Raw genomic sequence first — 140,950 nt, forward strand, 5'->3', positions numbered from 1 at the left:
TCAGCGCTGAGTGCGGGGCGGTCGAGGGGCCCCGGCCTGGAACAGAAGAGACGTGGCCGCGCCCCCAGGGGGAAGGAAGGCCCACCTTTCACGTGACCATCTGACGCCCGCCTGGGTGAGGGAGCAGCGAGACCGTGAGGGGGGCTCCTGCCTGGGAGGCGATCTCTCCGAGGGACAGGCCCAGGTCAGAGCATCGCCTGGACCCGCAAACTCTCCTTCCGGAAAGACGCGAAGGCGTCCCAGCCACTCCCCTCCCACAGGGCCTCTAGGGCATGGCTGGCATCTGCGTGCCCAGAGGGTGCTGGCGGGGAGGGCCACAGCAGACCCTGCCGGGCGGCTGCAGGGACACAGAGGCGCACAGCTGCCCCCCGTCCCTCGGCCTGCAGAGGTATTTGGGGCTGGCCATTCGAGAAGCCAGCTTTCTCTCATTCCCAGGACGACACAGAGGGGCCCCAGCCCTGGACTCCACGGCTGACCACCGGCCCCCACTTGTGTCCGGGGTGTGGGGAGCCCTGATTTCTGGACCCTCCTCGAGGGTGGCAGTCAGGGGGTCTAAGCGGCCAGCATCGGCCCTTGGTGAGCAGGCTACGGCCAAGGGAGCCGGCGGTCACGAGAGGTGTCATGAGAGCCCCCGCGGGGCCTGCTTGCCGGGCTTCCCCACAAGGCCCTCGACCACCTGACCTCGCTCTTGGGTGGGGACAGGGCTGTGATCAGGGGCAGGCTCCGGGCCCATGTCCTAGCGCGGCTCATAAGCGGTGACTACGAAGTCACGGGGAGCTGGGGCTGCAGGAGAGGGAGAGCCTGAACAGGACGGCTGGAGGGGGGGATGAGCCGGGCCAGAAAGTCCCCCCGACGGCGCCCTTCCCGGCTGCAAACCTCCCCTTCCTCCGGGCAACGCGCCCTGCACGAGCCTGCAGTGACCTCTGAGGGACCCCGCCTCTGAGACCCGAGGTCGGATCACAGAAAGTCAGGTCCGCGGAAAACCCAGGCTGCGGAAGAGGCCCCGGCCAGCTCACCAGAGCTTTGAGTCCACGGGCCGTCACCGGGGTGCCTGCTCTGCGCCGACTGGCTGCGCCCGCACCGGCCCGTCTGTGACTCGAACACCTGCAAGGTCTCGGGCGGTCTTCACAGGTGCGACACCGGCCCCTCCCGATGTTCACGGATCGCGTTCCGGCCGGGACGCAGGTGTGGAGCTTGGCGTCACGGCTGGACACGCGGGTCGCAGAGAGACCTAATTTTAGAGTCGTTTTGTCATTTTTCCAGGGTTCACTCACTGGGACCTGGGAGATTAGGAGCCGGGAATTAGGGTATGCTGCTTTTTTTTTTTTAATGTTTATTATTTTTGAGGGGGGGAGAGGCAGAGAGCGAGGAGGGACACAGACTCCGAAGCAGGCTCCAGGCTCCGAGCTGTCAACGCAGAGCCCGACGCGGGGCTCGAACCCACGGACCGCGAGATCGGGACCTGAGCCGAAGGTGGACGCTTAACCGACCGAGCCACCCAGGTGCCCTGTGGGAATGCTGCTTTTTAGAGTGTGTGTCTGTCCAGCCACTTGGGAAGCACAGAGACATCCCCAAGCGGAAAAGGCCAGGAGCCACTTTGGGAAACTGCACCTGACTTCTTCCCGCACATATTTACCCGACACAGGAGACGCACGTCCGCAGAAGGCGCCCTGTTCACGGCAGTCAAGGGCTACAATAATTTTTACAGATCTATTGGTATCTGCTGCGCCGTGGGTTTTTTTTTTTCTCGATGTGACTCGAAAGGAGCCAGACAGGGGCACCCGGGTGGCTCAGTCGGTTGAGCATCTGACTTTGGCTCAGGTCATGATCTCGCGGTTCGTGGGTTCAAGCCCCGCGTCGGGCTCTGTGCGGACAGCTCGGAGCCTGGAGCCTGCTTCAGATTCTGTGTCTCCCTCCCTCTCTCTCTGCCCCTCCCCCACTCACACTGTGTGTCTCTCTCAAAAGTAAATATTTTTTTAAAAAAAATTAAAAAGTGAAAAAAAAAAAAAAAGAAAGGAGCCAGACGGGAAAGCGCATGCAGAGTGTGGCTCCATTTATGTAAAATTCTGGAACATTCTGGAACAGACAAACTCACTGTGTTGATCAAGCTCAGGCCAGAGGCAGCCTGTGCAGGGGTAGGGGATCTGGGAATGGACAAGAGAACTTTCTGGAATATGAACGTGTCTCTTCTCTTCCCTCCGAGCCTTCTGTTCAAGTCAAACATGATTTTTCATCCCCGTGTCTCCAGGCTCCGTTTTGGCTCATGTGGTTCCCGTTCCCTGGAAACCCTCCTTAGCAAATCTCCACCCCCCGGAGCTAATTGACACGCCACCTTCTCCAGGAAGCCCTCCCTGCTGCACCCCTCCCTAGCGGCCACTACCCTGCCCTTCTAGTCCTGATCCTACAGCTTTTCCGCGGTCGCTTCTTTGACGTGATCATCTGAGTTTTTCATTAACGGTCATCCTGTCCCTGCTTCGATTCCCTTGCTATGTTGTGACCTTGATGGCAGCCGCGTCTGTGTGGGTCCCGGCCACCCCGACCCCAGCAAGAGGCCCGGAGTAGGCGCTCGATTCGGACACGGGGCAACGAAGGAGCGGAGCGAACGAAGTGTGAAACTCGTCTTTGTTCATGTCAGGCTCTGCACTGAATTGTGCTGACTCCTGTCACTTTTCCGCCACGCAAGATACAAGCCATGCCGACGTTTTCCGGAGGACTCTCGGGGGGGCCCCCGCGGGGGGTGGGGGGGCTGGGCTGCCAGCTTCTCACCCGGTAATTAAATGACACAGCACAAACCTGTAGAAACACAGCCTTCCCGCGGTCACCGCATTGAATCAGACCCGAAAGCTCACAAGACCTTCAGAACCTTTGTTCTGAAGGGTTTCGTGGCCACGGACGGGGAAACTGAGGCTGGGAGCAGGACAGCGGTGCGTTCAAGGAAGGGGGAGCTCCTGATCTGTCATGCTTCCGTCGGGGGGCGGGGAGCGAGCTTCCCCCCCACCCTCAGGACGAGATACGGCTGGAGGGACATTTCCATCATCTCTTCGGCCCCTTCCTCCCAGAAGAGGGAGAAACTCAGCTTGTGTCTGTTCTCACCCGCACCCTCAATGGGGGCAGGAGGCGACGCCGTGGATAGCCAGCCCGCCTGCCACCCACCCCGCGAGCCCCCACACGCAACAGAGGACCTCCAGATACGGGGCTGGTAAGCACTGGAGAGCCTGCCCCCCTCCCCCGTCCCACCGGGACCACCGGACACGCCGGCGAAGTCAGGGACGGCGAAGTCAGGGACGGACGCGGGTTGGCTGAAGAGGCCCAGTCCCGGCTTTCTCAGATCTGGGTGGGATTCTGTGCCAGTGAGCGTGAACAACCCGGATGGCTTGTCCTGGGGTTGGGACGCTCGGGGCTCAAACGGGGACAGTCTCAGGAAAGCCCGGGTGGTCTGTCACCCTAACTTCTAGCTCAGCATCCACAGAGCTGGGCGGCCGGGGGGGGGGGGGGGCTTTGCTACCAGAGTCCTGCCAGGTTCGCGGGCGGTCAGCACTTGGAGGTGGTGGCCACCGGGGGTCGGCCCCGGGTCCCACACGCCGGGACGGCAACTCCTGGTCACCCTCCCCCTCCTGATGCTGAGACGGACGAGTCCTCCGGGTGGTTCCCAGCTCACGGCCGGAGCTCCGTGCAAAAAGCGCCTGTTTTCTCGCAGCTGAGTAAGACTATCGCAGGCAGAGCTCGAATTCTCTCCAGGTTTTATTGGGTTCAAAAATGACACCATTTGCAAAATGCTGGTCGTCTGTGTGAGCGACACACACATGCCGGGATATGGAGATGACGGCTGGAGCGTCGCCTCGAGTGTCGCGGGTGAGAGAACACGGGTGTGCGGAGGATTGGCCGTGACCCTGAGCGGGCGAGAGACCCCGCCACGACGGTCTGCAGACCGCGGTGCCCACGCCAGCAACAGTAACGAGCCGTGGACGCGACCGGCCGCCTCCCTCCCTCCCTGGCTCCTGGCGGGAAGGGGTGGATCTTCCCAGGGTCTCCCAGAGGCAGGCGCTGACGATGCAGGTGCCCTGGCCGCTGGTCCCGCGTGGCCACTGCCATGGCCCAGGCTCACAAGAGGCTTCCGGAACTTTGCACGCCGCAGGGAGAGGTCGGAAGGGACACTGGGTTATAGAGCCCAAGCTTGGGTCTTAGCATCAGCCCCCCGGACCTCGTCCCCCCGCCTCACCCCATGCCCCTCGGATCCGGTGCGCCGAGGTCACCGTGTTGCCGCCTACCCCGTGGTGACCGTGACAGGCGGGGACGGGCAGAGGACGCTGGAGCCACGGGGCGAAATGACATCGAGAAACGGGGTCTTCGCGCCATTTCCAAGCATCACCCCACTGCTACTGGTTAGTTCCAAAAGGAAAACGTACTTGGGCAAAGGAGGGGCCGGGGGGCTCCCCTTCAGCAAGGGACGGGCTTCTCGCACACGTAGCGCAAGCCGACCACACGTATCTCCCGGGAAATACACAACAGGGTGTATGTGGCAGCCTTGCCCAGACGTTAGCGTGGGTCGAATCGCGAGGAGAAAATTAGCATCTCTGATGGCGTGGGCTCTTCAAAATTGGCAAACAGAAGGACAGACAGGCAGACCTATGTGTCTGTCTGTCCATCTTGTATCCACCCGTCTATCCATCCGTCTATCATCATTGCATTTATCTATCATCTATCTATCTATCATCTTTCTCTCTTTTTAAGGCAGAAGACTATTTTGGGATAAAGGAGACTAAGGAGAATTAACGGCCAAATGCAACGTGAGATCCTTGCTGGATCCTAGATTTTTTTTTTTTTTTTGAAGTAAAAGAGTGTAAAGGACATCGCAGGGGACGCAGTCCCTCTGCCTGTCCCCATTCTCCTGGTCCCTCCTGTTTCCCCGAGCTGGGTGTGTGACGAGCCGTCTCCTTGGACCTCCCGGGGGAGCCCCCGGGCTTCCCCGGCCCCCCAGGACGGGCTGCCCTCGCACAAGCTGGGGACGAGGCTGGCACTGTCCCCGGCGTCCCCCACAGCCACGGGATCGTCCTGCAGGCAGACAGACCCCTTTTCAGCGTCAAACACGAGTTCCTCGTATCAACCTTTCCTGCTGCTGGGACTTTGTTTCCCAAACACCTGCCCTCAGGCCGCTCTGGGGGGCTCAAGCTCCCCAGACGGGAGGACGTGGCCGAGGCAAGAGGGGCCGGCACAGGGCAGCAAGCGCGTGGCTCAGCGCACCGTGCGCGGCAGGTAGACCCCGGGGCGCGCTGGCCGCGGAAATGGGCTGTTTCAATTTCTCTATCTCTGCGATTATTTCTATGTGCTCACTTTATCTTTGGGGGTTTCTCCTACTCTCTCATTTCTCTTTTAACATATTTGCCTTTTCTCTGCCTTTTTTTTTTTAATTTGCCTAATTAGATTAGCTGGTGGTTTACTTATTTTATGGCTTTTTCCCCCAAAGCAGCAGCTCGCGTATTTCCTTATTGGTTCCACTCTTGTTAACGCGTCCATTTCTGTCCTTATCTCCGGCCGCTCCTTCTTGTTTTTCTTAAGCTTATTTTGTTTTCCTCGGTGGCTTTTCTCCCCCCTAACATTTGGAGCTGAGCCCTTCGTTTGTTTATTTTCATCCCTGAAACGGAATAATGTTGGTATTTAAGAGCACGCCTCTGGTCCTGAGCACGGCTCTCCCCGGGGCCCATGGGGATCGAGTCCCAGCATTTGCACTGACGTTTCCTCTTGTGAAATACTCTGCAACCTTGCCTTGAATTTCTTGACAGTGAGAATGCCGCGGGGGTGGGGGGGGGGGGCTGCCTGTTTTTCCATGAACGGGTTTTGTTGCGGATGTATTTTATTGTCCTGATTCCATGAGGTTAACGAATTATGAGCAGGGAGATTTCTTCTGGGTCATTTCTACCCTTTGGCGTTTCCAGGCTTCTATGAGACCTATCGTCCTGTGTGTCCAACTCGATGTCTGTTCCAGCCGGCGCGTCCCAGCCGGGAGACCGAGTGACCCGTTACTGCTGTGTCTCTCCCGGTTCCACCGCTCCTTTCTGTCTCTTTTCCTTCATGAATCGTGTCGTCACGTTTTGACTTAAACACGTATGACGGGCGCCTGGGTGGCTCGGTCGGTTGAGCGTCCGACTTCGGCTCAGGTCATGATCTCGCGGTTCGTGGGTTCGAGCCCCGCGTCGGGCTCTGTGCTGACGGCTCAGAGCCTGGAACCTGCTTCAGACTCTGCGTCTCCCTCTCTCTCTCTTCCCCTTCCCCACTTGTGCTCTGTCGCGCTCTCTTAAAGATAAATAAATGAACATTAAAAAAAAAAAGACGGACCACGGGGGCTTGTAACCTTACCTGCAGGAAGGCTCAGCCTGGCCTCTCGTGTCTTGCTTCCCGCCTCACGTGGAACGATGTTGAAGCCGGGATGTTGCTTTACGTCCTATTTTATTTTTATGCCTCCTGCGTGTCTGCATTTAAAAGTGTTTGGTTGGGGCGCCTGGGTGGCGCAGTCGGTTAAGCGTCCGACTTCAGCCAGGTCACGATCTCGCGGTCCGTGAGTTCGAGCCCCGCGTCAGGCTCTGGGCTGATGGCTCAGAGCCTGGAGCCTGTTTCCGATTCTGTGCCTCCCCCTCTCTCTGCCCCTCCCCCATTCATGCTCTGTCTCTCTCTGTCCCAAAAATAAATAAACGTTAAAAAAAAAAAAAATTTAAAAGTGTTTGGTTATGTAGCCTGATTTTTTTCTTTTTCTTTTTTTCAATTTTCTTCTCAGTGTTGTCCTTCTGATAATGTGAAACGTGTAGAAGTTGTTTCTATTTCGCGGTCATGGTCACCGTGGGAACCGCCGTCCACGCACTGCGCCGGCCGCTGGTCCTCCAGCGGCTCTTCTCCGGCGTCCAGGTGGCACCCGACCTCACGCAGCCCCGCCTGACGGCGCCCGGCCACCGAGGCCGACACGGGACATCAGGACACCTGGCAGCAGCCACACACGCACGTCCCACGTGGCACACCGTGGACTGTCGAGTGGCAGGGCTTGGTGGGTAACGTCCGGTGGGTCCTCTCCCCAGACAGAATGTCCTGGAAGGCACTCGAGTCCGCTCAGGATGCCGTGGCAGAGCCCTCGGGCCGGGGCTCGGACCACAGACACTTTCCCACGTTGCGGAGGCCAGAGGCCCGCGATCAGGGAGGCTGCGGGTCCGGTTCCTCCTGAGGCCTCCTCCCTGTGTGCCGTGTTCCCGTCCGTCCGTCTGTCTGTGTCCTCGTTCCCTCTCCCTGTGAGGACATCAGCCACGGGCTAGGGCTCATCCATATGACCTCTCTGAGCCCATTACGTAAGGAAAGGGCCTGTCTCCAAACACGGTCCTCCTCTGCTGGGACCAGCCCCTCCGGACTCCGGGGACATGGACACTGCTTCTCCCACTGCCGCCCCCTGAGCTGAAGGCTCCCCGTGCTCGATGATGCGTCCTTCTGTCTGTCCTCCTCTCCTGCTTCCTGGGACCGAAGCCCCCCGTACATCATGTCCCATAGGCCTGTGTTTCCTGTGCTTCCGGCAAAGACCACATTTATACCTAAAGTTGTCACCTGGGGGCACCTGGGGGTCTCCACCTGAGCAGTGACTGTGAGCTGCTCCTCCTCCCCTCCCCCACCTCGTCTCGCAGCCCCGTCCCCGTCCCACCACCGTATGGCTGCTGACACTTGTAGCCACAGCGTGTGGCCTGCCTTGGAGGTGAGGAGACCTGCTTGCTCCCCCGTCCCCCCACTACGCTCCCTGCCCCGCGGAGAGGATCCGAGCTCCAGGATCAATCCCGCGTGGCCGTTGCCTGTGACACCTGCTGTATGCACGGCGGCCACGGTTCTCCCATGCTTCAGGCTCGGCCGCCGGAAGAATAGAAACGTGGCTTCCCCGTCCACTTTGTCGCGGCCACTCTCACAAGCCACCTGCCTCCAGCCGAACCCGTGGAACTCACACTCAATCTCGGAGTTACTATCATGTAAACAGAGTCATCTCCTGCCCGTATCTGCGGTGACAGCTTAGCAGGGAATAAAACCCTTCCGCGGCAACGCTGGGGACGCGCGTGACATCAGCAGACGTCCTGCAGCGGGACTGCCCCCACCCCCCCACCGTGGACAGCATGACCTCCCCTCCCCCGTTGCTCACGGGCTCGCTCTGGGCCATCGGGTATGAGCAGGGGAGCTGCGAGCCGCTGCGTGTCCCCCGTTCTCTCGCTCCTGCATCCCTCCCGCGGGAGGGGGACGGAGCAGGTGGACGAGGCCCCCACAAGCCCAGAGCCGCACAGCCAAACATCACCGTGGAAGCTCCAGAGGTCTGGTCATCTCGGGGGGACAAATGGCCTGGGCCCGTGGGGTTCTGTGAGCACGGAGCCGACTTTCTCCTTTAACGGAGATTTGGCGCTTTTGGCCTGAATTCCCTCCGGGTAACTTTTCTTTCATCTGTAACGCGTGCGTTCCTCTAACGTGCCTTTCCAAGCCTTTGTTTTAGGCAAGTTTTCCTCTGTGGACGTGGACGGTGTTTTCATTGTTAAACGTCTCTGAAGAAACAAATAAAGAGCAAACAACAAGAAAATCAGCTGTGTCATAATAAAAGGCGCATCTCCTTGCGTGTTTTTACCTCCTATTTGCAAAGGCCTCTATTTGATCCTCTTTTCCCATTCTGTGCTATGCTTTTTCTCTAAGCCTCTCAAATATTTCTCTCCCATTTTATTCTGAGTTTCTGCAAAAAAAAAAAAAAAGTCCTCCACGTCTACTTTTTGGCAGTTTCTGCCTTTATTGCCGATTCTGATTTGACGTTCGTCCATAATGATAAACATAACGATCCGGGTAAAGCTACAGTTGCGAATTTCCCGGGAACTGTTGTAAGTGCTTCTACAGACGTTTATTATGGGATCCTCAGCCTCACGTCTCTTTCATGACGTGGGCGCAGTCACCATCCGCTCTGCAGATGGGGAACGTGAGCACAGAGAGGGGAAGTCACTTGCTGAAGGTCACACAGCTACTGAGCGGCACACGTGACAGGCCTCCCCGCTCCTCCAGCCCTTCCCTCACCCCTCCCTCCACAGTATTTCCCCTTCTTTTCCATTTTCCTCCCGCCATCTGGCATCCAATCGAAGCCTGGCCGCTTGCCTGTTTCTCTCCCTCCAGCTTTCCTGTGCAGGGCACCTGCTCTGTGGCTCCGCCTCCCACCCCTCCCTCTCCGTGGCCCCGCCCCCACGGCCCTCCTTCTCCGTGACCCCGCCCCCACGGGCCACCCTCCGTGGCTCCGCCCCCACGGCCCTCCCTCCGTGGCCCCGCCCCCACGGCCCTCCCTCCGTGGCTCCGCCCCCACGGCCCTCCCTCTCTGGCTCCGCCCCCACGGCCCTCCCTCTGTGTCCCCGCCCCCACGGCCCTCCCTCTGTGTCCCCGCCCCCACGACCCTCCCTCTGTGGCTCCGCCCCCACGGCCCTCCCTCTGTGGCCCCGCCCCCACGGCCCTCCCCCTGTGGCTCCGCCCCCACGGCCCTCCCTCCGTGGCCCCGCCCCCACGGCCCTCCCTCTGTGGCTCCGCCCCCACGGCCCTCCCTCTGTGGCCCCGCCCCCACGGCCCTCCTTCTCCGTGGCCCCGCCCCCACGGCCCTCCTTCTCCGTGGCCCCGCCCCCACGGCCCTCCCTCTGCGGCCCCGCCCCCACGGCCCTCCCTCTGCGGCCCCGCCCCCACGGCCCTCCCCCTGTGGCTCCGCCCCCACGGCCCTCCCCTCCGTGGCCCCGCCCCACGGCCCTTGGTCCACCTCCAGGTAGTCCTTCTTCCTGGTCCTGCAGGTGCCCCGCAAGGATGCTGGTTTCCTGCGGTTCTTTCTGCTCCTGCGGCCCAGCGCGTAGTCCCTGCTCGGCCGACCAAGTGCGAAAGGTCACAGGGTGCGGCCCGTCTACACGGGCTGTGTCCACGTCCCTGCTCGTCCCCTCCCTGCCGTCGCCCGGGAAACAGGAAGCCCCCTCGACCCCAAGAGAAACCGCCTTTAACATCTGGTGATGTATTCTTTTTTTTAATGTTTGTTTATTTATTTTTGAGAGACAGAGCGTGAGCGGGGGAGGCGCAGAGAGAGAGGGAGACACGGAATCAGAAGCAGGCTCTGGGCTCCGAGCCGTCGGCACAGAGCCCGACGCGGGGCTCGAACTCACAAGCCATGAGATCATGACCTGAGTCGAAGTTGGACTCTTAACCGACTGAGCCCCCAGGCGTCCCTGGTGATTTAGTCTTTCTTTCTCTCAGCTCTTCGGGGCTGCTCGCTGCCATTTGACTCTTGCCAATTGTCAGGGAGCGATTCTCCCTGACCCTTTGGGCCTCGGACGGAGGTCCCTCCGCTCCGTAACCAGGATTTAGGAGGCCACCCGCCCTCATCCCTCGAGGTCCTGAACTGTGATCCCTCCTCTGCCAGACTGTCCCCAAGATTCGGAGCAGCGTTTCCCGCCACCCCCCTGTCCCCCCAGTGCTGTGCTGTGTCGTCGAGGGCTACGGGCCTCAAAGATAAAACTCGCCTTTTCTTCAGCTTTAGCCCAAAGCCCCATCCACCCGGTCTCGGGGCAGGAGGAGGACTTGGCTCTCTGATCCCAGAAGGGCAAAGACTGGGGACAAAACACCACCGTCCACACGGAGTGAGGCCGCTGCTCCTGAGTGAGGGCTGTCCACACACCGAGGCCACACGAGCCGGGACACGTTTAGGAGCTGTCCCCTCTGCCGGGAAGGCTCCACGTAAAGCACGGTGGCACATTAAGGCTCCAAAGACGGATCGGAGGCACAGTGACGTGGACGCGGGGTCCCTTGGGCTGGGGAGAGAAGGGCACTGGCCACCGCTGGTGGGATGGCAGCAGGTGCTGGGCCGGGCCTGACTTCCCGTCCCCGATGCAGAGCGGGGGCTGCTGGCCCAGGGTCACCTCGTTCTTCTCTCGCTTCCTCCCCTGTCATCCGTCTCCACCCTCCGTGCGAAATCCCACGGCGTGAGAGCCACGCGGCGTCAGGCGGGAAGCTCCTGGCAGTCACGCCCGTGGCGGAGGGGGTCGGCGTGGCTGCATTTCCAGGCCGTGAGATGGGAGGGAGGGCGGGTGGGAGACCCAGCCAGCTGAGTCAGTTCTCAACTGCTCCTTCCTGGGAAGGTCCCGGGCGCAGCCACCCCCGGCTGACTCTCCGTCTCGTCTCCGGGCGGATGGAAACAACGATACGACCTCATCCGAGAGCCCTGTGAAGGTTAACGGGACACTTGGGGTTCTGGGAGGCGATGGACTTAGGTCTGTAGACACCTAGGAGTGCTAGGCACATAAACACAAAATAGTCACTCAAACCACAGGACCCACAGGAAAGGAAAACTCCCAGGAGCAAGAGTAGGGACGGTGTGAGCTCCACGTCCAGCAGTCCTGGGGGCACCTGTTCGGCACAAGCGTGCACGAGGATGGTTCGTCGCCCGTTGTCCCAACAGCCCGTCACCTAGTGCACAAGCCGTGTCGTGTTCCGGTGATGGGCCGTCCCAGACAACTACAAAAAGAAGCTCCGTTCGTCTACGACAACACGGCTGAAGCGTACGGGCACATGAAGGGGAAGAACCACGACCGCACGGTGGGTGTGCACCCCGAGGCCCCACGGAAAGCTCAGGCACAGATAAAAACAGCCCTTCTGTGTGAAACCGGGGTGACGGGACCACAACCCCAGCGCAGCTGCCAAAACCCGCAGAACGTTGTGTCGCGAGGAATGAGCACGAGCGCGTGCAAAAGTTTCCACAACCCAGGAGAGTGCAGAGCGTGACGCGTGGTCCAATCGCGTTACAAACGCACCTTGAACGGAAGGGGGTGGGGGGGGTGGCTCGCGAAAGAAATTGTGGGGAACCGTGGTTTGGCTGAAAACTGCGAGGCTGAAGACAGAGAATCGTACGCAGCGAACATCACCCGGGCTTGATCCTCCCGGGGCACAGAGGACCAACTGCCGTGTAAGCACGCGCATCCCAGGCTCGAACGCGCATGTTGATACACGGCAGATCACGAGGCCAGGTCTCTCCCCGCCAGCCAAAGTCACAGATAAGCAAGGCAGCGGGGCTGGTGTGAGTACGGGACGTGGCGTTAGAGTCCCACGGCGTGGGAATTCGTGCTTTGTGGCACTGACGTGCAGGTGGACGCAGACGTGACCGAGGTGCGTGTGCACGGACGGGCACACGCTCGCACGCTCCCTAGCCCTGCCTGCTGAGAGGACACGGAAGCACCCGGACCATGGCCTCCCATCATGGTTCCCGAGCGAAAGGAGCCGGGCTCCTCAGGGAAGTGGCTGATTCTACAAGATGAGCCCGGGGCCCCTGGAGTGCCAGAGAGCAAGCCCGCGGGGACGCGTCAAGGGGACTTGGGGGCAACATGCAGGACCTCTTAAGGCACCACGGTAAGTAGCATAGTGCTGGGCTAAAATCCAAAGTATTAGGGGCGCCTGGGCGGCTCAGTCAGCTCAGGGCACGATCTCTCCGTTCGTGGGTTCGAGCCCTGCGTCGGGCTCCGTGCGGACAGCTCAGAGCCTGGAGCCTGCTTTGGATTCTGTGTCCCCTCCTCTCTCTGCCCCTCCCTCACCTGTGTTCTGTCTCTCTCTCAAAAATGAATAAACATTAAAAGAAAGAAAGAAAGAAAAAGAAATTATTCTGTTTCCTGCGCGGATGGGAATAGGACGCCAGGTGCCGAGCCCACAGAACTTTACGGCACAAAGACCAAAGTTCAACGTGCACAAACGTGAAAGAAAGAAAAAGCTGAGGCCAGGGGATTCCGGGATGGAGTGCAAAGGAATCCAGCCACCCCGCAAAGGTATGAAACAACCTCACGAAAGGAGGTCGAGCTGAACCACCTGGAAATGAACGGCACCTGTGACATCAAGGGCGCGAGGAGGCGTAGGTAAGCCCTCTGTTGGCAAAGTTCCTCCCCATGGGATGTCCACGCGGGTCAGGCGATTCTAGACTAGAACGGGAAATGTGTATGATGAGCTGGGGCATCTTGTGGTGCTGGGAGCACGGAACGTCTTCCAAATTCCCAGGAAAGGGCCCTGAGCTGCCCACGCCATCCGGGACCGCAGGCACCGTGGGAAAGATGGTGGCTGGTGCAGGTGGAACTGGGGGCTCATCAGCCGTTGCCACGGTGACGGTGTGGCGGTCACGCAAATGGCTGCCACGCACGACGGGGATTAGAACAAAGCGCGGGCTGACCGCCCGATCCGTGGCCACCGCCCCACGGTGATGGTGACCGTCCGTGACGGGACCCTGATCCCCTAGGTTGGCGGCGTTTTCTCCGACACCCACGATTGTGTCTTCTTTGTATTCTTGGGGTTTTGACATCAAGCCTGAATAAACCACATCCCGATTCACAAGAACGCCCTGGCACCCCTCTGTTGACACAGCCGTCTCGGGTGCCGGTGGGACGTTGGGGACCCCAAGGGCTTACGGGCAGAGGCGGGATTCCTACCTCGAGCCCCACGCTGTGCCCCCTGCACACTCAGGGCAGTAGGAGAGAGCAGGGCAAAGCCGTACGCGAGGTTTGTGACCAGGGCCCCACGTGCCGGACGAGGACGAAGGGACCGTCTTCACGCATCCGGAGATCACTGATCACCCCCGTCACTCTTCCGTCCGCTGTACCCCCACCCCAGAAAGCGGGGCCGCTCCGTCTTTCCCGCTGCTAAAGGAACCTCACAAGGAAAGAGAAGGGGCAGTGTCCAACATCTTAAGGCTGGAAGTTGGAAACCTTTTATTACTGAGGATTCTGCTTTAATCATTAGCATGTAATGAATTATTCTCAGCTTTCAATGCCTCGGTAATGGTCTCTCTGAAGAATCTCGTTAAACATTGCTGGATACTTTTGATCATTATTAATAAAAGCGGTAACTGGGAATCATCTTGTGTTCTCAGCTGAGGCCGCCAACCTGAAGTGTCGCGATATATGATTAATGACAGTGGAAACCTGCCGGGGAAAACACCTGGGGCGTCTCATCCGGCAGCTTCCCGGGATGCCCTCCGCGGCCGGGGAAAGGTCTGCCACCAGGAGCCAGTCTGTCTGTGTGACCGGTATGTGCTCTCCCGCCTCGCCCCTTCCTGGCCGTGGCCCCGGGGGCTCGTCCCCTCCCCAGCCATCCACGTTCTCATCTGCGCTGCTCTAACAACTCACGAGGGAGCGAACTTCGAGGCTGAGACAGAAAACGCTCACGAGATGCCGCGTTCTATTATGATCAGCCGAGACATATGCGCTCCGATATTTCTATTCAAAACTCAGAATCGCGGAACTTTATTCGGAGGCTCCGATGCTAGCTGGCGTGAGTTCGGGGCAGCTGCGTGATTCCTCTGTGTTAACTACGTGTTTGTATCCGTGACGAACACGGATGCTCTTTCTGAATGCCAGACGCTACGCGAAGACCTTTACCACGAGTGACCTCGCCGGAGGCTGTGGCGATTCTTGGATAACTATTTGTGCCCCCCAGGTTGCGGCTGGGGGAAGCAAGACCAGAGAGGTGGTTCCACCCGTCCAAAGCCACACAGGTGATAGGCAGTGGAGCTGGGATTCAAACCCGTGCACCTGCCAGAGTGCCCCACCCCCTTCTCACGTTTATTTCAACCTCTTGGGGCTCAAAGTAACCCTCGCGAGAGCAGGGAACTGATGGTCTTGGAATCCACTCTATCCGATCCCCCCAAGGAGAATCCAAGTCCAGTGCTCTCCCCACCAGCTGGCCCCTAAATCTCAAGATCGAGGGCGGATTGCATTTTCTTTTTTTTAATGTTTTTAATGTTTATTTATTTATTTTTGAGAGAGAGTGAGCCAGGGGAGGAGGGGCGGAGAGAGAGGGAGACATAGAATCTGAAGCAGGTGACGCTCAGCCGCAGCTGGGTCGTGGGCACAAGCCCCTCGTCCCCCCACAGGTGTTTCCTTCCGGAAGCAGAAGCCGTAAGCTCTTGGGAGAAGTGAGAGACCTCCCTCCTGCCCCCAAGGCTGGAGCACAGACCCGCCGCTCACCGATGGGGGGAGTGGGAGCCAGGCCACCTGATCGTCAGGAGGCTTTCGCATCTGCCCTTGGGGCAGGACCAGGGGCGGGAGACCCTCTCGGGCCCGGGCTCTTGGTCTGACACAAGGCACAGGTGTGCCCCTGCTGGGGGAGGAAGGGGCCCGTGCTGCCCCTACACCCCAGACTGCATTTGGTTGCCCAGGAGGGGAGGGGCAGGACTGGTGATAAAGTCCGAACCTCTGAGGCTGGGCTGCAGAAGGTCTGCCCAAGACTGGAGAAGGACAGGAAGTGAGAAAGCCCGTGTGCCATCACGAGCCTCCACGGAGTAGAGCAGCACCGGGCTCTGGAGTCGGCGTGAGGGCACAGAGAAAGCGCGTTCTGGGGCGCGGGTACCGCGGAAAGCTGAGGCTGAGGCGGGCGGACCGAACGCGTCTCCCTGGCGCCCCGGGCCCAACACTTGGCACAAGAGAGGTCACCTCGGGGCGGCCTGAGGCTTGCGGTGCTCTGGACGGGAATGGAGGGAGGGCGGCAGAAACCCTGGCCCGGCTCCCTCCCTCGCCGCATGTACTCAGCCCCTAAAACCCGAGATTCCGACCGAGGAAGAGGACTGCCCGCTTCCAGGAGTAAAATCACTGCTCTCAGCCTCCACTCCTCTTCTACACACAGCGTCTGACGGTCCATAAAAATTGTGAGACACTCACACAAAAGAGAGAATAGACAGTGCATTATCAAGGGACAAAATAATCACCTGAACCAGACTCCAAGATAACTCTGACTTGGATATTTCAGCCCGGGACTTTCGGATAAGTGTGACTGATACAATAAACACGACTAATGTAACAAGTGTAATAACTGTATATATTGTAAGTATATATAAGTATAATATAGTATAAGTAATATCAAAAATATAACAAAGCATCTGTGGGGAAAGGCGGTGAGGGTACATACACTGGCAGAATTTCTTTAGAGAAATGGAAAACTGCTTTAACAACAGGAAATTCAAATGTTATAGAGATAGGATGTCAGAGGCGAAGAATTCCTTTGGTGGGCTTAATAACAGAGCAAATACAGCTGAGAGAGAATTGGTGGGCTTGAGTACAAGTCAACGGAAGCTACCCAAACTCAAAGACAAGGTGGAAAACAGAGGAGGGCATCCCAGAGCTGTGAGACAATATCCATCACTGGAGTCTAACAAGGAAGAGGAAGAGAAAAATACGTGGGGGAAATAGTCGAAGAGAGAGAGGCTAAGAGCTTTACAAAATTAGTAAAATACAGCAAACCACAGATCCAAGCAGTTCAAAGAACCACACGGAGAATAAATTGCCACACACACACTCGCACACTCACACACACACTCACACACTCGCGCGCACACACACACACACTCGCACACTCACACACGCACGCTCGCGCGCACACACACACTCGCATACTCGCGCACACACACTCGCATACATTCACACACGCACTCACGCTTGCACGCTCGCACACACATGCTCGCACACTCACACTCGCACGCTCACACACACACACTTGCATGCTCGCACACACTCTCTCACACTCACACTCGCACACACACTCGCACACACACACCTAGATACAGAGAAGTCTGCAACTCAGCTGCTGGCAATGGAAACATCAAAGACAACAATAGTGAAGACAGAGGAAAAAAAGAAACAATACAGAGAGAAAAACAAAAGAATTCAGCAGACTTCTCAGAAGAAATGATGTAAAGCAGAAGACAATGGAGAGACCCCTTTAAAGTACTAAAAAAAACAAAACAAAACAAAACCTGCCAACTTAAAATTCCACATCAAGAGAAATAGCTTTGAGAAATGAGAGTAAAGTAGAGATTTTTCGGAAACACAGAAGCTGCAAGAATACGTTGCTAGCCCCCCCACCCCCCACCCCAGCACTACAAAAACGTTAAAGGCAAATCTTAAGGCAGAAGGACTGTGTTGCCAGATGGAGATCGCAGCTACACAAAGAAGTGAGGTAGATACCAAAACGTGTAAAAATGTGGATAAATATAAAAGGCATTTTGAAACCGATTTCTAAATTGCCCCAAAATACACTTGTCTGCACGAGAAAAGGTCATCACGTATCTGGGGTCTGTAGGATACGTACAAGTAAAGTTTATGTCAACTATGGCACCGTCGAAAGGACTGAGGACACGGAAATATATCGTTGTAAGCCACGTACGCTCTATAGAAAGTCATATGATAGGAGGGAAGGCTGTGCTAAGCCAAACCCGTGCATTGTAAACCCCAGAGCAATCACTAAAGTGTAAAAAAAGAAAAGAGAGAGAGATATAACAGATAAACCAATAGTGGAGATAAAAATGAATTACGAAAAATAGCCAACCGGGGCGCCCGGGTGGCTCAGTCGGTTAAACGTCCGACTTCGGCTCAGGTCATGATCTCGCGGTGTGTGGGTTCGAGCCCCGCGTCGGGCTCTGTGCGGACAGCTCGGAGCCTGGAGCCTGCTTTGGATTCTGGGTCTCCCTCTCTCTCTGCCCCTTCCCCGCTCGCACTGCCCCTGTCTCTCTCAAAAATAAACATAAAAAAAAAAAAGATAGCCAACCGATCCAAAAGAAGGCAGAAAAAGAGAAGGAGGTAGATAAAACACAGACAAAACAAATGACCAAAAGGAACCAGCAAGAATAGGAAGAATGGTTTCCTTTGGCTCTGTTCCCGCCCTTCTCCCGCCCCGAGCCTGACACGGTACTTGGGGGAGAGCGTGACGCTCTCCGTGGGCACGACCCCTTCGGTCAACGCACAGCGTTCTGTGGGTTATTTCTGAAGGCCCACGACCACTGTGGGGCCCAGTGGATCCTCCCCTCTCACCCACCAGCTCACAGCGACAGAGGACCGGCTTTACCGTGTCTACGGTGCTTCAGGGTCAAGCCCGTCCTGTGAAGACAGGCCTGCTCAGGGCTACTCAGCAAGGGAAGTACCACCTAGGAAATGAGGACCCCCGCACCCTCCCCATCCTTCGCGTTCGCCCCTGCCCCTCGGCCTACATGTTTGTGTCCAGGCCGACGTGGAATTTCAAATAGAGATGTTTTCAGAGTAAGAGCGAGTGTTTTGAAAAAGCAAAAGAAGGAAAAAAATGAGGAAATCGTATATTTAAATACGTATATTAAATACAACTAGATCAACAATTGAGTTAAATATAAATGTATAAGTGGGCTCTGAAACTCAATTTTTAAATTTTTATTTATTTATTTTTTAATGCTTAATGTTTATTTATTTTTGAGAGACAGAGACAAACGCAGCGTGAGCAGGGGAGGGGGCAGAGAGAGAGGGAGACCCAGAATCCGAAGCAGGCTCCAGGCTCTGAGCTGTCCGCACAGGGCCCGACATGGGGCTCGAACCCATGAACCATGAGATCATGACCTGAGCCGAAGCTGGATGCTTGGCAGACTGAGCCACCCGGGAGCCCCTTTGTCTACATTCTTATGACCAAAACTACGAGATGAGCCCAGGCCACAGATTTCGACCAAACAGGGTTAAGACTCTGCCCACGACCGGACGACTCCCTGATCACCTGGGCATCGCAGCCCCTTCCTGGAACAATAAGGTTGTAATGTCGGCGGGGGGAACTTACGTATGAAATCAGCAGCAAATGTCTGGCTGGCTTCCCCGCGGGCAAAGACCCAGGGAGACTGCGGAGTGCGGGGAGCTAGCAGCTTTTCCGGATCTGCGCTGGGCAAGCCGCCTCCCGTGCTGGCTTCCGAGGCGGCTTAAACAACAGAAACCGATTCTCACACAGCTGCGGAGGTTACAGGTCCAAGATCAAGGTGTCTGCAGGGCTCGCTCCTTCCGGAGAGTCTGTTCCAGGCCCTTCTGTCAGCTCCCGGTGCTGCCGGCAAGGCTTGGCCTGGAGCTGGGTCGCCTAATCCCCGCCGGCTCTCCCCGCGCGACTGGGTATTTCTTCTCCGCGTAAGGACACTGGGAGTACTGCATACTTAGGGCCCATGCTGATGGTCTCTTGTCCGTTTGGTTACATCTGCAAAGGTCTTATTTCCAAAGAAGGTCGTGTTCACAGGTGCTCGGGGTTAGGGCTTGAACGTATCTCCTGGGGGGTCATGACCCATTGCAGGCCTCCGCCACAGAGAACTGTGAGGCCAGCAACTGCAGAGGACCCACCCCCGAGGCAGACGTCCAAGCAGGCGTCAGCCCCTCCAGGGACCCCGTGGGTTGTGGGTTCTGGTGAGCTAGGTCGGCGAGACCAAAGCAGGGGACCCCCCAGACTTCATAAGCCAGAGTGTGCGTGGATCATCAAGGTTGCACATTTGGGGGCAATCCAGGGGGACCCTGTTTCTGGGCTGAGCCCCCTCCTCCGGACTTCTGAAAGCCTCCGTATCTGGGTCTGTCTGGGTCCGTCTGCCCTCGTAGGCGGCAGGCATGAGGTCCGAGAAGCACAACGATCCAGACGAGGCTGGCAGTGCCCCCCACCCTGGTGAGGACCCCCTCCGGGGAGGAAATCGTCCCTTCGTAAGGTCCCGTCTCGAGCCCAGGTTCTACCTGTAGAACGGAGACAGGTTCTGTCCGTGCTGAGCGGCACACCCGTGCCCTCCTGGCCCTCTGCCGGGACTCACTGGTCTGGGCAGGCCTCTCCCCGTGCCAGGCCTCTTGGCCCAGCGCCCTCTAAAGTCATTGGTGTCCACCGCGGAAGTCGCTGGGGATCGACAGTAAGACGGGGGCTAAAATTATTCAAGCTCTTAAAATAGGATAATAAGGTAACTTTCCTCCTCCCGGTATGAGCTCATTTAATTGTAAAGATCTTAATAAATTCAGCCTGATTAACTCCAACCTTGTGGGGGAAGGTTATTCAGTGTTGTGGAATTAATTTTAAACAGAAGCCAAAAAAAAAAAAAAATCAGAGCAAAGAAGAAAATCTCCAGCTCGGGATGAGGCAGGCAGGGGGTTTGTGCGCAGGAAGGGGTGCCCGCCGGGGGGGCCGAGCCTGCTCCCGGGGTCACGCAAGGTGGCCCCTGACGAGTAACGCACCCTCTGAAGCTGGAGGAGCTTCTGAGACCTCTCCTCCATCCCGGCTCAGACCCCAGACCCCAGACCCCAGACCCCATGCCTAAGCCCCTCCCACTACCCCCTCTCCACATCCGCTCAGCCCTGGACAAGCACAGGCCTGGTTGAAGCAACCCTGGGGGTGGGGGCGGGGGCCAGAGCCCCAGGGGAGCTCCTACGGGAGATGTTTCTTTGCCCACATACTGGTGCCGCCCTGCCCACTGGCCCCCGTGGATCGCCCAGACTCTTCCGTGTGCCGTGTGACCCCCCAGGACGGGTCCCCGCTGCCCCTCCCCCGCTGCCCCCCTGCAGGACGTTGGCAAAGTGCTGCTGCTGCCTGGAGGGCGATGTGTCCCCCCCTCCCCCCCACCGGCTCAGGCGCCCCCTCCGCGGAGGCCCTGCCCGGCGAGGTCAGCGGGAGCTGCAGGAAGCACCGGCTGTCAGTGTTCCTGTCGTTTTAACCAAGGGTTCTGGAGTCACGGAACCAGTTATCAGGTTGCGACCAGGATTTTTACAAAATACAAAGTTGCGTAGAAGAGGGAATGTCTGGGGAATTCACTCCAGAGTTAGCTGTTTGGTGAAATTGCTGAAATCCTGTGTGCGTGTGCATGCGTGTGCACATGTGTGTGCGTGTGCATGTATGTGTATACGTGTGCGTGTATGTGTGCACGTATGTGTGCATGTGTCTATGTATGTGTGCCTGTGCACGTGCAGATGTATGCATGTGTGTGTGCATACATGTGTATGCGTGTACACGTGCATGTGTGCAGGTGTGTGCATCGTGCTCTTGCGTGTGCGTGCGTGTGTGTGTATGTGTGTATGTGTATTTGTACATGTGCATGTGCACGTGCGTGTGTGCCTGTGTGCACATGGGCATATGTGTGTGCGTGTGTGTACATGCGTGTGTACACGTGACCATGTGTGTGCACACATGTGTATTCATGTGTGTGTGTACGTGTCCATGTGTGTGCACATGTGTACCTGTGCGTGTGCACAATTGTGTGCATGTGCATCCGTGTACATCTATATGTGTGTGTGTGTGCCTGTGTGTACACAGGTGGGTGTGCGTGCACGTGCGTGTTCACACGTGTGCACCTGCGTTGTGCAATGCGCTACCTAACTGTGGATGGCAGTTCAAACTTTGAACGTCGCAGCGGCAGGTGGCCCGGCTGCCCAGCCGGGTGGAAGGTCACTGCCTCGGGGTTCAGGGGCTCTTGGAGCCACAGGGCTGGTGCCCAGGATGGATGGTCAGGAGGACAGCCAGGGAGGCGGGTGCCTTGGGGTCCCCGCGGGAGTCACCTGCTGAAGCGTGTTCTGACTCTGCCCAGATGACGTTTCCGAGGCTTCCTGCTCCCTGCACGCCCCTGCCGAGCACGCGTGTGGTCGTGACCCCCCCAAAACCGACACGTTGAAATGCTAACCCCAGACGGGCTGCTATCAGGAGACTGGGTCGGGCGGGGTCAGGACAGCGGAGCCCCATGATGGCACCAGCGACCCTGCGGGAAGAGGAAGGGACACCAGAGACGGCACTCTCTGCCAGGCCAGGGCACAGCAAGCCGTTTGCCAGATCGGCTGGGACCCCCGGCCTCTGGCACCGTGAGGAGTCAGCGAGTGCTGTGCAAGCCGCCGGGTCCAGGTGTTTTCGTTACAGCTACCCAGTGGGCTAAGACAGCCCCCAGGGTCCCAACCCTCCCCTCACCCGGCTGGTGAAAGTCGTTTCGTGCTCCACGGGAGCATCACCTAAGCTGAGTCTCAGGCCGTGGTGACAGGAGCCGTCATCAGCTGCCAGACGTTACCGTCCTCCCACCGTGAAGCTCGTGGGACCTGCGCTCGGCGGGCGGCACGCACGTGGCCCTCCTGTTCCCAGTGCCGGGGGTCACGGCGAGCCAGCCCCACACACGCCCCGCTTCCCACCAGGCCCACCGGCCCCTGAGAGCAGGCCTAGCCGCTTCCCATAAACAGGGACATCGGTCCACGTCAGCCGTAATGAACCGCACTTGTCAGACGGATCCAGGGAGCAGCGTCACTGGAGGGGGACAAATCACTCAGTCCATGGCTCCTGATGAGGCAGCGGGAGATCATGGCGCTTGGCTGTGCCGGGACCCGGGGGTCGCCGGGGGCTGGGCCGGCTGCCCCTGTGGGGGACCGTGTGCTGGGCTGGGGGCCTCTCTCCTCCAGGCTGTGCCCGTTCCGGGGGCTGCGCCCTGCAGACGCCGTGGGTGGGAAGAGAGACACCGGGCGGCAGCCTCTGTTCGCAGCATGACTCAGACGTCATCATCCGTTCTGGCCCCCAAACTGCTTCCTTTCCAGGTTGTTTAGGGAAGACTCTGGAAGCCAGGCACAGAGCTGACGCAGACAGATGCACCGGCTCCTGGACTCGCGGCCACGCTGCCTGCGAGGAGGGGCTGCCGCTGGGTGTCAGGGACGTGCTCATCCGGCCGCGGTTCCCTGGAAAGGGCAGATGGAAGTCTTCCCGGGGCCCGAGCTGAGCAATAAACCCCCAAACGCCCAGGAAAGTGCTGTGATTGGCCCCAGCAGGTCGGGCGGCACAGTCGGGACGGGACGGGGTGCTCCCAGGAGAAGGTCGGAGTCCGGAGCGCCCAGGCCGGCCCTTTCCTCATTCCCCCAACCCAACCCGTGTCCGCCCGGCCCTTCTCCCCCGCGGCAGGGGGAGGCCCAGAGGCCGCTCACGACCCCGAAGGCCCTGGGGGAGCAGCTCCCCTCCAACAGATCTCAGGGCCGCACGTGACCTTCAGAACAGGCACGGGGACATGCTGGCCCCACCGGGCTCCCCCACGTCGTCGGTGCCGACGGCCGCGCGTCCCCGGGCCAGGCGCTGGTGCACTCCGCGGGTCTGCTGCGCGTCCCTCCCAGCCTGTGTTCTCAGAGGCTCCGGAACATTCCTGGCCGTACTTCCGATCGACAGCCGCCCATCGGGCCCTCCGGCCTTCAGAGTTCCGCCATGGATCCCAGCGAAGGAGATGTGTCCTAGTGCAACACTGGGATCCAGCTGACACGCGCACTCACGCACAGACACACACACATAACATGGAAACGGGTTTTGGAAACCCATTTTGAAAAACTCTCCACACGATGTGTCTTGATGATGGGGTTCCGTCTCCCCTGTTCCGATCGGGCTTTATAACCCGCTACACTTTCCTTGTGGCCCACGCGGCACGCCGCACGGACCCTCGGCGCACCAGCGTCCTCGCCGAACAGCCGTCTGGATGGCGGGAGCCCCGTGGACGCGTCTGCTGGATGCCAGGCCCCAGCCCGGGCTCCTCCTCTGTGACCCGGCCTAACGCTCCCACGAATCCTGTAAGACCCGAGCTCTGTTGCTTAGATGACGAGGCCGAGGTCAGTGGCCAAGAGCAGACACCGACCGCACGCTCTGAGTGAAGTGGCCGCAGTGGAGCCCAGGCTGTTGGGGGCAAAGCCCTCTCCGCCACCACCCGCAACCCCTGCTGCACCTGCTGGGCCCCCGGCCCTCAGGCGGGCACCGGGCCCGCACTGCCCTTCGCACGACAGAGGCCGTCTGTCCCTCCCCGTCTGTCCTAGTGGTCTGCCCGGCCAGCAGCAGAGGGGAGATGTTGTGGACCCTTGGGGTGAGTTCAGGAGCTCACCGCTCAGGAGGGATGGGCCTCCTGGACCCTGTGGGGGCTCCCGGGCCACCACCCTGAGGCACTGCGCTAAAGCCGCGATGTGAGCCGCTGGTGGCCCCGTGTGTGGCCATCCAGCGTCCCCGGCGGAGAGCAAAGACCACCCAGCTGAGCCCCTCCCCCGCCCCCCTTGTGCTGCAGCGGCCCGTGTGGCCGTCAGCCACCACATTTTGGATGTTTTGTTACAACGCGGTGACGGTCAGTCTGAGCTTCCAGCAGAGAGGTCCCCCCGGGAGCCCCTGGCTCTTGTCCCTGCAACTCAGGATGTACCAGAAAAGGACCAGCCCCTCCGTGAGTATCTGCTGAGCACATGCCAAGGCCTGCACCCAGCACCACTCTCCTCTGCGTCCGGGGCCCCTCGGTTCTGCGCGGAGCCTCTGTTCGGTGGGGGCGCGGCCCCTGGGGGCCTCGTACGTGCCCCCCTCCACCCGGTGTGCCGCCAGCCACTCAGACGCCTTCCATGGGGGGCTGCCAACCTCACCGGGCACGGGAACAGGCGTAAATAACAGAAAAGCGTTTGCTTGCATTTCTGAGTGTGTCCCGGGCACCTGACTGGCTGCCAGCGGAGGGAGAAAGCCACCCCGAAATAAAAAAGCTTTTCGGGGCGCCTGGGTGGCGCAGTCGGTTAAGCGTCCGACTTCAGCCAGGTCACGATCTCGCGGCCCGTGAGTTCGAGCCCCGCGTCAGGCTCTGGGCTGATGGCTCGGAGCCTGGAGCCTGTTTCCGATTCTGTGTCTCCCTCTCTCTCTGCCCCTCCCCCGTTCATGCTCTGTCTCTCTCTGTCCCAAAAATAAATAAAAAATGTTGAAAAAAAAATTAAAAAAAAAAAAAGCTTTTCTTAAAAGGGAGCTTGGTAACACTCAGGTGCACGGCACAGGAGAAGGGGAAAGAAACCCCCGGGGGAGATTGGGAGACAGAGAGAGAGAGAGAGAGAGAGAGAGAGAGAGAACTGCAGGGGCTGGGGGAAGGGAGCAGGGCAGCAGAGGCAGCAGGGGAGGGGAAAGAACTGTTTGTTAATATTTACTCGAATTAATATGATGTTGAGCAACACTCTGTACATAAAAGCCACAGTTAAAATTAGTAAGTAGTTCATCCTGGTCTAACAATATGGAATAATTAATTTCCACACTCGTGCTTTTTCCTCCTTTTCCATCAACAGTAATTAAAGAGAAATATTGTATAGCTGCACCTGTTTTTTACTTTCGGCTCACCACAGTGAGTAAACCCAATCTTTTATTGATGAGAAGAGACACAGGCTGCAAAGCCGTAGGAGACACAGCCAAACCCCTCCAGCCTTCCCCGGAGACGTGTGAGAAATCCCAAATGACTGAGCCATATGGAGGGCGTACCGCGAGCGTCTGTCCCCACGGCGGGACCGGGTCTCGCTGCCTCTGACCTTCAGCTCCTCTGGAAGAGGTCACGGCCATCGGGGGAGTCGGCTGCCAAGGGAGCCGCCGTGGACAGTTGTCTCGAGGACGAGGCCAGAACCGCGTCCCGTTTCTGACGGGACTCTGGGCCCCGAGGGAGGGGGTCAGAGCGGCCGCGGAGGCCGAGCGGGTCCGGGCCAGCGGCTCCCGGCCTCGGCTGGACTCGAGCCTTCCCTGGCCAGCTCGCCCCACGGCCGTTCAAGGGCACCGGCCGGACCGACCCACGAGGCCAGGGCAGGGAAGCGGGGCCCTTCCCAGTTTCCTCTCGGCCCCCGCACTCTCTGGCAGTGACTCCGTCCTCCGGCCAAACCCCAGCAGGGTCCTGCCTCAGCTGCCGCCCGGAGGGTCCAATTTCCGCGTGGGTCCCGGGCGCCGGGCACCGGCCCGAGGCCGAGGCCGCCTCTGTTTGCAACACCCGCCTCTGGCAGGGTCCGTCCTTCACCCCTGCAAGGGGGCCGTAGGTCAAAATAACGTGAGCGGGCTCCGATGCTCCCCCGGCAGGAGCCAAGCCTCAATCTTTGGTGGCAGGATGGGCGCTGAAGCTCATCTTTAGACGCAGACGAGCCCGTCGACTTGGCCCCCTGAGGCCCCTCGGGTCCCCACAGCGCCTGGCTGTGCAGCCCCCCGTGCAAAATCAAGTGTCCTTGCCCGTAGCCCCCACCCCTGGCCGCGAGCCCCCTGCGGCCAGGAGGCGCCTTCCCGACAGCCAGATGCGGCCCCAGGGCCCGGACGACGCCTGGAGCCGTTCGGTAAACTGACAGCTGGGGATTTCAGCAGCCGCCTGGGAGACAGGCCGGCACCCCCAGAGACGGCCGTGCGGGACCGGAACCAGGGCCCCTTCTTTCTGCGCCGGAACATTCCGGGGCTGAGACCCGCTCGTGACTTGTGACTTGTACTGCGTGACTCCTGCCCGAACGCCCAGGGGATGCGGGGATGAGGAAAGCGCCCCTGCGTCCCCCGTGACCCACTCCGGTCACTGTGGCCCCAGCCCCCCCCCCCAGGCTCCGTGATGTCTCACCATCTGTGCTGGTTGACTGTGCTTTTCACCTGACTTCACCCCTGAAGCCCTTCCTGTTCTCTCCCTCCCTCCACCCCCGCTCCCCCGCCCCGTGCCACCCCGGTGGCGCCCAGAATCGTGGCCCCCAGATGCTCACACCTGTGTTCAGGCACGTAGCCAAGGGGAGTCACAGAAGCTCACCAGAGATGCTCGCCAGCCCGCTTTGCCATAGCAAGGCTGTTCCGCGCGATGCGTGGGGGCTCGATGCGATCACGGGGGTCCTCGAAGGTAGACCGAGACCTGGAAGAGAAAGCCGGAGACGTGGTCATGGGTCTTGGGTCATTCCGGCTTGGGCAGAGGCGCAGAACCATGAGCAATGTCCCAGAGATTACTGGGGCTGCGTCCAGGGGAAAGGGCCGTCGGGAGGTCCTGAGGACTTTGGGGGATCGGGAAGGGGGGGGAACAAGGAGAGGAGAGGGTTCTGGGACACAGCCGTGGAGAAGCTTGGGCAGACTGACCATGTTAGCCTCCGTTCTGAGAGTGAATCCCCTCCCTGTGGATTTTCTGCGCGTGGCCCGTCTGTGACCCCAGCCCCTCAGCAGAGCCCCGGGGACCCCCATTATGGCACCTGCACGGAGCTGAGGCTCCGTCGGGGGCTCGACTCTTGAATCGATCTGACCGGGAGTGGTTCGCCCACCTCTGACCACGGCGCTGACACGCTTTGAAATGTTGCCGCCGTGAACGCTCCTGCGTGGCCCGTGGCCAGCGGCCCGTGGGACCGACTTGGCAAAGCGTATTAACAACCTCACACATGTTCAGAGCTTTTGACTTGGTAATTGTCTCCTCGTGGGAATCCAGCCTCGGGCGTCATCAGGGACCTGGACAAAGACTGTGCTCAAAGAAGTTTCCTTACAGCACAGTCTGGAGTAGAAAGCAGCGACCTGCCGGTTACTTAGATGTTCGACAAAAGGAGGAAAACCCCCGTAGTGAAATGCTTGGCAGCCACTCAAAGGGACAGCAGAGGCATTTTTGGAGGGGCCTAAATGCCCGCGACACGAGCTTGGGTAAAGGACACCGGAGCTGGGGAGTCAGGATGCCTGCTCCTCTGTGTTCCGCTTTCCTGCATTCTCCCAGATTCCCGCCGTGATCACATGCTTCTTGTCGAATCACAAGGAGAGGAGGGATTGCGGCTTTCCCGGGGCCCGTGGGCTGCTGGCTTCCGGAAGCCCGTGTCCCTCGTCGGCCCGGTGCCCCCGGCGGGGAAGTTACACGTTTGGCTCGAATTCCCAGTCCCGATAAAAACCACAGCTGCTCCTCCTCTGAATTTTCTCGGCTGCGGAAGAGAGCCCTCCCCCACGCTCCTGATCCCCTTCGGCATCACCAGCCTCTCTTTTCACGCAGATACTAAATATGTTTGAATGGATCCTGGTGCAGCCCCACACTGGGATAACTACTGACTCTGTCAGCTGAGGTCTCAGACTCTGAGTTCAGTACTCACGAGTCTCTACAAAAGGGCAGACACGAATCCACAGTCCAGGCTTAGGGATTGTCCCAGTTCGGGCTAGAAAAGCTCATTCAACCTGGCTTCAACCATAAAGGCAACTTAGTGTCTCCTCGAAACAAAAATTCCCCGGGGGTGTTCCGGGCTTCAGGCATGGTTCGATCCAGAAGTTCCTTGCAGCATCAGGACCCTGGCACCATTTTCTCTGCTGCTTCTCGGCTATTTTCAGCTCTGGGGCTGCAGCCTTGATCCACAGCATCCTGTTGAGAGGAAGAGAGGGCGGTGTCGCCCCCGCCTCCCCAGCAGGATCGTGGGCATCTGCTCTGATTGGACCAGCTCTGCTCCGGCGTCCCCCCTCTGCTCGAGCTATGACCATGGGGACCGAATGCGCTGATGATCTCGGGCCATCAAGTGCCCAGGCCCAAGGCAATTTCTTCTCCAGAACCACGTAGATGCCCAGACAGAAACCAGGACTCAGTGGAAGAGGGGTGAATGCCACAGGCTCCCGCCAACGTTCCTCGACATTCGTTTGGGGAGTGTGTCTAAAGAGGTGTTTGCGAGCATCAACTCCAGGAACGTTCATGAATGTTCACTCTAGTGAACGTGTACCAGAGAACGGGTACCATTAATTCACAAATCCAGTTAACTAAGGTACTTTGACTTTGCACTGTTTCTGGCACTTGGAGGAAAGTAAGGCTTGAAGGACACAGATTCAGAACATGTCGGTGGTTCCAGGAAACAAAGACCCGAAACCTAATTATAGCTTTTCTTTTTGGAAAGAGAAGAAAAGAGGGATTTAGTCAACGGACGGATGAAATCCATCCGAGAGGACAGACTCCTCCTTCAGGGTCACGTGGGCGCCCGGGTTTCCACCTCATATGGTGAGAGACTGGGGGCGTTTGGACACCTGACATCTGGGTTATCTTTTGAGTAAAGGAAAAAAAAAAAACCTATGTGCCTTTTCTTTAATGCCCCATTCCAGCATCTAGAAGTTTCCTACCACCCCAGAGACCGCCCCCCGCCACTCTGTAAGGAAGTGAGGCCCGAGCCCCCCCAGGCTGGAGGCTGTCCTCCTGTGCCCCGGGCCTCCCTCCTACTCCGCCCGCGCCCCTCCAGAGCTGCTCTGGCCTCTGACAGCCCAGGTGGGGGGGCTCGGGAAGCCCCTTCCTCAACTCGATCAGGGGTCGGCAAGCTACCCGCTGTGGGTCCAGTCCGGCTCACCACCTGCCTTTGTAGGACCCATGAGAGCAGTTTCCACGTTCTTAAGTGTCGGCAAAAAAAAAAAAAAAAAAAAAAATCAAGAGAAGAATATTTTGGCCATGTGAAAATTCTACAAAATGAATGAACATTCCGGGTTCGAAACACAGCTGGCCTCCTTCATTTGCATATTACCTGCATCTGGTCCCGCGAGGCAGGGGCAGAGCCGCCCAGAAGCCACCCAGAGCCAGATGCGTCGGTGACCTTCTCTCCGTCGGGGTCCAGCAGGGACACCTGGCCGCGCAGAGCAAGCAAGAGGCCTGCTCCCTGCCCTCGGACGGGGACAGTCCCCCAACTCACCTGCCTGCTCCCCGCCGTCAGACGGGGACAGTCCCCCCGCCCCCCCCCCCCACCCGATGCACCTGCAGCAATGAGGTGGACCTGGCTGACTCCCGCCCCGACGAAGGGCCTTCACCACCCCAGAGCCGCCCACGGCCGGTCCCGACCAGCAAGCAGGAGGGTGTCCTCAGGGCCCCGGAAACCACCCGGCAGCTCCCGGCCCCTCACACCCTCTGGCCACCGGAGGAAGCCACCAGCGTCTGAGAACTCATGTGAAAAGTAGAAAAGTGCTGATGAAATCACCCCATTTCTGCCTGAATGCTTCTCTTTCTTACAGAATAAAGCAGAAAGCTGAAGTCGCTCCTTCAAACCTGAAAGCCCCTTTTCATACGGTTCAAATAAGGAGAGGAAACGGCGTGAAGTGAGTTCTCCAAAGCCAATCAGCCCAGCCGCTTGGATCCACAGGAATAGGGCCCACGTTTGCAAGGTGTCCCGGAGGGCGTGGGGCTCAGCCGTGGCTTTGAAGCAGATTTCTAAGCTGGCAGGGTCCCCACCCCCCCCAACACGCCCAGGGCTTTGTGAGACATCCTGACCTGAGCCGGCTTTGCGGCCCCCCAGGCGGGCGGGGGTGCCTCCCAAAGGAGCCTGGGTTGGTGCGGGCGGGGGCGGACCCGAGGGTGAGGGTGCACAGCTGTGCAACCTTAGAAAAGTAACTACCCTCTCTGAGCCTGGGGCCTGTCCTCTGAGGAACAAAGACCCCCAAAGGCTGCCTCACGGGAATGTGGAGGATTGAATAAATGACATAAAGTTCACTAGCGCACGGATCCTACCTAACACGTCGTTAACCAACACGCAAACAGCAACGCGGGAAACATCTCGCTTCCCCCTGGAACCTGAGCCCCCTGGAAAGAGAAACACAAGCTTCGTGTCTCCTCAGAACCGTTGTTTAAAACCCAGCCAGACCGTCCGCTGTGCTTCCCCGGACACGCACGCAGGACGGCCAACCACAACGCCGGGCCCGTGGAGCACGCACGGAGCGCGTACCAGGAGCCACGGCCAGCGCTCTGTGCATTCATACCCCGGACTCTGGGATTCATACCCTGGGCTTGTGTCTCCCCACTTTACAGGCGAGGGCCTGGGGCACAGACGGGGAGCAGGTGGTCAAGACGGGATCAGAACCCAGAGCCTCCGGGCTGGAGCCCCCGACCCAAGCCACTGGCTCTGTATTACCTTCAGGAAGCAGACAGGGAAGTGCGGAGTGAATGAGTGAATGAACACGGTCGTGCCTCCTAGCCAGCTTGGTCAGGCTGAGGGCGTGTGCAGAAGCCGGGGGTGGGGCTGCGGAGGCGGCCTGGGGAGGCGTGTCTGCCCCCGGGGACCGTCCAGTGCATCTGCTCGGCACAGGGTCCCCGCCCAGCCCTCGAAGGCAACAGCTGAGGCACCAGAGAAAGGTCTGGGGGGTGGGGCGTGGGGTTCAGCACAGGGTGCTCTGAGCAGCCTCGGTACCGTCATTAGATGTTGTTCTAAGTCAGGGGACCCTGCAGGAGAAGGTGGAGGAAAACCCTTTGCTGGAGACGCCCGCGTGCACCGAAGAGCCCCAGGGGCACCCGCACTGCCCCAAACCCCCCAGCGTGCCCGGTGCCCCGATGGCTGCTGTGGGCGCCCGGGGGGGGGGCCCTCCAGGGGCAGCCGGGGGGGGGGGGCTGCGTGTTGGCAGATTCCTCCTCAGGCCCAGGACGTTGGGACAAAGCAGCGGCACCGTCTGACCGGGGCTAGTCTGCTCCCCACGTGCGAAACGACCAGATAACCTGGGGTGAAGGGGGTTTGTGGGAGGAAGCGTCTCAGCTGGAATGTGGCCATCGTGGCCACGCTGACTGGGGCCCAGGACCGTGTTCCCCTGTGAGCCTCTGGGGGAGAAGGGAGAGAGGAAAGGACACATTTTTGATCACTTACTATGACCCAGGCACGGAGAGAAGCATTTCATAATCGGGAATCGTGGTCAGAGCACAGATTCGGGGCCAGAAGGCAAGGGTCTGAGGCCCCGCCGTGGACTCGACCAGGTTTGTGATCTCGGCAGGTTCTCTGTCCCAGTTCCAGGGGTTAGTTGTCTGCTCCCGGTCTCCAGATGACGTTCAAACCGAAAGGCTTCAAACAGGAACAGCTTGGCCCACGAGTCGAATCTGCACGTAGCGGGGGGCTCGGTGGGGCGGGCTCGTCCGTGTCTCCGGGATAAAGAAGCAGCTCTCAAAACGGCTGGGAGTCCGGCTGAGGGCTGCGGGCCGAGCCCCTGTCGCTGCCCCGGTGGGGCTGGGCGGAGCCTCCTGACAGCGTGGGCACGTCCCCGGGGAACAGGGAGGGCGTGTGGGGCGTGCACTCTGTCCTCCTCCGTGGTCCAAGTGGTCCTCAAGGGATAGTACCAGGGTGGGCCTGGCCTGATCAGGTGAGCCGTTTGAAAGAGGGCCAAACAGTCAGAGACCCTCTCTCCTGCCGGCCTTGAAGGAGCAGGTGCCGTGAGCCCCACAGATGGAGGGAGATGAATCCTGCCATCAACTACGCGAACCTGGAGGAGGGCCTCGTCCCCAGGTGAGACCCAGCTTCCTCATGGAAGCTTCTCGAGGCCCCGAGCAGGGGAGTGGCCATGCCCAGACCCCAACCCGCAGGAGCCGGGCGATCCGAATGCGTGTGCTTTCACGCCGCTCGGTGGGTGGCAGATGCTCATGCAGCCACAGAACGGCCACCCAGAGGGCCATCGCGGGGACATTCCAGCTACCCGCCCGCCCGCTCCTGCCCCGCTTGAGCTCGCTGTCGCCTCGTGTGTGAGCCAGACCCACATCCCCACCCCGGGGCCCTTCTTCCCAAGACTCTCTTGTGCGTCATCCTGAATCAAGTCAGCTGTACCCCACTTGTGGGATGAGATGAGCCCCCCGTCACCTGTACCCCCGCCTGCGGGACAAGCCCCACACCAGCCATATCCCCACCTATTGGACAAGCCCCCCGTCACCCATACCCCCACCTGCGGGACGAGCCCCATGTCACCCGTACCCCCACCTGGGGGACAAGTAAGCAGGCCGGAAACACATGCAAATCTGCCCCTCGCAGCCTGTTGTCCGCGAGCCCCTTGCAGTAGAATGAGTGACCGAGCGTGAGGGTCACGGGGGGAGGGTCACCGGGGGGGGGGGCAGCGTGCTGTGCTCTGACCCCCTTCCCCTGGGCCAGCGGGTTAACCCCTCACTGCCTGGAGGACTTGGAATGACCGATCCTTCGGCAAAACGCCCAGAGAGAGGCCCCTGCCCAGACGCCCCTCACACCCCGGTCGGCAGTCTCCCCGGGGCCAAGTGATGCGCTGGCCTCTTTCCCGGCTGACGACGGCACTGAAGGAGAGACAGTGCGTTCTGGCTTCTCTCCACCGTCTGCTAACGTGACCCCAAGCCGCCCACAGCCTCGCGCTCGGCCTGCCCGGAGGGCGCTCCCGATGCCTCGATGTTTTTCTGCCACTCGGGCGTCCGCGGCTCTGCCCCCCTTCCCGCCTCCTGGGGGGCGGCCGTGGGACACGCACCTGAGCGCAGAACCGGGGAGATGGCGGGATGGCCACGGCGGCTTTGGGGGTCCTGGTCTCCCGTTTAGGGGCCGGGTTCCCGCGTCGTGCTCAGTGAGGGCCGTTTAGGGCCGAACTGGGTTCGACAAAACGGCCCTTCTTTGCCACACACTACGGCCTGACCAACCCCACAGGCGCCTCTGCGGAACCTCAGGAGGGACCCAAACCCGTCACGGGATGGGGTCCCACGTCGAAGCCGGGGCAGAACCGGGGCGGGGGACCCCGGGACCGCCTCCTTTGCGCACATCCCGACAGAGCTGAGACGGACGTCGCTGTCCGGGGCAATTACCTCCTTTCAAGCCATTTTAAAGCCCTGGCCTGCCAAGAGCCAAGAGACTCAGGAAATTCAATTCCTCCCGATGTCGGTACAGAAGATTAACCACCTCCAAGAAATTAGGCAAGCGTCTTCAACACAGTGACTTCAAGACACTGCTATTCAGTATGTTAATGAAACATCGTTGACGTTTGGCATTTGTCAAGTGTCAAAAATTAAATTCAGCTGTCCTGTGATTTTAATTAGCCCGGTTAAGCAGGTAGCTGTGTGGTTGGGGCAGGCGCCTCTGTCTGCACTCCCTTCAGGGAAGGAGCAGGCAGAGGGGACTCTGAGGGAGTTGGACGACTCGGGGCAGGGGGCCCGGCTCCAGGAGGAGTGGGCAGCAGGTGCACAAGGGTCAGGAGTTCAAACGAGGCACGTCCCCGGGTTGCCCAGAGCCACGAGGCAGAGTCTGGGGAAACCGCCCGGCAGGAACGGGGACGTTGGAAGCGCTGGGGCGGCTTGTGACCCGCTGGCGTTTGGGTTTCAGGAAGAGGATTCTGTGTGGGGGCAGAAGGAGGGGCGGGAGGATGCGGGGGGCCATGCCAGTGGCTTCCTGCAGGTTCTGCCCTGTTACCCATGCATCCTAACGCCCTGGAGACCGGCGTGGGCTTTGGGCCATTTCTGCAGCAGGCGGGTCGCTAGATATTTTTTTTGTTCGTTTGTTTTGAGGGAGAGAGCACGCACACTTGAGTGTTAGCGGGGGAGGGGCAGAGAGAGAGGGAGACGCAGAATCGGAAGCAGGCTCCTGGCTCCGAGCTGTCAGCACAGAGCCCGACGCGGGGCTGGAACTCACAAACCGCGAGATCATGACCTGAGCTGAAGGCTCCGAGCTGTCAGCACAGAGCCCGACGCGGGGCTCGAACTCACAAACCGCGAGATCATGACCTGAGCTGAAGGCTCCGAGCTGTCAGCACAGAGCCCGACGCGGGGCTCGAACTCACAAACCGCGAGATCATGACCTGAGCTGAAGTCGGACGCCCAACCGACCGAGCCACCCAAATGCCCCTTTTGTGGTGGTTTTCGAATGTGGCCACAAACCCTTCACAGTAGACTGAATCCCCTCCAGGGCAGGCCAGCCATGGTGACTCGTGATGAACAGAATGTGTCACTTTCAAAACCAGGTGGGAGGGGGTGGTGCCCCCTCCCCAGTCACCTGCTCCAGCGGAAGCCTCGGGCACTCACACGGCCCAAATCCTTCTCCCTCGAGCCCGGGGTTGGGGGGAGTTTGCGTTGGGGGGGAAGGAGCTGAAGCCCCAGCCAGCAGCTCGGAACCCTGGAAACGGATCCTGCGGCCCCAGCCGAGCCTTCAGATGACACGGCCCCGGCTGACATTGTGACAGACCCCCAAGCCCCTCCTGAGCCCCCGGCCCACAGACACGGAGGCAACAGGTGCTTCTGGTTTTGGGCGGGCGATGCTCTGGGCAATAGATAAAGTACTCCATCTGGGGTCCAGACCCAAGCTCCGTCACACGCAGCTGGAATGATTTTAGGCCTCGTTTTCTCAACACGCAGCCCAGGGGCGATCCGACGATCGTACAAGATGAAATATTCAGGAAGTTCCCTCCTCCACCTGCCAGGCAGCAGCAAGGACGGTCAGACCCCTGCCCAGTCAGGTGCACAGGACGTCATCGCAAGTGCAGCTGACCACGGGCGCCCCGTCTGGCCCGGAGGGCACGAGTGCATGTTTGGAAGGCGGACGGGGCGTTAAAGTCGCCACGGCCACCGGGGTCTGCATCCCGCCTCCCGGCTGCCGACGGCCCCCTGGAGTCCCGGGACGGACGGGAGGGGCAGACGTCTGACCTCAGAGTGACCACTGCAGTGACCTTCGGGGCTGATCAGCCGTCACATGACAGCCCGTGTCCCGTAAGTGGGAGAGAGAAGCTCCCTTTGGGATTTTATCCCGTGGTTCCCTCTTCTGGTGGCCTCTGGGGAGCAGGTGCCCCTGACGCAGGGACCAGGATGTGGGCTCATCCAACGTCCTGCCTTCAACCCTCCCCGGTGACCGGGAAGCCCAAACGTGCGAAGAATTTGGAAGAGGCCACCGGGGGTGAAGTAATCGTTACAAAGGCGTCTTAACCTCTCTGGTCCATCAGCTTCGCCTCCAAATTTATCCCAATTTCCTCTGAATATTTCCTTTTAAAAGCATAGGCCACCGTGCAAATAAATGGCACATGTCTAGCTGAGCCGCGTCAAGAGTTCTGTCCACACGATGTGAAAGTAAACTGAGGCAGGCCCCAGACTCCAAGGAATGTGGTTCTGGGGAGAGTCTGGGGTACTCGAGGGGGGCAGCAAGCCCTCCTGGTGGCCGCCACGGAGCCAGTCGGCCCCCGAGCCTCGTCGAGGACGCGAGATCCTGCAGAGAGGCCAGTGGGCAGCTTGGGCACCGCAGGGCCATCCAGATAGGCAGCTGCCCGCTACGGGCAGGGCAGGGCCTGGTCTTTGCACCCCTCGGCGTGGATCAGAAGAGCTATTTAGAGCTGATCGATTTTCCGTAGAGTCAGAAAGCCCTTTTCAAAGATTGACTTCAGGAAATTCTGTTGCTAGAGCCTAGGGTTTGGAGTCTGGGCCTTTGCTGTAGACAGAATGTCTGTGTCCCTCCCCCGAAAGCTCCTAGGTGGAAACCCAGTCCCCAGCCTGCCGGCATTAGGAGGCGGGGCCTGTGGGAGGCCGGTAGGTCGTGGGGGTGATGCCCCGGTGGAGGGGGTCAGTGGCCTCATAGGAGACCCCGCCCCCTCTGCCCTGTGAGGACACAGCGAGAAGATGGCCGTCCGGGAGCCAGAGGGAGCGTCCTCGCCAGGCACTGCCCCTGCCACCCCTGGATCTGTGAGCCCCAGCCCGTGGCTCTGGGGTCACAGCGGCCCGAGCAGACGGGCAAAACCTTCCTCCGTCAGGCTTCCTACACGCGGCGCTGCCCCAGCTCAGCCAACGGGAGGCCAGAGACCGGCTGTACCTGCCTCGGCGTCCTCGTCATCATGTCACTTCTGTCGCCAAAGCGAGAGACCGCAGGGACCGCGCGTCCCCCGCTCCTGACTCTGTCGAAGTGGGCGTTTATATACGCAAACGCGTGGAAAACGGTTTCTGCCGAGCAGATCGTGGCAGCCCCTGCTGGGCTCAAGGGTGACACTGGCTGGTCCAGGGGACTTCCGTCCGGTCGCGTGCCCAGAAGTTTTACCGTGAGGCCGGAGGTATTACGCGAACGTTTTGTGTGTGCGACCCAGATAAACCGAAAACAATTTCATACGATTTTATTTATTTATTTTTTAATTTTTTTTTAACATTTATTTATTTTTGAGACCGAGAGAGAGAGAGCATGAACAGGGGAGGGTCAGAGAAAGAGGGAGACACAGAATCTGAAACAGGCTCCAGGCTCCGAGCTGTCAGCCCAGAGCCCGACGCGGGGCTCGAACTCACGGACCGTGAGATCGAGACCTGAGCCGAAGTCAGATGCTTAACCGACTGAGCCACCCAGCCGCCCCAATTTCATCCGATTTTAAACCGATGTGCGAGGGCCACGGAATTGCCCAATTCCGCCCACACGTACCGAGAACACGCAGCCTGTTTCCTTCCTTACGACGGATCTAACCTTCCTCGCTGCCCTGTGTCTCTCCTGCTAAGGGAAGGGAGGAGCAGGGGGAAACGGACAGACGTGAAACTCTCCAATCGATACCGTCTGGGTCCCTGACGGTTTGGTGCTCCCTGCTTTCCGGAACAACCTTCCATCCGAGATTTCCTCCGTCCGCCCCTGCTTCTGTCTGAGGAGCTGTCTGAGGGGTTGTGTGACCGTTGGCTGAGCGAAGGGGGCGTTGGGCCCAACAGGGTCCTGTGGGTCGTCACCCCCTGGTCTTTGGGGAGCCACGCTGGCACCTCCCTGCAGTCCGGGGTCCCCCTGGATGCGCCCAGTGGGTCTGCACCCTGGTCACATCGCTCGCATGTCCCCTTCAGCTGCAGAACTTCCCACTCGATGCGCGGCACAAGCAGAATGGGCACCAGGGACGCCGGGGGGGGGGGGGGCTCCTGGGCCGGGCTCACCCTCCGCCAGGGCGCCCCGTTCCCGTTCCGTGGCGGCCTGCCTCCCAGCCAGAGGCCAGGCTGCTCCTTCAGAACGGCAGCCCCTGGAGCACCTGGGTGGCTCAGTCGGTTAAGCGTCCGACTTCAGCTCAAGTCATGATCTCGCGGTTCGTGGGTTCGAGCCCCGCGCCGGGCTCTGTGCTGACGGCTTGGAACCTGGAGCCCGCTTCGGGTTCTGTGTCCCCCCCCCTTGTCCGACTCCCCCCCGCCCCCGCTCATGCTCTGTCTCTCTCTCGCTCTCAAAAATAAATATACATAAAAAATTTTAAAAAAACCTGCAGCCCCTGACTGTGCCCAGGGAAGCATGGATTCCTCCACGTGCCTTGGCAACAACATTACCATTGTTTTCAGCTCCCCCCAAAAGGGACACGCGCCCACGTGTTTTTATATGAGCAACGAGGTTTTGAGTCATGATTTCTAAACAGGCCGAGCACCGTCCGCAAAGCCCCTGCCAGCGAGTACCGCGAGCTTCCTTCCCACGCACCTGTCGCCAGCGCCCCCGCCCCCGAGGCCTGCAGAGCACTCCGTCCGTCTGTCCGTCCCTCCTTACGCCTTCATCAGCAGGTTTCTGCAACTGGAAATTAGCTTTGCTTCTCAAGCCCCAACAGCGTAAAGCCCGAGCCTCTCAGAAAAGACGAGGAGGAGGCTGCTGCTGTCCCCCAGACGCTCTTGGACAAGCCTCAAAACTTGGCCCCCCAAGATCGCCCTCCTTTCCGCCCCACGCGTGACACTATCAGAGGGGCGATCCTCCTCCCGTCCTCAGAAGCCGTCACGCCGAGCCATGAGTTCACGGCTTCCGGAAAACGTTATCGCCGGTCACGTCTATTGCTTTCGCTTGCGGGTGACAGAAAGCCCAGAATAAACTCGCGAAGACGAAAGACAGAAAAGTCACCGCCACAGAACTGAAGAACGTGAGCGTCAGGCATGGGCTGATCCAGGGGTCAAACGACATCACCACGGACAGGGACCTCTCTCGCTGTCTGGGTTCCGCCCCCTCTGTCTTGACGCCTTTCTTGCTTGGCTTCTTCCCTCGTGGCTGCAACATGAGCACCCGAAGCTTCCGGGCCTGTGTCTAGGTTTGAGTCCAGTGGGCGGGGGGATGGGGGGCATCTCTGTCCTACATCACAGCAGAGCTGTGATGGCTTCTCCAACCGGACTCGCTTCGTCGGGAGACGGCTGCGAGCCAACCTTCCACTCCTGGAGAAGGCAGCGCGGCGGCTGGCTCAAGCCCGGGCCGTACGCCCCCACCCGGTACGTGGAAGGGACCAACAGAGGGACGGTTCACAAATGCACCCAGAGCTGTTGCCCGGGACCCAGGAAGCAGCAGGTGCAGGAGAGGAAACAGCCTCCGTCCTTTCTGAGCAGCGCTGTTTAATGAGCTCGGGCTGGGTGCACGGCTGTCCACGTGCCACATCGCCTTTACCCTGTCACCACCACCACCCTATCGTACAGATCCCCAAACTGAGCACGGGCACAGCCCCAAATCCTGGCCCACGCCGCACAGCTCGCGTGTGGCGAAGGCGAGATTCGAAGCCGGGGGCTCCAAGCCCGGGTCTCTCGGGGCTCCTGGAGCCCCACCGCGGACACCCTCAGACGCCCCCCGTGGGACCCGCCACGGGGTCCGCCGTGCCCACTGCGTACTCCAGCCATCACCGTTACGCGGCAATTCATTTTTGACTTTCGGTTAATGAGTTTCGTCTGGGTTTCCCGTCACTCGAAATGGAACGCGACCTATCGGATTCGGCAGTGGCTGCACCGAATCGCCGAGAACAGAGCCCCTCCCGCAAAGAGCAAGCAGTCTTTCCTGGTCTCGCCACCCCTCCAGCTCTGGACACTTCAGCAGGGTCAAACTCATCTTAAGAAGTAAGCATTTATTTTCCAAGGAAACCAGGCCCACCCCATCCCCGGGGCCTTCCCGCCAGTCACAGCACAGACTTTCCCCTCGCCTTCCTTCCTGTGCGGAGCCAGGAAGCTTCTTATCTTATCTGAACCAGATGTGGCCCCTGCAGGAGCCGTTTTCGGACAGAAGTTTTCGAGGAACCCCCGACCTGGGGCCCCCGCGTATCCAGGAGCTTCAAAGCACACCCAGGTGGCCGCGGGGAGCCAGGGAGATCAATACGGGAGCAAAGAGATAAGCTTGCAGGTGAGTTGGGGGGCACAGGGGGGACAGGTGACAGCCAGAATGGTTGACAAAGCCAAGCAGAGACGCTGGAATTCAGCGGTTCCAGCTGTGGCTGAACAAGCAGGAGGACCCGCCCCCACACGGCCAAGCTTCTGGATGCTCGGCAGCCGAGGTCACGGGGGACCCAGGCTCTCAGCACAGAGCCCGACGCGGGGCTGGAACTCACGGACCATGAGATCATGATCTGGGTGGAAGTCGGATGCTTAACCGACTGAGCCACCCAGGTGCCCTCATTGCTTCCTCTTTAATACAGATTCCCGGATCCCCCATTCATCTCTGGCAACATAGTTTAAACACCTTGCAACTGGGACCCATCGGAGGAAATACATCGTATCCACATCTGGAGGGGCGGAAACAGCACGTAACTACCGCTGCCTGGAAGGTTTTGTTTTGTGTTAACGCTGGTCGTGATCTGCTCAGAGCTCACGCAGGTGGGAAAACGCTTGTTTGGGATATTAATTTGTAAACGCTCTTTTCTGTTTCTTGCCCTTTCCATTTCAAGTCCATCACCCGGTTTTCTGCAGCTCCTTGCCTCGGGGATTTTTTGAAGGGATTTTTTGAAGGGCAGAATGCAGACGTTACAGGATATTCCAGACTTTGTTAGAAACCTAAACTGTTTGATGAGGTTAGGCTTGATGTCCCCAGGGGGACAGGAAGAAAGGGCCTCAGAGGGTGACAGGAGGTTAGAAGCCAATTTCTGCAGGGCTGGAAATAGGGGAAGAGTCATAGGTCCGGGGGCTGCACCCCGTTTGCTGGCCGTGTCCCGGGAAGGGGTCAGGACCCCAGGGTGGGGGCGGCTGCAGGGCATCTCTGCAGGCTGAACCCTACAGGCTCCCAGCTGAGGCAGAGAACAGAAAGCCTGTGGACCCCTTCCACCCTCGAAACAGTCAAGGAGCTGGGGGTGAGGGTGAGGTGCCGTCAACAAGGAGGCCGCTTTCCCGCCATCTTGGTGGTGAGTACCTCTGGTGGGACTTAAGTCATTTTAGAACAGAACTAAAGGGCGCCCCTGGGTGGCTGGGTCCAGTGCAGTGGCCACGTCCAGTATTTTTAAAGTCTAGAATCTTCCTCGGGTTCTGTCTTGGCCCTTCTGCCTTGTCCTCTGCCACCTGTGAGCCCTCCAGTGCAGGTAACTGCCACCCCTACGTCTTACATTCGGTAACGAGGAGAGAACGTTGTCCTAACGGAAAACAAAGCAATTCAGGTAAAGGCCTCTGTTTCAGCCCTCATCACGCGGCACAGCCCACACCATACGTGTCTCCCTCGGCCACTAAAACCTACAGGCAGCACGGGTGGAAAGCGGGGTTATGAAAGAGGGTCCTTGGCGGGCACCCCTTCCTTGCCGGACACGGGACATCGGCACAGAACATCTTCCACGTCCTCTGAGACGGTGTGGCCTGGCACTGGTGGGTTTTGGAAGGCATTATTTACCGCTCTCCTTGTTCCCAGATGGCATGAGGAGACACTTCTCCCACGTCTCCACGTGTTGTCTGAAGACAGGCGTGATCGCTGGGTAACCTCTCCCCACGTGTCTGTAGAGTAACCGGATCTGGAAGATACAGTCTCTCTCCGGGGCAGAGGGCAGATTCGATCGCTGTCCAGGGTAGTCACGAGACCTGCCCTCCGCGGTAGAGGTCAGCAGGTGTGCTTGTCGTGAAAGTTGGTCGTGAGTGTCCTAAGCTCGGATTCCTCAGCTGTGACACGAGCCCGCTGCACATGCAGCACCCACCCGGGCCCCTCGCGTCTTCCCACAAGTGCTGCCTACTGGTTGTAACACAGTCTCTTGTCTCTGATCCGGGAGTCTCGTGTCTTCTCCGGCATCCACGAAACTGTAGCAAACCAAACTGCCGGCTTGCAGACAAGGCAAAACCTCAGGCCTTCCAGGTTCTTGGCAACCGGATGCTTAATGTCAGCGGCCATTGCTGGGAAGTGAGGCTCAGCCGTGACCTGCAGGGCTGGGCCCGTTCTTGGCCTCTGCCCAGGGGTTCGCAGATCCCTCACCCAACACCTATTAAAGCAACTCTTTCAATACTGCTTCCCCTTATGGGCTTCTGTCGGGAACACCTGACTCCGTGGCAAACTGAGCTGAAAATCCCCGGACCGCTCAGGCTGCGTGGACCCCGGGCTCCCCGATCCGACAGGCAGCGTCCACCAAGTAGAGGCCGCTATCAGTTTCTTACAAGAAGCCTGATCGTTCACCAACGCTCCAAAACGTAGAGATGTTTCCAATCGGGGCTTGTCCTATGCACCTGAGGGCAGCCTGATTTTCCAGACATTTCAAGCATCACAGGCTTTATCAGCCTTGAAGGCGCTGGCCCGCGATCACATGGCCCGTAGATGGCAGAGGTGGGTCTGAACCATCCGTGCTGGTGGTGAGCGATTTCCTCTCATGGCCGTGCCCTCAGCATGCATGACGTCTCGGTCTGTGCCAGGTGCGTGTTTTCTGTGCGCGGCTCCTGGGACCGAGCATGTCTGCACGCGCCCCCCGCCCCCAGGGGCATCATCAGCCACTTCTTCGTTAGCGGGGTACTAAGCATCTAGAGGTCACTGATGGTCCTGAGCGGTTTCACAGCAGATAAAGTACTAACCTCCTCCCAGCGGGAGCTCCCCCTGCCCTGGGGCCTCCACCCCTGCCCCCCCTCCCCGCACCGTGAGGCCGTGTCCATCCCACCAATTTCTCCCCCTTCCACGGGGTTGCACAGAAGAAACACCAGGTCTGTCTCTCACCTCTGCCTTTTGCCTTCCTGGCCCGAGGCAGCTGTGCACTGTGAGGGCGAATCCACCTGCTGATAAATCTCTACGTGTGAAACCGGCCCCCACTTTGGGCTGAGCCGTGACCCTGGCCCCGGGGTGAAACTCAGCACTGTGCCCGGCTGGCGTGGATCTGGGGTGATGGTATTTTCCACCTTCTCACCACGGCCCCCTAAGGTCAGCCGGTAGGCGGACGGGCAGAAGGGGCGCTGGGAGGCGCGAGGTGAGCCCCAGAGCCTGCAGGTCTCGCCTGCAGGCCGCCCTGGCCCCATGAGCCCCGGGCCTCAGTGTCTCAGTGTCTGTGCCAGGGCCTGGACCCAGTAGCAGGGGAGCGAGCCCCAGGCGGCCCAGGCGTGGTCCCTGCCAGGCCCGGGTGGGGCGGGACCCTCCCAATCACATGAGGACAAAGCTAACGGAATGTTCTCAGAGCTTCTGACTGTCTCAACCCACTCAGGTCTTACCTGGGCAGACCCAGGGGGTTGACCTCGAGGCCCTGCCTGCCCCTTTGGGGTTCTTTTAAAAAAAGTTTTTTTAACGTTTATTTATTTTTGAGGGACAGAGAGAGAGAGAGAGCACAGGCAGGGGAGGGGCAGCGAGAGAGGGAGGGAGACACAGAATCCGAATCAGGCTCCAGGCTCCAAGCTGTCAGCACAGAGCCCAACATGGGGCTCGAACCCACAAACCGTGAGATCATGACCTGAGCCGAAGTCAGATGCTCAACCGACTGAGCCGCTTAGGTGCCCCCAAAAGTACCCATCTTAAAGTTTACGATTCCACGGCTTCCGCACACATACAGTGTTGCTCAAACGTCACCTCTACCTAAAAACAGTCCCATCATCACCTCAAGGCAGACCCTGGAGCCGGGAGCTGTCCATCCGCACCTCCCCACCCTTGGCCGCGGGCAAACACTGGTCTACTTTCTGACTCTACGGATTTATTTACATCTTCTGGATGCTTCACGCAAATGGGATCACAGAATACGGGCCACCGAACGTGACACGTCCGAGGCCCATCCAGGCTGCAGCGCGGGACAAACGCTCGAACGCCGGGTTCTGAGCGCCCTGCTCGCAGGTGGGGACAGCCCGCGTGTCCATCGGCGGTGGGGACACGGACGGTGGTGTGCATGTGCCACGGGCAAGAGGCACTTCCCGGAGGTGGGGGGGTGAGGGGGGTGGGGGGTGGGGGAGGGGCGCTGCTTTCCAGAACTGGGGGGAGCTCGTGTTGGGTGGGGACCGAGTTTCAGTTTGGGAAGATAGGAAAGTTCTGCAGGCGGCCGGTGGCGGCTGTCCCTAATGCCACAGAGCCGTGCGTTCGCTAAGGGTTACAACTGGCGAGTTCCGTGACGCATCCACAACAATGAGCAGAGGGGAGCATCGGATACAGGCCTCCCGGTGAACCTTGGAAACATTATGTCTGCTTCCTCCCTTCCCCAGCTGGCGTTTGTTTCCTGTTTTGTGGTGACAAAAAGCAAGCTTTTAACACAACTTCCTTCAAAACAACTTCAGGAAATACTCGTAGGAGCATTTGATGTGTTCACTGAAGAAGCTGCTTGCAGAGCGACGTGCGTACTGGAGTTCTTCGGATCCAGGCTGAACCAACCCCTGCAGAGCTTCTGTTCCGCGTGGGTTGAGTGCTTCTCCCCCGAGGATTCGCGCAGGGGCGGGGGCACCGTCCTCATGTACCAGGCGGGGCACATGAATCCGTAGAGCCTACGGAGTTCTGGTTCTGCGAGGTGACAGAGGTCCTGGAGACGGATGGGGGCTTGTCCTTAATGCCACTGAGCTGTGCCCGTAAAAACGGTTGCGGTGGTCAATTCGGGTTGACCACCCGAATTGGCCGTTGTTGCTACACCTATAAAAAAGGAGGGGACCTCGCGAAGCCTCAGGGGAAGAGTCCCGGTGGCCAGGCGGGAGTCCAGGTGCCGGGCTCTGGGCAGGCCCTTTCCGTTCATTCACCGGTTCTTTCCGCCTCTAAAAACAAACACACACCTTCAGCTTCTCCGATTCGGAGCGCGAGTCCGCGGACTCAGACGCCAAGAGCCGCTCTCACGGGGAAGCACGCTCCCGGCCACGCCAGATCCCGAGACCCAGCTCCTAATTCGGGGGGACACGGCGGTGCCGGGAGCTGTCCTCGGTGCTCCCCGCCTGCGGAGACAGTGACGGTTTATGACGCTGAGCTCCCCGGAAGGTCGGCCGGGTCAAAGAGGGACCTCGAGCGTTTGTTTGGAGCTCGGTCCACCGCGGCTGGGCGGTAATGAGTTCTGAGCCACAGCAGAGGCAGACGCCCTGTGAGTTTGACACGGGCTGCTCTTTGAGGAGAAAGCCACGCGTGTTAATCGCGAGGAAGGAAGCAGAATGGCGGAGCGCCACGGTCCGCCGGGCACATGTTCACCAAGCACAGCTGTGCGCCAGGCGTTGCCCTGGGCCCCGGAGGTGAGGCCGAGGCAAGCGGAACGACGAGCCCCTGGCTTTGACGAGTTTGCCTGCCGGTGGGGACACAGCCGGGGTGGGGGGCGGGGGGCCTGGGCCACAAAGCCAGGGACAGAGAGAACAGGAAGAGTGTCAGGGATGCTGCTTCGGGAATGGCAATCCGGAGGGCCTCCCGGAGGAGGGGATGTGCGAGCCAAAGGCTGGATGGCAGGGGAAGCAGCCAGCAGGCAGGGCCCGGGGCTGGGAACGCAGCCTCGGCGTCTTTCCAGGGCCGCCCCGGGGTTGCACGGGGGTCCTGGGGGCACAGGTTAGACACGGAGCTCGGTGAGGCAACCAGCCAGACTTTGTCTCTCATCTGTTCTGCTCTCTCCACTTGCCGCCCCCAGATTTTGGTTCCATTTAGGAATGAGCCTCAGCCCCCCATCCCAAAGCCCCACCGGCCCCTCCCGCCTGCTTCTCTCCAATCACCCGCCTACCCCTTGGGTGCACCCAGCTCGGACCTGCCCCAGGGCCTCTGGGAGAGCTGTTCCCCACCCAGGGCCCCTCTCTCCAGCTCCCTCAGCGTCCCCCTGTCACCGGCTCTCAGCCCCAGTGTCTCCTCCTCAGGAAGGGCCTCCCTGACCACCCGCTCAGTAGCCCCGCCCACTCAGATGTCAGCCTGGATGCCGGAACTCTCCTGGGGTCTCTCCAGAGGACGTCCGTCTCCCCGGGAGAGCGTGGGCCCCACTGGAGAGAGGGCTCGTCCGGGACATCACTTCCGTCCACATGTGCAAACCGCGGGACAGACCGGGGCACGTCCGCACGCCGGGGACCGATCTGACGGGTTAAGGTTGGGGGAGGGAGAGGAAAGGAGGAAGAAAGGAGCAAGTGAGAGAGGCAGACTCGGCCCCTGTTCTCAAGGACCGTGTGGACGATGGAGGGACAGGTGTGCAGACATAAGGTCACATGCACTGAGGTGCCCGGCAGACGGGTGCTCATCAGGGCTGGTTTTGAAGGATGAATAGAAGTTCTCCAGGGAGACGAATAGAGATGTCGTTTTCGGGGAGAGGCAACGGCATTTGGAAAAGCCAGGGGTTGGTTCCGACACACCCCAGGCTCAGGGGCGATACAGCCGACAGATTGTTGGTGCAGAACAGGAGACTGGGGGGGACGGACGGAGAGGTCAGCTGCCCGGAGCAGCTGGGCCAGGCCTGATACAGCACGTGACCTGGGGGCAGCATGAAGGACTGACCAGTGGGAGACCCTGGCCCGACGGTGGAGGGGGGGCGGGATTCACGTTGAGTCAAGGCAAGAAGTGACGTGGTTGGTGGTGATGATGGACAGAAAAGGGGATCCTGGGGATGTTTGGGGGCAAGGGGCCAGGGTGTGGTCGCACACGCGGGTGAGGAGGCGGGAAGTCTTGAAAAATCTGTGGCTCTTAGGGACCAGCAGCCCCGTCGGAGCTGGGACCCGGGGCGGGAGGGCCTGAGAGAAGGTGGCGCATGTCAGCTTGAGGGTCTGGGGCGCCTCTTGGGGACGGGAGTCCAGGAGGTACGAGGACACTCAGGGGCACACCGTTCGGGCTCCTGAAACACTGACCCGGGGTGGGGAGGGGGGAGACTCGGCTTTGCAGACGGACACAGCGCTCAGGGTCCTGAAGGCCCTTGTGAGGCCCCTCCCGCCCTCTTCCTGACAGGTAGGGATGCCTGGGGACCGAGGAGGTACGTGTCTCACAGTCCCGGCCAGTGGCTGCAAGCAGCCGTGGTTCCCGGGGTGCCACAGCCTCAGTCCCACCCTTCCCGTCTCCACTCTGGGGACCCTCCGTCTGTCCCCACATCCCGCGTCCACTGTGCTCACCGACAGCCCACATCTGCTTAAGTCCCTCCACTCTCAAGACTGGACTCCTGTGCCACCACCTCCAGGAAGCTCTCCACGATGCTCCGGGGTTTGCATCTCGGATCACACTCTGTCTGACCTTACGTCACCTCCCCGGAGCCCCGGGGCCGTGGCGAGCCCACCAGCACGGTGTGGGGACCGCCGCAGCCACGGGCCCCGGGCACGGCGCAGGACAGCCTTTAACAGAGGGAGGCTTCTGACCGACCAACCAGCAGAGAGGGGGACCGGTGAGCCCCTCCAGCCCCTTCATATAATTAACAGGTCTTATAAATCACATGACTTTTCATAGATCACACAAATTGTGTTTTTACGAAGCCTGGAAATCACCTCTGAGGACACCACCTGTGGAGGCAGGCAGTGGCAGAGACACCTTGGTCACTGCAGGACGGGGGAACGGTCCCCGCCCCGCGCCCCCGCCCTGCCCCGCGCCCGCACATCCTTTGCTGAGGGGAGAAGAGCGGGAGGCATTCGCAAAGCGAGGGCGCGGGTGTGGAGGGGGACAGCTCGGTGGGGGCCCAGGCCCTGCGCAGGGGGAGGTGGTGCATTTCTTCGCAGGAAGTGCGACCACAGAGAGTGAGGCACCTCCCTGCTGGGGAAGGGCTGGGGAAAGGGGGGTGCGGAGCTAGAAAATCAGGTTCAGACGGGGAGGGGCTGGAGTAGACCATCTTTCAAGTCTCTCGCTCTGCTCTCCGAGAGCTCCTGAGTCTGTAAAGTGCCCGTGGGAGGTGACCAAGGGCTCCCCAGCTCCTCGGCTATCCTTTCCACGTCGCCCGGCCGGGCAGTGCGCTCCAGGTAAAACGGGCCGGCGAAGGGACGGTCTCTACACGGATCGGCCCGCGGAGTCTGCCACCCGCCAGGAAAACATGGCTGAGAGCAGTCACGGTTAATGCGTCCCCTCTTGAGAAGCCTCTGAAGGGACAGCATGCCATGCGCCTGGGGAGGTCAGAGTATATTCCCAGCGCAGAGCAGGGTGTCTTAAAACTCTCCCTCCTCCTCCTGCCACTCTCAGGACTCTTTTGTTTAATTTTTTTAATGTTTATTTATTTTTGAGAGAGACACAGAGAGAATGTGAGTAGGGGAGGGGCAGAGAGAGGGGAGACACAGAATCCGAAGCAGGTTCCAGCCTCCGAGCCGTCGGCACAGAGCCCGACGCGGGGCTCGAACCCACGAACCGTGAGATCGTGACCTGAGCCGAAGTCGGACGCTCAACCGACTGAGCCCCCCAGGCGCCCCAGTGGCTCTCAGTCTTTACACGTCTGCTGGCCACTCCTCAGACACCTCCTTTCCCCCCTCCCCCGCCAGTGCCAAGCCCAGATTCCCCTCCCCCACCACCTCCGCCGCCTGTCTTCCCTTCTGTTCTCTGCTAGGAACGTCGTACCCTCCCCTGGGCCAACCAGCCTTCGCTCCCGCAGCCGCAGCCTTCCTCCCATCTCCGGGTCTCCGTGGAACCGAGACGAGGAAGGCAGAATGTACGCAGAGGAAAGTCAGGGTTCGATCTGATAAAGGATTTTGTCACAGGTGGCCAGGGAGGAAGCAGGCCGCCCAGGAGGGAGTGGTGTCCTTGTCCCCAGAGCTCTGTAAGGAGAGCTGGTATGGCCACTCTGCGGAGTTCTGTGAGTGTGGGGGTGTCGGGAAGAGAATGGGGGGACTCCTAGACCCTGCACAGACCCCCACAGGGCAGAGGAACCCACAGCCCTCCAATTCCTTTCCCACCCCCGAGCTCCGGGCCAGGAAAGAGTGGACAGGGAGCCAGCGTCAGGGTCCCAGCAGCCGTGCCCAGGAATGAGCACTGAACCAGTTCCCAGCCACACTCTGCCTGGAAGCCGCTGTGACGAGGTCTTCCAGTCAATTCCCTGCAGGGTAGTAATCAATTACCAGTAACCAATTCCCTACATGAGAGTAATAATTTTAAAAATGCGAGTCACTTGCTTAAAGTCCATCAGTGGGTCCTCATCTTCCTTGTGGTGGCAGATCCCAAACCTCTCAGCTCTGCCTGGACCGATGCGGCCTTGGCCCCGCTGCCCTCCCTCTGTCATTGACCCTTGGTCCCTGGGCTCCAGCCCCGGGGGACAGAATTAGCGTTCGCCAAACCTCAAGACCTCCCCTGTGTTATGCACATCCGACACTGGGTTCTCCCACCTGGGAGGATCTCCTTCTCTTTCTAGGCAGGGTAGGGTGGGCAGGAAGATGGGGGAAACCATGGCAGGGGCAGACGCCTTGGGGAAGTCAAGGACATCAGCACAGGACGGCCCACGATTGTGGTGCAGGCGCTTCCAGCACCCCAGACGTTGCTCTCAGAACCTTGGAGAGATGAGGGCACCTGCCGGTCTCAGACCCTGAGCGCACGCACCACACCCCCCTTACCTCTGTCTCTTCTGCTGACATGCACGTGTGACCGGGATGGATGGCTCTGTATTTTTCTCTCTCCTCACATCTGCTATACCCTTTTGCCATCTTCCCGCTCAGCAGAGTCTCCACAATTTTCTCCCCTCCACTGAGAAAATATTCACTCTGTTTTCATTCATTCAAAACCCTTTGCCGAGTGCCTGTGATGTTTTCTGGTGTGCGGGATCACTCCTGACTCATCTCTGACTCGCAGCATCAGGTGTAGCGCTAGGTGAGAGCTTGATAGAAGTGTGTTGGGTGGATGGAGATGCATGGTGGGTAGATGAATAGTCACACTGATGAAGAGATGGGTGGATGGATGGATGGGTGGATGGATGGATGGTGCAGGATAAACAGGGAGACGGGGGGGCGGATGGGTGGGCGTCTCTCTGTGAATTTGGTAACACTGATTGAGAAACCAGTCTTTAATGCCCAGGAGACCCCGGCTAAGCCTTTCCAAGCTCTGGCAGCCTTTTCCTCTGCTCCAGGAATAAATGGGATTTTCCCTACCTATCACCGAGCTCCCACAGCAGCCATTTGTTCTAAGTGTCCCGGGCAGCCCCGTGGTGGTGTAATTAGTCCTCGTTAGCAGCCACCGCGACCGGACTGTAATTTCCAGGCCATTGGAGGATAATTGCACACAAACAGCCCGGAGGGGCTTTGCACCTGTGACGGCAAGAACAGCGTCTTCCCCTCTCTGCGCGGCTCCGAATGCCAACAAGCAGGTGAGCTCCTGATGCCGGATTAGCACGGGGCGATTCTCATTACTGAATGGCTCCAGCGCCGTCCAAATGAGGACAGCAATTAGGCCGACCGGGGGAGACAAAGCCTCCCTTGATGAGCATAACGGACACAGGCGGCATCCTCTGGCCCGAGGCCGAGTGTGAAATCGCAGCCCAGGGCTCCTCTGTGGTGCACCAGCCATGCCCTGGGCCCCTCGGCCTGACCTGGACGCCCATCACCGCCCCCGGGGCCTCAGCGCCCACAGGGAAGAAACAACACACATTCCCATGGAATTAGGAGAGTCGCGGATCTGAACGCCTCACTGAGATTAGCACTTATGGCGTGGATTCCTTCCAAGAAAGACGTCAGTCACTGAAGACGATGCAGACAGCTGACGATCGGTGCCGGCAAGTCCACACCCCTTAGCACGGCGGTCCCTCCTGTCCAGGGTGACAGGCGCCCCAGCCCTCACTGTGCGGGTGGGACGGTAGTCCAGAGCAGAGGTGAGGAAAGGCTTCCCCAAGGTCACGGCGGCCAGACTGGAGGCAGAGCTGGGACCGAGTCCCGCCCGGTCTCCTGTCCTCGTGGCAACATACTACGTCCGGGGGCCTGGGGTTGATGGGCTGTCCTTCCCCCCCGGAGGACCCTCCCCTCACTCAAGGAGGAGAAACCTGGGAAATCCAGAGGCACCCCACGAAAATACAGAAGGCGGCGAGGCCTTGACCCTCGAGGCCCAGGGAAGACTGTGCGGAGAGGCTCTGGGGCAGGAAACGGTCTGCTGGGGGCAGTGGGCACGCACACGGGCCTGGACCCGACAATCTGGACTTTGGGGACAAGTGGACATAACCCCTCCAAGCCTCGACTTCCCCACCCGTGCACTGAGGAGGAAAGCAGCCGCCTTCAGAAATGACTGGCACGATGCTAGGGACAGGGCTGGCGAGGTGCCCGAAGGAGCCGGCGCTAAGTGGGCTCTCGGCGGCGCCCAGCGGAAGGGAGGGCTCACGTCAGCTGGCTGCACTACCCGCCCGGGGCACTGCCCCCTGGCCCGCCACGTGATGAGCCCCCCTGCCCCCACCCGGTGCCTGCTGCCTCCCAGTCGGGTCGTTTCTTGCGATTTATCTTCAAGTTCACGTATCTGTTCTTCCTTCACCTCTAATCTGCTACTAAGCCCGTTCGGTGACTTCTTTCTTTCAACTGCTATCATTTTCAGTTCGAGAATTTCCATTTGGTTCTTTTCAGTCCCTGTTTCCCTGCAGACATTCTCTATGTTGACTCGTGACGACTTTGGCCTTTCGAGCATATTTATATAGCTGCTTTAAAGACTGTGCTTTTAAAATCCGGGCTTGGGGGCGCCTGGGGGGTGCTCAGTCTGTTAAGCATCCGACTTTGGCTCAGGCCATGATCTCCCGGTTCGTGGGTTCGAGCCTCATGTCGGGCTCTGTGCTGACAGCTTGGAGCCTGGAGCCTGCTTCGGATTCTGTGTCTCCCTCTCTCTCTGTCCCTCCCCTGCTCACCCTCTGTCTGTCTCTCTCTCTCAAAAATAAACAGACATTAAAAAAATTTTTTTAATCCCATAGCCAGTCCATCCAACGTTAATCGGATGTTTTTCTGGATTCCGGGTCACACTTTCCTGTTCCTTTACGAGGGAACGTCCTGGTCCTCAGGCAGCTTCTGGTCTCTGAGCTCCTCCCCTGCACACGGGTGTCTCCATTTCACTTCCGGCCTACAGAAATTGTTTTGGTTCTCAGGATGACGGGTCCCATAAAAGCAAGACAGAATTCTGTTTGCCACACGGTCTTCATGCGTGTGTGTGCACACACGTGCGTTCAGAGACAGCAGCGAGGGGGCTCCCGCGTGAGCTCGCTCTGCCGTCAAGACCAGAAGGCAGGTGGGCTTTTTCAGAAGTGAGCTGCTGTCCAGTAGGCGTTCACGCTCAAGGGGAGAGTCCAGACGTATCCGCTGGGAATGGTGTAGAGGGAATCACTACACATTGGGGGGGGGGCGGGGCAGAGGAGCCTGACGAATTGTTCAAACGTATAGCTTAGCATAGGTGCCCAGCTCAGAGCTGGCACCCGTGGGTGCTTGCACAGCAGAGAATCACACACCCCGTCATTATCGTAGCCAACTCAGCCCGTCACTGGCCGGCCGTCGTGGTCTCTCCTCCGACTGATGTTGACCTACGAGCAGCAAAGAGCCTCGGTCCCAGCGCCTGGGGCCTGGAGTTTGCTGCCACCATTCCAGAATAGAAAAGAAAACGTTTCTCAGCTGAAAAGCACATTTGCTGGTTATGACAATGATTCAGAGCTTTTTTTTTTTTTTTTACATTTCTGTATTGATTCCCAGCCTGCTTGTTTTATCATACAATCACGGGCCCCAGGATGGAGAATATATTACTGCACACACGTACAGGAACCTCGTCCCAGGGAGCTGCCTGAACACCCAGTGGCACACCCGGGGCCCCGGGTTCAAACAAAGGTGGCAGGTGACCCGAAAGCAAGCAGGTTGTCCTCTGTGGCAGGTGCACAGCCGTTCAGGAAGCCCAAGCGGCCCTCACGCGAGGTCTGGTTTCTCGTCGAGCACAGTGGGGCTGGCTGGGCCGGGCTCAGCAGGGCCCTGCCCCCGGGAGGAGCGGCCGGGCCTCCAATGTGGCTCGGGGCCTGCGGGTTATCATCACCACCACCACCTAATGGCGCCCGCGTCCCTCACGAGCCAGGGGTCCTAACTGTCTTCTTGGTGAGGCCCCGCACGCCACCCCCCGGCACAACTGACCGAGTAATGGCTCTGTAAGCGGCCATCTGATTAGCCTGATCCCAAGAGGGGCGATGCCCGGACGGGCCGTGTGTGCGGGGCGCAAGCACGGGGATCCCCATCCATCTCTGTCACCCGAGCCGCCCACACTCATCTGTCAGCCCTGACAGGAGCTGCTCGTCGTTGGAAAGCGAGTACCAGCGGACCTCCTTGTTCTGCACGCGGAAAACCCACCGGCCTCCCTCGTCCCACAGCGAGGAGGCTGGTCCAGCGGGGGCAATGGGATCTTTGGCCGAAGGAAAGGGGCGAGAGCTTCAGAAAGGCTGCGGCCGAGACCCTGGAGACGGGGAGGCCGTGTGGAGGGAGGAGATGGCAGTGAGGAGTCCCCGAGGCCCGCAGACGCTGACCCACGCTGCGGAAGGACGCAGTCACATCAACCTGGTGGCCCACGTCCCCTCCCCTGGCCGAGGGAGCCCGAGGGAGGGGAGCCAGGAGGAGGGAAGACTATGCACCCTGTCCGTTCTGCAGGGAAGAGGACAGCACAGCAGACCCCGGGCTAGCACCTCCCGCCCCCCTGCCCCCCTAACACCCAAGAGCGCAGGGCGGGGGCCGGCCGTGCGTTCGAGGACGCCGGGCACCCTGCCCCTCGGGGCACCCAAGTGCCGCTCCGACCGACCCCTGCCCCCTTCGCACTCCCCCTGCTGCAAGCCGCCCGTCCTTCCGTCCTTCCAGCCAGGCCGGCCCCACTCGGCCCCAATGTCTCTCACGGGGAATCCCTTCCAGGAAGGGGCTTCCTGGCCTCCCAGGCTGAGCAGAGGCGAGTGCAAGAGGGTCACCCGCGACTGCACCAGGCATCCTGCCTTCAGGCAGAAGGAGAAGCGTCTCCTCGATGGCGGGTTTGCTGCTCTGGCCAGGAAACCCTGTCAGGTCTGGCTTGATCCAGGAGTGGGGGCGGGGGGGGGGGAATGAAAACAACCTCAAAACACTAGGAACGCACGACGCTTAGGGTGGTGAGCGTTTCCTAATGTGCTGAGTTGGATCAACCATACTTCAATTAAAAATGAAATGTTATTTTATTTTTTAATGTTTATTTGTTTTTGAAAGAGACAGACAGAGCACGACCAGGGGAGGGGCAGAGAGAGAGGGAGACACAGAATCCCAAGCAGGCTCCAGGCTCCGAGCTGTCAGCACAGAGCCCGACGCAGGGCTGGAACTCACGGAACTGTGAGATCATAACCTGAGCCGAAGTCGGACGCTTAACCGACTAAGCCACCCAGATGCCCCAGAAATGAAATTTTAAAAACCCATGAGAAATACACATCAGGATGCAGAAAGCATCCAGGTCCGTTTTCCTTGCCCGTAAAACAGGGATAATAATACTCGCCTTGTGCACCTGCTCTCAGCGTCGGGCACAGCAGTGGCCCGATGGGACAAACAGAGCCACACGGGCCTAGAAACAGGTTTGGTTCTGGGAAGACGCCTTCCTGCTGGACCGGGGTCTGGAGGCCGGGGCCACGTGCTGTCACGTCGCCGTGCATTCGTTCAGCTCAGAGACCCCAGGAGACCCGCTAAATCCTCACGCAGGCCTCTGAGCTACACAGAGCGTCCCCCGGAAGCAGACAGGCCTTACCCCGACCCGCATGGAGCCCCCACCTGGCCTCAGGCCTAGACCCAAACTTCGCCCCTCGCAGACTGAGCTCAGACCCTGCTCCCAGCCCTGACCTTACGCTGGCATCTGACCTTGGGCACAGGAGCCCTGATCCTGGCTGTGGACAGAATTCTGTGACTTCCGATCAGCCTCCTGAAATCCACTCTGGTCCCAAGGGTCCGTGAAGGCCATTTCTCCTGGCGGGGATCGGGGCGGGTGGCGGGGGTTAGATACAGACATTTTATTTATTTTTTTTTTAATTTTTTTTTCAACGTTTTTTATTTATTTTGGGGACAGAGAGAGACAGAGCATGAACGGGGGAGGGGCAGAGAGAGAGGGAGACACAGAATCGGAAACAGGCTCCCGGCTCCGAGCCATCAGCCCAGAGCCTGACGCGGGGCTCGAACTCCCGGACCGCGAGATCGTGACCTGGCTGAAGTCGGACGCTTAACCGACTGCGCCACCCAGGCGCCCCGAGCTCAACTTTTTAAATTACGCTTAAGAAAATATCGGGCCGGATTCGAGTGTTTTCAGCGGCAAGTCGTAGAAAGCCCGTTCGAGTTGCCTTGAACCATAAAGAGAATTTATCAGCGTGGGTGAAAACACCCCAGTGAGAGTAGGAGCTTCAGGTGCAGTGTGCTCAGGGCGCCATTACCCGTGATGCCGAGCCCCACCCTGCCCTGCACGCTGGCCCGTGGGCTGGCTGGCCTTCTTCTTAGGAAACTTGTACACCTGAGGTTTGCACACCCTGTAACCCAGAAGAGAAAGCTTTTCTTTCTCCAAACGTTGAGGAGATAAAAAGTTGCTTTGCGGGTGTTTACTCTGATCAGAGCATCTTAGGACTAAACTCATAGTTGACGCAATCGTTATGGCCGAGAACATCACTTGCTGTGTTATTGCCGGTTCTCAACCATTCCCTTGAGGCGGACGTGGGCGTGGGGCCCACCAGGAGCAGGTGAAGGTCAGCACCACTCCAGCCCCTGACTGCCTGCCCATGGGGAGAACCATCCACCCCCACTATGCAAGGTTAGTCCATTAACTTTGACTTAGGGCTGCATATAGAATTCAGTCAGAACTCCTCACGGGCACCTGAGGGGCTTAGTGGGTTAAGGATCCGACTTCAGTTCAGGTCATGATCTCACGGTTCGTGGGCTTGAGCCCCGCGTCGGGCTCTGGGCTGATGGCTCAGAGCCTGGAGCCTGCTTCAGATTCTGAGTCTCCGTCTCTGCCCCTCCCCTACTTGGTGTCTCTCTCTCTCTCTCTCTCTCTCTCTCTCTCAAGAATCCTGAGTGGAGATTGGTCTAAAGTTTTCTATTTTTGTGCTAATTTTGTCAAATTTTGGTATCCACGCTACGTTAGTTTTATAAAAAGAATTGGGAAGCCACCCTTCTCTCTCCAGGCTCTGGAAGGGTTTAAATAGCATCAGGTTCGTCTGTTCCTCGAACATTGGAAGGAGTTTACCTTTGAGACCATCTGGATTTGGCGCTTTCCTGGAGTTTGCTTTTCTTTTCTTTCTTTTTTTTTTTTTTATAGCTTTTCTCAACTCCTTCCATTGTTTTCGGTCTGTTCAGATCTCCCAGCTCTTATGGAATCAGTTTTCAGCACATACAGTTCCTGGAACACATCTTATTTGACGGATCTTTCCCAATGCATGTCCACCGGCTGTTTTTGCAAAATCTTTTTTTTTTATTATTACTTCCTTTGGTTCTGTGGTGCTTTCTCTTTGTTTCTCCCGATGGTTCATCAATTTCGCTGCGTGTGCCCCACGCCAACGGCATCCGGACCTCGTGCGTAACTGCAACTCAGTCGGTCTTTCTGCACGTTTCGAAGGGGATGCTCCACTCATTTGTTTTCGTCCTTTCTTGTGTAACTTGCTCCTAGATCGCAAGACTGGCTTGAGGAGACGAGACGTCTTACTTACCAGATCACCAGCGCAAGGCGCCAGGAGCCGGTGGGGTGGGACGGTCACAGGCTGCATCGGGTGGGCAGACGGGGCGCGGAACGCATGCTGAAAGGGCATTTAACTGGGGGCAGAGCCGGGCTGGCAGCAGACCGGACTCCAAGGGGGCAGCGTGGACCCCAACCTTCCACCCAAGCAGGTGGGCGAGCAGAGGGCGGTCTGAGGCTCTCTGAACCTGGGGCACAGAGACCTGGTGCCTGACCCTCCCTGAGGGCAGACGGCCGCACCTAGAGAGTCACGGCATTCCCGTCAGACGAGGGAGGCTCGGGAGGCAGGGAGGCCGGACGGAAAGCAGGCCCCCCGCCCAAGAAACGAGAGTTGTAGCTCAGGAAATGCTCGCGGGCGGAGTTCACTTAACGGTGTTCCAGGAACGAAGCAGGTGAAGCACCTGCAGACAGGACGAGGCCAGAGGCTTTGGTGTGAAGAAAAAGAAAGGAGAGGGGGCGCCCGGGGGGCTCAGCCGGTAAGCGTCCGACTCTTGGTTTTGGCTCAGGTCGCGATCTCACGGTTCGTGGGTTGGAGCCCCGCGTGGGGCTCTGTGCTGACCACACGGAGCCTGCGTGGGGTTCTCTCTCTCGCTCTCGCTCTCGCTCTCTCAAAATAAATACACTTAGAACAAAACAACGAAAAAGAGGAAGTCAGCAACCATGCGTGAATTCCCAGGAATTCCCTCCACACATCCAAGGCCACCTGCTACGTTCAGATTCTCTTGTGTCGCCTGCCTGACCTGTTGTCTCTCAGGCCACTTTTAGATATTTATTTATTGTATCCCTTCTTGGGTTGAAAGCTGGGATCGTCTTTAAATACGTTCACAAGACCTTTGAAACCCCTTCCTTCGGGAGGTGAGGCCTACCCCTCCCCACACACCCCCACCCGTGAGCAGGGGCCGGACTCAGTCACTGTTTCTAATGAGAGAAGAAACCGGAAGTGAGGGTGTCTGTATCCGAGACCGTGAGTTATAAAACCTTGTCCTCTCTCTTGGATCAAGCGGTCTGGGGGGAGCCAGCGCCCTGTCGTGAGGACCCCCGAGCAGCCCCGTAGAACTCCACGGGGCAAGGGACTGAAGCTACCAACAGCCAGCACGGAACCGAGGCCCCCTGTCCACGGCCACGTGAGCGAGCCTTCCTGGAAGCCAATCCTCCCGCCTTCAGACCCGAACGTCCTAAGAGGCCCTGAGACGGAACCCGCCGGCCCAGCTGCTCCCGCGTACCTGACCCACAAGAACCGTGAGGCATAAATACTTGTTGCTCCGAGCCGCTAGGGTTCGGGGGTCAATTTGTTATTCAGCCGCCAACAGCTAATACAGAGGTTCCGCCGCACATCTGGCTGCACTTCGTCGAACCGGTTACGAGCACGTTAAAATGGGGAGGCCTTGACGCTTACAGGCGTCGCTTCAGGGTGCTTGGGTAGCGGGGTGGCCCAAACCACGGCGAGTCCCTAAATGGTGGAAAGGGGAGGTGTTGTTTCTGTGGGCTCCTTCAATCCATTAAAAGAGAACAGTGGTTCGCTCCCCGAGAAAGGGGATGTGCTGCCCAGCGGGATGCGGAGGGGACGGGAGAACGGGGTGACCGTGTGGATGGTGGGTCGGTCCCTGCCTCACCGAGACCCCAAGTCGGCCGGGGTGCACACGAGGGTCTCCACCTGTGCCCCCCGCCCCAGCTGCGCCCCAGTCGCCCTCGGCTGTGGTAGCAAGAGGGCTGCGTAGACGTGCGTAGATGAGCGAGCACGGGGGCCTTCCAGCAGGACTTTATTTACAAACACAGGCGGCAAATCGAATCTGGCCCGTGGGTCTTCATCTGTCTGCCCTGAACGATGACAAAATTGCGCACGCTGCCCCCCGCCCTCCGCTCGGCCCTCATCGCTCGTGGTGGCGACGGTCGGCTTACTTTCAGTCATTCTGGTGGTTCACTTTGTACCAACCGTGAAAGACAGTGTCAAGGGAGCGAGAAGACAAGCCGCGGACCGGGAGAAAACACGCTCGCAAAAGACACATCCGAGAAAGGCCTGTCGCCCCAACTGCGCGAAGACCTCCTAAGCCTCGACGGTAAGGAAGCGAACAGCCAGACTTAAGAGTGAGCCAGAGCCCTGAACAGACACATCACCCGAGAGGAGGCACACAGGAGGCGGGCGGCTGGGCACAGGGAAAGACGCCCCGCGCGGCACGTCGTCAGGGAGGCGCACGTGAACGCGGAGGGCCGTGGGGGCATCTGCGAGCACGGCCGACGTTCAGACACAGACGGGAAGCAGGAGCTCGCTGGTGCCGGGAGCACAGGATCCCAGCTATCGCGCTCCCGGTAACCACCCGAGAGGGGCGAAAACTTACGTCCGCACAAAACCCCGCACACGGACCTTTCCAGCAGCCGTGTCCAGAGCCGCCAACACTCGGAAACACCCAAGCCGTCCTGCAGCAGGTGCGTGGGTAAACAAGCCGTGGCCCATCCAGAGAATGGAATGTTCTTTGGCGCTAAAGAGAAATGAGCTATCAAGCCAAGAAAAGACGCGGAAGGACCTTAAATGCAGATCGCTGAGTGAGAGAAGCCAGTCTGAAAAGGCTCCGTGCTGCATGATACCCACCAGATGACATTCTGGAAAAAGCACAGCTATGGAGGCAGGAAAAGGCCCGCGGCTGCCAGGGACTGGGGGGCGGGAAGGATGAACGGTTGGAGGAGCACAGAGATTTCTGAGGCGGTGAAATGACTCTCCCTCACAGCAGAATGGCGGGCTCAGGGCCTGACGCATTTGTCCCAGAGCATAGACCACCACGAGGGAGCCCCAGTGTAGACAGAGGACTCTGGGTGACGACGTGGCCGTGCAGGCCTCCATGGTACAAACACATCACCCGGGGGGACACTGGTAGGGGGGAGGCTGCGGGGGGGGAGCAGGAAGTAGATGGGAAATCTCTGTGCCAACCCCTCCCTTCTGCTGTGGCCCTAAAACTGCCCTAAAAAATAACTAAGTCTCAGGGGCGCCGGGCGGCTCAGTCGGTTGAGCGTCCGACTGTCCGACTTCGACTCAGGTCATGATCTCACGGTTCACGAGTTCGAGCCCCGTGTCAGGCTCAGTGCCGACGGTGAGGAACCTGCTTGGGATTCTCTCTCTCCCTCTCCCTCTGCCCCTGCCCCGCTTGTGCCCTCTCTCTCTCTCTGTCTCTCTCTCTGAAAATAAATAAATAAACTTAAAAATTTTTTAATCTTCTAAAAGTACATTAAAAATGTTGAAAATGCATACAGATCATGAAACGTCGTTTCTTGGGGCCCACCCTCTGCCTGGGCGCTTCCCAGGCGCCTCTGAAGCCGCGTGCCCTCCGCGTGCACCAGAAAGCATTTGACGGCCAGTTCTCTGTCTGCGCGGGAGGAACTTTTGTATGAAGTTCGCCCGTTTCTGTGGTTATAAATACTCCCACCGAGGCCGATTTCAAGCGACCGATATGATGTCAGGCAGCTGGCAAGGTTTCTGGAAGTTTAATAATTGGCTCTCGCGGGCCTATTTGAGCCGACTCCAGCATGTCGCTGGCCGCGGTGGGCAAGTGCGAGCCCAGCCCCACCCCCGTCTCCCGCTGTAAGTGACTTGGCTCTTCTGCCGGGATGCCTGAGGAGCCTTCTCTTTGAAATTCAGCGGCTCGTTCGGGGCAGTTTGCCCGCTTTATGTGAGCCCGTGTCAGTGCCCCTGCTGGAGGCCTGCCCTGGGATGCCCGCGTCGGTGCCCCTGCTGGATGGGGCATGGGAAGGAAGCCTGCAGCAGGTCTGGGCTTTGCCCTCCAGGATTTGCCCCACCCCCTCGTCCTGGCCTCGTAGCTTCCACGCGGAGTCCTGGTGGATGTGTCTCGTCCAGAGCACCCGACACGAGCCGTGTTTACCTGGGTTCAGTCGTGTCTCCCTGGCCGCGATCTCGGGCATCGCTAACATGGCCAACCCAGGCCGAAGAGAAGAGCTGGGCCAAAGATGGTGTGAAATGCTTGCATAGATGCACAGAACGGGGGGCTTTGCCAAGACGCGTCTCTGGGACTCGCCTCGTTTCCACTCCCTCCAAAGCTCCCGCTTCATTTGCCTCTCTTTGGTCCTCTGCTTGGCCAAAGCCGCCCGTGCCGCTGCAGAGGACGAGTCACTGGGTCCGGGGGCTCCTTTTCTCCTTCCTCCTAGCAGGGAGCAGCCAAGGCGGGCAGGGGTCTCAGGCTGGTAAAGGGATAGCAGAGGGGGCTTGCGGGGACGGTCCAGTTCCGTGCCTTGAGTGCGGTGCTAACACAGAGAGCTGCCCGTGAGCATAGCACGCCTGCACACACACGTGCACACGTGGCCGGGGAGCCCGGACAAGCCGTGCGCGCTGCTCCGACATCTACCTCGCGGGGCTGATCCCGGACCGACGTCATGCAAGACGCCAACGCTGGGGACGAGGGGTGAAGGCTGCACGGGCCCTGCCGGTATCTGTCTGCAACTTCCGGCACATGTATCCTTATTTCCAGATGAGACATTTTTTTGAAATGCAAGGAACTGACACAAAGAAGGGAAGGTCAACTTTGAGAGAAGCAGTGCGAGGTAACGGCTGCGGTGGCGGATGGACGGCCGGCCCCTGCCCGGGCCTGCGAGCCTCACAGCGCAGGTGCGGGAACACGGGCTTCCCGGAGGCGGGAGTCCCTCGGCCCATGGTGGAGCCCATCCGACACGCCGTGCGGCCTCTCTGGCCAGTCCCAGGGCTCTGCAGGTGGGATGGTTTGGAGGCTCGGCCTGTCCCTATCGCTGCGGGCTCAGAGCTGAGCTCGGGGGGGACCTGAGAGGCCCCGTCCTCCTATAGACACACAGCTGCACAGTGAGCTGGAGGCCACACGGGCTCCTAAGAGATTTCAGTCCCGGGCTTTGCAGCAGAAGCACCTGTCCTGCGTCCCCCAAAACCACCTGTCAGGAGGGCTTTGTCGCGGGAGCTCTGAGGGCCTGGCCTCAGTGCATGCACAGTCACTTCAGGGTCCTGCTGACGAGGCCCGAGGGCGCTGGAGCTGAGCAGGAAGGTGGGCGCAGTCCGGGGACCGGTGTGTGTGTCGCGGGGGAGGCGGGACCCAGAGCCGAAGGAGCCAGGACCCGCGAGGGCTCTGTCAGGCACGGGGCCTTCCGCAACGTGCCTGGTCCCCAGCGTCGCGTGGGGGCCGTGTCTTTCATCAGGAGGCCAAGAGACGCTGATGAGCTCCGCCTCTGGCCGCGGGCTGGGTTATGCCACGGTAACGCAGGCGTGGACGGGACGGGGAGGTCGCTGCCCGTGTGGCGCTCGCAGTCTGGTGGGGCCCTCGCGGGCGACGGGGCATCTTTCCTCTGGCGTTGGCCGGAAGGCGAGGGAGCCTGTCACAGGCCCCGGACGGCCCAGGCCCCCCTGGAGGGCAGATCGCCGTTGGGGAAAAAGGACCCCGAGCTGGAGAGACACCCTGCCTGTGACGGCAGTGCGGGCAGACACGACCGGACCCGCCCCCACCCCGCGGTGACCTCGGAACGCAACGGGGCCCAGTGGCGGCTTCTTTTGTGGAAGAATGAGTGAGAGGAGGTAGCCTCCGTTCCTTCCGCGACGTCACAGCCGGGAGAGGTCTCGGCCCCGCGCTCAGAGACGGACGTGCGGGAGGCTCCCAGCGAGGAGGACACACGGGAAACGCACGTCCCCACGCGGAGCGGGAGCCAGCGCGACGGGCCGGGGGGCAGCCTGGGGGTGAGGGCGGGGGCGAGCATCCTCGGTTTTCGGCCGACCTGTGTCACCCGGGGACTTGGCGCAATCCCAGCGGTGGTGGGGGTCGTGCTGGACGCTGGGCTGGACGTTTGCCCGTCTCCCGCGACCCTCTCGGAATCCCTGTTCGTGCGTGCGTGCGTTCGTTCATTCATTCATTCATTCATTCAACAGCTACTTACTGGAGCCTCGTCCTTTACCAATGGTGGTTATGAAAACTATGAGGAACAGGGGACTCCTGAGGGCCTCAGTCGGTTGAGCGTCCAACTTCGGCTCAGGTCACGATCTCGCGGTCTGTGGGTTCGAGCCCCGCGTCAGGCTCTGTGCTGACACCTCGGAGCCTGGAGCCTGCCTCAGAGTCTGTGTCTCCCTCTCTCTCTGCCCCTCCCCCGTTCATGCTCTGTCTCGCTCTGTCTCAAAAATAAATAAACATTAAAAAAAAATTTTTTTTTTAAATGACGGTTATAAAGACTGAGGAACACGAGAAGCAGCTCTGACATGACGTGGATGAAATCAGATTTAGGAATCTGTCGGAGGAAAAGGCAGAAAAGAATACGCCAAAGTACGAATGATAACGGGGTTAAAAGTGAGAACTTCGATGGCGCCTTTCTTCTCCCTCAGTACACAGACCCTCTGTAGTGACATTACGAGACCTTTACGATGCATCTTTGCGTACAATTATATCAATATTTTATACCATATAAATACGTGACTCATTTACAAGGGCCGAGCCAGAATGATGAAGCGTCTCGTAACGACAACCCGTAAACGGTTCAGGACCTGGGAGTCCTCACCCTGGGGCAGGACGGAGTGAGGGGCTCCTTATCATCCCTCAGCCCCCGAACGGTCGTGTGGGAGAAAAACTGGCCTCGATCCGCGTGACGGCCGAGAGCGGACGGTCTCTCTGTTCTGCCTGAGAAAAGACTCTCTAAGTGTAAAACATCCCTGTAACGGACGGGGCTGCCCGTAAGGTGGGGAGCACACCGTCACGGGAGGTATTCAAGCCGAAGTCAGAGCTGCAGTCGTCGGGCACCGAGGAAAGAAGGAAGAAAATCAAGTACGTGGCAGAAATGGCAGAAGCGGCCGACAGAGGGGAGTCAGAGGCCTCTCCCGCAGACCCTAGAGGCTGGGCACCACCCCCTCACCATCCGCGTGGGTGCCACGGAAGGAATCCGCACGTGGAAAAAATCCCCCGAGTTGTCATCGGACGCCTGAGCCGGAGGACCCCGGAGGCCGGCTGGCCCCTGTCACCAGCGAGGGAACGGAGGGCCCGGGGCGGGGCCCGCGTGCTGGGGGCACACGCCAGGCCTGCGTGGATCTGTTTAGATCCAGGCGCCGAGACCCCCACCTGGGCCCGCAACACGCGTGCGCACGTGCTTTCCCGGGAAGAGATCAGTGACCCCCGGGCTGCTCACCGTTCTTGGCTCGGATGCCAAAAAGCTCTCGTGATCACTCTGGTTTCATACCAAGCCGGCAGCCGATAGAAGGCGATTTCTGCTTGAGATAATGAAACGTCCGTGGGCGGCTGCACACCACACGGGCCCCGGGCGAGAGGGGAGCGCAGCCCACCCCGGGTCTCACTCCCAGGAAAGGCCCTCCTGTAATGAAAACGGCCTCGTCCGTGTTGCCGGGCTGGGTCGAGGGAGCCCGTGCATTTCCCGAGGAAGCCCGGGGAAGAGCCGATCGATAAAATCCATCAGGCTCACTGCCTTCTGGAAGCACTTTCTGTGTTCATTTATCCTGGACCTGGGAGTGATTATGTCAGGGTGTTTCTCCCAAGGACTCTGGGAAAATAAAACAAACTTCCACCCCAATTCTCTCCGACGAAACACTTTGGTTCCTTTCAGACGCGTGTTTGCTGTTTATTCCGGCCTCCCCGGCGGCCCAGGGGCCGTTCAGGACGAGTTTATCACGGGCAACAGGTGTGTTATGGCAGCCACAGCCCGTGGCCGGTGGGTCCCCGGCTTTCGGCCACGGGGAAAGCCGCCCGACACGAGGACCAAGAACTGATTACGGTTCAAAAGGGTGAGAAGGGCCCCTAGAAAGTCCTCTGCTCTTTAAAAAAAAATGATCTAGATAACTGTGGATTCGCACGCAGCTGTAAGTAACGATACAGAGATCCCGCCCGGGATGTGGGACTCAGTTTCCCCAGCGACAACACTGGACGAAAGTAACGTTACGACGCGGATGTTGACATTCACACAACCCGCGGACCTCGCTCAGACCCTCGTTTCACTGGCGTTCAGTCCTGCACGACATCGGCACGCCCGTCCGTCGACCAGCGCGCCTCACCCCCCCCCCCCCCCCCCGCCGCCAGCACGCCTCTGTTCTCCGTTTCCGGAAATTTGTTCCGCAAACGTCGTGTGAAGGAGATCACGCAGCGTGCGACCTGTGGCGACTGGGCGTCTTCGCCAAGCGGAACTCCCCGAGGATTCGTCCACGCGGTTCCGTGAATCCACATCAGATTGATGCCTTTTCGTCGCCGAGCAGTGATTCCCTCGTGTGGATGCACCTGTCGGGTCACCCGCTGAGGAACATCTGGGCCGATTCCAGGTTTTGACAGTTACAAATAAAGCAGCCGTAAAAATAGCGCACGGGTTTCTGTGCGGACGTAAGTTTTCATGTCTCCGGGATGAGCGCTCAGGAGCGCCGTTCGCTGGGTTGTGCTTCGTTCGGCGCTTTGTGTTGGAAGAAACCGCCAAACTGTTTGTCCCGGGTGCCTGCACCCCCACGGCCGAGGGCGGACCGCCACCCCGGCAGGCGGGCGGCGATGTCTCACCGCGGTTTCCGTCGGCGTTTCCCTAACAGCTAATGGTGTCGCACATCTTCTCTGGCTATTTATGTCCCTGACCCCGAGGGGCAACAAGCTGTGCGGCCTTGCCGGGGGACCGTGTCTCAGGGCTCCCGGCCCCCAAAGGAGAAAATAGCAGGAGGTAGGTCTGGGGGAGCAGCCCCAGCCGTCTGAGGCCACGGGACGGGCGCCCACCTGGAGACTCGCTCTGTCTCGACAGGAGCCACTACCTTTAGCCAGCTGGCTTTTCTGCTGATGGCTTCCAGACGTCCGAGTGTGAACAGGCAGGTTCCAGAGACCCTGACGGTTCAGACTAGCCCAGGGATCTCCAGTTTGCTGACGTGAGAACCGGCCTCGGTTCCCCGGGAGGGCTCTGCCCTCCTGATCCACTTTTTTTGTTGTTTTAAATTTTAAGTTTATTTATTTATTTTTGAGAGAGGGAGCGAGAACTCGAGAGTGGCAGAGGGGCAGAGAAAGAGAGAGAGAGAACCCCAAGCGGGCTCCACACGGCCAACATCAGAGCCCGACGCGGGGGGCTCGATTCCACGAACTGGGAGAGCGTGACCTGAGCTGAAATCGAGAGTCGGACACTTAACCAACTGAGCCACCCAGGAAGCCCTTTATTCCTTTTTATTTGTGCGGCTTTATTGACATATAACTGATAGAGGAGGAAATGCACCTGTTTACTGTACCCATCTGGATGCGTTTGGACATAAAAATATGGCCATGACCCCATCAGTACAATCAAGGTATTGATCATACCCATCGCCTCCAGAAATGTCCTGTGTTCCTTTGTGTGGTTTTTGTTTTCTGTGTGTGTGCGTGCGTGTGTGTGTGTGTGTGTGTGTGTGTGTGTGTGTGTTTGGGTTTTGGTTTGGGGTTTGTTGGTGGTAAGTGCACTCTACACGAGATCTATCTTCTTGATGTGTTGTTTGAATGTGGGGGCGGCCAGATGAAGAGACGCACGGTGTGAGGTCTGGGAGGGTCCCCAGCACGGAAGCCCCTGTCCCCGTGGACTTGGGGGGCGTCACTCTCCCCGGGGGGAACGCGATCACCAGCCCGGAGGCTCCCCAGCCCCGACTGCCGCGGCTTTACAGGGGCTTCCCCGCGTGGGCATGGCCGGCTATGAACCATCTCCGGCCCCTCTCCCCTCTCCGGAGGACGGGGGTCCGAGCTTCCAGCCCTTCCGCTGACCAGTCCCCGTCCAGGAGCCCAGCCAGAGTCGCCTCAGTGGAATGAAAGAGGCACGAGGTGTTCTGTCACTTGGGGGCTCACGAGGGTTCTGGGGGCCCCGCGCAAGGAACAGGGACGAAGACTGAACGTACATTCATTATTATAAACCACAAGATCGTGGTCCCCCACCCCCGGCCGTTGGGCAGGAAGTGAGGGGTGAGGAGCCCGGAGAGGGGGCCGTGAGGTCGGCTGGACGACGGGCTGGGCTGGAGCCCAGGGGGACGGTGGGCTGGAGGCAAGGGCGCAGGGGAAATTCAACCGGGATTCGAGGGTTCCCTCGATGATCGGCAACGTTTAGGGGGTCGGGGCTCTCGGCCTGAACCGCTGGGAGTCCAGCTGGTGAGGACTCTATTTAAGGGATGAATTCGGAATGGGTGCCGAGCGGGTGAGCTAAGCCCAGTGAAGAAAACGGAATCCTTGCTACAGGGAACTTAATATGAGGAGTAGGTTTCACAGGTGTTAGGAAGGCTGGAAACGCCCCAGGAGGTGAAGCGGCCCGGGGCCTGGCAGCTGGGGGGCAGGGCAGCTGGCACCCCAGGGCAGCAACGCATGACCTGCTTCCAAATGCCAGGAGCCCGGAGCCCGGGGCTCCTGAGACCACAGAGGAGACGCGGACGTTGCCAAAGATGCTCCCGAGATGGGGGGTGAGCCGGGCTGGGGATACCCACCTTTCCCCCCGCCCAGCTCCCAGCAGTCACGGGCCAAAAGGGACCAATGGCCAAATCTAGATGGACCCAGCAGGCAAGGGAGTCTGGAAAGTACTGTGTGCAGACACCAGTGATAGAGAAAAGAGCAGAGGAAGGACAGGGAAAAAAATCTGAAAGCAAACTGGTGTCCATAACCACCTCCCTAACCAGCTCCTTAACCGGCTCCCTAAACTGATCCCTCACCAGATCTCTCACCAGACCCCTCACCAGATCTCTAACCAGCTCCCTACCTTGATCCCTAACCAGCTCCTTAACAAAATCCCTCAACAGACCCCTAACCTGATCCCTCACCAGATCCCTAACCTGATCCTCCACCGGATCCCTAACCAAACCCCTAACCAGATCCCTAACCAGATCCTTAACCAGATCCCTCACCAGACCCCTCATCAGATCCCTAACCAGCTCTTAACTAGATCCCTCACCAGATCCCTAACCAGCTCCCTAAGTAGACCCCTCACCAGGTCCCTCACCAGATCCCTCACCTGATCCCTAACCTGATCCCTTAACCAGCTCCTTAACCAGCTCCCTAAGCAGACCCCTCACCAGAACCCTCACCAGGTCCCTCACCAGATCCCTCACCTGATCCCTTAACCAGATCTCTAACCAGCTCCCTAAGCAGACCCCTCACCAGATCCCTCACCAGCTCCTTAACCAGCTCCCTAAGCAGACCCCTCACCAGACCCCTCACCAGGTCCCTCACCAGATCCCTCACCAGCTCCCTGAACCAGATCCCTCACCAGCTCCCTACGCAGACCCCTCACCAGATCTCTAACCATATCCCTAACCAGACCCCTCACCAGACCCCTCACCTGATCCCTAACCTGATCCCTTAACCAGATCTCTAACCAGCCCCCTATGCAGACCCCTCACCAGATCCCTCACCAGCTCCTTAACCAGCTCCCTAAGCAGACCCCTCACCAGACCCCTCACCAGATCCCTCACCTGATCCCTTAACTAGATCTCTAACCAGATCCCTAAGCAGACCCCTCACCAGATCCCTCACCAGCTCCTTAACCAGCTCCCTAAGCAGACCCCTCACCAGACCCCTCACCAGGTCCCTCACCAGATCCCTAACCAGAAAGACTGACAATGGATCCTACCATTGGTACTAAAATTTGTGATTCGAATCATGACGATTCGAAATGTGAGGATTTCCTTGTATTCGGTCGATCCACACGACATTGCCAAGTGCTTTCAGGTCAAACATGTGGGTCCAGTCGGGACCCCCAGTCTCTCTGGCGGCAGCACGGGACCTGCCCCGAGACGACCCGGGAGCAGTGCTTTCTGCTCTGACCCTTCGGGTGTTTTTAGAACGTTGCGTCCGCACGCACCCATTTCAAGCGCAAAAATACACGCGTTCTCCAGCGACGCCTACCGTGTGGCGGCTTTGACGTGAGGACTTTGCTCCTGAGGTTAGCGTGCCAGCAGCGGCGGCAGGCAGGGCGGTGCCACACCCCAGAGGGAGGTGGGGAGGCAGAGCGAGGAGGGGCAGGCGAGAGCCGACGGGCGCCCGCTTCGCCAGCGTGGGGCGGTCGGACCGCGGGATAACGTCCGCCCCACCCCAGCGATCGGCTGCGTCGTCTTGGGCGTGTTACCCTCAGCGTCTCTGGACTCAAAGTGGGGGGGCTTGTCGCTCTTTGCTGTAAAGGCGGACGTGAAGGCACTGAGAGAATCCGTCCAGCGTGATGAAGCCTGAACAGCCCAGAGGAGGGTAGCAACTGCTTATTCAGACAACAGCACAGTTTGGAGACGCTCGTGTGGCCTTTTAGCCTTAATTCCTTCCTTAGAGGCCCCACCTCCAGGCACAGCCGCGCTGGGGGTCAGGCGGGGGGGGGGGGGCCGGGGGCACCACACTCAGTCCGCAGCACTGGTTTGGGGTGGGTGGCCAGACGGGACAAGTCCGGGAGGTCGCCTGCCCCTCCCCCCTCCTTTCGCTATCATTCTGGAAAACAAGACGTGCCTCCGTACGGCACTGAGACGCGCAGTATTGAAATTGCACCCCTAATCTTTATGCGATTGCCTTCTCGCTGATAGAAATATCGCCTCTTGCCGAGTATTTATTGTCTGCTTCTCTCCAAAGTATTGACTTTATGTAACAGTTTGATATACATCAAATCCTTTACGGATTTAATAAACTCCTCTGGTCAGCCTTCTGTTGTGAACACAATGAGATTTACGGCCGTCTTGGTGTAAAACCCTTTTTCCTTGAAATTTTCTACTTCCAGATATCAAAAGATAAGAAGGGAAGCATTTATCATCTTAGAAATCGCACCCCATGTCTGCCTGCCGGGTGTGAGTCAGAAATGACTGGTGGTTTAAGGACTAAAATATGACAAATGCCTGACTGCCAAACCACAGGGTTTGGGAGAAACGTGGGGCGTAAACGGAAACCCCTCCTCTTCCCCTCAGAAAGGATTTGTCTTCACAATTAATCATGACAGCATCTGGGGCAGAGAGCAGCCTGATTGGAGGCGGATTCATCACCTTGGCGGGACTCTGCCGACAGGTTAACAGGCAGATGCATTCGGGACACATTTAGCAAGTGCCCGTTTTGTACCAGGCGAGGGCTGAGGGCTGAGCACTTGCGGGAGAGGCGGTGGAGCTGACTTCCCCCAGGGGCTCCAGCTCCTTCCAGGTCTGTCCCTGAAGCTCTTACCCCAGGTATGTAAGCACCTGTGAGCACCTGTCTCTGCCTTAGACCGAATCAGAGCAGGAGCACACCAGCCCGCCTCTGTAGTGTCTTGAGAAGAAGGGTGAGAATGAAGGACCATTTGCTGAATGAATGAGTGTATGGATGGATGAATAAACGGATGCATGAATGAATGAATGAACAGATTCATGAATGAATGGATAGATACATGCATGAATGAATGGATGGATGGATACATGCATGAATGAATGAGTAAATGGATGAATGAATGAATGAATGAGTATATGGATGGATGAATGAACGGATGCATGAATGAATGAATGAATGGATGGATACACGCATGAATGAATGAATGGATGGATACATGCATGCATGAATGAGTAAATGGATGGATGAATGAATGAATGAATGAGTGAATGGATGGATGAATGAATGAATGAATGGATGGATGAATGAGTGAATGGATGGATGGATGCATGCATGAATGAATGAGTAAATAGATGAATGAGTAAATGGTTGAACAAATGAGTGAGTGAATAAATGAATGAGTGAATGAATGACTGAATGGATGGATGGGTGGATAGGTAGGTGGGTGGATGGGTGGATGAAGGAAGGAAAGAAGGAGGGAGAGAAGTGAATGAATGAGTGAATGGATGAATGAATGAATGCATGAGTGTATGGATGGATGAATGAACGGATGCATGAATGAATGAATGAGTCAACAGATGCATGAATGAATGAGTGGATGGATACATGCATGAATGAATGGATGGATGGATACATGCATGAATGAATGAGTAAATGGATGAATGAATGAATGAGTGAATGAATGGATGGATGCATGCGTGCATCAATGAATGAGTAAATAGATGAATGAGTAGATGGTTGAGCAAATGAGTGAGTGAATAAATGAATGACTGAATGGATGGATGGATGGATGGATGAATGGATGGATGGATGGGTGGATAGGTAGGTGGGTGGATGGGTGGATGAAGGAAGGAAGGAAGGAGGGAGGGAAGTGAATGAATGAGTGAATGGATGAATGAATGAATGCATGAGTGAATAAATGAATGAATGAGTGAATAAATGAGTGAGTGAATGAATTAGCGAATGAATGGATGAATGGATATGTGGATGGATGGATGGATGGATGGATGGCCGGATGGGCGGACGGATGAATCTGGTCTAGGTTGCTTGGGAGAAGTAAAGACAGGAACAGGAAAGCCATCCAGGATGGGACCGAAGTATAAGGGTCCTTATAATTCTCCACCAGAGAAGAAACTCTCCAGAAGGAAACATTCCTCCGTGATCAGTTTGCAAGGGTCGGGAGGGACACGCGCCCTGGGCATTCTAGATGTTTCCGGGAACCAGCGATGGGAGGTCGGGGTGTGGAGAAGAAACCGAAAGGAGATTGAGTGAGCCTCAAAGCCTCCCGTTAAACTGAAATGGGGTGAGAAAAGTGGGTTTCTGCAATTAATTGTGTTTTCACTGTAACCTTGTGTCACTCTTTTCTAAGAGCCCATTAATTCTGTAATTTACCGTGGCAGGAGCAGAGGGGCCAGAGAGCCACGAGAGTTTTCCCTCCTCATCGACTACCTGTCATCCCGTGTGGGTGTTAGGGCGGCTTTCTCCTCAAATGCCCGAAATACCCCAGATTTAAGAGTTTTATGGTCAGCTTAATAATTAAAAAAAAAAAAAAGAAACTGCTTGCACATCAGTTAGCAAAAAATGGGGTCTGTGACACTGTATGTGATCGTTTTAATTACAGCTAAAAATAACCGGGCTCGGGGAAGGGCCTGCGGAAGCCGAGCCCGGGACAGAGGTGGCTTGGGTCTCTGCCCAGCGGCGGAAACTGCTTTCAAATAAAAAGGTGATTGATTAACGTGGCCCCAATCCGCCGAGCAGTGCACCTGTGTGCGTTTGATAAACGGCCACGATCCGCCCGGCCCCAGCCTGCCCCTCTCAGAGGACCCTGAAGATTCTGTCTGGTCCTGTGTTTCATTAGGACTCGTACGTAGCAGGACCGTGTAACTGAGGGCCGCAGCGGGCCGGCTGGGGTCTTGACCGTTGTGTGTGAGTCCCCGTGCACCCTGATGGACCAGGCCAGTGTCTGCTCTCGGGGTGGGGGCGGGGGATGACTGTGCGGCAGGCAGCCTGGGCAGGAGGGGCAGAGAAAGCAGGTGCACTGAGCCCCGTCGGTTACGAATATCCCACGTCCAGTTTACACACTCAGTGTGTGTGGGAGGGGACTCAGGGTGCGCTGGGATGCTAGCGAAGGCTGGAGACCCAGACCCCCGAGGGCTCTGCATCTCAATCTAGGACTTGGGGGATTTTTCTGCTGAGCATAATAAGGTAGCTGTCGTCTACCGTGTGGTTTTGGGTTTCGGGGGTTTTTTGCTATTGTTTTTGTGGGGGTCGTATATTGAGTGCATATACAGCATAAGCGTGGCAAGTGCTGAATTCTTTTTCATTAGCGCATCTTTCCTTAAAAATGCTTACTTTCTGATTGTGTTGGCAATATATTTACCGGGAAAGATTTAGGAAAATTATGAACGCACAAAAGATTAAAAAAAAAAAAAAAAGCCTCATTTACAAGCGCATTTTCCAAGTATAATTCATCAAAATGAGAAGTCTTGTGTCATACACCCCACCCCCTGCCCCATCCTCTGCCGTAGCGAGCCTCGCTCGGGCCGTCCTTCAGTGGGACTGCTGAGTCGCAGCCCGGATGCGCACTTGAAACACCATTTCCGTAGACAGAACCAAGGTACTGGGGCACATACCACATCATTTTACAAGGAGGTCATGAGCCCGTCCGTTCCCTTCACATCCTCACCAAACCTGAACGTTATCTACCTTTTCCATTCTGCTCAGCGGCATGAACCAAAAACGTCTTATTCGCACGTTCTTCATTGTTAGCGAGATAAGTTGGCGTGTTCACTTACGTGAGAAAACGTTTACCCTCGATCAAGGAAAAAGTCATAGAAAAATAATCTGTACGGCATAATCCAGGGTATGGAGGCAACGTGCACACAGAAAAGATGCGTGGGGGGGGGGGGGCGGGATCTGCAACGCCACGTGCTAGAATGTAAATAGTGGTTCTAAACGGTAAGATTGCAGGTGATTTCTGTTTTTCATGATACAGTAGTTTTTTTAAGGTTATTTATTTTTTTTTAAAGATCTAGATCGGGCTCTGGGCTGATGGCTCAGAGCCTGGAGCCTGCTTCCGATTCTGTGTCTCCCTCTCTCTGCCCCTCCCTCGTTCATGCTCTGTCTCTCTCTGTCGCAAAAATAAATGAAACGTTAAAAAAAAAATTTAAAGATCTAGAGAGCAGTGGGGGAGGGGCAGAGAGAGAGAGAGAGAGAGAGAGAGAGAGAGAGACAGAATCTGAAGGAGGCTCCAGGCTCCGAGCTGAGCTGTCAGCACAGAGCCCGACGAGGGGCTCGGACTCACAAGCCGTGAGATCACGACCTGACCCGAAACCAAAAATCAGACAGTTACCCAACTGAGCCACCCAGGCATCCCCATGACATAGTAATTTTTTAGCCTACAATATGTATTTTTTAAATATATAAACACACACACGTGTGTGTTTTAATCTGTTATGTGTATTACACATGCCCATTTTCATTTCGGTGTTGGTCTTTGGATTTCTTTTTGAGGCTTCTGCTCTGTCAGAGTTTAAATGTTCATGTACTTAAGGGAATAAATCTCTTCCTTCACAGCTTTGAGGCTTTGTGTATTGCTTACAAAGTCATATCCAACCCTAGATTATTATATTCTTCTCCTAAACTTTCTCTTAGTTCTATTGTGATTTGGGTCCTGTTTTTTGTTTTACTTTAAATCTTTTTTTACCATTAGAGATTCATTTTTATGTAAGGTGTGAGATAAGGATTTAAAATTTATTTTGTTCCATATCCATCACAAATAGCCCAGCACCGATTTACTGAACAGATGATCCTTTTTGTTTTTGATTTAAGGCACCTCTTTTATTCTATGGGACATTTCCTTACAAACGTGACTCTGTTCCTTAATTCTCTATTCTGTTCCACTGATTTGTTGGTCCATTTGTGTGCTAATGTGTTTTAATTATTTCTGGAGCTTCATAGCACGAATCTAAAGAGCCAGTGTTATGACACTTCCCGCACCGAAAAATTGGTGGAAAATAATGAAGGGGAAAAGTGAGAGAAAGATAAACAGAAAGCACCCAAGAGGGGCCATCCGGGGCTGGGGGAGGCGGGGGGTGGGGTCCGGCCAGAGCTTCAACGGCAGGGGTCATGTTCTAACACGCGAGCAGGGGGCCAGCTCACAGGTGTGTGTCTCATTATTGTTTATTATTATGCTTTATGGTCAGTATTACGTATAGCCTTTTTGTATATATCAATTATTTCATTTTTTGAAATTTCTTTTTAATTAAAAAAAATTTTTTTAATGTTTATTTATTTTTGAGCGAGAGAAACAGAGTGCAAGCAGGGGAGGGGCAGAGAGAGAGAGACACAGAATCGGAAGCAGGCTCCGGGCTCTGAGCTGTCAGCACAGAGCCCGACGCGGGGCTGGAACCCACAAACCGCGAGATCGTGACCTGAGCCCAAGTCAGATGCTTAACCGACTGAGCCACCCAGGCGCCCCAATTTCTTTTTTATTTTAAGAGAAAGAGGGGGGGAGGGGCAGACGGAGAGGGAGACAATCCCGCACTGTCAGCACAGAGCCCACAACCCTGGGATCGTGACCTGAGCCAAAATCAAGAGTCAGACGCTCTAAGGACTGAGCCACCCAGGCACCCCCACAGTTATCTCATTTAAACAAAGAGTAATGAGGGTGTCTTCCTGGTTCGAGATGGTGGACTAAGGCAACGCTAAACCCCCCCCTTTCTGCCCCAGACTCCAGGGTTCGGGAAAAAACACACGCGCGTGCCCCCAAATAAAGGAGGCACCCCTGCGGTTCGCAAGGCAAGATGCCTGGAGGACGCACAGGAATGCAAGGAGCCTGGTGGCAGTGAGTGGCCCGTCCGCACGTGGAAGCAAGGGTGGGAGGCCCACCGCCCGTGCACCTGCTCGCACCTGCCCCCGAGGGCAGTGCCCAGAGGAGGGCAGAGGCGGCAGAGGGGCCCCGGCTGGGGACCCCGCAGGGGGCTCGAAACCGGGAGGCACAAGGGGGCTGGCGAAAATCGCCGCCACGTCGCAGGTCTCAACAAGCTCGGTGAGAGACTTAAATGGGCGGAGAAGGGAACCGCGGCCAGGACACCGGGAAGACGTGGAAACACGGGAACGGGAACGAGGTGGAGAGGAAGAAGTCATGCAGGGGAGGCATCTGGGCATCGGAGATGAGACCGCGAGGTCATGAAGCCGTAAAACGTGGCAGAGAAACGGACCAGGACGCTGGGTGCAGCTGAACAGAGAAACTGGAGACACAGGGGCCGGACAGAACACCAGCTAGACGGGCCTGGGAGATTAAAAAACACAAAAGAGGGGCGCCTGGGTGGCTCAGTCGGTTAAGCGTCCGACTTCGGCTCAGCTCATGATCTCAGGGTTCGCGAGTTCAAGCCCCGCGTCAGGCTCTGTGCTGATGGCTCAGAGCCTGGAGCCTGCTTCGGATTCTGTGTTTGTCTCTCTCTCTGCTCCTCCCCTGCTCATGCGCTCTCAAAAATGAATAAACGCTTAAAAAGTTTAAAGAGAGATCCCAAAGCTCCAGGCACAGGTCGGGCGGAGGCCCCAGAAGGTCCGCAGACCCTGGAGAGTCAATGCTTGAAGATGTGACAGTGAGATTCTCACAGACCTTGAAGGAGCCCCCAGGCCTGGGGTCCGAACGTTCCACCAAGTGTGAATCAGGATATAGGCGGACTCCACGCCTAGGTCCCGTGGGGTGAGGACAGAGATCGCTAGAAAGACCCCCCTTCGGAGGGCACAGCGCCTGAGGCCAAACCTCCTCTCCGCCCGGCTCCTGTGTGAGCTGGGACTCGTCACTGTGCCCAGGGTGGGATGCACGTGACACCCTTGGGGACAACCCTCGACGCCTCGTAAGACCCTGAGGGACGTCCACTTTAGTAACAGCATTTATGTGTCCTGTTTTTATCTGATTTCTCCTCGATTTAGCCGAGGTCTCCTCCCGGGACCGGAGAGAGGAGAGAAGGACGTCTGGATGTGAGATCACTCACGCGTCAGGGGACTTTCACACGACCGCGGCCCCGTCGCATCCTCGCGACACCTTGGGACGACTCAGGGGAGTGACATCATTCACACGATGAGCGCCCGTGCGCGGTGAGGCTGGCCCCTTCGCCCACGACCCTGAGCTGGGTGGCCCCAGACGCCGGACCCCGCAGCCGTGCGCTTGGGAGCCCCGGGGGAAGACAGCCCCTGGGGGAGGCCGGGGCCCAGGCCCTGAGTCTGTCGGGGGCTCCTGCCTTCAGAAGTGCCTCCTCGGAGCAGGAGAATGAGCCCCTGGTTTCTTACAACAGCTTCAATGAGCCACGTGACATTGTGAAGGACACGCCAGCGTTTGTAATCCCCCCTGACAAGTCGTTAAGCATTTATAGAAGCGTTTTCTCCCGGCCCCGCTTAAGGGAAGTACTGTATCTCATTTCCTCCGGAGACGTGCGCTGGGGCAAATCAGAGCGATAATCTGTCATCATAAATAGCAGTAAACACTCACCCTGAAAGCCTTGCTTGTTTAGCAAAGCTGCCTGGATATTAACAGGCTTCCCTCGGTCATACCTTTGTGGCGATAAGCCCTGGGGGCGGGGGGGCATGAGTAGGGGGGCACCGAGTTCCCGCGGTCCTGACCTGAGGCAGAGAGTTCAAGGCACGGGGGTGCACCCTGAGCTCGGGGCGCAGACACAGGACCCGCACGGGGAAAGCACAGTGGGGATGAGGCGCATTCCCAGGGCACAGGGTTCCGTGGGGACCACAGGATCCGAAGACACGTAGGGATCTTCAGCGTTTCCCTTTTAGGGCAAAGGCAAGTTCACTGAACTTGAGAAGCACAGGATCTCGGCTCTAACTGGTCCTTCTTCTGGGTGACATTGGCCAAACCTGGTCCCTTCCTCGGGCCTCAGTCTCCCCTGTGTGTAAACTGACAGAGGTCGGAGCAGTGACCTCTGAGGGCTGTTTCTGCTGTGAGATTCTCTCAGAAAGGCAAGAGGGGTTGGCAAAGGGGCACTGGCCCCAGCCCCAGGGTCAGAGACAAGCCAGACCAGACAGGCCGGGTGCTCGGAAGGCCCTGCACGGAACCGCATGCGGCTCAAACACACGTCTCCCTCCTTGGCAAGGACGCGCCCGTGGGCACCTTTCCAGAGGCATTCCAGATTCGGGGAGGATGTCCCGACTTTGTTTAGTGTGAGTCAGGCGGTGACGGATAACCGAGCTCCGCAGGGGCCCTCCAAGGCGAAGAGAATACCGGGAGCCACGTGCCTAACAGAGCAGGTGCCGGCTCTGAGGTCACGTAGCCTGGAGACACTGAGGCCCCAGTGAGTCTGCAAATCCCAACGGGCTCTCGGGACGAGGGCCCAGGCTTCTTCTGAATCCGCGTGAGTGCCCCCCACCCCCCGCCCCAGGAATCCACACGGCATCTCATTTATTACGGGGGACGCGACGCTCTGAGCCAGAGCAAAGCAAAACCAGCAGCCAGCTTCTGGTCTGCGGGCGGGGGTGTTTTGGGAGCAGGGGACCCACATTTAGGACGGGGGACCCATGATCAAGGTGCAGACTTCAGCATGCCCAGCGCCCTTAGCCATTCAGCGGTGGCAAGAAAGGCAGACCCCGTCCTGCAGGGACGGTGACAAGGGAACCCGCGGTGGGCAGAGGCAGCCGTGGTGCCCGCTTCCCCGTCTTGCTTTTCCTCGACTCCCACCACCAGCGTGGGGAGCAGGGCGGTCCTTGTCCCCCGTGTAAAGCTAACGAAACAGGCTCGGGGGGTACATGGCTTGCACGGAGCGCCCGGAGGGAGCCGGTCTGCGAACTGTCCCCTCACTCCGGCCAGTGATCCCCCGAAGTCCAGCCACTGTTTTCTGCACGGCACCATCGTACTTATGTAAATAGAACCGGGGATCTCGGTGGGCTCGCTGAGCCTTGGGACACTGCTCAGAGCCTGTCACCAGGTAGGACCGCCCCCCCCCCACTGGACCCTACACTCGAGACCTTCTCAAACTGAGCGTTCACTAGAAAGTCCCCTACGGCGGCCGGTTTTCACAGCCGCTAAAGGAGCTAGCGCAGTTGGGAAACGAACCGAAAGGCGCAAGCGACACGTGCAGCCTGTCAGAGCCACAGGCCTCTCTGCCCTCGGGTTCACACACCGCCCAGCCGTCCCCACGGCGGCCCCGAGAGGGCACAGCACAAACCACACGCCTGAGCAGAATCTACCGGCCTCCCCAGGACGGGATCGAGTGGCACAGGGCCCCCATGCTCAGAACACAAACCAGCGCAGAATTTCCAGGGCAGGGAACCTGGCGTGAGCTCCCTAAGGACTAGTCGCCCCTTTTCCTGGGCTCACACGCGGGGCTTCTCCGGCATCTGCTGCTGAAAACGCCCAGCCGAGTTTCGGTGGCAGTGTGCGGGGGACCCCGGGGCCTGGGATGGTCTGATGCCCTCCAGCTCTGACCCCAACAAGGACCCAGGGACCAGGGGGGCGCTCAGAGGGGCCGTCCCTTGATGGTGACATAGTGCAGGCCCACGTCACAGGCTGGGAGGAGGCTTGTCACTCCTGGGGGTGCTACTGGGTTCCGGTAGTGGCACCGGGGACAAGTCGATGGGGGTTCTTGCAGGCCCTCGAGACCCTCTGAGCCCCGTGCACACTTCTGGTGCCCTGTTTCCACCAACACCCAGGGAGATAGAAATAAACAACAAATATCAGGGGGAAATCTTTCCCAAGCCGTGAAATACAACCAAATAAAACATGGAAAGTTGTCCAGGAAATAGGCCTGCCCGTTCCCCCCCCCCCCCCCGAGCAGGTGCGTCTCACCCGGACAGTTCACGCAGGTGTTTTCCACAAGCTCGTGTGTCTTTCCTGAGGTCACGCGGTTCTGAGCCTCAGATCCTCAAGGCCAGTGAAAGGCTCCACTGAAAATCCAGTGCTTCTCGGAATAATGTCCACGGGCTGGACAGCAGGTGGGCCACGGTGCATCTCAGCAAAGAGGTTTACGAGTCCGGTGGTGCCTGGAGCCCCGGCATCTAGCAGAGCGCCTGGCGCATAGTGGACGCTTGATAAATGTTTGCCGAAACGCATCCCAGGATTATCATATGCTATTAACTGACACGTCCTTGGCTTGTGAGGAGGAAAAAGAAGGGGAGGAAAAATGCTTGCAGATACAGTCAGTGACATGTTATTCGTTCCATCATGTCTATCCAAAAGCAAAGGTCAGGACTCGTGCAGGAAGAAGGTCATGCAAGTAGCAGGAGCACGAAACATGTGCACGAGCAGGTGCACGGAGCAGGGATGCACGGAGCAGGTGCACGGAGCAGATGCACGGAGCAGGTGCACAGAGCAGGGATTCACGGAGCAGATGCACGGAGCAGGTGGATGGGGCAGGTGCACGGAGCAGGTGCACAGAGCAGGTGGATGGGGCAGGTGCATGGAACAGGTGCACGGAGCAGGGGTGCATGGAGCAGGTGCACGGAGCAGGTGCATGGAGCAGGTGGGTGGGGCAGGTGCATAGAGCAGGTGCACAGAGCAGGTGGATGGAGCAGGTGGATGGGGCAGATGCACGGAGCAGGTGGATGGAGCAGGGATGCACGAACAGGTGCACGGAGCAGGTGCACGGGGCAGGTGGATGGAGCAGGTGCACGGAGCAGGTGGATGGGGCAGGTGCACGGAGCAGGTGCACAGACCAGGTGGATGGAGCAGGTGCATGGGGCAGGTGCACAGAGCAGGTGCACAGAGCAGGTGGATGGAGCAGGTGGATGGGGCAGGTGCACGGAGCAGGTGCACGGAGCAGGTGCATGGAGCAGGGATGCACAGAGCAGGGATGCATGGAGCAGGTGGATGGGGCAGGTGCATACAGCAGGTGCACAGAGCAGGTGGATGGAGCAGGTGGATGGGGCAGGTGCACGGAGCAGGTGCACAGACCAGGTGGATGGAGCAGGTGCATGGGGCAGGTGCACAGAGCAGGTGCACAGAGCAGGTGGATGGAGCAGGTGGATGGGGCAGGTGCACGGAGCAGGTGCACGGAGCAGGTGCATGGAGCAGGGATGCACAGAGCAGGGATGCATGGAGCAGGTGGATGGGGCAGGTGCATAGAGCAGGTGCACAGAGCAGGTGGATGGAGCAGGTGGATGGGGCAGGTGCACGGAGCAGGTGCACAGACCAGGTGGATGGGGCAGGTGCACGGAACAGGTGCACAGAGCAGGTGCTCAGGGCAGGGCTGGGACGATCTCCTTAGGAAGGCCTGCTTGCAAGGTGGGCCCTTGGGCTGGTATCTGGGCCCCTGGATGGTAAACAGTTCCTCAGAGTGATATAAACCCTCCCCTAGAACACAAGAGTGACTCCCTGTGCCTAAATCATCTGGGGAAGTAATATGCTTTATGAGGAATGCCTGCTTTGCTTCTGGGAGGTTGGAACTCTGCTACCTGCCAGGCACGGGGTCCTCCTAATGAAAACCTGGGGCGCTGGACCCGTCGCGAGCTGCCCTGCTTATTAGGGAAGGTCACCAAATGACCCGTGAGCTGGGCCCGGGGCCTCGGAGGCTCCTCGCCCCGTCTCCTTGAGAACACCTGCACCGTACAGGTGACTGAGCCCAGGTAAGGCCTCTTCACAAACTTCTAAGATTTGGAGGGTGGGCGTGGGGCCCCCTCATCTGGCTGCCGCTCCAGACAAGCCTCGTAGGTAAGTTCGCTTTGCAGATTAAAACTGCTTCCAACAGCCTGGAGGGGTCGCCTCTTTCTTCGGTCTCTCCCTGCCCTCTGTCACTGGCGGCTCCCTCGGGGGCTGGAAACCCACCCTGGCAGACAACATCTCACACATGCTGTGAGAACCCGCTGTGGGGGGGCTCGGTCCGTCCTGCGTGATTCCACTGGGAGGCAGGAGCCTGGCTTCCTCCACACTTTGCCCCGTGTACCTTCTCCTTTGCGGACCCTCCTTTGTTTCTTCCGCGGTAACAGACCACGCCGTGCGTGCAGCGGTGGGAGTCCTATCGGCAATTCAAACCTGGAGGCAACCCCGGGGCCGGGCAGACACATCACATTTAACCTTCGTTACACAAACAGGCTTAAAACAGCAAACCCAAATGCAGCAAACATATTTTTTCTTTTTTTACATTGATTTGTTTATTTTGAGAGAATGTGTGTGCACGAGCGGGGCAGGGGCAGAGAGAGGGAGAGAGAAACCCAAGCAGGCTGCGCACCGTCAGCTCAGAGCCCGACACGGGGCTCGAACTCCCAAACCACGAGATCGTGACCCGAGCCGAAATCAAGAGTTGGATGCTTCACCCAGGCACCCCAAGCATACTTTTTTTCTTATCTTAATCAATATACAGCAGCATTTTTACCCTTGCATTTACAGAAATTTATATAATCCTCATCAGTACCCAAAGATTAACTTTTAAACTGATAAATCTCAGAAGAGGAAGTCACGGTGATGCACAGATTACCTTCAGTTCTGCACGCACCCGCGTCAGTGTTCTAACCCGTGGCCACGCCGTGTGTCCTGTCTGTCCAGTGCTCTCCTCTCAGCCTGTGGACCGCAGACTCGGGGGAGCCACAGAGTTCCTAAATATTCTCTCTACAGAGAAAAGCTCTCCCATATGTGATCAAGGACACACATCTCCTATCAGTTCTATACCTTATATCAAGATGCAACTATCTTTCCAATGCATACGGTGCTTGAGTTTAACAAAACACGCATCCATTTACAAGCACGGTTGCATTCCTGGAGACGATGGGTGCGTGCAATTCTACAGAACGAAATACAACAAGTTTTTAAAATCTGTGATAGCCCCGTAAAACAGTAGAAAGCGATACTGGTATTTCAGAAATTGCGAAGAAATGTGGACGGTTGTGAAAAAGATATGATTCGATCTGAAAAGAAAACAAATGAGAAAAAAAATTGCTAAAGGGAAAGGACCATTTTGGAGGGAGAAGCTGTCCTCGGGATCGCCAAATTCAGGGTCCCAGACAGAAGGAAAGAAGAGTGCTCTTTGGGGAGCACCCTCAAGGCAGCCAGACCAGTCAGCCCCTTCCCTGTCCCAAGACAGACGGAAACGAAGCAGAGAGTGGGAAGCTGTGTCCAGCGCATCCTGTGAGGCCCAGATGATACTGACCGCCAGGAAGGACGGGAATCTACAACAGTGCCAGCCACCCCCCCCCCACCTCTGGGTTGGTCCCCCCTGTTGTAAGCCCCATAGGCAGGCACCGCAGGGGATGATACACACGTATTCCCGGATACGAGGACACATCAGAAATCCACCAAGCGTTTGAGGAAAACCAACACTATGAAAGCCAGGAATCAGACTCAATGACCTGATGAATTAAGACTTAAATGGCTCTGGGGCACCTGGGTGGCTCGGTTGGTTAAGCGACCAGGTTAAGCTCAGGTCACGGTCTCACAGTTCGTGAGTTCGAGCCCTGCGTCGGGCTCTGTGCTGACAGCCGGGATCCTGGAGCCTGCTTCGGATTCTTTGTCTCCCTCTCGCTCTGCCCCTCCCCCACTCACACTCTGTCTCTCTCTTTCAAAATAAATAAACATTAAAAAAAAAGACTTAAATGGCTCTTGGGGCACCTGGGTGGCTCAGTTGGTTAAGTGTCCGACTCTCAGTTTTGGCTCAGGTCATGATCTCGTGGTTTCTTGAGTTCGAGCCCCACGTCAGGCTCTGTGCTAACAGTGCAAACCTGCTTGGGATTCTCTCTCTCCGTCTCTCTGCTCCTCCCCTGTTCTCTGTCTCTCAAAATAAATGAATAAACTTAAAAAATACATACATAAAATAAATGTCTCTTGGAATAGGTTTGTGAACGGGCATAAAGTAGCTCCTTCAAAGTAATTAAATAACTTGTAAACTAAAATTGTGGCCATCAAAATAAAAAATTCAACAATAAAATACTGAAATATTTTCTCTCTGGATATATTAAATAAGAACATGATAATAGATGAACACAGAACCAGAACAAAACAAAACAGCGGACTTGATCGGTGGAGTCCCCAGAATATTCCACCTGAAATTGAATGAAAGTGATTCACGGTTTACCGCACCCGGCAGAACCAAATGGAAAGGAACCAGCCACGTACAACACGTCAGAGAAGATTTGGAAAAGAACAACCTAGAAATTCTAGGCTGAAAAGTACAATGATTGAAATTCAAGACTCAAGACACAGCAGGAGAGAGAATTAGTGAACTGAAGTATGTATCAGAGGAAAATACTTAGGATGAAGAACGGAAAGACAGAAAGCTGGAGATCACAGAACAGAGAGTGAGAAACACAGGGGGTGCAGCGGGACCACTGACGCGGATTCAACCAGAGCCCCAGAAGGAGAAGAGGTAGAGAACGGGTTGGAAGCAATATGCAAACAAATAAAATGGCCCTAGGATCTCCAAAGCTGATGAGAGAAATCAAAACCATGGATTTAAGAACCAATGACTCTAGCAAAATAAACAAAAATAAATATACATTCAGACACATTGTAGTGAAACTGCGGAACACCAAAGACAAAGTTTTTTTTTTTTAATCTTTTAATGTTTTTATTTTATTTTTGAGAGAGAGACAGCATGAACAGGAGAGGAGCAGAGAGAGAGGGAGACACAGAATCGGAAGCAGACTCCAGGCTCTGAGCTGTCAGCACAGAGCCCGACGCGGGGCTCGAACCCACAAACTGAGAGATCATGACTTGAGCCGAAGTCGGACGCTCAACCGACTGAGCCACCCAGGTGCCCCCAAAGACAAGATGTTAAACCCAACGGGGGTGGGAGCAGAAGTGCCAGTTAGACCTACAGCCGACTTCCCAATGGCGATAGCAGAAGCAGAAGACAGAGAAATGGTGTTTTCAGAAACACGGTTTTGAAATAAAGACATTTGCAAACAAGGCAGAAAACAAGAGACGTCACCGCTGACCAATTTGCAGCAAAGAATCTAAACAGATGGAACACTACAGGGGAATGAAAAAGAGGGGTTTTTAAAGTAAATATTTAGATAAATCAAAGTGAAAATCAGTCATGTAGAACACTAGTAATAATATCGCCTGGCAGGGGGCCTGAAATACGGACAGAATCGAAAGACAACAGCACCTGAGCCAAGAACGGAGGAAGGAGAGAACACTGCTCTGAAGCCCTCACCTTGCGCAGGAAGAAAATACCGTGAGTCATGGCATGTGCTCTGACCTGGGGGAGGCTGATAAATAATAGCAGGAAAGTTGGGGCGCCTGGGGGTTCAGCGGGTTGGGCGTCCGACTTCGGCTCATGTCATGATCTCGAGGTTCGTGGGTTCGAGCCCCACGTCGGGCTCTGTGCCGACAGCTCGGAGCCTGGAGCCTGCTTCGGTTTCTGTGTCTCTCTCTCTCTCTGCCCCTCCCCGGCTCGTGCTCTCTCTCCCCTTCAAAACTAAATAAACATTAAAAAATTAAATAAAAAATAAATCATAAAAGGGTTGGAATAAAACCATAAAGCAATTCTCATAATCTCGGTGTTTAAATGATTTTCCTCAAAGAAGACGTATAACCCAGAAGCCACATAATAAAAGATTAGGATATTTAATCGCATCAAAACTTAAAACACTGTACTGAAAAATGACGCCTTAAATGCAAAGTTGATTTACAAGCAGCAAATCAGAAGCCATTATATGTAGCACATTGAACACACAAAGAATTTACAGCCAGCATACATCAGGATCTTAAATCAATAAAAAAAAAAAGACACACAACACAATAAAAATCGGACAAACGATACGAACAGGCAATTCACAGAAGAGAAATACAAATGCTAAAAACCACATGAGAAACACAGAGCTTACGCCAGCCACCAGGGAAATGGAAATTAAAACACTAATGAGATACGATTTTGCCCTCATGATGTTGCCCAAAATTAAGAAGACTGATAGTAATAACTATTGGCAAGAATATGAGGAACCAGTTGCTTTCAGAAACTTGCTAGAATCGACGTAGACCTGTGAGTTCACTCGGAAGCCGTCAGGCGTCCCCGGCCGGGTGTAGACGCACGTTCCCTTTGCCCCAGCGATGTCACTTCTGGAAAGCCGGCCGGAGCAAACGATGGCACTCGCCCGTGATCATACACACGCCAGGCTGGGGGGTAGCGTGCTCTGTGCCACAGGAATCCCGCACCCGCGGGACGTGGCCGCAGGCATTTCGGAACAACGGCGTTCTCTGCAGACATTAAATAACGTGCAGACGCCCACGTACTGACACAGAGACGATCGGGACATCATCGAGCACAAAGAGGAAGCTAATGCGTTTGCTGGGAAACCACCTGTGCTCGCGGTGCAAGGCATGCTGTTCGGCACCTTCAGGGTGCCCCGGGGACACTTTCTGGGGGGCCCGAGGGGCGGCGGGGCCCGGCACAGGTGCGGAATTGGGTGGCTGGCTCTGTCGGCCTTGCTGGTCGGAACATCCAACGGAGGGCCCCGAAGGGACTCGTTCTCTGACTTCTCAGATATGTGACCTGATGGCTGTGATTAATGAGTCATGTCTGATGACGGTTCCAGATGACCCGTGCCAGCAATTTAATCCCTCCCGGGAGGCATGCGATTTCCATACAACGTGTGAAGTCTGGCGGCCGGCCGGGAAGCGGTCTCCTCCCACCCCCCACGTGGCTCCCCGGGCCGTGTGCACGACAACCCCCATCAGTAAGCAGCGAACTTGACTCGTGTCTGGAAGTGTTAATCTACCCCGGTTGGCTCTGTATCACTGAAATCTCATAAAGCAAGACCATATTAACATAATACCTAAGAAGTATCTAATTACATAAACAAATGTCCCCTAAGTACAGCTTTCTATTCTGTATCTTCTTGATCAGTGGATATTAAAGAATTCTCTCATCTGCCAAGTTCAGAAAACATTTTGATGTCGCCAATGGGCTTCTGCGCTCAAAGGGCATTTGGGGCCAGCTCACGGGCTGGTGACCCGTCTTCTCCTGGAGTGAAGGGGGTGAGGACGGACGAGGAGGGTGAGCCAGTAGATGTGTTTTCCCTGGTGGAGTTCACACCCAAAAAGGAAAGGGCCGTCACGAGCCCAGATCCGCCCTGTAACGCCAGCCCCTCAAGCTCCACGCACACAGACAGCAGCCGCCTGGGTCCCCAGCTGTCACCCCGGGGACCCCTGGAGCCCTCACAGCCGGTGTGAGGACGGGAAGCAGACAGCCCCCTCCCGCCTGCAGGCGGGACATCGCCGGCCCTCGGAGGTCCCCGCTGAGAGGAGTCCCAGCCGCCCTCACCTTGGTCAACACAAACTTTGTGTCCTGCCTGTCCCCACCTCATCTGTCTCGTCGTCTCTGTGCGGTCACTGCCCGCATGTCCTCGGTGCCCAAAGCGCGGTGAGCGGAGGCGTGAGCCAGCCGACCACAGACTCCGGCACGCCTCGTGGACAAATGTGGACGCACTCGCACAGGCCCACGCGAGCCCCGGGTCCTGCAGAACCAGAACCCCGAGCCCCAGGCTGCCACGTTGCAATTCTCACCGTGTTGACAGTTTCCCCGAGGCCTCGTGCTCCGGGGGCTGTGCCCCCCGCCCCCCCAGACACACTCGAAGCTTTAAGCGGAAGAGGGAAAAGTTACTTGTGATTATCGCCAGAACGAGCCCCGTCCCCCGGTCCTTATCTCCCGACTTGTTGGTGTTTCAGTCTCTTCCCCCGCAGGACATCAATCCCTTGTCCGCAAAAGTCTCTAGTGCTCTTTTCCTGAAAGGCTCCGTCCAGGCCTGTCTGGTATTTCTTAAGTTTCATTTATTTATTTTGAGAGAGACAAAGACAGCAGGAGAGAGGGGAGATGGGAGGGGGGAGGGGTGGGGAGAGAGAATCCCAAGCTGGTTCCGAGCTGTCAGCCCAGAGCCCGGCGTGGGGCTCCAACTCACAGACTGTGAGATCATGACCTGAGCCGAAGTCGGACGCTCGACCGACTGAGCCATCCAGGTGCCCCCGGAGACTATGGATTCTTCACATCGCTCTGAAGCATGTTAACGTCTGTCTAAACGGCACCTGACTCGGTCAGACCCACACTGCCAGCTCTGGCCCGTCTGTGGGGGACAGCACATCAGATTTCATTTTGGTTCTGTGACCTTGGCTGTGTCCCACAGATGCCCAGAGAGCCAGGCAGAGATCGGGCTCCCCTCTCCGATTTTCTCCCTCGCTTCCTGCGGCCTCCTCGGCTCCGTCCTCCTGTCCTTGAGGCTGGAAGGACGGCGGGTTTTCCCCCAGAATTTTTGCGGCCTCGTGCTGGGTCATAGCTTCAGTTTCCTTCAGAATAACTCATAAAAATGGGGACGGACCCTCACAGCCACCCCCCTCTTCAAGGCCTCAAATACCCTACAAAACCTGTCCGCTTCCGTTTGCTCCTCAAAGCCCTTGGGAGTTTTATATGTTATCCAGAATTTATGGTCATTAGAAGAAGAAGGGTTAGTCTGTGAGGCACTCACTCCACTGTATTGAGAAAGGAACCCAAACCTAATCAGCGCGTCGGCTTTAGAATAATATTCAACACATCAGTTTGTTTACAGTGCAAACTCAGGCCCATAGAAACAAGATTTGGGGTTGAGGGGGGAGAGACCGAAAAATAAAAGTGACGGGTATGTGAAAGGTATATCGAGAACTTTCCACTGAAGGAAAGCTATAGCAGTCGAAAGCAATTCTGAAATCTTCTTACAGCCGAGGCAATAAGGAAAATTGTATGCATTTTCTGTGCTTCTAAGGCTGGGAATGGGAAAGCGAAAAACTCACTGAGAAACTTGCTTCCCTGGTCCGGAACTCAAGGGAGTGGCATGGCATCTCCTGTCTTATAGAACCGCTGTCACCTACCGACAGATTTTTTTTTTTTTTTTTTTTTTTTTCAACGTTTATTTATTTTTGGGACAGAGAGAGACAGAGCATGAACGGGGGAGGGGCAGAGAGAGAGGGAGACACAGAATCGGAAACAGGCTCCAGGCTCTGAGCCATCAGCCCAGAGCCCGACGCGGGGCTCGAACTCACGGACCGCGAGATCGTGACCTGGCTGAAGTCGGACGCTTAACCGACTGCGCCACCCAGGCGCCCCTCCTACCGACAGATTTTGACCCGACACATCAGTAGGTCAGAATGTGAAATGTCACTCGCCGAAGCCGGTCCTAGCGAGAAAGTCTCCCCCAACAACAGCAGACCAGTATCTCGGAGGCAGAGCACGGCCTGCTTTGTGGCCGGGTCTGGGCACCGGCCTCCCGGCCCCGCAGACACTCGACCGGAGTGAGCCCTGGACAAAGGCGCAGGGCCCCGGCAGCGGGAAGGGCCCGTGGGTCTTCCTTTCGGTCTCCACGGAAGCACCGGGCGCTTTGTTCCGGGGAACTAACCAGAGAAGCAAAGGCCTGGAGACGGCACGCGGGGAAGGAGGGAGGCGCGGTCGATGCGTGGCAAGCAGCCTTGCACGTGAAGCCAGGGCAGGGCCCGGGGAGCCGGGCGCAGCCCCTCAGCTCCTCCCACGCCGGCTCCCCAGCCACGGACCGCAGATCCCACAGGACGGCAACCGCGACGTTTACAGCGGCAGCTCGCGTTCGCGGAGCGCTGGCTCCGTGCCGGGCGCCGGGCAAGGCCTGAGCCAGGTGCGTTAGCGCCCCGAGTCCCCCACCTTTGAGACGGGAACTGTCGTTGTTCCCATTTCTCAGGTGAGGAAACCGAGGCCCAGAGAGGCCCAGAAACCTGACCAGGGCCGCACGGCTGAGGGCCGGGCCGGGACTGGGGCCGGACGGCGCGATCCCTGAGCACGGCCCGTACTCACGGGGCCGTCCGTCGGTACAGCACTGTCCCAGACGACTCTGGCTGCTCCCTTCTCGCTTAATCAAACTCGAAATTCATCTTGTCTCTGCAAAGCACATCTGAACGCCTCAATGTGGAAAGAGATGCCCAAGGCCGTTCTCTCGCACCTGCAATGGCTGCCAGCCTCCAGCCTCCAGCCTCCCAGCCTCCACCCTCCCTGCCTCCAGCCTCCAGCCTCCCAGCCTCCACCCTCCCTGCCTCCCTGCCTCCAGCCTCCCAGCCTCCACCCTCCCTGCCTCCAGCCTCCCAGCCTCCACCCTCCCTGCCTCCCTGCCTCCAGCCTCCCAGCCTCCAGCCTCCCTGCCTCCACCCTCCCAGCCTCCAGCCTCCCTGCCTCCACCCTCCCAGCCTCCAGCCTCCAGCCTCCACCCTCCCAGCCTCCAGCCTCCCAGCCTCCACCCTCCCTGCTTCCAGCCTCCCAGCCTCCCAGCCTCCACCCTCCCTGCCTCCAGCCTCCCTGCCTCCACCCTCCCAGCCTCCAGCCTCCCAGCCTCCCAGCCTCCACCCTCCCAGCCTCCACCCTCCCAGCCTCCACCCTCCCTGCCTCCCTGCCTCCAACCTCCCAGCCTCCAGCCTCCCAGCCTCCACCCTCCCTGCCTCCCTGCCTCCAGCCTCCCAGCCTCCACCCTCCCAGCCTCCAGCCTCCCAGCCTCCACCCTCCCTGCCTCCCTACCTCCAGCCTCCAGCCTCCCTGCCTCCACCCTCCCAGCCTCCAGCTCCAGCTCCCAGCCTCCAGCCTCCACCCTCCCAGTCTCCAGCCTCCCTGCCTCAGGATCCCTGCTCCCTGCAACACTGCTTCCCAGCGGCAGGACCAGGAAGAAGCACAGACAGGCCACGGCCACCCTTGCCGTCCCCCGGGCATTTCACACGCATCGCACGCCTGTCCTGGAAACAGCTTCCAGAAGAAATCCTGCTCCTGTTTTCCCTGGACCATTGAAGGCGTTTGGACATAACGGAGAATACGGGGTTTCTCCGGAAATCCTGAGATCCACCCAAACGGATGGCCGAGGTCACCCCTGCAAAGTTCACGCTCAGCCACCTGGAACCTGGCTTTCTGCCCCGTGGCTGGTGATCACAGAGGGAAAGGTAAGGAAAGGCCGTTTAGTTCATTTGTTAAACACACGTTTTAAAGTCAAGGTAATATACACACACACCTTCAGAATCCAGGTGACTCAGGAGGGTTTCTGCTGAGGAGTGGCCCACCTCCTCCCCGCCGCCCGGGGCACATTGTGAGAGACTCGGGGGACATGCGTTGGTTGAGATTTTAATGATTTTGTCCTCTCGGTACCCGGTGGGGTAGAGACCCACTCACTCTGTCCAACGTCTACCCGTGAAGCAGCTGCTCATCGGGGCCGGGGGCACGGACAGGACACAGATCAGTCCAACGTGTCCCCACCTTGCAGTGGCCTCTGTCTAGGAGGTGTGGGGGCTGGACATTACACCAGGCATCTAAAATGCCAGGAAGAAGCAAATCACTGATAAAATGAAAATACTAGTGGGCGTTTCAGAAATCCAGGGGGAGCCCAGCCAGGGGCCCAGGTGGGAGTCGGGAGGTGGGGTGGTACGGGCCGCTGGGCACCCACGCGTCCCCCAGATCAGAAAGGACAACAGAGGAAGAAACGGGTGAGGTCTTGCGGGTGGGGAGCTGCTGGGGGCTGAGGCAGAGAACCCTGGAGCCGGGCGCGGGGAGCCAGAAGCTCATGGCCCTCACCCCGCGGGCGCTGGGCTGGGCAGCCCCGGCCGCCGAGCCTCGGTCTCTCTCGTCTGCAGGAGGCCAGAACCGCAGGACGTAAAGCAGCCTGGAAAACAGTAAGCTCAGCGCGTCCCAGCTGATCATAGCGCCACCCGCTCCCCGCCCCGCGTGCCCGGCCACCGTGGGGCGGCGGTGCGGAGAGGGAGCTCACGGACCCCAGGGCAGGCCAGTCCCGCCGTGCGCCCTAGCGTGATCGGCGACGGGAGGCCTGACTCCGACGCTCCTCCGGGAGCTGGTCCGGCACTTTGCAAACGCCTCCAGCGACAGGGGTACCTGGGGCCGAGATCCTTCAGGATGAGCCGAAACCCATCCTTCCCGGGAAGGGTTAATGAGACAGTCGCCAGCACCCCCCCCCAGCCCCCACCTTCTGGTCTGTCTGGAGGCATTAATTCCATTATCAACTGGTCAGCCCTGGGGAATGAACTTTGAACGGCTTACAGCAAGGTAGGTTAATTAAAATCTTTGATCAAAGCCCCATACACAGCATAAAACTTCTCACTCTTAATTATCCTGGACGGTCTCACAAGCACCAAAGCCAAAGGCGGGGGGGGGGGGGGTGTTAAAGAGGCTGGGAGGTGAGGGGCCCGGCGGGGAAACGGTGGCCCCCATCAGCTTTCCACGCGGCGTGCCAGGGAGGCGGTGATGCACCGGCACCCCCCGTGCACCCCGCAAGAGGCTGGGGCTCTGGAGGAAAGACCCACACGTGCCCCTGAGGAGGCGCCAGGCTCTCGAGGGGACCCAGGAGCGGATACTTGTCGTGCGAGCCTGGGGAGACCACAAATGCTTCTCAAGATGGTGGCCGTGAGCCCAGACCGGGAGGTTGTGTCAGAGACCGCAGAAGGCAAGCAGAGAGGCCTGGAGGGGAGGGCGGGCGGGGTCTGAAGCCTGGGCTGTATGTAGGGCCCAGGGCATTGGTGCCAGATGAGACCAGAGGGCTGAACAGGGGCCCGACCCCAAGGACAGCTGCTGAGGGCCGTGGGCCGTCGTCCTGGGGGGAAGTCTAGCTACGCGGAGGGGGAATGAGCTGCAGGGGGTGAGTCAGGAGGCAGGAAGTTCAGGTTGCTGACTGTTCAAGTGAGAGAAGTTGCCATCCCACCTCAGGCGACGGCAGGGGAGGGAAACAGTTGGATATGAGGGATGCTGGGAGGAGACAGAAGCGTGCAGGGGTGGCCAGGCTGACTGGGTGTCCGGGCAGGTGACAGGGACACTCACTGAAGGTGAACGTGGGAGGGAGAGCAGGCTGAGGCCTGGGGAGATCATGGGGTCCATTTGGACGCTCTGAGTATGACGGGCCAGGGACCTAGTCGCGGCCCTGCAGCTAAACTCTCAGTGGCTCTCCATGCCTGTCAGGATGCACCCAGCTCGGGCTCTCCCCCGAGAGCCCCGGCCTGTCCACTCGCCTCCTGCAGGCCGCCTTCCGGCCACCCGAACGCCTGTCCAGTCCACACGAGCCCCAGGCCCTGTCCCACCTGGGGCCCCGCTCCCTGACGTCCAGAATTCTCCTCCCTCCGCCCCTCTGTCATTCATTCCCGGTGTCTGTCCCAGAGGAGCCCCCCCCCCCCCACCCCCCAGCAAGGACTGAAGAGACTTTGGACCGGCCTCTCCCCACGTCCAGACTCTGACACAGCGGCTCATTTTCAGGGCCCAGGAATCTGCATTTCCAGCAAGCATGCCCAGCGGTCCCCGGGGCAGGATCTGAGAAGCCTTGCACGCCGCATCCACCAGCTAGCGCGTCACCCCCACCCCACTCCCATGCTGGTCGCAATAATTTTTGAAAAGGAAAATGCACGTTTCTGTGATCTTGAAGTTTTTTTTAATGTTTATTTATTTTTGAAAGAGAGGAGACACTTTGAAACAGGGGAGGGACAGAGAGAGAGGGACGCAGAATCCGAAGCAGGCTCCAGGCTCCGAGCTGTCCGCACAGAGCCCGACGCGGGGCTCGAACTCACAGACCGCGAGATCAGGACCTGAGCCGAAGTCGGACGCTCAACCCACTGAGCCACCCAGGCGCCCCATGTTTCTGTAATCTATTTGTATTGATCTTTATCAGCATATAATCCAAGCGATAACAACGTACTTTCTAAACAGTTACAGCATCTGGGGTTCACCCCTTTCAGCAGAGCTGTTCCCGTTCGACCTCCCGTGCACAGAAACCCGGGCGCGGCTGTGGCGAATCGAGTGTGAGCCCCGCGCCCCGCCGCCCCTTCTGTGTCAGGGACACACATGGCAGCCGGCAGGCCCGCCCCTTCCCCACGTGCCCCAGCTCAGACGGGCAGATGTCCCCCTCGTTTAGCTGCGACGGGGTCGGACACAGACCCTCTCGATTCCCTTGTTTGGTCTCATAAACGATTCGCCGAAATGCTTGGCCTCCTGAAACTGTGTAGACAGAGATCAACGCTTCTGACCGGCCCGGACTCCCCGCTCCGCCCCCGGACCCCATCAGTCCCAGCTGTAACCTCCCCGACCTATACCTTGGCTAATAATCCTCCCCCACCGGAGTCTGAGGCCAGACCTCCCTGAGGAGACACGGACGGGCATCCAGGAAGCTCTCCCGACTGCATAAATGAAAGCAGTTTTGTCTCTGACGGGCGTCAGCGCTGTGAGCATCTGTGATCCGGGGTCTGGGGACAAGGTTAGAACGTGGCTTCCGGTTGGAAAACGGGTCATTGCCCAGAAGAGGGGCTCTTGTGATGGGCTGTCCTTCCGTCTCGACTTCGTAACCCGGAGGCGTTTGCAGGCTTAGGTTCTGGTTTGCTGCTACACGCGGCCGAGCCGTTAGAACCACGCGGGTCTAATGGGTTCAATCAACTTAACGGCAGCCGCCAAGGGAAAGTTCTGGTGAATGACACTCGTCCACCTCCTGTCTGCGCCCGTCCTGTTTCCTCCACCTTAGATAGATAGGCTTGTCCTTCCCTGCCGTCCTGAGGATGATTCAAAGGCCCCCTCTTCCAGGAAGCCCTCCGGGCTGGTCCTCCCTCCAGAAATGCAGGGAGGGCTCCTTCTCCAGGGCTCAGCTCCCCGGCTGTGCCGCAGCCCAGGCTTCCCCGACACGATCTGAGCCCCGACGCTGCAGCACAAGAGTGGGAAGCAGACCGGCTCATGTCCCCGTCGACTTCTGTTGCCTGTGGCCTCCACCAGCCTCGCGGTTCCCGCTGGGCCTCTGTTTCTTTATCTGAAAAATGGGGATAAGAATCTGGCCAGCACCCCGGGGTTCCTAACAAGGTCTCAGGAGACGCCGTTGCTGTGGGTCCACGACCACACTTCAGTAGGACGATCTGGGGTGTTCTAAAGGGCCAGGCCCGTATCCAGAGCTCAGTAAGCTCGAGGCTCTACCGATACCGTAATTATCAGACACCAGAGCCTGACTCGAGGTAGGTCCAGCGGTTGCTTCCACCACCAGTCCCCTCCCCCGCTCCCGGCAGGACCCCGAGGGCAGCCAATTCCTCCTTTGAAATGCCTTCCCTCAAGGAAGGAAAGAACAAAGTCGTTTCTATCAAGACTTGGGGGGAGGGGCTCTGTTCTGGGGAGACCAGGCCTTCCCGGGTTCTGAGCACAAGTGCGGAAAACCCCAGAAAATCCCGGCCGGCCGCTGCCCGCCCCAGGCCCACAACCCCGTCCCGAAGGACACCCGCCGGTCCTCCCCCGAAAGCTTCCCTCCTCCTCGGAGGCCAATTTCTGATGGAAATGAGTTCCCTGCCTGAGCGCAGCTGTAAGCTGAGGGGAACAGTTGGCTTTGTAACCTTGGGGGAAAAAGAGACAAACAGAGGAGCCTCGAGAGGTTTATCAGGGACCCCGGGAAGCTGTAAAACATATGCTGTGACATTTCGGTCCTTGACAGGTTGTGGCAACCGGGGAACAGCCTTTTCCTCCGTGCTGACTCAGCCAAGTTAACGAGGCTCTTTGCTTTGCCTCCCTCCCCGGGGCGCGGGTGGGGCAGACTCGTCCTCCGCACCCCTGCGGGGACCCATCTGGAGAGCTCCTCAGGCCCAGCCTGGCAGTGGAGAGGGCTCTGCATGCCGCTGCCTCTAGGACCCCCAGATGCAGGCGTGGGTCCCCCAGGTCGTGCAGCTCTCCCACCACCACGGACAGGGAGGCCAGGCCACCTTCCCGGGGGTGACCCATTCTGGTTACACTTCGGAATCACTTGGCAGATGCTGGGACGCGCCCTCAGGGGTTCTGAATTCCGGGCACTGCCCGAGCCTCAGGGTTCTGCAAAGCCCCTGGGTCATCCCGCATCCGAGGACGGGAACTACCAGCTGAGAAAAAAAAATTGTGTCGTTCAGATTTAATTTTCAAAACGGAGCTCTTAGAGATCCATCCCATGGGGCCGTGGTCAGAGCATGTGGATTTGCAAAAGATTTTTCTCTTTCAACGCCACCAAGAAGGATCAGACCCTGGAGGACCAGCATCACAAAGCCGGAGGACGGGGGACAGAATGGCGACAGCGAGAGCCTCCTCCCCCCTCACCTCTGTGTGGCTCGGGGACTGTCCTTGCACGCGGACCCCACCGGTGGCTTCAGCAGGCCTGATCCAGCAGGCTGGGGCCTGGACACGGAGGGGCAGGTGTGATGGCGGACCCCAAGACCGGAGGGCCAGGTGTGACGGCGGACCCCAAGACAGGAGGGGCAGGTGCGACGGCGGACCCCAAGACCAGGGCACCTGCCAGTGGCTGTGAGGCCCGTCCCCCTTCCCACAAGAAGACAGGACGGGAGGGGAGAGGAGAGACGGTTCACCCACAGGTGACAGAGCGATAAGTTACTTTGAATCCAAAGCGGGTTTGTCTCCGCCCGGGACCCTGCGAAGCTTCGTTACAAAAAGCGAAGGACGTTCCGTGTCCGCACTTCTGAGCGTGGCTGTAAATCTTCGACCCGCTGTGAGGTCTGTTCGGGAAGCGGAAAAACACACCGCCAATGAATAGGAAGAGACTGCCGGCCTCAGCGCCCATCCGAGAAACACAACTCAAAACACCAGTGACACACACGGGGTCCCCCGGATGGGAGCGCTTTGAAAATCTAACAGCCACGTCAGCAAAGGCACGGAGGCCAGCCCCCGTGGAGGGGGGGGGGGGGGGAACGCCTGCCCAGGGAGAACTGAAAGAATTGTCATAAGTACGCTTTGGCACAGTAATTCTGGGAATGTGTCCTTTGGAAATAATCGGGGCTTATAGGAAGGTCCACGAATAGGACTGTTCATCAGAATTTTTATTACGATCCTGAAAAATTGGTATAAATATCCAGTAATGCAAAACTGGACAAAAGGGTGCTATATTAGAAATATTTCATGAGGGGCACCTGGGTGGCTCAGTGGGTTAAGCGTCCGACTTCGGCTCAGGTCAAGATCTCGTAGTTCATGGGTTCGAGCCCCACATCGGGCTCTGTGCTGACAGCTCGGAGCCTGGAGCCTGCTTCGGATTCTGGGTCTCCCTCTCTCTCTCTGCCCCTTCCCTGCTCGTGCTCTGTCTCTCTCTTTCTCTCTCTCTCAAAAATAAAATAAAAACATTAAAAAATTAAAAAAAGAAATATTTCATGAAATGATATGAACCATTAAAACAATTTTAGAAATATTTTTAGTAACTTGGAAAGGTATTCACAACACATTATGGAGAAAACAGGTTAAAAATAACATGTTTACTGATTCCCAATCACTGGAAACATATATAACATTTAAGTATGATTCACATACGTGAAATAATAGAAGAAATTACCTCTGCAATATTAGCAGTGTTTTTTGGGGGGGTGGGGTAAGGGCATTATTACTCTGATGATTTTTTTCTTAACTATTTTTTTTTGGTTTTTCCACAGTAAATCTGTATTGCTTGTGACTTTCTGAAAAGACCTCCGTTAGAGACGGTGGGTCAGAACGTACGTTTAGTTTCCGCTCTACCCCCAGTTCCGCTAGAACGACAATAAAACATTTTCTTTGAAAGGATGAGGACGCACCCATAAGATCGTCTGAGAGAACGTGACCCAAAATTTTGGAAGCCGGCAAGTGCTGAAGAAGCAGCTGGGGGCGGTGGGAGGTTGTGTGCTCCGCGGAGAGTAAGGGAGGCCCAGACCCCCTCCCCCCACCTGCCACCTCACGGGGAAGCAAGGCTGTTGGCTGAAAGTCTACGTAAGAAGTAACCAGACTCCGGGACGCTCTCGTGCTCACAGAGGACTGAAGGCTCAGCCTCTGGACGCCGTGTCCTCCGGGCACAGGGGCCTCGAACGCCAAGAACAGTGCCGGCCGGCTCCGTCCCTCGGCTCCCAGAGCACCAAGCAGGGTGTGGGAAGCCCTTCCCTGCTCACCCCTCGTTCCCAAAGGAAAATGCTACGGATACCAACATGGGTGGGGCGGGTAAGAAAACCTTTTAAAGAAGGAAAACATAGCTTTCGGTCATAACAGGGGGGAGAGGGCCGTCCTCAGAGTCCAGAGCGAGGAAACTCACAAAGAGCTCTTGGAAACGGAAATTAGGCAGGAATGAAAAACTCAAGAGAAAGGAAGAAGACAAAGGTGAGAGAAAGGTCCGGAAAGCAGAACCAAAGACTAAGAGATGGGGAGAAAAATACAAGGGGTCGGCGGATTGTTCCAGAAGATCCAACGTGCAAACAACTGGACAATTGAGAAAGGAAAAGAAAAAAAAAAAAAAAAAAGGAGAGAAAACTTGAACAGGCCTTGGGTTGAAAGGGGCCGCCAGGCGTCCTGCACGGAGGTCCAGTAACTCGCACAGCGGCACGTGCCCCCACGGCACCGGAACGCCGGGGACAAAGGGTTTCCAGAAGCTTCTGGGCTTCACAAAAGGATGGAGAAGCAGAACGGCTTAAACTTAACAGCAACCCTGGAACTCAAAAACACTCAGCGACGCCCCGAGTGTCCGAGGGACAGCGATTTCCAGCCCGGAGTCTGTACCCCCTCAAGTCACCAGGCAAGGTCAAAATAAAGCTATTTTCAGACACGAGACATGTCAGACCATCTACCTGCAGGCAGTTTCTCAGGGGGCCCTGCAGACGTGGCCTGGCAAACAGGGAGAGGGAGAGGAACACTGACGGGGGTGGAGAGGACACGGCAGACCCCACGGGGCAGAGGCAGCGGGAATCTCGGACGGAGGGATGGGCTGTGGATGAAAATTGCTTCCTCTGGGGACGGACACAGGGAGGGACTATTCCCGGGGCCCCTGGTGGCTCAGTTGGCTAAGCATCTGACTCCCGATCTCAGCTCAGGTCACGATCTCACAGTTCGTGGGTTCAAGCCCCGCGTCTGGCTCTGTGCTGACAGCTCAGAGTCTGGGGCCTGTTTCGGATTCATTGTCTCCCTCTCTCTGCCCCTCCCCTGCTCGAGCTCTGTGTCTCAAAATGAATAAATAAGCTTCAGAAAGGGGAGGACTGTTTCTAGAAACAAATTTCACCGGCCCATTGGGCTCTTTATATTATGTAAAATTCTGATTAAAAAAAAACAAAAACAAGCAGGAAGAAACTCTCGATGTGCTGACCTCGGCAATCCCACTAAAGGAATCTGGAGACACTTGGAGCTCTAACAGCCTGTGACTCTGTTGTTTCCCCGGGATTCACGGGAGGCAGCTCCCTGAGCTCTGGGGTCCTTGGGCATCGCTTGAGAATTGTGAAATGACTCCCCGATGTCAGCGAATAGATCAGGTTCTCCTCCCTCTGTGTCCCTACTTGGGGCTCCTTTGGGCACGTCACTGCCTGTGGCCGCGGGAATCAGCGTCAGTGCAGACTCACCCCTGCTCCCACCCTGGCCGGACCCCTGAGCCTGGGCCCCTCGGGGCGGCTCCTGACCCTGCCGGAGACACCCCAGCGCCGTCCCCTCACCGCACCCCCTCTGCGTCCCCAGGGCTGGGATGCGTGTTCCCTGAGCTGGCACAGAACCAACTCGGTCAGGCACCAGCGTTGTCTCCACCACCTGCTCACACGTTGGTGCCTCGGCGTCTCCTGGGGCCGCGGCAGCTTCCGGACAGAGAGTGGGGGACACCAGCGGCCACCAGCTTGGCCAGCGGGGAGCACGGCACACGGGCTTTACCACTGTTGACTTAGCATCCGTTACGCTTAAAATAAAGCGGTGCCACGTGGCATTAACTCAGGAAAAGAAGCTGCAAATCTTAGGCCCTTTTGGAAGGCGAGTTTTCATGACGAATTAATGGACCTTCATTTTACTCTGTTCAACAAACAGGGCCGCTGAAGGGATCCAAGGAGCTGCTTTCCGCCCCGGACCTGGCCCTCGGCGGCCACACAGGACCAAGCTGCTCGCCCGGAGCAGGAGAGAGGAGACAGCCAGTGTCCCCCGACCACTGACTGTGACTCAAGCACTGTGCTAAGTGTGCTTCCTGCCTTATTTGAGCTTGCTTCACAAAAAGCCTCTTTTTTTTAATGTTTATTCATTTTTGAGAGAGAGAGATAGAGTACGAGTAGGGGAGGGGCAGAGAGAGAGGGAGACACAGAATCCGAAGCAGGCTCCAGGTTCGGAGCTGTCCGCACAGAGCCCGACGCGTAGCTCGAACCCACGAACTGCAAGATCGTGACCTGAGCTGAAGTCGGGCACTCAATCCCCTGAGCCACCCTGGTGCCCCTAAATTTTTTTAATATTTATTTTTGAGAGAGAGAGAGAGAGAGAGAGAGAGAGAGAGCTTATGAGCGGGGTAAGGGGAGAGAGAGGAAGAGAGAGAGAATCCCAAGCAGGCTCCATGCCGTCAGCACAGAACCCGACACAGGGCTGGAACCCACGAACCGCGAGATCATGACCCGAGCCGAAGTCAGACACTCAACCGACTGAGCCCCCCAGGTGCCCCCAGATGCAGCAATTCCGGATAAAGTATCAGCAAATTAAATTCAGTAGTGCCTTAAACGAAGACTCTCTTTGCATGCACAAGCAGGATTTACTCTACCAGTTCCAAAACCGTTCAACACCAGCACAAGTATTAACGTCGTCTTGCCATAATAAGTCATAAAAAACCCACCGGGGGATTTTCTGCTTCCAGAGAGATGGAGTAGGTGTGGTTTTACGGGAGGACGCGATATGTGAGGGGAGCACGCACAGACTCAGGGAGGCGGACAAAAGACAGGCTGGGAACACCCAGACCCAGGGAACGGTATGCCGGTGAGATCGGCGTGTTTTCTCTGGGCCTCGTGCACCAGACACAGAGCTGCAGAAGCCAGCCGCCCGCACACCGACAGGGCAGACAGGAAAACCCCAAGGAAAGCGTGCTCTCTCAAGCCAAGGGCCCAAGGAGGCCGAGCGGAGAGGCGGGACGTTCATCCCCACCCAGAGGTAACAAGGACACGCGCCCGGGAGGTGCCCCTGGAAACCACCTGCAGAACCGTGATGAGACTCCCACTCCCCTCCAGCCAGAGCGTATCAGTGGAGGCCTCACGGAGAACCAGAGAGCCCACCCCACCCCCGGTGCTGAAGAGGCCACCAACCAGTGTCACTGGGACCAGGACATCTGCCCCCACCTGGCAGCAACGAGGCAGGACCCCCTTCCCCTGCCGGCGTGGGGGTCACAGGAATCCAAATAAAATGGAAGGTTTAAGTAAGACCCAGGGTCTCGTTACCTAATACCCAAACAGTCCCCAAATACCCAATGTCGTTCGTCACACCAAGCAGGACAATCGCAAACCGAATGGTAAAATATGACCAGTCAGTGGCACGATGGGTTGAATCGTGTCCCCCAAAACAGTATGTTGAAATCCAAACCCAGGACCACCGAATGGTGGACCTTCTTTGGACACAGGATTGGTACACACGTAATTAGCTCCGGGAAGGTCACACCAGAGCAGAAAGGGGCCTTGATCCAATGTGACTGTTGTCCTTAAAACAAGAGGAGAAGAGGGGCACCCGACTTCTGCTCAGGTCATGATCTTGCGGTCCGTGAGTTCTAGCCCCGCGTCGGGCTCTGTGCTGACAGCTCAGAGCCTGGAGCCTGCTGCCGATTCTGTGTCTCCCTCTCTGTCCGCCCCTCCCCCACTCACACTGTGTCTCTCTCTCTCTCTCTCTCTCTCTCTCTCTCTCAAGAATAAATAAGCATTTAAAAAATTTCAAAATAGGGGCGCCTGGGTGGCGCAGTCGGTTAAGCGTCCGACTTCAGCCAGGTCACGATCTCGGGTCCGGGAGCCTGGAGCCTGCTTCCGATTCTGTGTCTCCCTCTCTCTCTGCTCCTCCCCCGTTCATGCTCTGTCTCTCTCTGTCCCAAAAATAAATAAATGTTGGAAAAAAAAATTAAAAAAAAATTTTCAAAATAAATAAAATCTTTAAAAAAAATTGGAGGGGCACCTGGGTGGCTCAGTCAGTTAAGCACCCGACTTCACTCAGGTCATGATCTCATGGTCCGTGGGTTCCAGCCCCGGGTCAAGCCCTGTGCTCACAGCTCGGAGCCTGGAGCCTGCTTCCGATTCTGTGTCTCCCTCTCTCTCTTCCCCTCCCCTGTTCACGCGCTCTCTCTCTCTCTCTCTCAAAAATAAATAAACGTTTTGGGGCGCCTGGGTGGCTCAGTCGGTTGAGCGTCCGACTTCAGCTCAGGTCATGATCTCGCGGTCCGTGAGTTCAAGCCCCGCATCGGGCTCTGGGTTGATGGCTCAGAGCCTGGAGCCTGCTTCCGATTCTGTGTCTCCCTCTCTCTCTGCCCCTCCCCCATTCATGCTCTGTCTCTCTCTGTCCCAAAAATAAATAAACGTTAAAAAAAATTTTTTTAAATAAATAAATAATAAATAAATAAATAAACGTTTAAAAAATTAGAAAAAAAAAGAGGAGAAGAGACACAAAGACAGACAGACAGACAATGCCATCTAAAGATGATGGCAGAGACTGGTGTGGCAATATACCAGCCAAAGATGTCACCAGCAGTTAGGAGAAAGATGTGGGACAGATTCTTCCCCCCGCCTTCTATTGGACTTCCATCCTCCGGAACCGTGGGAGAATAAACAGAATAAATTTCTGTCGTTTTTAGCTTGCTGGTTTGTGGTGTTTTGTCAGAGAAGCTCCGGGAAATGAATACAGATTTCAACACCGATACGACAGAGAGGCTAGAATAATCTGATAAGGATTTTATACCCGTCGTCATCAAAATAATTCAGTGAACAACTGCCAAGCTCGGTAGAGACAAACAAAAAGCTAGAAAAAAAAAAAACCCAGCAAAGAAATAGAAGCTATAAATAGAGCGACCAAAATAGAGACTCGGATGATGGACGTGGCAGGAGAGGAGGGGACAGAGGTGAGAGCCAGTGGACCTGAATACAGAATGACAGAAAGTGGAGGGACATTTAACAGAAACCCAGGGACTTGTGAAACTACAACCAAGGAACAGACTTGTGTCAACAGAGTTCCGGGGGGGGGGAACAGGAGAAAGAGGGCGGGGCTGAAAAATTCCTCCCAAAATGGCTGAAAACGTTCCAAATGTGGTGAAAGACATACACCTACAGATTCAAGAAGCTGAGTGCATTCCAAATAGGATAAAACCTAAAGACACCCATGCAAAGACACACCGTAGTCCAACTTCTAAAAATTAAATACAAAAAAAGAATCTTTTTTTTTAATTAAAAAAATTTTTTTTTCAACGTTTATTTATTTTTGGGACAGAGAGAGACAGAGCATGAACGGGGGAGGGGTAGACAGAGAGGAAGACACAGAATCGGAAGCAGGCTCCAGGCTCTGAGCCGTCAGCCCAGAGCCCAATGCAGGGCTCAAACTCCCAGACCGCGAGATTGTGACCTGGCTGAAGTCGGACGCTTAACCGACTGTGCCACCCAGGTGCCCCCAAAAAAGAATCTTTTTTGAAAAAACTTATTTATTTTGAGAGAGACAGGGGCAGCATGAGCAGGGGAGGGGCAGAGAGAGAGAGAGAGAGAGAGAGAGAGAGAGAGAATCCCAAGCAGGCTCCACACTGTCAGCACAGAGCCCGACGTGGGGCTCGAACTCACAAACTGTGAGATCATGACCTGAGCTGACATCACGAGTCAGATGCTTAACCGACTCAGCCACCCAGGTGCCCCAATAAAAAATCTTGAGGGGCAGGGGCGCCTGGGTGGCTCAGTCGGTTAAGCGTCCGACTTCAGCTCAGGTCATGATCTCGCAGTTCGTGGGTTCGAGCCCCACGTCGGGCTCTGTGCTGACAGCTCAGAGCCTGGAGGTGCTTCGGATTCTGTGTCTCCCCCTCTCTCTGCCCCTCCCCTGCTCATGCTCTCTCTCTCTCTCTTTCTGTCTCTCTGTCTCTCTCAAAAGTAAATAAACATTAAAAAAATTTTCAAAATAAGTAAGTAAAAAACTCTGGAAAGCAAGCTAGAGACCGGGTGACACAGAATCGTTGAGCCACGACATCGTACGGCTGAAACGAGTCCTACGCTCTATGTCGACTACACTGGAATTGAAACAGGAACTGAAAACAGAAACTCGGCTGAGAAAACCAATGAAACGAAGAGCCGGTTCTCCGAAGAACTCAATGACGTCCACAGACCTCGAGGAACACTGACAAGTGGGGGCGTCGCCGATTACCAAGGTGGATCTCACGGCGGCCAGGGTGGCGGGCGGGTTGGCGGGGACAACGGTGTCTCTGTCTGAACCCAGCGATTCACTGCCTTCTAAGTGGGACACTGCCCTGCTCAAAGCTGTTTTGGAAAAATCCCTCGGGGGCAGGATGCCGTCGGCAGAGGGGTCTGGGGCCGCGGAGCTCGCAACCGACGAGTAAGCCAGATGGAGTGTAGACCCAGGAAGGCGGCTCCTGGAGGAGGGGCTAGAAGGTGGGTCACCAGGGCCTGGCAAGGACAAGCCGCTTCGGACACGCGTCCCCAGGGCTCCCCGAGCCCGGCGCCCACAGACGAGTGGACAAACAGGGCTCGCTGCCCCCACGTGTGCTTATTCACCGCCAAGGTCAGCTCAGAGACCCCGCCCCGCAGCCCCCACGGACGGCCCGGGTCTGGCGCTCCCTCTGGACACCCAGCCATGAGCAAGGCAGGACCAGGGACCTCCCCACGTGGAACCTTCTTTCTCCATGCTTCCCTGGGGCCGCCAGGGGATGGGGCTCAGGGTCCTCCCCGCTCCAGACCCCACGGGCCTCCCAGAGCTCTTCCGGCAGGCGGGGACGGGGGGCTCACGACCTGGGTCACACTGCAACCGCACTCAGGCTTTTCCCCACCGTTTGGGGATTTCTGATTTCCTTCCCCAGCATCTGGGCTTTTTCCTGTGTCAGAGACCAGATGGCAGAATCTCTTCCAGACTTAAACATTTCTGTCTAAATGTCCAAAAGAGCTTTCTGTCCTAATAGTGTTGTTTCTGGACCAAAAAATCCAGGCAGAGGACGCACAACTGTCTTTCCCACCACACACACACACACACACACACACACACACACACACACACACATCTCTCCTCCGGGGAGACGCCCACAGAACGATGGGGCTGCTGAGAACCAGCGGGAGGGCTGGGCTGAAGGAGGAAAAGAAAGGTCCGGAAGGTCTGGGAAGTTCACAGGCCGGTTATTCATCCTTTAATAAGGTGAGGTCGCCTCGGTGGCACCCACCTGCTTCCACAAAGGGGTCCCAGACGCTAACGGGGCCCGACCACAGCCTCCCCCGAAACACCTCTCCAGGGGTTCACCCGCGTCGATCTCCGTGTCTCACAAGCAAAAAGCCCCGACGGAAACATTTGGAAAGACCCTGGTTCCCCCCACATCTCACGCAAGGCTCAGCTCAAGAAGGAACATTTTGGCAGTGAGAGTCGCTCTCCCATTGGGCTCATTCCAGAGGGGGTGGGCGGCCAGGCTTGCACGGGAAATACGGCAGATGGGGGGCGCCTGGGGGCCCGGTCAGCGGGGCGATCTCGGCTCAAGTCAAGATGTCGCGGTTCCTGAGTTTGAGCCCCACATGGGGCTCTGCACCGACAGCACGGGGCCTGCTGGGGATTCTCTCTCTCCTTCTTTCTCTGCCCCTCCTCCACTCTCTCGTGCTCTCTGTCCCTCGAGAGAAAGAAAGAAGAAAGAAAGATCTACGAAGAGCAAAGTAAAGCCCTCCGTGTGGGCCCAGAAATTTGGCTGTGTCAGCACAGGAGGCAAAGAGTCCAATTCTGCATCCACAGACATAGGGGGAAAAATAAACTCGGAAAAAAAAATTAACCAACTTCATTGAAATAGCAGCGTGATGCGGCTAGCAAGAAAGGAATGCCTTCTGGGCCACATCAATAGAAGCATAGTGTCCAGAATGTGGGAGGTGGCCGTATGCGACACCACACTCACCTGGGGTACCGAGGCTCCCACACTCTCCAAGGTCCATGAGCGAACTGGACTTGACCAAGTGAGCGTGGCTTCAGCTACACAAAGGACCAGAATCCACTGCGTTGGAAAACATCGGGAGGGGGTAGGAGTGCTCCTCCTGGAGGAGGGAAGACAGAGGGGAATAGGACAGCCTGAAGGGCTGTCACGGGTCAGCGCAACGGGCTTCAGCTGTGCGGCTCCGTGCTCCAGACCCAGTCCAAAGAACCCCAGTGGGTGGGAAACACGGAGAGACGGGTCACGGCCCGTCTGAGTGTGCCACTGCCTCAGCGGGACGGGGGCTGGATGGACCCTGCAGGGCCCGGACAGAAGGACCACTGGTGGGTGCTGTCTGCGGGCCGAGTACTGAAGTTGGCGCCCCATGTGTTCCCTGGGAGGCAGGCACGACGGCCCCGCTCACAGGGAAGGAGACGGAGGCTGGGGCGGGTGGGAGATCCGGGAATAAAGACCCCGCCCTCTGACCCCAAGGTATGTGCCTAGACGTGACCAAAGTGGAAAGACAGAAGCTCCAGCTGAGAGCCCACGGACAGCAGCCAAGGTCTGCGTGGCGCGTGGGAGGGGCCAGGCGCAATTCTGGGGGCTTTGCGTTATCACCGCGCATTCCGCCACAACTCTTGGAGACTGCAGCCTCCGCGCCCGGCTACAGGAGGGGAAACTGAGGCACAGAGAATTTGAGTTACTCGTCCAAGGTCACTGTTTAGGAACAGGTGGCACAGCTGGAGCACACGTGATCCCCGCCCCCCACCTGAGCCAGGACCATGTGGCCTCCCAGACCGCAGTATCCGCTCCTCCCCATCCGGGGGTCTCAGGGGCAGGCAAGCCCTTTCCCCACACACATTCTCGCCATTCCCTCGGCCCCCCGCAGCCGCCGGGTCCCGTCCTTCCTCAGGCCCGCCGGCCGGCCGCTCCCGGAGCCCCGGCCCCCGCGGCCCGGCCCCGCCTCTCCGCCGCGTCACTCCAGACTCTGACGAGGGCGGCTACTTTGGGTGAGAAATGGGGCAGGGCAGGAAAAAAAATTTCATTCGAGCAATTAAAGAATCACTTCATTTGTCACGATCAACCTCCTGGGCGCAGGCTGAATGCAAAAAGCTGTTGGCCGAGCCCTTCCGTGTCTGCACCTGACGGGAGCAAGGGGGATATTCGTTCTGCCCGGGAGGATTGCACCTCCCATAAGTCTCCGTTTTATTGAAAGTTTAAATAACACACAGACACAATGTGATCAATTAGCGGGGTAATTCCGAGGAGATGTCATAGTAAAATTAAATCTCGAGCACATTCGGGGCAGAGATGCCTGTGCCTTCTCTCCGGTCTCTTTCCACCGCAGTGTGTACATTTTAATTGAAAGTTTATTCTGCTCTGCGCCTCGTCTACTAAATTTTAATTTAACATCGTAATGAGAAGGGTGTTTTCTGAGCAGCTCTTCGCAGACAAGCGGAGGAGGCTTCACAGACAAAGAGAACGAGGGAATCTACGGCACTTTCCAGGCAGCCCCCATCCACCCACCCACCTCTGGAGAGGGTCCCAGGGCCTGGAGGACCAGCCTAGGGGACATTTGGCACCTGTGACAGCTGGCCCGAGAGGCGACCACACCACAAAAGCAGCAAGGGGACCCAAGAGATGGGGGGTGGGTCTCAGGCCTGGCCGCACACAGGAGCGTCAAGCAAAGTCAGACGGCGGGGGTCTCTCCTCCCTAATCCCGCCTCTGGTTTCCCTCCGGAGCCTCCTCCTGGCTAAACCCGAGGGGCAACCAACTGGCCGGGTGAGAACGCGGTTTGGGGAGCCCGGCCTGGCTTTGCGGAGCAGAGCGCCAGAAGGGGCGGGTCTGGAGGTGAGAGGCGGGAGCTCAGAAACCAGAAGATGCTTGTGGCAACGTCACTTGGCCTCTCCGACCCTTAGCTGTTAAACGAGGACAGTGACGCCCGATTCTCAGGGCCGCACCGGACCGGGACGGTGAGGGGGTGGGGGGCTACCATGCAAAGGTGGGAAGGGTTGTTCCTTTCCACTGCCTCTCGGGAAAGCCACAGGGGAGCTTCTCCAGGAAGGTGGGCCCTTTTGTCCTGGAGGGTGACCCCAAGCAGGCGCTGATTTCCTGCCTGGATGCAGGCGGCTGATGCACCCCGACCTCGGACACAGACAGCGGCCTTGCCTGGAGGGGGAGGCGGTCTGAGTCTCAGGCTGCAGGAGAAGGGAGACGAGGGACACAGCCTCGTTGTCCCCAGAGGCAGACCAGCCGGCTCTGTCTCATGGTCACTGCAAGGATCCCCATCTGGAGTCTCAGCGCCCCCAGACTCCTCTCACCTGCTCGCCTGCTCCCGGGGACACCTGTGAGGTGGCTCAGGTGCAGGGAGGCGCGGGAGGGGGGGTGGGGGCGTGGGGGTCGCTAGTGGCCACTGCTGGCGAGAGGCGGTATTGCACCCCAGCCCTCGGAAGAAGCGGGCGCTTCCGCCACCTGCCAACGGGGCATCGAGGGGCGCCCGGAAGGGGGACGTGCCAACGGTCAGGATTCAAGTCGTCCAGCGCCAAGGGGACGAAACAGCCACAGGACTGCCTCCCGCTCCTGCCTCGCTCACATCCACCCCAGCCCTGCTGCCTTCCGGCGCATCGGGGACGCACCGCACACGCTCCCCACCCCACCCCCACCCCGGTATCCCTGCCACCCGCTGCCCCTGCTTGCTTTTTGGTCCCTGCTCACGTGTCACCTCCTCCGGGGAGACCACCCTGACCACTGCATCTTTAATAGCTCACTCTTCCCACTGCACTGACTACCCGCCATTATATTGCACATCTCCTCATGTTTTCCTTCCGTGTCTCGGGAATGTGAATCCCCCGGGGGGGCCTGTCTTCACTGTTCTCTGCTACGTCCCCAGCACCTAGTAGGACACGACATGATAGTCACTCAAACATCGTGTGTTGAATTATTAGAGAGAAAGGAACGTGGCGTGACTTAGTGGCAGTCCACTGAAGGACATCCCCACACCCCCTAACAGACTTGGTGTGCACTGTGCTGTGAACACATTTCTCGGCGGGGACTTGGCAAGGGTCCCGTGGGAAAGGAGCCCACCACCCGGAAATCGGGAGTCCGTCAGGGCAACCGCCGGGTCCCACCATGGTCTATCCTGGTCTCCCATCGGTGAAGCGCGCCCCAGAACCCGGAGGGGACCCCACGTCCGCAGTGGAGGGAGCACGTCCTGTGCTCCCGTTGGGGGTAAGAGAAAAGCAGAGAGGCCGGTTCCCTACATGGTATGTTCCCCTCTCCTCGTGTCCACACAGAGAACGGCCATTAAACTGTCACAGTTAGGGGCGCCTGGGTGGCTCAGTCGGTTAAGCATCCGACTTCGGCCCGGGGGGGGGGGGGGGGCGGTGATCTCACGGTTCGTGAGTTCGAGCCCGGTTGGGCTCTGTGCTGACAGCTCGGAGCCTGGGGCCTGCTTCGGATTGTCTCCCTCTCTCTCTGCCCGTCCCCAACTTATTCTCTCTCTCCCTCTCTCAAAAACAAATAAAACATTAAAAAAAAAAAAAAGTCATGGTGACATATCTCTGCCCAAGTAACAGAGGATAACGGGGAGCTAGGGTCTGCTTTGCAGAAATTCTCTGCCACCAACCTGGCTTCGGTAGAACTCACTCGATGAAGCAACAGCTGTCTGACCTTGCTGTCCTCAATCCCAATGGGGCGGGGGGGGGGGGAAGTGGGGGGCAGGCCAGGCAACTAACAAGCAAGTATTTGCTAACTCGATAGCACAAGCAAGCAGACACGATCACACCTCACAGGTGTCCAAGACTTTCTGGCCCTTAGACCCCTTCGGCCTCCTCACGAGCGTCTCCCAGAGTTTGCGTCCAGTGCGGGAGGGTTTGCGGCCCGGGGACCTCCCCACCCGGACATTTCCCAGCCGCCCCCTCCATAGCCTCGCAGACCTGCCAGCTCCCGGATTCCGCCTTAATTGCTTGCATTGTGTTCCTGGCCCAGAGGGAAATGTTTCCCACAGTAAAACTCAACGGGTTTCTGATTTTCTTATCAGAAATGTCACTCTGACATTGTAAATACCGACTGTGTCCCTCCAGTAAGGTGGCTTTGCTCGGGGCCTTCCTTCATCGAGAGAGATCTTCAGTTATGACAACCGGGCCTTCCAAAAAGCGGGGGCCCCACACAGCCCCCACCCTCCAAGGTCAGAGCAAGCCGCACCCCGCTCACGCTCTGGGGAACAAAGCCGCAGCCAGGGTGACAAGGCCCCGGGAACAGGAGCCTGGTGCCAGCAGGGACCCAGCTGGTCCGAGAACCCACCTGAGATCAGGGGAAGGACGGGGCCCAACAGAAGGGGCCTCTCCCGGCACCATGGGCCAGAACGAGGGGACCCAAAGCTTTGCAACCGTGGAAGCCATCACCACCCGTGGGCTCAAAGGGGCAGAAGGAGGAAACAGTAACAGGAGCCCATCAGGCAGGGCATGGAAGGATCCAGCAACTTCCAGGGACACACCCCAGGCCCCCCAATCCTCTCTTGGTGCTTGCTGGCCAAATCCAACAGTTCACTAGTCAGTCAGGACCTCCCCCCTGCCCCCGCCCCCCGCTCCGGCTGGGGTCCTCCAACTGGGTCAGCCCCCACGGGCACAGCAGGGTGCGGGGGGGGGGGGAGCCAGAGTAACAAGCATCCCTCCACCTCCCCCCCCACCCCCGGCCACCGTGCTGTCCTGCTTCTACAGGCTCAGTCTGTCTGTCGTCGCTCAAGCCCGCAAGGCCATCGGTGAGCCCGAGAGCACAGAATCTCCTTCCCTTGTCTTGCAAACTCCCTTCCTGTCTCTTGACAGGTCCCTCCCGTCCCATCCAGTGCACCTCCCACCTAAGTCCTGGTCGCAGCCACTTCGCGGAGCCGGGAGCCAACTGGTAATGCCAGCAAAGCACAGGGGATTTGAGGGGTCAAATCCAGGATCCAGGGGCCCCAGATGGGCCCAGGGCCTCACAGTCTCTCCTGTGCCACGGGGCCAGGGTGTGGAAACATGGCCTTTCTCTACAGGTTCTAAACCCAGCGCAGCTACTCACCCCCCTCTGGCGGGTTATTCTCCACGTGCCTCCAGACGAGCCTTCTTCTAAAATCCATGCAGGGCGATGAGGCACGAAGCTAGAAGCCGCTGTCGTTGTCTCCTTGCGGTAACAGGGTTGGTGGCGAGCCCGGCGTGACAGCAGGAACACGCAGCGAAGGAAGAGGGTTCTGCCCAAACCCCTGGGTCGGGGAGGGGTGGGGGGAGACCTCGTCTTGTCTCGTGGGCGGCCCCCTCCTGTTTGCCTGCTTTCTGGGGTCCCGCGGGTGCCCACGGGGCGGGATGCCTGGGAAGAACGAGCCCCGCTGTCCATTCCGCGGATTCACAGCCTTGCCTGACAGCTCACAGTTCCGTGGCCAGGAAGTGCAGCAGAGTAAAGGCCCAATTACCGCAGAGGAGAGCCCCGGACAAAGGGCTAACTGTGCTAACAAGCCATTTCGGAAGGGCATTTCGGCCCGCCTGCTGTCAGGGAGGCAGCAACACCGGGCAGTGAACCGGCAGCCCCAGGCTGCGGCCTGGTGTTTGTCATGAATCTGTCTTGTTCATCAGTGTCGGTGACAAAAAAATAAAAAGAGAGAGGAGGAAGACATCACGAGGCAAGGAAGCAATCTTCGCCAAGCGCCGTTCTGGATGGCTGCTCCCGCCCAGGCTCCAACACCTTCAGTGCTGTCCCCGCTGCCCCCAGAATGCGGGTCGAGTGCCCTGCCCCATGACCCTCTTCTGGTCTCTGGGCCTCTCAGAGGGCGGTCTGGGTCCTGGGCACCAGAACGCCCCGGGCACTTGCTTAAAAGGCAGATTCCTGAGTGAGAATCTTGCGGGGAGGGGGCTGGATCCTGATGCTTAACCGGCTTTCCTGGGGGGGATCTCAGCTCACTGGTTCAGTCACTGTCCTGCCCCCTGCCCCGTGCATCCAATCGGGAAGTGAGTCTGTGCCAGGCAGTGTGCTGGGGGCTGGCGAGGGTGGGTGAGCGCTCACCGTCTGCTCCCCGGGAGGGGGTTCTGGGCAAAGTTGTGCCGCGCACAGCCGAACACAGGACGTGTGGCCGGAGCGCCCGCGCAGGGCCTGGGGAGGCAGCACCGGCGGGGCTGAAAGCCGCCTGCGCCCCGACTGTGTGGCCCCGGAGGAATTCCCTGCACCTGTCCCAGCCTCCGTGTCTTCCTCTGATCACACACCCCCACCGCCCCTGAACCCGAACTCCGCTCCCTTCGGCAGGTGCGCACGGCAGGCGGCCGTGGAAGGTGCTTCCCGAGGGAGTAGGAGCAGTTTGGCTGCGGTGCCCCAGGCTGAGAAGCGCTTGTCCGCACGGCCAGCGGCCTGGCGTCGCGCAGGAGCGGGGCCGTGCTGGCCTCGCCCACCAGCCCGAGCTGAGCGGGGGGCCCCTGGAGACGTTTCCTTTCCTCACCTCCTGTCTCCATGTCTGCAGCCGGCGTTTGCCGGGCTTCCGCTGTGCATTCGGGGAACCCCAGAGCTAGGCCGGACTTGGAAGGAGCCACGGACAAGCGCTCGCGGAACCATAAGGTCACGTGACTAGGTCACGTGACAAGCCGCAGCCACGTGGCCGGCAGCCCAGAGGAGGGACATGCGCTGTGGGGCGGAGGCCTCGGCCAGGATTACTCCCCCTGTGGCTTGAAGGGTGAGCGGGCCAGCCTGGGCCAGGTGAGGCCATTAGCACAGCGCCCCCTGTTGAGTCCCAAGTACCTTTGCCGTTGGTGTCGGTTTCTGAGGGTCACTTTTATAAATTGTGGTGGAAACACACATCACGTAAAAGGTGCCACCTGAACCACTTTTAGGTGTTCGGCTCAGGGGCATGGGGCTCATTCACCAGCGAAACGACCACGGCCGTCCGTCCCCAGGACTTCTCCACCTTCCCAAACGGAAGCGCTGTCCCCGTGAAGCACGGGCCCCCGCCCAGCGTCCCTTCTGTGTCTCTACGACTGTGGCTGGGCCGCGTCCCTCCTCTGAGCGGGATCACGCAGTACTTGTCCTCCGTGGCGGCTCACTTCACTCAGCGTCGCGTCCCGCAGGGGCACCCGTGCTGTCGCAGCAGGTGTCGGAACGTTCTCCCTTTATGAGGCCGAATGACCCCCCCACCGTGTGGATGGGCCACATTGTTCTTGTCCGCTCATCCTCCGGTGGCTTCTACCTTGAGGCTCGTGACTAATTCCGTTATGAACGTGGGTGTGCACATACGCCCCGAGACGCCGCCTTCAATGCTGGGGGGCCCGGCAGTGGAGCTGCTCCCCCCCTTCGTCATGCATCACGGCTAAGGGGCTCCGCGCCTTCTCTGCTCGCCCTCCACGTCCAAACCAGCCCCCCACTGGTGGCGCAGACCCGTCGTGAGGCACAGCCTCTCTCACTTGGTGTGCACCTGGCATCTGTCTGTGGGTTATCCTCTTGGGCTGGGGTCTCCTCGCAGCCTTAACAATGAAAGGAAACCAAGGTTTGCACCTTTTCCTTAATTACTCTAAATAAGCCCATCTCCGGTACTTCCGGGTACAGTTTTTCCCACTTGACCGGCAAAAGTCTGTCCCCTCAGGCCCCAGTCGGTTTCCCAGGGAGCCTCGCTTGCGGAGAAAGCATCCTTCTCATAGGGCTGGGCTGCGAGGACCGGAAAACGGGGCAGAGGCCCACGGGGTGGAGCCGGGTCGCCCCACAGCCAGCAGTGCCCTCCCAGGCCAGCTGTGCAGAAAGCGGAGACCGAGGGTGGCCCAAATCCACAGGGACAGCCGGGGCCGAACGTGGCAGTGGTCTGAGAGCTTGGAAAGGGGGAGGCAGGTGCAGGGAAGGGGCTGGAGGTTCCCTGAGTCCTGCCCTCGCGAACTTGTTGAGAAGAAATCTCTGCCACGCTAAACCGGGTCATCTGGCACAAGGGCCCGACACAAGTGGCGGCTGAAGAGGAACCCAGTGCGCCGAGAAGGTGGCCGGCTCGCGTCCGAGGGCGCCCGGGGTTGTTTGAGGGGCGGCCCCTCTCCCCTGTGTGTGACTCTGAAGGTGCCACCTTCAGGAGGTAGAGTCCACACCCCCCACCCTCGAAGCCCCCTCCCCAGGGGCCTTTGATGCACTTTGACCAATAGAATTCAGTGCAAGAGATGTCCACGCCGGCTTGTCTGCTCACACCCGTTCTCTGCCCCGAGACCGCCACGGAGCCCAACCTGCCGACAGGAAGAGCGAGGCAACAAGAAGAACCGGGGAGCTCCAGCCCACAGCCACAGCTGTGCCTGACCTGGGGGCGAGGCAGCCAGGACCCTCCAGCACCAGCCCCTCTAGTGAGCCACTCCCCGTGCATGAGCCCCGCCCCGTGCATGAGCCCTGCTCCCCGCGTAATCCCAGCCCCTGCGTGAGCCCCGCCCCCTGCGTAATCCCAGCCACTGCGTGAGCCGCATGTGCGAGCCCAGCCCTGTGCATGAGCCCCGTGCGTGAGCTTCGTCGGTGCGTGGGCCCCGCCCTGTGCATGAGCCCCGCCCTCTGCGTGGGCCCCGTGCGTGCGCCGCGTGGGCTCCGCCCCGTGCGTGCGCTCCGCCCCGTGCGTGGGCTCCGCCCTTGCGTGAGCTCGGCCTTGGGCGTGAGCCCCGCCCCATTCGTGGGCCCCTCCCATGTGTGGGCTCCGCCCCCTGAGTGAGTCCCGCCCCGTGCGTGGGCCCAGCCCCATGTGTGAGTGAGCCTCCTGCGTGATCCTCACCCTGAGCGTGAGCCCCCTGCGTGAGCCCCGCCCCCTATACAAGCCCCGCCCCGTGTGAGAGCCCCGCCCCCTGCGTGAGCCCCGCCCCAGCAAAGCAGCAGGGGGTCTGCAGACCAACCCGGCGGGTCAGGAAGGACAAAGTCACGGTAGTCCTGTCGCTAAGGCGTGGCAGGGAGGTTGTCGCTGAGCCATCGGTAACCGAAGCTGGGGGCCCCGCCGCTAACCTGCCCCGTGGCTTCAGGACGACGTTCCGTTCTCCGGGCCTCTCCTGTCCTGCCATAAAATTCCAGGAGCGGAGGAGCGCAGAGCAGTAGGAAAACCCCTTGGACTCCCGGCTCGGCTGCTTAACTAGCTGTGTGACCTTAAACAAATGACATACCCTCTCTGAGCCTGGATTTCCTCACCTCTCGTGGAAGAGAAACACGCCCGGGCTGGATTTCTGCTGGGATTGACTGAAATAAGGTGTTTGGCAGTAAATACCGAGGCTTTATTATGGTTTCGCGCACGCTGGAGCCACGCTTTCTAGGTTCAAATCCTATGTGTGCCATTTTCCAGCCGTGGGATCTCGGGGAAAGGGCTTAATGTCTGAGCCTCAGTTTCCTCGTCTGAGTGATGGGGAGGACAAGGAGAATTTAAAAGGTCGGTGTCGGTAAAGTGCCTGGAGCCCACAGGCGTCTGGGTGAGTGTTGCCTGTGGGGTATTTTTACACCGTCTCCTGGACCTTCACCAGGGCAGGATCGGGGCTGAGGAAGCTGCCCGGGGGCTTTCCAGGTGACTCTCCAAGGTCGCAGAGCTGACAAGCCCTGGAGGAAAGATGTCTCCTCGGGCCTGCGGGACTCCAAGTCCGGATGGGTCAGAATAATTCAGCCCCCGCTCCCTGCGCGCCTGCTCCGTGCTGGTGCTGGAGCCACAGGAACCAACGGGGGCCGCCCCGCAGCCCCGAGGGTTTAAGGAGGGCGGACACGCGCACAGTCACAGCGCACAATGAGGGCACAGAGGGGGCGCAGGACCCCACGGCAGGCCCTGGCCGTCACGGAGGAGGGTGTCCTGAGCTGGATCCTGACGTGGGTACCACTGGGTCTGGGCCACATGCCCTTGTGGGGGAAGGCACGCGTGTACAGGAGCTCAGAGTATAAACGCACAGCTGGTGTGGACCCGGGTCCCGGGAGGAGGCTCCTGGGAGGAAGCGTGTCCTTTCCGCCCTCGAATGAAAGGCCAAGCCAGCTTGAGAGGGGCGACAGTGCCCAAGCGCCAGCCAGGCCCCTGGACTTCCGGACCCCCTCCCCACCCTGCCACTGGCCACCCCCACCTGCGTCCAGGCTCCCAGAGCCCGCATCCGAGGCCCGGACTGGAGAGGTCTGCTCTTAAATGCTGAGCCGGCAGCTGACCCCGGCATCCCCCCATCTCACGGGGTTGGAGGGACACTTGGAGGTCGGGAGCCCAGCCAAGGGGGTCAAGTTGGGGAGCAAAAGGCCGGTGACTCCCCCCCGCCGAGGCAAGCGGGGTGCCCCACTTTGAGATGGGCTCTCGCCCTGCGTGTGCCTGGCGTTTGGGTCTGGGCAGCCCGTCGCCTTTGGGGTGAGCTGCCCGCAGAACCCTGAGCCTCCGTCTGTTCCACACGTCTTCACCGACGGCCCCGCATAAATCACGATCCTCGACAAGCTTGCAGCCCAGCAGGGGCTGGCGGGGGGGGGGGGGGGGATCCATCCCGGCTCTCAAATTCTCATCTCCAGTCTCCTCAAGAAATCATTGAGAAAATCAAAACCCCGTGTTTCCAAGTGCTCTTCAAACTCACCGCAGTCAAACGGTTACCATAAATCCAGAACGCAAAAGCCATACTTCAAAGGTTTACTGTTCCCCAAATGACAATAATGTCATATTGACCGACTCCTGGGGAGCTCTGGGAGTTTGGAAAAAGCCAGGCAAGCAAGCAAGATCTTTAAGTGAAAAAAAACAAAAACAAAATTGGTGAACTTGACAGTTTTGTTGAAGTTCACCGCATTTTCCCAGTGTCACAGCACTTTTGCAGGCCCTGACGCCTCCGGTGTCGGTAACGGCACCCCCTCCTCCCTGGATCTCGGGCCACCAGCCTCCCCCTGCAGCCCCCACCCCCGCCCCCGCCACTGGGGCCACGTTTCTGGAGCACAGATCCAACGTTCCTGCCAGAAAGCTCACCGCGGCCTCTGGCGTTTTTCCCGAAAGAGACGACGAGGGTCCTTCAGCTTCTGGGGGCCCCCCACCAGCCTCCGCGGAGGGTAGCAGACGCTGGCCACACCGAGGGTCTGGGAATCGCCATCTAGACCTGCAGTCAGCCGTTCCACAAACGTTCATTAAGTAGCTATGCTGCACCAGACCTTGGAGATGAGGCAGTGTTTACAAACCAACAAAGGGCAGCCAGAAACCCGTGCTCCCCGGTGGAGCTCATATTCTAGAGTGGGAGATGGGGCGAATCCGATAAATTAGTGACAGGCCGGACATCAATTTCTGGACGGTGGGAGCCGACCCTCGGGGACGTGGGCCCGGGGTACAGAGGAAGGGGTGTCGCATCCCTAGCAGGGAGGCAGACAGGAAGGGACGTGCTGCCCGGCGGAGAGCAGGACGCCCAGCTCATGCACCGAGTATCTTCCCTCCGAGCCGCCCCTCCCCACGGGGCCAGCACACCCCTGTTCCCGGGAACGAGCCCGAACCCTGTGCCTCGGGACAAGGCAACGTGCAGCCAGACGTAACAATGAGACTCTTGCAACAGAAATGAGACAGAGGGTCCCCGACGGGTTTCCTCATCACACGGGAGGACTGGCCCAGGGGGAGGTAGGAGGCGTGGAAGTTCCCAGAAGCAGAATCTGAGGACGCGCGTCCGGGAGAGAGCCTGGGCTGGGACCCAGAGGGAGGGACCCGGGAACCCAGCTGGCCCAGAGAGGCAGCGGGGCTTGCCTGTGGCTGCACAGCTCGTGAGAAGCACAACTGATGCCAAGTGTGGTTTTCTGGGGGGCACTGGAGCACGGGGCTTAAGAACACGGGCTTTGGAGGCGGAGAACCCGGGTCCCACACTTCACCCCGCCTTTTGCCATCTGTGTGGACGTGTATCCAGCGGTTCTGAGCCTCGGTTCCCTCGCCCGGAGAACAGGGTGGTGCTGGGGAGCCCGGGACCCGGGAGGGTGTGAGTGATAAGGGAGGTGAAGCCTGACATACGCCTGTTACACGGTCATGTGCATGTGGGTGTCAGGAAAGTCAGCTCTTGTCACTGTCTTGCTGGAGGGTGACATGTCAGGTCCCTTCTCTCTGTCTCTCCATCACTGTCTCCGCGTCTCTGTGTACCTTGCTGTGTTTTCTCTGTGGGTCTGTGCGTGTTGGGTGATGTCTCTCCCTCCCTCTCTCTCTCTCTCTCTCTCTCTCTCTCTCTCTCTCTCTCTCTGCCTTCTACGTGTATCTGCTTCTAAATCGTTTGGTCTTCATGTTTGTGTCTCTTGCCTCTTGCTTTCTCTGTATCTGTCTTGTCTCTTCCTCCCTCCACGTCTCTGTATCTCTCTGTCCCCCTCTCTTTCTCCCTCTGTCTCTGTCTCAGTCTCAGTCTGTCCGTGTGTCTCTGCCTCTGTGTGTCCGTCTCTGTCTCCTCGAAACCAGGAGTGAGCGGCAGCCCCTCACAGGTCATTACGGGGAAAATACTGAGTAGTCGTTCTTGGCTCGTGCAGGGAGCTTTGCAGGCAAACGGGGAGGAATTCAGAATTAACTGGGTGCCGATTACTTCCGGGGGAGGGAGGAAGGGGGAGACATAAACGAAACAAAAGACAACCTAGCAACAGTGGGAGCCTCCGCAGGTGGCCACAAAAGCGATCCTACTGAAGCCAGACGGTGCCAGTGACAGCGGCCACCGCAGGCAGAGAGGAAGGGGGACAAATGTTAGTGCCGCCCAGGAGCCAAGAGGGGCCACTCGGGGACCCCCGGCGCAGCCCCCAGAACCCCTGTGTTGAGGATTCTGGAGATCCCAGCCTGTGCCCGGCTCTGGACCCCTCTTGAGCGGTTCCCCATAGAAACATTGTCACGGGCACCTGTGATGCAGGTGGATGTGACCCAGATGGGATCCCTGGGCGCCCGGGCAGCAGGGGGGAGCAGACAGACAGCGCTCTGCCATGGGGAGCTCCAGCGCCCGGCATCGCATGCCCAGAGCATCTGTACCGAAGGCTGCACGGAGCCACGTTTCAGAGGAGGTGATGCAAGCGGGCAGCGTCCAGGGGGATGAAGGGCAGGTACGGGAGGGAAGGGAGGGGGGTGAACGAGCAGGAGGACGTCGCCCAGCAGTGGGAGACGCAGGGCGCATGGACGCCCAGGCTCCACAGCCGAGGCGGTCCCCCCGAAAGCTACACCGTACGACCCAGGGCCTCCACTCCGGACGACGGACACAGAAGAACAGAAAACAGGGACAAACAGACCCTCGTACGCGATCGCTCGCAGCGGCCAAGAGGTGGAAAACGACCCAAAGGTCCATCAACAGTCGAATGCAGAACACACGATAGGACGTGGACGAGCCCCCACAAAACCGCGCACAAAACATCACATAGTCAATGATGCCACTGATGTCCAGAACAGGCAAATCCGTAGAGGCAGAGAGCAGAGGCGTGCTGGCCGGACGCTGGGGGGACGAGGAATGGGGTGGGCGGGTGCCCGTGGCCGGGGGGGCTTCCTTTCGGGGCACCGACAAAGTCTTGGACGTCGGTAGAGGTGAAGGTTGCACAGCAGCGTGAACTCACCCCGTGGCAACGACTCGTACACCTTTGAAGCAGTTAGTGCTTGACTTCAGGCGATGCAGTCTTTTTTTTTTTTAATAAAAAAGATTTTTTTAACATTTATTTATTTTTGAGACAGGGAGAGACAGAGCATGAACGGGGGAGGGGTAGACAGAGAGGGAGACACAAAATCGGAAGCAGGCTCCAGGCTCTGAGCCATCAGCCCAGAGCCCGACGCGGGGCTCGAACTCACGGACCGCGAGATCGTGACCTGAGCCGAAGTTGGACGCTCAACTGACTGAGCCACCTAGGCGCCCCAAGGTGATGCGGTCTCTACCTGCGTGAAATAAAGATCATAAGGTAAAATACAAAGGAAAGTAAGGAAGCCAGAGCCGAGGTATAGCCCCCGTGGGAGCTGGGGGAAAGGGGTGGGACCAGATCGCAGGGGGCCCTTGAGTGATGCTGCCTGCGCCCCGTGGGCGATGGGGGGCTCTCCAGGCCCGGCCCAGCTCCAGAACCATTAGCATCACCTCGTGTGCGCGTTAGGACTGTCTCCCAGGCTCGCGGGCAGGAAGGGCCAGTAGGAGGCCGGCGGGAGCGTTGGAAGGAGGCTGGGCAGGCGGGAGGCACATCTGAAGGACAGACTGTCCCACAGGGATGTGGGCTGGACCCAGAAAACCCTCAGGAGCCTCTGGAAGGCGGGACCCCCGAGTTCTGACTCCAGGTCAAGGGAGAGGAGGTCGGGGGCCCGAGGCCCAGGCCGCTCCGCGAGGAGCCGGGGAAGGAAGGGGCCGCGGGTGCAGGGCCCCGTTGCATCGTTAGCGGCTCCCCTGAAGACAGGTGTCTGTTCCCAAGATTTCCATTCCCTCCGGGGCCACCTTCCAGGTCCTGCGCTTTAAAGATTGGTTTTAATTTGGCTGCCTCCGTCGGAAGCACTGAACTTTCTCTCCGTCTCGGCCGCTGCTGTCCTTGCTTCTGTCTTACTGACTTCCAGAAAGTCTGCCAGCCACATACGGACTTCGAGGTTTTTTTCACAAAGGAAAAGGCAAAGCGAGCTGTCAGAGGCACGGAGCCCACGCGTCTGGAGAGTTCAGGGCAGAAATGGAGGGTGGGGGTCCGGCAGCCTTTGAAGACATTTCTCTGCAACCCCCCCCCACCCCCAATCCCGGCCATCGGATGCTGCTGAAGGCCCCTCGCAGGGCAGGCCACGGTGGAGGGTCGCAGGGATCAGAAACCAGCCAGACCTGCCCACACGCCCCGGGCAGCTGAGTGGGGGCGCCAGACAGAGGTACGGGCAGGTCGGAGGTGGCCCTGGAGGCGGTGGACGGAGACAGGACCCGGGGCTACGGGGCGAGCTCGTCGCTGCCCACGCGAACCCTACTACACGTCCACCCGCCCACGTCTCAGTCACTCAGTCTTATACGGAGTCATTTCCACCCATGACTCACCCACTCTGTCTGGTGACGGTGCCTTCACTCAGCCGAAGGCTGTGTTGGAAGATGGAAACGCGTGCAGACAAGAACCAGGGGCCGCGGAGCCTCCGGAGGGGCTGAGCCTGTGGCGGGTGGGGGAGCGCCAAGCCAGCTGAGAAGCTGGGACACTTCAGGACAGAGGCAGGGACGAAGGCCCAGAGGCCCAAGCCGTGGGCCCCCCCCCCCAGCTTCACCTGTGCTCACCTCTGAGGCCGCCGCTGGCCAGCGTCAGGGCTCCAGGGACCCGCTGGCTCCGAAGCCATCCCTGTGTTTCGCCGGTGAGGCCAAGGCGGAGGCGTGGCCGACAGAGCTGTGCCTCAGGGTGGACCTCCGTTTGCTCAAGATTGAACAAGTCAGAAACCAGGGAGGATCCCAGCAGGCCTCCGCTGATCCACTAGTGGCCTCGATAGCCAAAGGGAAACGTCCTCCCTGGAGGAACGTGGTAAGCAGAGAACGGACGATTCCGGAGCTCCTGGTTTGCCGGGTCGAAATCAGAGCTCACGGCCGCTTGCCTGAGTATCCGGAAAGGAGACCCAGGCACAAGTGTGGGGCATCTGACCTGCAGGATTTGGGCTCAGCGGGTGGGGCCCACCAGGCGGCAGGTCCCCGGCAACCTCTGTGTTTGCTCCCTGGGTGTCAGCACAGCCCAGGGAGGGAAGCAGAGCCGTGGCCGGAAAAGGAAGCTGCCACTGGTTATGCGACAGGCCCGGGTCATTTAGTGGGTGACCGAGCCGCAAGGACACGGAGGCCTCCCACCAGCAAGCTCACTGCTCCGGCCACCGCGTCCTGCACCTGCCGGGGGCAGGCGGGACTCTGGTGACTGGTCGGGAGCCCAGGGCTGGGAGGGGATGGTCTTCCCCCCCTCCCCCGTGCCAGGAAGGCTTGGGGCCGAGAGCCACATGGGTGGAGGGGCTGAGCCCCAGGACCATTCCTCAAATGGGAACAGATGTCACCCCCCCCCCCCAGCGGACTGGGAGGAGCAGAGGCGGAGTCAGGTCCCGCAACAGATGAACGGGAGGATGTGTGCACGGACCCAGCCGCCAGCCGTACCCCACAGACGGCCCCGATTAGGGTCCCGAGGGAGCATCGGGGACACGTAGGGGCTTGGCGGAGCCTCTGAGCTCACCCGTACCGCGTATGACAGCCCAAGAGGGCGCCAGGCAGACAGGAAGGTGCTCCCGGGCCGGCCCCTGTGCCGCCTCTTTGCACAAAGACCAGACGTGCCACCCGCTGACCCCACAGCCGGGGAGGCTGACCGCTGCCGGCCGTTGGGGGAAACAGCCCTCCCCCCAGAAAAGAAGGGTACGTGGCGCCCCCCGACAGTCTGGGCAAAGCCGCAGGAGAAGGTCGCGGCGGAACAAATTCTGGAGGGCGAAGGCGTGCCCGGATCTGTGGGGGCTGGACGCGCACTGCAGCGCCCCCCCCTTTCTTCTTTAATCGCCAGCCTCTAACTCGGGGACAAAATTACAAGCTCGTTGACAACGGTCAGTGATTTAGCGGCGAGAGCGCGGCCCTGATCGAGAGCAGGAGAAGCTGACGTTGCTTTCTGACTTCCCGCCGAGGTCCAGCCAGGAAATTACCTGCTTCTGCAGAGCGGGCACGCGGGGGCCGGGCTAGCCGATGAGCGTGCACTTGGCCGGGTTAACAGGCAGAGAAAGCTGCTCCGCATTCGCGATTTGCTAATTGATTAGGGCCCTGGGGCACTGGGGGGAACGCGGAGCCGCTCTGTCTGCCCTTAGAGGCGACGGAAGTTTCCAGACCCCTCTGGCTGAGCCCAGGATCGATCCCACAGCCTCCAGAGGGGCTGAACCTGCGGGTGGGGGAGGGGAGCGCTGAGCCAGCTGAGAGGTCGGGACACTTCAGGACAGAGGCAGGGACCGAGGCCCAGGGGCCCAACCGCGGGGCCCCCCAGCTTCACCTGTGCTCACCTCTGAGCCCGCCGCTGGCCGGCGTCAGGGATCCAGGGACCCGCTGGCTCCGAGGCCACACGTGGGTTTCATCGCTGTCGGCAGAGGCGTGGCCGACAGAGCTGTGCTGTGGCGTAGACGCTTCTTTTTTTTCTCCCCCCCAAACAAATGTTCCACTTAAAACGCAGCTGACGCCGACCTAAGCAGCTAGTTCATGCTTTTTAGCAAAACCGACGGCTTTGTGCACGCGTGTTTCCCTTTACGGTGGCGGGTCCCGCGTGTTAACGCCACACGGTGGCTCGCGGGGGAGGAAGAAAGACGTAGAAACTCGATTACAGTAGACAAAACAGCTTATGGTCCTATGTTCAGGGGGATTCGCGGACAAGAGCCGTGGACACCTCCCCCCCGGCCCCTGTAGCTGCCTGGGGGTCAGGGGTCGGTGTGGAGCCCGGGTCTTGGGCTTGGATGGAACCAGAGCTCAGGGGGTGGTCGGGGTCAGCCGCCAGTGGGGGCCGGTGGGAGGGGAGTCTGCGTCCACAGTGGGGGGCCGAGTTATCCCCCACCCACCCGGACGGGGGACTCAGGCCTGTCCCTCCCACATTTACCGTGGCACCTGCCCCCCCTCTGTGCCCCGGAAGTACCCCCTTCTGGGTGTTTCTCATTTCTTGCTGTATCTTCCCTGACCCCAGACGCAAGAGGCCTTTGAGGAGGGGCCTCTCCAACCCCCGGGCAGAGGCTCAGACTGCTTGCAGTCATCTCCAGGGAGTGGCTAGTGTCGCTCAGGTTGGAGGTGCCCCCTTCCAGGCCCTGCAGCCCTGAGCACTGGCCCCCGGCAGCACCCCCTGCCTCCCCGTGTGCCTCATCAAAGCACAGGTGACATCTGTGCCCAGAGCAGCTGTCACACTGGAGGCGGGTCAGCTCAGCTCAGATGTAAGTGACGGGCTTGTCCCACACCACCCACACGGTGGTCTTCCCAGAAGGCTCCAGGGACTCTTCCCAAGCAGACGGGTGCCAGGGAGGCGCTAACACCTGGCTCAGTATCGTCCACACGGCTGGTGACGAGTCCTGCCTTGGGGTGGCCAGCCCGGAAGTGAGTGGGACGCCGTGTGCATCCCGGCCCCGCGTCCCCCATTAGAAAGACCAGCCCTGTGGTCCCCTGTGGGCTCCGGGGACATGGGACTCGGTGCTAAAACTGGGACAGCCTCAGGCAAAGCGGGATGGCCGGTCACCCCGGATTCCTGGGAACGCTGGCTCCTCTGGTCTGGGAGCCAAGGTCATCCCGATCCACTCAACCCCGAGCTGCAGACAGGGACACAGAGACTGGCCACATACGGCCGCTCCCTCGCTCCTCTGGTCCTGACGTGAGAGCGTGCCGTGCGGCCTCCCGGAGCTGCCCGCCACGCTGACCTCCCCCCCTCACCCCCCATCACCCTCCAGCCACCGCCCCACCCGAGATCACCGCCCAACAATTTCCCGGCACTCGAATCCTTACCTCAGCGTCTGCTTCTGGAGGGACGCAACCCAAGGCGGTGTTTTTGCACAAAAGCCATAAGAATTTGTCAGTTACACCCGATAAATATTTTGAGGTGCCTCCTGGGTGCCAAGTGCCCTGCCAGAGAGACCACCTCCGACCTCATCAAGTTGACAGTCTGGAAGAAATAAAAGGTCTTCTGTGCAAGTTACTAGAAACAGCCACTGTTCCCTTTCTGCAGATGCATGGGATTCCGGTCTTATTTTATTATGGTAATAATATTATGGTAATAATTCCATAGACACATACACGTACGGTCACTGAGCCTGTGCCTCGTGCCCGGCTGCGTACTTTTGCATCCAGATTTTTTTCTCATAAAGTTACAAGTATTTTTCTACGTATCTCATCTTTAAAAACATGAGCTTTAGGGGCGCCTGGGTGGCTCAGTCGGTTAAGCATCTGACTTCAGCTCGGGTCATGATCTCAGGGCTCGTGCCCCGCGTCGGGCTCTGTGCTGACAGCTCGGAGCCTGGAGCCTGCTTCGGATTCTGTGTCTCCCTCTCTCTGCTCCTCCCCTGTTTGTGCTCTTACTCTGTCTCTCAAAAATAAAGAAAAATTTAACAGAATTTAACACCATGAGGTTTAACGGCTGTGGAGTATTGCCTCGTTTATGCAACGGTTCCCCAATCGTGTCCAGTGTCCCTTGATTACAGATAAAAGCCGTGATAGACTCGAAAGAGATTCTGGGCGTGCGGTGATATAATCATAATAGCATTTTAGAAAAATACCCTGGCAGCTCTGTGGAGCCCCGAGACCAGCTGGAGCCCATGGAACATTCTGGGTGTGGCAGCTGATGAGGCTGAACCCAGCAGCCGGTGGTGCGGACGAAGCAGGTGGGGAAGTGGGCTTGCAGAGAGGGCTGGACACCCCAAGTGGCTGCTCTGCGTCCTTACAGCCTCTTGTGTCTAATTTAGAGCTGTCGTGCTCTTTCGCCGTCCCCGCACCCTCCTGACTTGGCCACTTAGCCGTCTGTCCCTTCAGGGAGAAGCCGGTCTTGTCCTCCAGAGTCCCTGTCAGGTCTAGGACCGGTCTGGACATGTCCAGACCTCCTTCAAGAGAAGTAATGCTGGGGACATAGTTATGCCTCTTAAACCGGCCTTCAGATGACAGAAATGATAGAAAGCCTGCCACTCTGGGTACCCGTGTGAGTAAGGGTCATCCAAGGGAACCTGGCCGGTGGGGTGGACAGAACAGGTCACTTGAGCAGGAAAGGGCTTCCTCGCTCATTGGACCCAAGACGTGTCAATCATCTCTGCTCTACCAATAGGTCGTGATCTGGAGGCTGCCCTGGGAGGCAGCCCCAGGAATGTGGAGACGGGGGCTCCTGGGGGCTGCTGACAAGGAGACTCCAGGGCGGTGGGAAGGGGTCAGGAAAGAGCAGGCGTCCCCCCTTCAGAGAGTCCTGGGGACTGGGGCCAACGGTGAGCGAGGCTGAGTACAGCAGACCCGGAGGAGGGGAGGCCCTCCCCAACAGAGGCCGGGAGCCGAAGGGGTTTGCCCAGACCATGAAGTTGGGGTCCGGTGGGAGGGGGCTGAGGTCCAGAGCGGCCCCGGGCACCACTCCCCTGCTGGACCCTGGTGCTGCTGTGGTGCCGTGGTGACGACACAGCACCGTCCCCCCCCTCCCCAACCTGCTACACGCTCACACATGGCGGGGACACGGGCGCGTGACCTCCCCTCCCTGTCTCGCAACCGTCCTGTGAAGCGGGCACCGTGGTGGTTCCCATTTCACAGGCACGCAAGCTGAGGCTCCGGGATGTTATCAGCCAGGTCCGCAGGTGGTTGGGGAGGGGCCAGAACGTGAGGCAGACGCAGCTAAGCCCGGAGTCCCCCCTGCCTTCGACCGGACGGTGCCTGTGCCTCTCGGCCAGAGGCAAGCCCTTCCCACCGGGACGGTCGTCAAGGTCGGGACACATTCTTGGCTGTCAGCACTAGGGGGGCGGGGCGGGGGGCCCCGGGGAGACCGCCAGACATCACGTCTCAGCGACACCCCCCCTCACAACCTTGGGCCAGGCCCAAGATGTCAGCCGTGCCGATGCGGATGAGCCGCGGGTCAGCGTGAGTGCCACGGACCCAGGACAGCAGGGGCGCATGGCCCCTGCGACCCTCAGGCCGCCTGAGCAGTGAGGCCGGCTGCAGTCCCAGCTGCGGACGCACAGGGAGGGCAGAGACGGATAATTGCCCCGACGCCAGGCACACGGGGCCCGCAGGAGGCGAGGTGGGGGTGCCCAGACCGGGGCCCCCACGCCCGGCCCCCAGGACGTCGGTCCCCAGCCGCAGATCCCACGGCTCCTTGAAGGATCCAAACGCAAACAGTTCTTAGAGCCGCCTGCTCTCCCCGGACAGCGCTGAGCCAATATTTGCTTTAGCAAATGGCTGAGCTGTTCATCTTGTCTGCCTTGGGGCTTTGTCGTCCTCTCAGGAAATGGCTGGGACTCTGAGTTGGGGAGGCCGACACCTGGAGGGCGGCGTCTCCCCCGAGGCCCGATGCGCGGGAAAGCGGGCTCCGTGACCGAGAGGCGACAGCAGAGGGACGTGCGGGTGACGTTAGCTGTGGCCCCACTGCGCGCACCATCGTCATCTCCTTCCCGACAGCCCCGAGAGGAGCGGGACTGTCCCATTTTATAAAGAAGAAAACTCCCACCGGGAGAAGTTAGGCGACTTCGCGGGGGCAGCACAGCCGTAAGGGTCGAGGATGGGATTTGAACGCCCGTGCGCACCTGATCTAAAGCCCCTGCATGTGGGGCACCCTGCGTCAGCACTGGCACGGAGTCAGCACCCTCCCCCCGGATGGCACAGAGAAGGGTCAGGCAGGACACAGAGGGGAGCCGGTCAGCAGAAAGCTCTACAGACCTTGATTCCATCAGGGATCTTGTGTCGCAAGTCAAGGAACCAACAGACTGGCCTAAACAATCTGAGGATTGATTGGCTCGTGACTTGAAAGTTTCTGAGGGGGAAAAGAAAAGAAAAGAAAAGAAAAGAAAAGAAAAGAAAAGAAAAGAAAAGAAAAGAAAAGAAAAGAAAAGAAAAGAAAAGAAAAAATTCCTGAGGGAAAGCGCACTTCAGATTTGGTTGAGTTCAGTGGCTCAGCAGTGTCGTCAAGGACCCGGTATGCTCTGTTCCCCCCCTCCGCCTTCTGTCGTGTCAGCTCCCCTCACGGTGCCAAAGTGGCTGCAGCAGTCCCAGGTGTCCCTTCATTTTTCCCACCATCTGGATGGAGGAGGATTAGCTTCCAGTCAGTCTCGCAGGCCAGGGAGGAACCTCCTTTCTCACAACCCGCTGAAAACTTCTCCCATCTTGATGGCCCAGTTTGGGTCATATGTCTATCCTTAAGCTAATCTCTTTGGCCAGGGGAAGGCCTCGCGTTGACGGGCTTAAGGCTGGGTTAACTGAACGAGCCGCCGCAGCAAAGGGGATGAGACTAGGAACCTGATTGGGTGAAAAAAAAAAAACAATCGGGATCAACCCTTGGAACTAAGGCTGCGCTCAGTGCTCTGACATGGTCATTTCGTGGGGCCATTTCACCCGCCAGTGAGAGAGGGAGGAAATGCTGGGGAGGGAGCTACCAGCTTCTGTTTGAGTCAGGGGACCAGGAGGTCGGAAAACAGGACTCTTACATGGAGTCGGCTCAGTCGGCCAGGAGGGCTGCCCGTAGTGAGAGGCACGGTGAGGACAGACAGGTGCAGGTGATCTCAGATTTGCGGGCAGCTCCAGGGAGGTCACCCCCTCCACGTGATAGGGCCAAGATCCCTTTAGTGTCAGGTTATGGGATGGTTCGGCAGAGAAAGATTATGAGGGTCTGGATGTAGGGGCGTTTCTTCGAGGAGGGGTGGTGAACCTTCCATGAGTAAATGATTCCTATAAACCTGTCAATTCCATGAGAGCACAGACTGAGCTTTTCATCTCTGAGTCCCTAGAGCCCAGCACAGGGCCTGCCACGTAGTAGGGACTCGGCAAATGTGTTGAATTAACACAATCAATAACGTAGAACTTCTCGATATGGATATCCAACCTTATTCTCTGATGAGAGCAGATATATTTTCTCCCCGAGCACACGTGAAGCATCTACAAAAACAGATCAGTTACCAAGCCACAGGGAAAACATCAGTAAGTTCCTTAAAGCAGAACTGTTACGGGGCGCCTGGGTGGCGCAGTCGGTTAAGCGTCCGACTTCAGCCAGGTCACGATCTCGCGGTCCGGGAGTTTGAGCCCTGCGTCGGGCTCTGGGCTGATGGCTCAGAGCCTGGAGCCTGTTTCCGATTCTGTGTCTCCCTCTCTCTCTGCCCCTCCCCCGTTCATGCTCTGTCTCTCTCTGTCCCAAAAATAAATAAACGTTGAAAAAAAAAAAAAGCAGAACTGTTACTAAAAACACTCTCTGATCACCGTGTAATAAAACTAGCAATCAGAAACGAATCAAGACACAAAAAGGACTTTTCGTCTAAAATCTTAAAACTTCCTTACCAGTTACTTATCCCTGCATAAAAAGTTACCCCAAAAGTTACTTGACAGGTGCAGACCACAGACATTTAATACGTCCCCACATACATGTTGCCCAGCTCTGTCTGCCAAGGGCCTAGAGAAACAACAGCCTGGTACCGATAAACACACCCAGAAACCGGATCTTGGCTTCTAAATACCCTTCTCCATTCAACAGAGTCAATGGAGACACGGCTTCTTTTCTTTCTTTTCTTTCTTTCTTTCTTTCTTTCTTTCTTTCTTTCTAAACCACCAAAGGTTTTAATTTTTTAAGAGACGCAATGTGATGACTTAATACACATATTCATGGGGAGCTAGTCCCCTAATCAAGGTCAATAACACCTCTGTCACCTCACATAGTCACTTTTGGGGTGGAGATAAGATTTAAGATGTTCTCTCTCATTATGAACTGTAGTCACCGTGCTCAACCTTAGCACCCAGAACTTATCCACCTTGTAAGTGGAAGTTTGTGCCCCCTGATCGACTTCTCCCCATCTCCCCCCCCCCCAGCCCCCCCCCGCAACCACTGCCCTATCCTCTGGCTCTGTAGTGAGATTAAACAGGATTTGTCTATCTGCATCTGGCTTATCTCACTGAGCACAATGTTCTTCGGGCCCTTCGAAGACCGCTGACTCCAGGCTGAGCTGGGAAAGTAAAAGTGACCCTGAGACATCTTGTGGCCCCAGAAAGAAAGGAAATGCAGAAAACCATGCGGAGGACATAAGCGCTAACTTGGAGAGGGTCACAGAGGTCAAAAGAGACCAATGATAAGTTTCGATCAAAGAAACCCGCCAGATGCCACGGCAAGGAGGGGTCAAAGTTGACATCACCAAGTGATGGGACGTTTCCACATCACGCGCTCCTCACAGGAAGCACTGAGATCACAGGATCACTTCTGTGCTATTCCTTCCAAAAACATATAACCTGAATTAATCATGAGGAACCAGCAGATAAACCGAAATCGAGGGACATTCTACAAACTCTCCACAGTCTTCATCGATGACAAAGACTGAAAAAAATACTAAGGAATGCTTGGAAAAATTCGAATAAGGCCTACAGTTTAAAAAAAATTTTTTTTAACATTTATTTATTTTTGAGAGATAGAGACAGAGCACGAGCAGGGGAGGGGCAGAGAGAGGGGGAGACACAGAGTCCGAAGCAGGCTCCAGGCTCCGAGCTGTCAGCCCAGAGCCCGACGTGGGGCTCGAACTCACAGTGAGATCGTGACCTGAGCCGAAGACGGATGCTCAGACTTCTGAGCCACCCAGGCGCCCCTGGTCTACGGTTTAAATGAGAGCACCACGGCGGTGTTGATCACCTGGTTTCTAGAACTGTACCGTGGGTGCCTACCGTGTTAATACGAGGGGGATCTGGGTGAAGTGTTCATGGACGTAGTCGGTGCTATTCTTGCAGAGTATTTTCTAAGTCTGGAATTGTTCCCACGGAAAGGTTTGTAACATTTAAAAAGAACCCCCCCCCCCCAGAAAAGGTCAGGGATGTCTAACGTTAGAACTTAGGCTGTTGGCGATTCGGGGTTACAATTAATGCTCCCCAACCTTGACCAAAATGCTCTGACAGCCACCTGCTGCCCAACGGCTGGCCCCTCGGGGAACCCAGGTTTGGGCTGACAAACAGGCGTGGGAGTGACGTGGACAGCCAGGAGCGGGAGAAATTAGGGGTTTGAAAAATTCCCGGAGATCGGAGGGCACGGCATTGGGTTTCCCACCTGTGATGGGGACCCCGCACCACCACCCCCCGCCCCAGCTTTTTTTTTTTTTTTTTATCAATAAAGGACAGACTGGCCCACAGGCATGTAGAATTGGCAGGCTCGGGTGGTGACACCTATTATTAATGCAAGAGTCAGTGACGCGGGTGGGGGAAGGCCTGGCCCTCTCTCTCCGTCGTCCCCATGACCAGGGGCTGAGTTGGGCGATTCAGGCAGGACTCCCTGCTGTGCTGGAAAAGAAACCAACGGTCGTGGAGCCCCGAGCCGGAGAGGGAGGCGGGAAACCGGCAGGAGACGGGTCATAAGCCAGAGGGGGAAGCCATGCGTCCCAGGATTCCGGGCAGGGAGGAGTCCTGCAGGGCGGGAGCACCGAGGGGGAGAGAGATCAGGAAGGAAGTGAAGCTGAAGAAGATAATCCCCGGCTGGAAGGAAATAGGAAGGCGGCCACACGCGCACGCACACGCACGCGCACGCACACATGCACACACACGCGCACGCACACACGCGTATACGCACTTGCGCACGCGCCTGGAAAATGCCGTGTCTCCTTCCCCGTCTCTTCCGCCGGGTGCGGCTCTGGGTCGGAAGCGGATGAGAGATTTCGGGAGCCTGTAAACCAGAATTCTCGGGGCTGAGAATCTCCCTCAGATCAGAGCGGGAACAGCCGTTGCCTCTCTCTAGATAATCCACACGGAAAGGGCAGTCGGGGACAGTCCCCAAACCGGCTCATGCCAGCCTCAGAGCCGATGACCTCGGGGACGGAGGAAGCCCCCCCCCCCCCCCAGCTCGCAGCTTGGCCCAGGTGCCGCCCTGGGGTGGGGGTGCGGGAAGGGAGGGCATGTGGAGAACATGGAAGAGGCAGCTGGTCGGGCTGAGGGTCCCCGCAGGACAAAGCTGAAGTCCCAGGACCGAGGGACCGCGGCCCTGAGCCCTCGCCTGTCCGATGTCCTTGACACCTCAATCCTCAACTTCTCCCAGACGATTAGGAACCACGGACAGGAGCCAGGAAGGGACCCATGAAAGAGGCAGACACACAGACAGAGACAGAAAGGAGAGACACAGAGACAGACAGGAGAGACAGAAAGGAGAGACACAGAGACAGAGACAGACAGAGAGGAGAGACAGAGAGACAGAGACAGAGAGGAGAGACAGAGAGACAGAGACAGAGAGGAGAGACAAAGACAGCAGAGATACAGAGACCGACAGACATGGAGGAGACAGAGATACAGAGAGACAGAAAGGAGAGACAGGGATATAGAAGAAAGACAGAGACAGAGAAGAGACAGAGATAGAGAGGAGAGGGACAGAGACAGAGACAGGCACAGAGAGAGAGGAGAGACAAAGAGAGAAGACACAGAGATAGACAGACATGGAGGAAAGACAGACATAGAAGAAAGAGACAGGAGAGACATAGAAGAGACACAGAGACAGACACATAGAGGAGAAACAGAGACAGAGAGGAGAGATAAAGACAGAGGAGAGACACAGAGAGAGACAAATATCTAGAAAAGAGACAGAGAGGAGGCGGGGAGAGCAGAGAGACCTGGGTGGACTGAGGAGGACGAAGGGCAGAGACCCTGAGACCTGGGACAAAGACAGGTCATGTATGGGGACAGAATCTTGGGGGGAGGGGAGGGGGGGCTTGATGGGACCTGGCCTCAGTGGCCTCGGTGGTGGGTCAGAACCAGGAGGAAGTAGAGGCAGGGACAGGGAGTGACGCGCAGTGACGAGAAGCAGAGAGACACGGTGAGGGGTGAGTTTGGGCCGCGGTTTCTGTGGGGCCAGCGAGTCCCTTCGTGCCTGACTTGAAAGGAGGGGCAAGGAGATCGTTACGGGAGCAGGGAGGGGCTGGGAGTGGGAGGCAGAGCTGTCCTGGAGGAGGACAGAGGACAGGAGACAGGAGGACAGAGGACAGGAGGACAGGGGGCCGGAAGACAGGACAGGAGGACAGGAGACAGGAGGACAGAGGACAGGTGGCCGGAAGACAGAGGACAGGAGACAGGAGGACGGAGGACAGGAGGACAGGTGGCAGGAAGACAGGACAGGAGGACAGGAGACAGGAGGACAGGGGAAAGGAGGACAGACGGGACAGAAGGACAGAGGAAAGGAGGACAGACAGGGGACAGGAGGACAGGGGAGAGGGGAGGTCGGCCCTGAGCTCCGAGCTGGGAGCAGGGGGACGGGGGGCTTGTCCCCAGGGTCCCTAGGGCTCCCTAGGGCTCAGCAGTAAGTGCTTCTCGCTGCGACAGGACAGGCGGGGGCTTCAGGGAGCGGGTGACAGTCTGGTGGAGCCCCCACGGCGGGACCTGGGGCCCGCTGACCTGCTCCCCTACCCCGGGGCTCGGTGGAGCACGCGGCCATCTCCCCTCCCTGACTTCCTCCCGCAACCCCTCCTCTCCCACACGGCGCTGTCTAGCACTTACTATTTTTAAGTGAAAATGCATGAAAATTAATTTTATTTTGAGAATTATCTGGGAACTTCACAGCCCCTCTTGGGAACATGGGTGGTGTCCCGGGGGAGCGGCAGACGGAGCGGGGACCCTCCCGAGCAGACATGTGCCATCCGCCAGCCTGGGAGCCGTGGGTGGCGGGGCCCCCGGGGGTGGGAAGGGCTCTGGGAGACCCTGAGCTTCCCCAGAGAAGAGAGGCAGCCGGAGGCAGACAGAGCTGGTCCTCCAAGGGCAAGACAGAGGAGTCCCCTCCTGGCCCCCATCGCCTCCCTGTCCCATCGGGGCCATGCCCGGGCCCTGCTCGCCCCTGCTTCCCGTCTCCCAGAACCTCTGTAGCTTTGCAGTCAGACGTGCCCAGTTCAGGCACTGTCACCACCGAAGTCAAGGAGCATTCTGTCCCTCCCCACCTCCCGGGGGTACCGCACCGTGGAGATACCCAGCACTGGCTGAAAACAGACAGGTTCAAGGACACAGCAGCCCCCTGTGCGAACACGGCTTCCTGTATCTGTCAGATGCGCCCCCAGGACGCATGGCCACGGTGCCCGTGAACCGAGGGCAGGGGCTGCCCAGGCTCGGCCGCATGTCCCTTCCCTGCGACAGCGCCGGAGGCGGATCCCGGGGTCCCCTCCACAGATTTGGGAGCGGAAGCCCAGGAAGGTGCCCGGACTGTCCGTGTGGGCAAACGAGGCGGACCCTGGGGCCGGACGGGTGTGGGCAGCAGGCGGGGCGCTTAGGTCCACGGAGTAGATAGACTCGGGTCTCACTCGGCCCAGCCTTCTGTGACCCTGCGCCCGAAAGCATCCCAGGCAACAGGGGAGAAGGGCATTAAGGGGGGGGTGGCACGAGTTCTCGTCACCGGGAGAAAAGCCTGCTCAGAAACACGCTCCCTGCGCGCGGTCCGGGAAGTCTGCACAAGCTGGAAACGTGGCTGGACGGGCCCTGGGTGAGCCGGTCGGGAGATGGAAGGCCGGGGGACACACAGACGGGTGGCCGTGGTGGGCGCAGGGAACGGGTGAGGCGTCAGGAATTTCACGGGGCATACGGTGGTTGGACGCGGGGGAGAAGTTACGGGGGCAGGAGGGGCTCTGGTAAGAGTGAGCGCCGGGGAGCACGAGTGCGTGTGAACGGGTGTGGGTGAGCGCGTGTGATGAGCATGAGAGGGCCAGAGAGGGCCAACAGTGACGCATGGACCCCTCACCTCCGGCCACACCTTGCAGCCAGGCTGGACCCGTGTGTCTGTCCCAGGGGCGGGGGCAGAAGGGATTTGTGTCCCTTCTTCGCCGAAGCTTGGGAGAGCCAGTACTGACTCCACAGCGACCAGCAGCCTTCCAGGGGGAGGAACATCCTCGCTTTGGGTCCCTGTGTGACCACGTGAGTCCCACCCCGCCTCCACCTGCCCTGCTAACCCGGGCTGGACAGGGGCACGAATGAGAAATAAATCTTAGTTTTGTTATTGTGAAACCACTGAGACTTCAGACTTCGTGTTTCTGCGACATGACCTGCCCTAACTGGCTAATGTAGCGGTCCGTGCGTGCGAGCGACTCTAGGTAGCTCTTCGTCCATTCGTTCCACTTATGCAACAGATTTTTGTGAGGCATGTTCTGGGGGCACAAAGAAACAGTTGAAACGCTAGTCCTGTGGAGCTACTATTCCAGCGGGAGGCACACAAACAAGAAGCAAAATTAACTAATTAAATCGTGTATCGGAAGGTGACGTGCGTTACAGGGAAGCATCAGAGGCGTTGGCCGCATTCCCCACTAACAACCGTGTGCCGTTAGGGGTTAGGCCCCAACCCAGGTCTGGGCTCAGATCCTGGCCTCGCTGCTGGCCCGGCCAGGGACCCCCCCCCTCCACCAGATGAGGGGACATCTGGGCCCCAGGGAATGTGAGCTGAGCGGGGTCCCTGTGTGTCTGACGTGCCCCCCTGCCTGCCACCTGGGACAGAAAAGGGAGCCCGGAAATGTGCTGACTTTGAACTGTTCTTTCCTCCTGACTTTCTCCCCTTTCCTGGGTTTGGGTTTCAAGGTCCACAGACCTGAACCCCTGGGAGAAAGACGGTGACTGTGCTGTCCCTTCCCTGAGAGGATAGACTGGCTGTCGCCGTCTCCAGACGGCCGCCTCCCAGCCCGGTGGCCAGTGCAACACATACCGCCTCCCCCACTCGCCTTCTGGAACCTTCCACGGTACACAGGAGGAGCGTCGCTGAGCAGGAGAGGGATCTCAAGGACAACATTCGAAACCACGAGCCGCCTGCAGTGCCGACAGACGGCCTCGGGCCCCTGGGAGGAAGACACGGCCCAGACAGTCTCTTGATTGTGCAGAAATTAAGTACAGTTCATTAAAACACAATATTTAGGGGTAATAATTCTGTAGGAGCAGCTCTGAATAATTGAAGACGCATTTAATTTACTGTATTGCTCTGTTGTGCGTACTAAGAGTGGAACAATAGGGATTTCTGAAGTTGAATAAATAGTAATAAATTCTCACCACGGAAGCTCCGTGTTACCAGGCACATGGTTTAATTCTCTGTCCACAGGTGTCAGCTCACACGTGCGGGACCGAGTCTGGGTCCAGCTCCTCCGTGCTCCCCGTGAGTTTACAGTCATCCCCTGGGCCAGTTCCCATGCACCGACCACGGACTCTGATCCCTACCCTGCTTTCAAGATTCTGGAAGCCCGCCGAATCCGTGTTATCTCCCCGTAATTTTTTAACTGCCGACTTCCTAGCAATAATGCTGGTCATCATCTTCCACACGAAGGATGTACACACTTTTTAAAATACACATTCGTGTTTTCCCGGGGACTCTCACAGCTCTGTACGGGAACCACCTGCCCTTCTAATTCAGGACAGAGGGGTTGCTCCTGGGTCCCACTCAACCAGTCGCTGGCTGTGGGTTGTAGTAAGTGAATTGCGGTTTTCTGGCGACCTAAGGAATTCCAGCGTTGACATAGTGGCGTGGGTGGTAAGGGGAAATGGATCTGCGGGGAAAGCAGAATGTCCACTGAAGGCACACGGCACGATGGTTAGATGGAGACGGGGGTGTGGGTAGGATTCGGAAGAAGTCTCGTGGACAAAGTCCCGGGCTCAGAGGCGGGAGATCCGTGAACTCAGCCAGTCCCCTAGAATGTGAGCTTTTTTTTTTTTTTTAATTTTTTTTCGACGTTTTTTATTTATTTTTGGGACAGAGAGAGACAGAGCATGAACGGGAGAGGGGCAGAGAGAGAGGGAGACACAGAATCGGAAACAGGCTCCAGGCTCTGAGCCGTCAGCCCAGAGCCCGACGCGGGGCTCGAACTCACGGACCGCGAGATCGTGACCTGGCTGAAGTCGGACGCTTAACCAACTGTGCCACCCAGGCGCCCCAAATGTGAGCTTTTAAATGCCACATATTTTCACGAGAAATGCCCCAAAGTGTTACACGTTGCGATGTAATTACACGGCCAGACACCGTGATACAAACTGCACAGTGGATTATCCAATGTCACATAAACAGACATAACGACGTGTCACCATCTGAGCGCACATCTGTCCGTAAATCCCCCCACGTGCTGGTGTCAGCTCTCCAGAGGTGACGTCATCCAGCTCAGAGAACGCGGGCGTCTTCCCCGGGGACGGACGGGATCCCAGGTCTGCCCACGCCGAGCCAGGAGCCAGGGCCGGGCTGACTGGCATTCGCCGGGCTGTGGTCTCATCGCCAGCAAGACCCCGGTGCCCTTCTCACGTTCTCTTTACATCTTTCCGGTTAGGCAAGTGAATAAAAATGATTGGCGCACAAAGACAGATGCCAGTTGCTACAGAACAGGGACGGCAAACGTCCCTCGATCGTGACCCTCGACGCAAGTGCTTTTGGGGCGAAGTTACCACTGTTAGGTTGGTGACGGTGCCTCCAGAACTGGGCACGTATAGATGCGGGTACAGGTGCACACAGAGACGCGTGGACCAGCAGACGCAAATAAGCGTACTTAGGATCAAGCCTCAAGATCCTTCTCGTGCGTGTGTGCGTGCCTCTGTGTACACTGTTTTCATGCATCATGTTCTGGAGCCCTTTCCACGTCAAAGAGGAGTGGATAATTAGAGGCAAACACAAGTTTCCACCAGGTGCTCTGGGGGACTCTGCCAGATGGTGCCCATGTCCCCTGGGGTCTCCGGTCCTTCTTCCCACCTGGAAAGCAGTCTGACGGCCGGGTCTTGGGCCATGAGAAAACTGTGAGGAAGGAAACCCCTCATTCATGACGATAAAGCCGAGAAGCCCTGGGGAGGCGGGGTTCCTGATGTCCACGGTGCACCTGGGCCAGCCCTGGACAGAGCTCCTGTTTTTATGAGAAATGGTTAATTCAGCTGAACGCTGGTCAAATCACATTCTGCGTTTTCTGTTATATGCAGCTAATGTGGTCTTAACTGATGCAGATTTCTGGTACCAGAAAGAAGGTGCCCAAATAGAAGAATCTAAAATATGGAGACCGCTGAAGGTAGGAAGTAAAGAGTGGCTATTAAGGACCCAGACGCCGCAGGCCGGAAAGCAGGGACCCCTTTTCACGAGAAGGAAGAACATAGGCCAGGCTTTTACCTTCAAAGCACGCCCCTTGTTATCGGAGACTATAGCATTAAAGGACACGATACGGAAAGTTCCAGAAATGAAAAGAAATGCCGTGTTGCTAAGGAAGACGCTCCTCGCCCGTGACGAACAAAGCAGGCTGAGACCAAAGCAGTTAGAAGCTATAATTCAATAATTGCAGCTTTCGCAAAAGACTAAAGACGCCCCAACGAGGCCGGCGGGCCTGACGGGGCAGGGGAGGTGGGGTACGGGGCCTGGAGAATCACCCTCCCCTCGAGAGTGAGGGGGGTGGGGCATAGCCTTGTAAATAGGCTCAAAAGCCCAGCCTGATCAAGGTCTTTATGCAAAGGCACATTCCCACCACATCGACCAGAAACGGACAGACCTCTAGGCTGCAAGGCTTTCCAGAAATTATATTGTCGATAGTCAGAAAAAGAAAGGAAGGGGAGGAAATGTGTGTATTTTCATTTTTTTTAATGTTTATTTATTCTTGACAGAGAGAGACAGAGTATGAGCAGGGGAGGGGCAGAGAGAGAGGGAGACACAGAATCCGAAGTAGCTCCAGGCTCCGAGCTGTCAGCACAGAGCCCGACGCGGGGCTGGAACTCACAAACCGCGAGATCATGACCTGAGCCGAAGTCAGACGCTTAACCGACTGAGCCACCCGGGCGCCCCTATGCATAGTTTAAAATAAAATATAATCATGGCCGGCCATCAAGAGCTTAGGACTCTGATCTGTAAAGCCATTTCTGCATAAAATGGGCTCTAAAAGTCGTGCAGCCTCCATGAGCCAAGTCCCCGGGACCCACCTCGGATGCCACCGTGGGGAGAACAGATGGACGGTGCCTCCCGCTGGGTCAGGAGATGAAACCCAGGCGCCCCGTTAACTGCGAATCTCACAGAAGCAGCAGATAACGGGTCAGTAGATGACGCAATACCGGGGACACGCTTACACTTAAAAATTACTTGTTACGTCTCAGAAAGGCACATTTCACCAGATGCTCCGTATTTGCATTTGCTAAACCCGAGAGCAGAACCAGGGGCGGCCAGACTGAGCAACGAAGACATTCAGTCGCCCCCCCGGACAGGGGTTCCTTGCCGTTGCTGCCAGAGGCTGCGGGTCAGTGACCCCGTGTGATCTCGTCTCCCCTCTGCTGGTGGACCTTTTTGGGCACCGGTTTGTCCCTCCCCGCCCGGTGGGCCGGGTTCACTGGAGGAGGGTAGAGTCTAAATGCAACACGGGACCAGGGGAAGAAGCTGCAGGTAACCCCAACCAGAGAGAGGCTGCTGGCTACCAAACAGACCCCATGCCGTCTCCTAACGGGGTGGCGAGGTGCCCAGCTAAAACATTGTCCTCTTTGGGGGGCACCCAGGTGGCTCAGTCGGTTGAACGTCCGACTTCGGCTCAGGTCGTGAGTTCGAGCCCCGCGTCGGGCTCTGCGCGGACGGCTCGGAGCCCGGAGCCTGCTTCGGATTCTGCGTCTCCCTCTCTCTTCCCCTCCCCTGCTCGTGCTCTCTCTCTCTCTCTCTGTCTATCTCTCGATGCAGGCAGGGGTGGCCGATACCTCGTGAACGCATGTCACCAGCTCAGGCTCTCAGGCAGTTTCTTGAAAGGGGTGACGCAGCTAAGACTCACGGCCTTCGTCTCCCCCTCCCCCTACTCCTTCTTCCTGCCTGGGATGAAGACGTGATGGCTGGGGCTGCAGAAGCATCTTGAATCCCACGCAGACCTGAAGATCATATCAGCGCACCGAGGAGGGCGGGGGCGACGGGTGGATGTGGTCACAGGGGCTCCCGTGCTGGTCCGGGGTTCACACGCTCTGGCTCTCGTCCAGGTGAGGCGCAGATAAGCGGGCGTCACCTGGTTTCCTGGATTGCTTTGGCTTTCTGTCCCGGGCAGCCTTAGCTGATCTACGAGGACGCATCTGTCCCCTCCTCGCTCGTTTCAAACGCCACCTGCATCAGATACTAACTTCCCAAGTATTAACTTTCTCTAGCTTATTCTGGTTCATCGGTTTATTGATTTTTTCCAGCACCAACAGCACACTGTTTTATTACTAATGCCATATATATAATATGTTTTAAATTTTTTTTTAATGTTTATTTTTGAGAGACAGAGTGCAAGCAGGGGAGGGGCAGAGAGAGAGGGAGGCACAGAATCCGAAGCAGCTCCAGGCTCCGAGCTGTCAGCACAGAGCCCGACGCGGGGCTCGAACCCACCAACCGTGAGATCATGACCTGGGCTGAAGTCAGACACTCAACCGACTGAGCCACCCAGACGCCCGGCCATATAATATGTTTTGATATCTTGTAGGACGAGATACTGGACGTCACGGATACCCTTTTACAAATTTGTCTCAGCCACTCCTGCGTATCGACGCCTTCATATGAATTTTAGAATCTGTTCCATGCTGGGCACTGTTGAAAATTGTATTGGGAATATAGATAATTTAGAGTAAATTAGCTTCTTGGCAATCGAGTGCCCCTCTCTATAGAGCTGGTATCTTCTCCCCATTTATTTACGTCGTCTTTGGTTAAACACAATTACCTTCATAAAGGTCTATTTCATTTTTTTGTTACGTTTTTCCTCATTGAGACTTTGTGTTACATGTTCTTATGTATTGTTAACACCACGTAAGGAACCTTTTTTCACACTGACCTTCCGAACTCTCGTCCCCATTTGTCCGGTTTTCCAATCAATTCCCTTCGATATTGCAGGTGGATGATCCCACAGTTTCGTCTTCCTCTCTGGCAGCCATGCCTTTCGCTGCTTTCCTTCGTCTCGTTGTTTTCACCCCATCACCCAGCGAGCTCGGTGGCCCTCCTGCGTCTGCCCCACGCACCCCTGCAGACACTGTGCTGCAGCTAGACTGGACCGGGAGGGGCCGGAAGCCACCTGCACCCCGGGACTCCCACGTGATCCTGATAGACAGTCTGGACTGAGGGCCTGGGGACGAAGCTGGGGACGGGGCCTGGGGACCCCACGGGGCTGAGCAGCCACATCCTCACCCTGTTTCTGAGTCGCTAGGCATCCCAGAAATGTCAAGTGCGATATTGAGTAGGTCCCGCGGAAACGCCCGTTATCAGGTGAGGGAGGCATTGTTCTACAAGTACTTTGGGGAGAGTCTTTTTTAAAAATGGGAAGTGGAGTTTTAATTTGTATTTGTGGGTTTTTTTCCTTTTTGAAAAAAAAATGTTTATTTCTTTATTTATTTTTGAAAGAGAGAGAGGGAGAGAGAGACAGAGCACAAGTGGGCGAGGGACAGAGAGAGGGAGACACAGAATCCGAAGCAGGCTCCAGGCTCCGAGCCATCAGCACAGAGCCCGACACGGGGCTCGAACTCACGGAGTGTGAGATCATGACCCGAGCCGAAGTCGGCCGCTCAACCGACTGAGCGCCCCGGCGTCCCTGCTCTGTTTGCCTTTTGCCTTCGTCATCAGACAACAGCTCCCCTGTCGAAGTTGGTGCCTCTCCGCGGGGCTGTCTTCCCTCAAGTCTTGCTGGTTTCTGGTGTCTGTTCGTCTGTAGACTCCCCGTGTGCCGGGCTGGAGAGCGTGCATCACATAGGAAGGAGCGGAACGTGCTTCCTGGACAGATTCCCGGGCCTCCCTTGTGACACCAGTGAGACCTGGTCGGGGGGGGGGAGGGGCATTACCTAATCTGGGCAGAGGGGCCATCTGGCTTTTCTGGGTGATGTCAGCCACCCCAGCGCCTGGCCCTGCCTCTCTGCTCCCCTTGAGACAAGACACGGGACGCACCACTGTCCCCTGACAAGAGGACTGCATCCCCATCGATCATCCGGTCAGGGGCCTGGGGGTGCCCTCAGCCTGTGTCACAGTCTCCAGGCTCCCCACGTCGGGACGTAGCCCGTCTGCTGTGGGTGTTCCCTTCCGATCTGGTTGGACTGCAGGTTCCTTGCTGAGTCTAAGGGGCTTCTCGTCACCACTGCCCAGGAGCAGAACCCCTCCTTCCCCGCCAGCCCAGTTACGGGACCTTCTTAAAATAATGACTCAGTCACTGCTCGAAATTGAGGGCAGGAGGACGAGGCTGCCGGGGCCCGTCTGCCACCTTGAACTGGATTTCCAGTTGCTTTTTAAAGCCGCTCCTTCTCAAATTGCCAGCAGAAACCAGCAGAGGCTCTGATTTGGGGGAGGATCACAAGACAGGGCACAGACAGTTCTATGAAACAAATCAGAACTATTCGGTGGCCAACTATTTTGACAAAAGCTCTGCAGTTTTCCTCTTGTTCTCTCCCTAAGGGATAGCTTTTCTTAAGCCCAGAGAGCCTGTCGATGGTGGTTGGCCTAAAAACATGAATATTCCTTTGAGTAATTTGGGCTCATCGTAACCCATTCCACAAAGAAGCAAGCAAGCACTGGGTTTCACACACCTATGCAGATAGAAGGAGAAGTTATTCTAGGATGAGAATTCCCGGCAGGTTTAGGAAACGCACGTTCGCAGGGACGATTCCCGGACGATTGCACTTGGGAGAGATGCTGGAGCTCTGGAGGTGAGGACTGAGTGTGAGGAGTGTGAGGGAGCAGGAACTTTTCCTCCACCCTCTTATGTTCATGCACGAGGGCCTGCTAATTAAAGTGACGAGAAACAGAGAAACAAGAGAGTTACACAGTTTATTGACGTATGCAATGCCCATACACGCAGGCGTGCTCAATGATGAGGAATTCAAACAGGGGGGTAAAATTTAGGGCTTATGTGGCGGGGGGGAGGAAGAGAAGGAAGAGGCTCTCATGGGAAGTGCAAATAGGTCTCTTTAGGGAAAACAAGCGGGCTCTTTAAATTTTTTTTTCAACATTTATTTATTTTTGGGACAGAGAGAGATAGAGCATGAACGGGGGAGGGGCAGAGAGAGAGGGAGACACAGAATCAGAAACAGGCTCCAGGCTCTGAGCCATCAGCCCAGAGCCCGTCGCAGGGCTCGAACTCACGGACTGCGAGATCGTGACCTGGCTGAAGTCGGACGCTTAACCGACTGTGCCACCCAGGCGCCCCTCAAGCGGGCTCTTTAGGAGAACAAATGAGAGACGAGAAAGTTTATGACCAGGTCTGTCATAGAGATACGATTTTTAGTAACTGGGTGACGGTATGCCTTCACGCTTCTCGTGCTTGAGATTTGCCGAGGCTGCTGGAGGTGGGCTTACGGTCTTCATGAAATTTGGAACCTTTTCAGCCATTATCTCAACTGAGTTCTCTGCCCCACCCGTCTCCGACTCCGATGTTACAAGGCCCTTCAAGGAGGTGACAAGGTGCCTCTGCCCATTTGTTACCTTCTTCATCCCTCCGTGTTCCATCTTGAACAGTTTCTCTGTCTCCCGCTCCTGGAGTCTCGTCCTCCGGGAAGCCTGGGCTGCGTGAACTCCCCCTGATGTGTTTTTGCAGCTGTGGCCACCGTTTCAACTCTGGCAGTTGGGTGCCCGTCTTCCCCTGGTGTCAGCTCCCTGGTGTCCACTTAGCTTTTCCAAGGCTGCAACCTTGTCACGGTAACGGTTCGACGTGTCCCTCTGATGGTTCTAGAGTCTGCCTCCTTTCCGGGTGGATCCGCCAGCCCCAGGGTCCTCCTGATCATTTG

General features: G+C 57.9%; 1 protein-coding gene across 5 annotated transcripts; it reads right to left on the reverse strand.

The window, feature by feature from the left end:
* Positions 1-6,725: 6,725 nt before the first annotated feature.
* LOC123381900 lies at positions 6,726-112,095 on the reverse strand. 5 transcript variants are annotated; one of them, XR_006589465.1, is made up of 3 exons: positions 108,846-112,095; positions 26,306-26,404; positions 6,726-8,546 (listed from the first exon to the last, which is right to left on the reverse strand). XR_006589465.1 is itself a non-coding variant. In XM_045044457.1 (3 exons), exons 1-3 carry the CDS (start codon positions 108,901-108,903, stop codon positions 25,079-25,081), a joined length of 630 nt encoding a protein of 209 aa, XP_044900392.1. In that variant the 5' UTR covers positions 108,904-112,095; the 3' UTR covers positions 24,897-25,078. The 5 variants fall into 5 exon arrangements, 2 of the variants coding, with proteins under 2 accessions (XP_044900392.1, XP_044900393.1); XR_006589464.1 differs by lacking the exon at positions 108,846-112,095 and adding an exon at positions 26,733-29,116; XM_045044457.1 differs by lacking the exon at positions 6,726-8,546 and adding an exon at positions 24,897-25,551.
* Positions 112,096-140,950: the final 28,855 nt, after the last annotated feature.

Source organism: Felis catus, chromosome E1 (genome assembly GCF_018350175.1).
Source record: "Felis catus isolate Fca126 chromosome E1, F.catus_Fca126_mat1.0, whole genome shotgun sequence".
NCBI lineage: Eukaryota > Metazoa > Chordata > Mammalia > Carnivora > Felidae > Felis > Felis catus.

What these genes read in the sequence shown, in the direction of transcription:
- LOC123381900 (XM_045044457.1), bottom strand. Translation starts at nt 108,903, where the DNA reads ATGGATTTTAGAAGAAGGCTCGTCTGGAGGCACGTGGAGAATAACCCG. An exon ending in GAATAACCCGCCAGAGGGGG is followed by an intron (nt 26,405 to 108,845) that starts GTGAGTAGCTGC and finishes TTTCTCTTCCAG; the next exon opens with GTCTCGGTCTACCTTCGAGG. An exon ending in CGGGCTGGCGAGCATCTCTG is followed by an intron (nt 25,552 to 26,305) that starts GTGAGCTTCTGT and finishes GCCCCCTTGCAG; the next exon opens with GGGTGAAGGACGGACCCTGC.